Raw genomic sequence first — 130,058 nt, forward strand, 5'->3', positions numbered from 1 at the left:
TTCACCTCCGCTTCTGAAATGTGTCAGCTCATCAAGAAAATAACTTGCAGATTAATGAGTAGTAAAACTGTTATTCCCCAGTTGTCCAGAGAAAAGCAATCTGAGCCCAGCCTGAACATACAGATCAGGTGTGTGATGTTTGTGCTGTTTCTATTGATCCAGTAATCAGTTAACCCTTTACTGTGTTTTTATTTTTAAATGATTTATATGTTTGATTTTGCACACACTGCAACTCAACATGATCATTTCTCTCACACACACACACAGGGTGTGATTAACTAATCATCCATCGGTGTGTGTGTGTGTGTAGCACATTGATTATGCACGTTATTGTAAGCATAGCATCTCATCCCATCCCATCCCCCCCCCCCACACACACAGACACACACAACCTTCTCCGTACAACCATCTGCCCAGCCCCGCCTCAGCATATTGCCTTCAGGGGCCAACTGAGGCGAGGCGAGGTGTGTGTGTGTGTGTGTGTGTGTGTGCGTGTGTGCGCGAGGTATGTGATGGCTAAAAAAAAAACAAACAAAAAAAAAAACACATGCACAGTGAAGCTGAGATCATTTGGACGCTCTGCACAGTCCTTCACCATTGCCCTCCAGGCTCCTCCCGTCCACATGTCGAAGGCTCCCTGGTCCAGACACTAAACCCAACCCTGGTCCTGAGGGTCTTGGTAGCCCACTGTCATTGGTGTGAATGAAAAGTGTAAAACTGTATGGTGGATAAATCTCCTGACTGATCATCAATAGGTTTAATAATCAGTCAAGAAGCCCCTGAGTCAAGTCTGTTTTTGACTCACTAATTAACAGCCTGATGGGGCAGAGTCTGTTCTCTAAACGACAACTGTGATGAAACTGAGCAGGACTTGTGTGTGCTGGGTGCTCTGACGCTCCTCAGCTCTGACCTGAGACCAGGACACACACGTGTCACTTCTTTATTTGTGACAGTATCGGATGTTTTAACGTCACAGACGATGGACCAGTACACAGCACAGACACTTTCCTAATTAAACAGGCTAAAATATGGGTGTGACACAAACAGTGTATCCTAACACTCAGCAGGACAGAATATGTACACAAATAGTACAGGCATGGCCTACACAAGCCCATAGTATACAAGTGATGGGCACTACGCTAAGCCCACAGACCACAGGATCTGGAGAATACACAATAAACAGTCAGCCACAGGGACCAGACAGGGACACCAGGAAAAAGAGGAAAAAAAAGCTGAAGGATGTGTCACTACAGTATAAACATAAGTAGTTATATTAGCTGACTAGTTATTAACATTAAAATCCTCAGAAAGGTATCAGCCAGCTAATGCTAACAGCATCCCATAATAATGAGAGAGAAGTGATATTGGTAACTACATTTTTTCGGTGTAAAAGTGAAGCAGGTGATATTTCACCGTGGACCCTAAAAACAGGACCAAAGCAGGAGCCGTAGCCTACATGTCAGGGTGGGCACTAACACATCCACAAGAAGTGAAGTTAGAAAGACAATCAAGTCGGAGAAACACTGGGGCTGAAGTCAGGCTGTGAGGAGAGGAGGAGGAGGAGGAAGAGGAGGAGGAGGGCATGAACCGTCAGTGTCTGTGCTGTTGGAACAAGGAACTGGATGAGAAAATAATGATTAAAGGAGCAGCCTTGAGTTCTTCCAAAGCTTCATGGCTGGGAGGCTGACTCAGTGTGGATGTGATGTGTGATAAGATGAGCACAGACTCCACTGGTTTACGGACAAACTGGGGCACGATTATGATCCTCACTGTCAAAGTGAATCAGTGTCGCCGCCTCAGTCAAATTATGGCCATTATGGAAACACACCCTGATGTAACTCTGACGTTTAGAAGAGCAAACACAGACACACACACGTAAAAATTCAATAAGCAAAAGTCATGCAATGACTAAATTATGCAGTTTACTCTTAACTGACATTTTCTGTTAGTGCCAAAAGACACTGCCCTCTCCTTTCAGCCAGACTAACTCAATACATCACAATAAAACCCACGTCTGTTTCTTCCTGTTCTCCTAAACCGCAGAGCATCAGCACAAGGAGTCCTGTCATAACAAATCCTTCCTGCTCCTCACAGCCCTGATCCAGCAACATTTCTCTTGTTTGTAAGTTTGACATTAAACCAAGCAAAACCTCATTTAAAACTGACAGCTCACACAAATACAAGCAGAAAGTTTGGACATGAAACAGTAAAAACTGAAATCCATTTTAAACCAATACCGCATGGAAAAGAGAAACTACATGGATAAAAGGAGAAAACCGGCCTGGCGTTAATATGAGTGTCTATGTGTGTTGGTGGACAGCAACAATTAATCAATAATCACTTCATCAAAACAACAGACACTGGCACCAATTTTAATAATCAATTATTAATTTAAGTGGTTTTTAAAGCACAAATAGCAAACTTTCGCTGGTTGCAGGTTCTGAAATGTGAGAATTTTATTTCACTGGAGTAAACCCAATATTTTTGGTCAGAATAAGCAAAAACTATGAGGATTGTGAGGCATCGTTCTTTAAAAATATATTAATGAAATAAATCAACACATAATTGATAATGGGGCAGAATTCTGCACAATGACTCCTTTTACTTTGACTACATCCAAGTACATTTGGATGCTGGTACTTTTCTACTTTTACTGCAGTAACATTCTGAATACAGGACTTTTACTTAGAATACTCTGTGGTATTTATACTGTTACTACAGTAAATGATCAGATAACTACTTTCTCCAAGATAGAATATACTGTGACACATAAAACATTAAAAATCTAAACAGCATCATAGTAAATAACTAAACCTCACTGACTTCAAAGGTGTGAATCAGCAGGTGTCATTAGTCAGAGCTGACTCGCTGCCTGTCAATGAGCCGACATCCAAAGCAGAGTTGATTAGTTTTCCAGAAAAACAACGAGCTAGAGCTGGAAAATCCCAAGACAGAGGGAGTGCGAGAGGAAAGGAAGGAATATAGACTTTAAAGGGGAGAATAAAAGCAGAAATGAGGAAAAAACATAAAACAATGAAAAGGAGAGAAGAAAGACAGAGGCCATGCATATGAAAGGTGAAAGATTCAGATTTCCCATTTAATTATTTTGGCCTTAATCCTGATCCGAGTCTGTTAATATGGTGTCTGCTGATACAGAGTCCAAGAGTCCAATCTGATACTTATTTACTCAAATCTTGATTAAATATGTGACACTTTGAACAGCAGCTATAGCCTGCGTCCTCTGACACACCTTAGTTTTCACAAGCTGTCAAATCCAAACATTGGTCCTGTTTCAAAACCAGTGGGGTGATCAATTTAAGTTATTGATTTATTAAAGACAGTAACTCCTGAAAGTCACAGAGAAGATGTCTCACTCTGCTGGAGTTTTTGTACCTACACAGTCTCTACTCACAAACAACCTTTGCCTGAGCACAGACACACAAACCAACAGGAAAGTTTCATTTTTAGAAAAAGATGTAAAGCAACAGGAAAAATAAAAAAACAAAAGATTGAAAGGAAAGAAAGTGAAAACATTGTCTGAATGCTGATATGATGCAATCCCAGGGTGCATTGCAGTTGCAGTGCCTTAAGTGGTGAGTCCAACCTCTGATGATAACAGGTTTAATAGAAATGTAAACACACACACACACACACACACACCAGAGATCCAAGCAGTAACACAGAGACACACTGTACCATAATTGAAATCGAGACACACACACACTGCAGTTAGAACAGCATAATATGAGCCATAAACATGATGGATGAAACATGCAGCAAACACACACACACACACACAGGAGCACACACACACACAGGAGCACACACACACATACATACAGGAGCACACACAGGAGCGCACACAGGAGCGCACACAGGAGCGCACACACACACACACACACACACACACACACACACACACACACACAGAGGCACACACACACACACACACACACAGGAGCACACACACACACACACACAGGAGCACACACACACACACACAGGAGCACACACAGGAGCACACACAGGAGCACACACACAGAGACACACAGAGGCACACACACACACACACACACACAGGAGCACACACACACACACACACAGGAGCACACACAGGAGCACACACAGGAGCACACACACACAGAGACACACAGAGGCACACACACACACACACACACACAGGAGCACACACACACACACAGAGGCACACACACACACACACAGGAGCACACACACACACACACACACACAGGAGCACACACACACACACACACAGGAGCACACACACACAGGAGCGCACACACACACACACAGGAGCGCACACACACACACAGAGGCACACACACACTGCAGTGCAGATAAATCAGTCATAGTGTCCAGTTGGTTGCAGCGCAGTTGAAGAAGGTTCTTACAAAGCTGCAGGAGTGTGTGTGTGTGAGAGAGGGTGTGGACCTGAATTTGTGAGGACATTTTTGAGAAGTGAGATCATTTTGGTCTGTCCTGACTTTCTGAAACGCCTTCAAAAGGCTATTTGAGCGTTAGCGCAGCGGTTTTAGGACAGTGGTTACCAACCTGGAGCAGGCCGGAGTTGGAGCAGCTGGGGTGCAGCGATGGCTAAAGGCAAATCATTTTTGCTGCTACACTGCTAGCATGGACAGGTCCAGACCAGAAAAGATGATCAGGCAGATTTCTGAATAATTCACTGCTACACGGGATTGTTTAATACAACTTGGCCCCTTATGCATCAACCAGCAAAAGGAAAATGTTCTTAATGCCCCATGACTGGAGAAAACAGTGAAGAAGGACGTCCCAAGATGAAGAATCCTACAATACCCAGGATGCATTGCGCCTGGTGCATCCTAGGTATTACTGTAACTACAGTATGTTTGAAACATATCTGGTTAAAAATCAGTCTCCCTTTAATACAAAGACAGACGAAGTGCGACTGATTGTAACAAAGACTGTTTATTGATAATTTACTTCAAAATCATTGATCAATGATTTTCTAAATTCTTCTCTGTTGTTATTCACAGTCCACTGTCTCCGTGTCCCTTAATAAACAGTCCCTTATTAAGTTAAACACTTATGAATATTCCCAAATGGAACAAACTAAAGCAGCTGAATTGTGAGGAGACCATCAGCTTCTAATGATATTTCATTTGTCAAGGAATCAATTTTACACCAAAAGATTGTGGGACATAAAAATCACGCGTCTCTAACAGGGACAAGATGTTGACTGGACAGACGTGAAGGTTGTTTCTTTAAAGCATGGCCTCTGTGTCTTCTTCTTCATGGAATATGAAAACAGAATCGTCGACGTGGCAGCGAATGAAGCTGTTTTCTCAAAGAAAAAACAAAACACTAATTTGCAAAAATAGGTTTAAACTTCAAACTGACAGCAGCAGAATCTCCCCCTCTCTTTCCCCGTGTTTTTCCTCAGCCCTTGCTCTGTTTAATCTGTCTGGAGAGCTTTCAAGTTTCTGCTGTTTATCATGTCAATGTGTGAATGTGGAAGAAGGAAAAAGAATGAAAGGAGGAATAAAAAGAGGAGTCTGTCCAGTCTAAGTGATCCAACAATGTGTGAGAACGAAAAGATGAGCGAGACAAATGGGGAACTTTTTGCTGAAGAGAGGCTGAGTAGAACAGCGGGAGAGAGACACTGAAAGAACAAAAGCAGGAGAGAGGGGGGGGGGGGCGGAGGAAAATAAAGAGCAAGGGATCAAGGAATAGAAAGAAAGCTGAGTAGCAACATGAGTCCAGTGGAATTTGGACAAACCATTTTTCACTGGAAAAACTCAGTTCACTCTCTCTCTTTGTTCTCTAACTGAACCTCTCTCGCCCTCCCACTGCTTCACTGCTCTATCCGGCTCACATCCACAGTGTTGGTTCGCTCTTAGAATAAGAGCAGAAATGACAAAGTGATCGATTAATCAATCGACAGGAAAATCATCTGAGTGTTAAAACTGTCAGTTGTACTGGAGCATTACTACACTACAATTACTACAAACAATCTTTGCTCTACTACGCTCAATCTTTGCATTGCTATGCTCAACAATCTTACTACGCTCAACAATCTTTGCTCTACTACGCTCAATCTTTGCATTGCTATGCTCAACAATCTTACTACGCTCAACAATCTTTGCTCTACTACGCTCAACAATCTTACTACGCTCAACAATCTTTGCTCTATTACGATCAACAATCTTCCTACGCTCAACAATCTTTGCATTGCTACGCTCAACAATCTTTGCATTGCTACGCTCAACAATCTTACTACACTCAATCTTTGCTCTATTACGATCAACAATCTTACTACGCTCAACAATCTTTGCATTGCTACGCTCAATAATCTTTGCATTGCAACGCTCAACAATCTTACTACACTCAATCTTTGCTCTACTACGCTCAACAATCTTTGCATTGCTACGCTCAACAATCTTCCTACGCTCAACAATCTTTGCTCTATTACGATCAACAATCTTCCTACGCTCAACAATCTTTGCATTGCTACGCTCAACAATCTTTGCATTGCTACGCTCAACAATCTTTGCATTGCTACGCTCAACAATCTTTGCTCTACTACGCTCAATCTTTGCATTGCTATGCTCAACAATCTTACTACGCTCAACAATCTTTGCTCTACTACGCTCAACAATCTTACTACGCTCAACAATCTTTGCTCTACTACGCTCAACAATCTTACTACGCTCAACAATCTTTGCTCTATTACGATCAACAATCTTCCTACGCTCAACAATCTTTGCATTGCTACGCTCAACAATCTTTGCATTGCTACGCTCAACAATATTTGCATTGCTACGCTCAACAATCTTACTACACTCAATCTTTGCTCTATTACGATCAACAATCTTACTACGCTCAACAATCTTTGCATTGCTACGCTCAATAATCTTTGCATTGCAACGCTCAACAATCTTACTACACTCAATCTTTGCTCTACTACGCTCAACAATCTTTGCATTGCTACGCTCAACAATCTTCCTACGCTCAATCTTTGCATTGCTACGCTCAACAATCTTCCTACGCTCAATCTTTGCATTGCTACGCTCAACAATCTTTCTACGCTCAACAATCTTTGCATTGCTACACTCAATCTCACTACACTCAATCTTTGCTCTACTACGCTCAACAATCTTACTACACTCAATCTTTGCTCTACTACGCTCAACAATCTTACTATGCTCAACAATCTTTGCATTGCAACGCTCAACAATCTTACTACGCTCAACAATCTTTGCATTGCTACACTCAATCTTACTACGGTCAACAATCTTTGCATTGCTACACAACAATCTTACTACACTCAATCTTTGCTCTACTACGCTCAACAATATTTGCATTGCTACGCTCAACAATCTTCCTACGCTCAACATTCTTTGCATTGCTATGCTCAACAATTTTACTACCCTCAGTCTTACTACGCTAAATCTTTACATTACTATGCTCAACAACAATCTTACGACACTCAACAATCTTTGCTCTACTACACTCAACAATCTTTGCTCTACTATGCTCAACAATCTTACTACGCTCAATCTTTGCATTGCTACGCTCAACAATCTTACTACGCTCAATCTTTGCATTGCTACGCTCAACAATCTTACTACGCTCAATCTTTGCATTGCTACGCTCAACAATCTTACTACGCTCAATCTTTGCATTGCTACGCTCAACAATCTTACTACGCTCAATCTTTGCATTGCTACGCTCAACAATCTTCCTACGCTCAATCTTTGCATTGCTACGCTCAACAATCTTCCTACGCTCAATCTTTGCATTGCTACGCTCAACAATCTTTCTACGCTCAACAATCTTTGCATTGCTACACTCAATCTCACTACACTCAATCTTTGCTCTACTACGCTCAACAATCTTACTACACTCAATCTTTGCTCTACTACGCTCAACAATCTTACTATGCTCAACAATCTTTGCATTGCAACGCTCAACAATCTTACTACGCTCAACAATCTTTGCATTGCTACACTCAATCTTACTACGGTCAACAATCTTTGCATTGCTACACAACAATCTTACTACACTCAATCTTTGCTCTACTACGCTCAACAATATTTGCATTGCTACGCTCAACAATCTTCCTACGCTCAACATTCTTTGCATTGCTACACTCAACAATCTTACTATGCTCAACATTCTTTGCATTGCTACACTCAGCAATCTTACTATGCTCAACAATCTTTGCACTGCTATGCTCAACAATTTTACTACCCTCAGTCTTACTACGCTAAATCTTTACATTACTATGCTCAACAACAATCTTACGACACTCAACAATCTTTGCTCTACTACACTCAACAATCTTTGCTCTACTATGCTCAACAATCTTACTACGCTCAATCTTTGCATTGCTACGCTCAACAATCTTACTACGCTCAATCTTTGCATTGCTACGCTCAACAATCTTACTACGCTCAATCTTTGCATTGCTACGCTCAACAATCTTACTACGCTCAATCTTTGCATTGCTACGCTCAACAATCTTACTACGCTCAATCTTTGCATTGCTACGCTCAACAATCTTACTACGCTCAATCTTTGCACCGCTACGCTCAACAATCTTACTACGCTCAATCTTTGCACCGCTACGCTCAACAATCTTACTACGCTCAATCTTTGCACTGCTACGCTCAACAATCTTACTACGCTCAACATTCTTTGCACTGCTACACTCAATCTTCCTACGCTCAACATTCTTTGCATTGCTACACTCAACAATCTTACTATGCTCAACAATCTTTGCACTGCTATGCTCAACAATTTTACTACCCTCAGTCTTACTACGCTAAATCTTTACATTACTATGCTCAACAACAATCTTACGACACTCAACATCTTTGCTCTACTATGCTCAACAATCTTACTATGCTCAATCTTTGCACTGCTACGCTCAACAATCTTACTACGCTCAATCTTTGCATTGCTACGCTCAACAATCTTACTACGCTCAATCTTTGCATTGCTACGCTCAACAATCTTACTACGCTCAATCTTTGCATTGCTATGCTCAACAATCTCACTACCCTCAATCTTACTACGCTCAATCTTTGCATTACTATGCTCAACAACAATCTTACTACACTCAATCTTTGCAGCAGAGAAATGTTGGGGGTAAATCTATTCAAACTAAAGCCTCCTGTCAGGTCCAGACAAACCCACATGTTTTCCTGCACAAAACGAGAGGCTTGAATTTTATTCACCCATTACTTACCCTGAAATCATGTAAAGACATTTTGAAGTGGTCAGTATAGCCAGGAGGCTTCACTTCAGTTATCTGTCAGTGCTGATGGTGAAGTTACAGGTTCATATCTCCCAGCAAATCTAAAACATATATAACTTAGACATTACGGAGTGTGTGTGTGTGTGTGTGTGTAATCTGATTCCTGGGTTGATCATAGACACAGGATGACACACACACACACACAGATCAACAGCTTCATGTTACACACACCTGCAAGCTGTTATACACCTGTCCCAAAGGTATTACACACACACACACACACACACACACACACACACACACACACACACAGAACCAAAATTCCAGAGGCACAAACATGGTACAGATGGAAGTTTGGTTGTTTTTTTGTCAGAATAAATAAATATCAGGTCTGTAGTAGAATCTTTGGTTTGTAAAACCCTTTGGACCATTGGTCCAAACTAATTCTGGTTCTTTTTAAAGGAATAAACAAACCCCTAACCTTTTTCAAGTGATGTCACATAATGGCCGCTGACATTTTATGTCTTTTAGCTCACAGAGCCTCCCCACTGAAAATATACCCTCTATACATTGAAAAGTATTTTGTAAACTGATATTATCTCTCCCCAGCTTCTACGCCTGTTAGCGTCAAACGTTAGTCACTTAGCTCAGAGAGCTTCACGTGCACTAAAGTGTCACAGCCACGGGTCCAACAGTGTTTTTTTTAAAATGTTTTACCCTGTCACCCGCCCCTCCCTTGTGTAGGCCGACACATGACAGGCCTCACACAATGTGGTAATATTTCCCACACAGAGGCATGCAGGGTTCTCACACACACTCTCACACACTCTCACACACTCTCACACACTCTCACACACTCTCACACACTCTCACACACTCTCACACACTCTCACACACTCACACACACTCACACACACTCACACACACTCACACACACTCACACTCTCACACACTCTCACACACACACACACACACACACACACACACACACAATGATGCAGTATATTAAAAATGCATGACAAACCATCTAAGTCCATATTCTTATGAGCACAGTAAATCCCCCCCCCCCCCCCCACACACACACAGGTGTACTGAGGTGGGGGGGGGTCTGTCTCCATCCCTGATCAACCAGCTGTCAGACTCCGCCCCTCCCCAGCTCATAAATAATGGAGGGTGCGGTGCATGCTGGGAGCCATCAAGCCAGAAACGCAGAATCCCATTACAGGCAACTTACATAATGTGAAACTCTGTGAACTCTCTCCCTGAACCACAGCGCTGTCGGCTGATGTGCTGCTCCTGGTTTCCTCTGAAATGTCTTTAGTGTGACAGACAAGAGCGCGGCTGCACCGCAGTCGCCAACTGAGAAAGCTCTCCCTCAAAATTCACTACTGCAGGAAATAATTGAGGAAGTGGTCTTGTTTTATGACACCCCAGGTACAGTGGATAAAACAGCACTTTGCCACTCAGCAACTGACTGCCTGGTGTTTTTGAGGCTTCTCATTGTTTTATCAAAGCAGGTCAGTTACACACTGAACAGGAAGAAACAAGGATCCTCTAAGGGCACCAAGAACTCTTTTATAACCTTTTCTTTGATTTGCTTGTTTGGAGGGAAATAGAGCATACATTAAATAACAAAACCTCTCAAACATGTCCAGGATAAGATTGGAAAACAGACACACCCAATTTAGCCACTGATGCATGCTGTCAGGCTTTTTATACATGACTAGAGAGAATAATCTAGATCTGGAATAGATGTTGATTATTCTTTTGTTACAGGAGAACAAATTTCATAATAAGTGATAACAGCACTGGATAAATATTTCTTTAAAATAAACATCTTCACCACACTGCTCCCAGGAGGAGACTGATCAACAGGTAAAATCTCAGATTCAATATGTGTGTAGATGAAATCATCAACATTATATTACAGCTGAGCTGAGCAGCTGTCTGTGTTACAGCAGCCAGTCTTACCTGTTAACGTCGTGTCTGGGTCGCTGCTCTCACAGAAAGGCCGACTGAAGCAGCTTCAACCTGCAGCCTGCACAGACACAGGGCGAGAGCACAATGTTCTTAAACAAGGTGTGCTTATCAACAGCAGTCCAAACCATTTCAGTCACACTGCAGGAACCGTCCGAATATTCAGGTGCCTCAGCACTGCACTGCTGGCATTAACATATCTGTGTGTTTCTGTTGTCAGCGTGAGGAAATTCAAATTTGATTTGCAGGGAACTTTGTTAGCGTTTGCTGGCAAAGCTCAGCAGTGCTTCCTGGGCTGTTAGTATTTTATGACCTTAAATCAAATCTCATTTTTACAGTCCTGCAGCCAACAGAGCAGAAAGAGGACATGAACGTAAACGTCACTTTGAAACATGAATGAGACGCCCACAGAGAGGATCCAAGGAAAACACAGCTCGATGTTGAACAACTGCACATGGTGAGAAAAGACGAACATTGAAAGAATCAGAAGCGCAGGTGTTGGCTGTGTTTTTGGAAAGGGGAAATTAAGTAGTAAATCATTTACTATGACTCATGACTTTCATGACTTGTAGAGCTGAAACCATAAATACATGCTATGGTCAGAGGTACGGTGCATTCAGGTTTTCAGAGCCCCTCTGGGCTGAATGAAATAAATGTGAGACAAAAAAAGATAATCTGTGATGATGTGTCTGTGTGGATTATAGCCCTTCAGAAAACAATCTGAAATGTCCATGTGTGGTAGGAAACCCACTCAAACAACTGTTAGCACATTCTTGTTAGCAGGGACAGGGCTTCTCTCTTTTTTCTACATCTTTCTGCTTTCTTAGCAAATCAGATCTACTTGCTGTCACACAGACAAAGGCCCAACACACACCTCAGCCTTTGTGGTTAGTTCCACACTGCTGGCCATAGTCTGACTGCCGCCAATGAATCAGCACAGGATCATGTCAGTGAGAGGCCGCTGTGATTGGCTGTTCAGCTTATGATTTCACTCATTCAGACCAGTTTCTCCTCAAGTTTCTCTTCCACCTCTTCCGTCCTCCTCCCCAACCACAGACCAAGTCCTGCCAACAGCAGCTCCACCTGCAGCTTCTTCTCAGACATGTTCTGGATCAGAAGCAGCTATAAACCGTCTGTGGTGTGAAGATGGTCAGCAAACGCTGCTTTGGTTACTCTTTGTATATCTGCACTATAGGTCTTCTACTGTCCCTGTTTGAGTGACCAATACAGACTACTGCCCCCTGCTGGTGTGGAGAGGTATTTCCTCTCACCAGGTGCTGAACGTACGAGCTGGTCATCAGCTGGAGTCTGCGTGGTGCATTCAAGTGTTTGGTGACACAACAGTCAACCAACATCGACCAATAGTCCTTTGCTTGGTGCATCCCAGGCCAAACAGAGGAGGAGGCTGTTTGTCTGTGTTGGTGCTGGGGGGGGGGGGGGGGGGGGGGGGGGGGGGGGTCACACCGGGCGGAGATAAGCAGGAAAAAGGAAACAGAAGGAGGACAGGAGGCGAGAGTGACAGCCCTGCAGCTGTCCACACATTCACACCTTACTGTGAGAAAACACACACACAGCAGCCAGATGGCCATGCACATGTAGCTGCAGATTACGGCTTATTGAGGTGCTGCTAAACTCTCATTACTACAGCCTAATGCAACATGTCCCCACCTGTGGGAGTCACTTTAGGTGTGTGTGTTGCCTCTTCACCTGTGTTACTGACACACACTCGGACTCAGTGTGAGAGCTTGCACGGTGTTAGCCTGTGCTAATCATCGATGTACACCTACTCACTGAGCTGCAGGTCCCTCTCACAAACTGATCTATGTATCTATATATCTATAGATCTATATATCAACATTAAGCTGCATAAATTTATCAAAGACACATTTGTGTCCCACACTCATTTTCCTCTGCCCACATTAAAACCACCTAAAAGGGGAATTCTCCTGTTTTCTCTTCAGAAGAACTAAAGTTTGTAATCACAGAACAAGCAGGGAACAGTCAGGAGAAAAGCAAAGTTGTGGTGGTGTTTCTGACTCTTAGAGAAATGGTGGCTGCTGTTTGGTCCCTGTCAAAGCAGCCGGTGGTTTCAGATTTACGCACTGCAGAGCTGTTTTGTGGAAGAAAGTGCTGCTTCAGTCTGGACGGACAGCCAAATCTGACAGAAAGATGCATTTACGGATTTAATCTATTTAACGTTGACATTTTCTTACAGCATCAGCTCAACTTATTGATCACAAATGTTTATGGTTTATAAAAACCAAAGTCAGACATTTAGAGACCAGCTGATCACGTGTCTAACAGAAGGTTTCCCGGATCTCTGTTGGACAGTCAGTCAACATGTGCAGTCAAATAATAAATATGATTTAGGACACAGGTGTTCCCCAGATGTCAGGAATCGTACAGTTTATGTGACTGAATGTTTTGATATCTGCAGTAAGAAATCAGAATATTAAGCAGGGCTTCTTTAGTAGAGCAGAGATGATTCCTTCATTAATCAATAAATCAATGAAGAGAAAATTGATCACAGTCTGTTTTGATAATTAATCTGACAGTTATATGGACTAACAAATTAAATCAATAATGAACATAACTGATACTTGGACCTTTCATTTTAAATACTAAGACTTATATACACTGTGACTTAAAATAATGAAAGCGATGATCAGATCAAAGTACTGTATCCTACTGCTCTATAAAGACCACACTCTTCATGTATAAACCAGTTTGTAACATTTTAACCACAGTTTGGACAACAGTCATTTGTATATTATTACAGAATAAGAATAACGCAATAATCCTGACAATTACTCTGCTGTCAGTATTAACAGGAGTCTGGTCACTGCCGCACATTTAGCTTCAGTGGTAACAACATTATTACGAGAGCAGGCTGAGCAGCTTTAGCTCCAAATGAGCTTTGTCTCTTCAAGTCAAGGCTGAAGCATCAACATCCACAACAAGATGAAGATCAGCCGCTGCTCTCTGAACCGGCTTCCTGTGCCCTCGGCCGTCTGTCTGATCCGCGAGGTGAAACACACGTACGGTCAGTCAGGCTAGTTATGCGTGAAAGGTACTTGGCAGACAAATGTGTGAGTGATTGTGTTTCGTGGCTGCAATCCTAATTATTCCTGCTGAACACGTCAATATCTGATAAACACTGACAAGCAACTGGCAGACACACACAAGAAAATATGCCACAGTCACTTCAGTGGCCTTTAATGATTTAGAGGGTTTAATGGGCCTTGGTGAAGGAAGGCTGCAGCTAATGATTGTTTTTATTATTGATTCATGTGCCGAATGTGGTCTTGATTGATCGTCTGATCGATAAAATTAGTGCAGAATGTCCTTAATATCCATCAGCTTAAAACCAAAGAACATACAGTTTTTATTCAGACAAAAATCAAGTGAACCTCAGTCTCATTTAGGAATTAAAAGCAGTTCACTGATTCTAAAAGCTGAACTTCCTGTTGATTTGATTGCTCTGTAGGAAATACACCAAAACCTGGCTCTTCCCTAATCAATAGCATGATCAATTTCATGGTTTTTGCCACATCAAAATGTAATACGATGAGAGACAGTAATATTCAGTAACTACTGACAGTTTCTCAGTGAGAGAGAGAGTGCACGTAGAGGACGACATGCCTGAGATGGAGGAGGGTGCGGTTCCTGTCTTTCTGTTAAAGCCGAGGTGAGAACACAACATGAAACATCCCTGTGGGGAGGTGACACGACTGATGAGGTGGAAGCAGCGTGTCCTGAGATGGACAAAGCTGAGACAGAAACTCTGGCATCACATCTGACTACATATTTTCATTTGAAGGAGCACAGGTAACATAACACAAAGAAACACATCGAAAGAGACAAGATCATAAAAAAGTGAGGAATGCTAATGACTGAATAATGAAATACTAAAAACAAGACGTGATGAAGAGATAGCAGCCATCACCACCTCCCAACATCTGGAACCAGTTTTAAAAGAACATGCAGCACCTTTCTATTTCTGCTGTTTCACTCTTTAAAATCAGAAACTCTAAAACCAAACTGTGTCTCTTCTTTGCTGAAATATTCTCCAGAACAGTTTCTGTGAGCCACACTCAGAGAGATGATTGCATAAATGCATAAATACTCATTTCTGAAAAAGCCTCTCTCTTCCAACCAATCAGACAAGGCAGACACGGTCATGTGACAGCTTGAAGCTGGTATCAGCGGCTGTGAGATGTTCAGAAACACACTGACTCAGCTTTATACTTTTAACTGTCCATACCTACACACAGACGTCAGCAGACACGTGCCCTGCACACCGATTGGTTGACTTCCTGTTGGGAGGGGAAGGTGAGACTTTCAGACGAAGTGAGAAAACAAACTAAATGTTTGTGTTTGAGGCAGCAGACAAATACCAAAAAACCAGGAGCCACCAGCCAGTTCAAGAATTATTGGCCCTCCTCACTGATCTCGCTGTTTGAGCGGTGCCAGTCACAGCAGTAATGTTCACACAGTATAAACTCAACAAACAAACATATATATGTTCACACATGCAGCGACGCAGAAGTCCAAATCTGACTTTACTGTTACTGAAATCTGATCGGACGCTCAGCTGCATCACAGCTGAACTCACTGCTGATGCTAAACTGCTGCTCTGCATTAACAGTGCCAAAAAAAACCAAACATGATCTGACTTTTATTGTGAAGCAGTTAATAAAACACAACATAAAAACAGTGAATTAACAGACTATGTATAATTTGCATGACCCTGTCAGGACATCAGTGAGTATTTCAGGGAGCAGGTTTGTAAACTAAACTCCAAAATGCTGGATCACTTTTAGGGATCACCACTTCTTTCTTTTTCACTTCTTTACTTTCAAAAGGTTTAATCAATTAGTCTTCAAAAACCTTTTCAGCCAAAGCACAAACTTTATATGTGCTAATTAAATGAAGAGGCGATGCACGTACAGAGATAAACAGGCCCTCTTCATTGCTAAGACCACCTGTACCTCTTCCCAATGACGTTCATGTATTTCTACATGCAAACTTCATTTGTTTGGAGTCAATGAAGAGTCGCTCTGACAACACAAAGTGAGAGAATCCATCTGGCAAAAAAGCAGTAGAGAGTAAAATCAAACCAGGGGATGAGGGACAGTGGATGAACGTCAGAGAGACTTGACAGTGAGAGAGACGAAGAGGTATTTATAGATAACAGTATTAGAGTTGCTCCACTGGCTATGTCACTTAGACTAAAGGAGAGTGAGCGATGGATGAGGAGGCAAAGAAAAGGGAGGAGGCCAATGAAGGCATGGAGGACAGAGAAGTAAAGACAGGGAAAGGAAATCTGACATGGAGAAAGTGATGAAGACGAAGACGAAGAGCAGGGAGGAGGAAAGATGGAGGCTAGGAAGAGAAAACCAGCACAAGAAAGAAAAAGACAGAAAGAGGGAGGGAGCAACACTATCTACACTGCTATTTTTGGATATTTGGAAATATTTGTGAGTCACTAGTGGCTGTGTTATCTGCAAACATGACATCATAGTGTTGGCATTGGAACATGTCATGAAAGACGATAATAGTGTTGAAACTCCACTTTCTTCACACTTCTCCAAACATTTCACCACAGGATCAGGTGAAACACTAAAACACACATTAACGGGCAACCAAACAATATTTCACAACCACAGACAGAAGAAAACCGACAGAATACAAAAATAAACCCAGTGTTAGGGTTAATATTGTGTGTGTTTATGTCGACTAAACACTGGAATCACCTCAAATCATGTGTTCATCTCCCTGCAGGCGGATCCTATCAACACACACCATGTACAGTACACACACACACACACACACACAGTATCTCTCTATGGAAACAAGGCTAGAGGGTGTGAATACAATACATCAGCACTGAGACATTCAGTATGTGTGTAGACAGACACAGACACAGACACAGACACAGACACACACACACACACACACACACACACACACACACACACACACACACACACACACACACACACACACACACACACACACACACACACACACACCTGGGATTTGGCCTTGACTACGTCTTCAGGCCTTGCTGATAGGCTCATGTTCAGATTCTTTGTGTTCTCCTGCTGTTGGGGTTTTCAGACATACAAATGGGAGAGTTGTTAAAAAACGTTTAATAAAAAAAACTTTAATAACCATCCTGAGCCTTTCCTAAGTATCAGAGTTCAGGGCAGATCAAGGTCTAATCTTTGCTGCGTTATGTTTTGGCCATTTCATTCTGTTAGTGCTGCTGTGCTTTACAACACCTCATCTAACACAAACACTTTGCTCACACATACTCATCAGGTAAATATACAAAATTATGCGTAGGAGACAAAGTTCTGCCACAGACGTGCACAGCTGAGATGCTAACCAACCTTTCATTGTCCAGGACATTCAGAGAGGGCCGCCTGCTTTCTAGCTCGGTTTGGGTTTTCGGCTTTGGGTCAGACAAACAAGCAACCTGAAGGCGTCACCTCAAGCCTCAGACCTTGTGATTTGGGACTTTATATTAACTGACAATACAAACAGCCACAATCCTAAAGATGGTGATTTCAACTAAAGAGCTGCTGGTCTTCAAGAAGAAGAGGAGGAGGACACAGCAATGAGGAGGCAGGAGGAGGAAACTCAAACACACGTGTTAGTGCAGCAGGCTGTTCCTGGGTCTGTTAGTCTCTGTCGGTCGAGCTGAACAACAGACAGACTTTCAGAAGAAAACTGATAAAACACACTGATGTCAGCCCTGAGTGAAGCTCCACCTGTAAGACCTGCCTCCTCTCCTGTGCTGTAATGAAAGTGAACTGAAGCAGTGCAATATCCCAGCCCTCTCCCTGCATATGATCATAATTAAACACATTAACGGTATCAGGTATTAGGACTGTCCTCCTTATCCTGAACCAGACTATTAACAGCTTACACATGCACCATCTCCCTTCCTGTCATCTGCCTTCATTTCAATGAACTGCACTGGAAAAAAAACAAAAACAATCCCGGCTGTGTCACGCAGAGGGAAGAGGAGCGCATGTTTTTAGTTTTGTGCTCTCGGGGTTTGTCTAGACGCCGACAGACTATCCATTATTCAGCTGCTGGCAGGCCCATATTACTCCTTCTGTTGGTACTGGGTGAGTATCTACACTGCAAGGAGAAATATCCATGTTCACGAGTAGCTTAGTTTCTTATTGACAACTGGCAAAATTAGAGCAACCTTTTCAAAAGATTTAAAACAAGCAACATACTTTGGTTTGCTTGCATTTGGAGAAATATGTGTTCACCGTCTTCACATCGACACCATCTTAGCTGGAAGCATGAAGTCGCAGCAGCAACAAGTCAGTGTCACTTAAACCAGAGACAAACTGTGGGGGCAGCAGGTCTGACTCTATTGAACAGCAGCAAACTCTGCAGAAAACTGACTTGGTATATTTAGTTTGGTTAATCCAGACAGACGAGGAGGTTCCCCCTTCTTTCCAGTGCTAAGCTAAGCTAACTAAGGACTAAAGACTCTGGAAACCTTTGTCCATCAATCCATTAATCTCCAGCTGCAGCGAACAGTAACTTTCATTAATGATTCAACACTCAGACTGATGTAAGAGGACAGAGCACTGCTCCAAATGAATGGACACGATGCTTCAAACAGGTCAGATGTGTGAAGAGCTCCTGCTGGCCAACAAGTTCACTTCGAATGATTCAACCTGGACTGTGAGTAAATGTGCTCACAGATCGTTTCCACTCCCTGCAGGATTAAGGCAAAGCCACTGGACTTCACTGTTTGAGTTTTCACAAACCCACAAGACGATAAACACAAGACAGAAACCACTGGTTCTTTCATTGCTGAAAGGACTACGTCATGCTGTACTCTTAAATCTAAACTGGGAGAGAAAGAAGAAGAAACCCAGTGGTAGTACCAATGTGGGCGGACGGCTTCATGCAAATGATGCTCTCATTGTGTTTATCTACTGTAAACAACGCCTGTTTTTTCTGAACATGACAGGACGAGAAATCAAATCAAACCAAACGTTTGATTAGAATTGTATATTTCTGTGTGTGTGATCCTGTCACCAGGTCGAATTCACTCAGAGCCCAAACAAACTGTCTCAGGGTTAAAAATTACTTCACTGACAGGTGAGACTGGCCAAAAGGAAGACACACACACACACACACACACACACACACACACACACACACACACACACACAGGAACCAAATGGGTCATTAACTTCTTCCAGCCTTTCTGTCTGTCTGTCGACCTGCTGAGGTGTCAGAGCGACATCTGGGCAGCCTTGTGCGTCACACGGAGCCATAAAACTCTCCTTTGGCCGCACCTAGGTTGCCATGGCAACTGTGCTGCCATTGCCATAACCCCATCTGTGGGTTCAACTGGGTGCTGTTCAGCCTGAACTGGGGCTTAATTAACAGGGGGCACTCAGAAATCAGTGAATTAAACAGCCCATGGTGCATGGTGCACATACAATCAAACCGATCAGTCTAATCCATTATTTCATTGATTGTAGTTCTTTGGACAGATCCATCACTACAAATTAATTTGCGCCAAAAACCATTTGTCAAACCTCCAGGAGCTAGTTTCAGTTCTACTGGAGGTCTCAAAGATCCCAATCCTTCAAATATGTATAGAATAATTACCAACTGATTACATTTAATTATGAAGTAATATGCAGTAAACAGAGATACACAATTATGTGCACAAAATATTTGTACTCATTTCAACGCTTCATAAAGGCAAATGTAAAGTAAAGTAAAGATCAGAACTCAAGGGGTTAACTTTCTTTTTCTTTCAGGACCATGGGCATACATTAATCTTATGACAGGGATCGTGTAAGGGAATGAAATTAACAGTATATTCAACTGTAAACTCATTTAATTAATTAGACTTTGCCTTTTGTTTTATAAAGGAATCACCTGCACCAGTAAACTCAGCTCAGCCTGAAGCCACAGAGACGCTGAAGGGTCCTTGAGAGGAAACAAGGAGCCTTGGAGGACAGCAGGTATTAGCTGATTGGAACAAATCCACGTTAAAACCAGGTCTAAGTGACTGTTCCCTGACTCCACCTTAATCAGACACAAGAGGGAGTGACAACAGCTTTTCATTACCCAGTAAACTGCTCAGTCGGATGAACTGAGACTTTTTTAACCAACAGCAAAAGGCAAGCTCAGCCCAAATCAGCTGCACCGAGTTATACACCACCACCATGGAGGGATGAGGTTTATTTATCCACCTCAGTCACAAACTCAGCTGAGGTTGAAGGGCCAAGTGAAAGTAATGAGAAGAGGACAAACTCCTAATGATGAGGGTTAGAGCGCCCCCTTTTCTGCCTGTGTGTAATCAATAAGACGCAGCAGAGATATACGGTACATGCTGTCCGACTGCCAGTGCCACTAAACCCTTAACATCTGCTGGTTCGTGCAGTAAATACTGACTGAGGTCTCCAGGATGAAGAGAAGTGCACTGATTTCTGCTGAGCCGTGCGGAAACAGATCACGTAATTAAAGATACAGCAGGTGATTGAGCAGTGAGGTCAACATAAAGTCACGGCAGACAAGCTGGTGCCTGAGGAAGAATTTTATAAACCAGCACCGGATTAAAATGATTTTTAGATGAGCCATCCAATCAGTTCTTAACAGGAACAGGCTGCACAACACCCACTAGAAAGTTAAAAAGTAATACAGGATTGCTGGGTACATGACTTGCCTCAGTTTACGGGACTGCCATGACTCTGGAGGGTCCAGACTCTGCACAATGTTTGTGTGTGTGGAGGCTGAGGAGGTTTCACCACAGATGAGTCAGGGAGCAGGTTTCCAGTCTGTCCTGTCTGTGCTCATTAAAAGTGACGGCATGGGATCACAGGGAAATTTTAAAACATGCACAACCTGTGATCTTGTAGCTGCTGCAGCGTTTTCATTGTTCTGCTCAAAGGTTTTGATCGTGTATGTGTTTTAGTCATCTGGCATTTGCTGAGGTAAATATAAGCTTGTCAGAGCAGCAAGTGATAACACGCACTTTATAAAACAGCAGCTCTAACCCAGGACATTCACGCTTTAAGCAGCATCAAAAATCAAACCTGACTGACAAAATAAGAGAGGGTCTCTGTTGAGTTGACAGAGGTCAGCTCCTATAAAACAAAGTCCAGAGCAGGTGATTTCAGAGCAGGGAGCCTGGAGCACAGCATGGACTGTCTGATGAATCATGTCACAGGAATCACAGCGACGGGAAAGTGGTAACCAGAGACATTTCTTGCTTTCTTAATTTCTTTCTTTCTTTACTTATTACTTCACCAGAAAAGAAAAGAAAGGAAAAGAAACTCTCATTTTGCCACAGCCTGCTGGTTAAACTGGGAGGAAACCGGTGCGATAAAGAAATAAACGCCACCATCGCCCTCCGGCTGGAAAACCAGTGCGTGGCTGCCTTCAGTCCGCTGTGTGTGGGCTGCTGGGCCTGCACGGTGCGGGGCGAGGAGACAATAGTGTGGACCCAGCCTACAGGAACCATCACCCCATCCATTCACAGGCTAACGAGCCCCGAGTACCTGCGTGGATGGGGGCGCAGACCAGGGGCCGAATTTGAGGTTCAGAAATAAAGGTGCACTCACCACTCGTCTGGTTGCAAACGAAAGTCCAGGTGGTTGGCTGGTAATCTCCGGCAGCGGGACACACCGTCTCCTGCGCTGGGTGAACTGTGCGCTCCTTTGGATGCAGCTCTCTCCGCTCCTTCGCCTCCTCCAACAGCAAACTTGCCGATCCCAGGCTATTGTTAGCCAGGCTCACAGTAGCGTGCTGCACAGAAACACCCGCCCCCAACGCGCCGCTCCTGACACGCCATTGGTCGGTGTTCAGCCTGGCCCGTCGCTGGTTGGCTGATGGGGATGTCCGTCCAAAGCTAGGGATTGGTCGGCGCTCGCCGGCGGACAGTCTAAACCGTGATGCATTCACAGCCACTAGGAAATGTCCGATTTTCCCCCGTCTGACGCTCTCTCCCTAAGGGTGTTGTATTCACGGCTCGACTGTGTCGGCGAATCACTAACTATAGAAAGGTAGGAAATAATGGATTGACCCGTTAGTGCGCACACGTTCAAATGATGGCAAAACAGCCAAATATCAACAGTCGTTAGTGTTCTTAACATATATCGAAATAAATTGTTTATAAGCTTTTTTATAAATGTCACTCAAATCATTACATTAAAAATCACACAAGATGAACTTTTTTCATGTGACGTGTAGATCTGCAGTGACCGTTTTTTACTTTTCACTGTGGTGAAATCAGATGTGAGAGGACCATAAATTGGACCATCCTAGAGCTTGTTTTTTTTCCTTCAGTCCAGCAAATGAAGGTGGAGAAAGGTCAGAACGTGACATTTATTCTCTGCATTTATTTGGCCTTTTATAGTCACACTTCTGTGCACGTGACTGAAACATGTGTCTCCATTTGTTTATATTTGTACGATGCATGAAAATCTGACAATAAAATGTCAAAACGTACTTAGACATAAGACATCCATGGAGCATCCCAGCTTGTCATTCTTCCATCCCTGTTGTCATAAGTTCCATTTTTGTAAACAACACAGTGTAAAACATTTAGTACATAACAGGCTCCTCTGAGTGATCTTTGTGAAGGGAGATGTTGTGACATTTAGGATTAAACTCCTTACCTTTAACATTTATTTTCCCCTACAGTCCTTCCCACTCCAAAACATCTGAAATATAAACTAACTTTTATACCAAATATAATCTGGATTCTGATTATGCTTTATTGAAAACATAAAGAGACAGCAAACACTGCAGTTTTCAGTCCACCTGATGAACAAAAACATGAAGTCTTTGTGGTTTATGGTGACACAGCAACATCTGCTGGTGAAAGTGAACAGGTCCAGTCTTCCAATAACACTGGAACAATTTCTTATCCAAAACTCTTCTTACTGTGTGTAGGTCACAGCTCTGCGCTACAAACATCAGATCTATCTAAAACGTTTAGCTGGAGTCACTTTCTGACCAATAAAAGACTCCGTGTTATCTTTGCACCCGCAGGCGGGGAGACAAACTGAGGGATGCATCTTAAACAGGCTGCGCGCCCCCGATCACTTTTTTGGCACAGCACCGGGATTTTGCGGTTCTACCCCCGGAAGACGCGGGGCCGAGCTGGGAGCAAATGAGCTTCGGTCCCGGCACCTCACATGGTGCGGAAGTGGCTCCGCGCTCCGATTCTGGTGGACCATCATTTTTGGTGTAGGCTTCCGCGCATCTGGAGCCGCGGGATCCTGCGGTAGCAAGAGGCAGGTGGGCGTGGGCGGGCGTGGACGGGACGTCAGCGGCTGCTGGGAGGGACCGACCCGCCGCAGAGCTCACATCAGCCGGGGACATGACTGCTGACGTAGCGGTGTCTCTGTCGGTGCTCGCGGGGATCGTTGCGCTGAGCGACGCAACCCGCAGGTTGATGACGAGGGCCCTCGCAGGCTGCGGACTCGCCGTGTACGCGGTGGAGCTCGTGTCCACCTTCCAGCTGTGCTGCTGCACGCACGAGCTAAAGCTGCTGTCCGAAGTGGGCGGGATCGAGCCTCGGCTCGCGCTCGCCTTGACGTACCTGGCGTCAGTGGTGCACGGGCTCACCTTCAGCGGGGCCATCGGCAACCCCTCCGGTGCGCTCGAGCACGCGTACCACGCGAGGATCTCGGGTTGGTGCGCCGCGCGGCGGATCGTGTGTCAGTTCGCTGCGGCCGCAGCTGCGCGAGCCGCGGTGCCGGTGATCTGGAGTATGGGCTGGTCGGGACTGCACGTGCGGTACAAGCTGCTCGGTTACCGGTGCATCAGCCCTATTCGCGTGCCGCTGCCCAGGGCCGCCGCTGTGGAGCTCGCTTGCGCTTTTGTGGTTCAGACAGCTATTAGTCACACGCGCTCAGTGGAGGAGAAATACCGAGTGCACGCCGTGGCTGCGGTCATCACGGCGGCGGTTTATGCAGGTACGGTACCTTAACGTGATGTCAAGAGCTGTTTCTGATTGTTAATCAATAACAAATAATCCGGAAAAGTTTTCAAAGCACATGCAGCGTATTGGTTCCGCAGCTTCGGTCCTGATGGTCTGTGGTCTGTGTGCGCAGGGGGCAGGCTGACAGGAGCGGTGTTCAACCCTGCACTGGCCTTCTCCACACAGTTCCCCTGCAGCGGCCACTCCTTCCTGGACTACTGCCTGGTCTACTGGCTGGGCCCACTGCTGGGTAGGAGCCTCTGATGCACCTGATCTCTGAAAAGTCTGGATTTCAGATCCTTCATATAAACAATTGGTCTGAGCCTTCAGGTCTGAAATACCTTTCCCCTGCAGGGAGCGCTATTGGAAATCAAGATTCTGTCTGGGATTTTAGCAAAAACAGGCTGAGTTTTCCAGTTTCAGACCTCTGACCTACAAATAGTCTTCAGATTATCATTAAAATGTTGGACAAAGGACAGACTGACAAAGAGGAAAGTGTTATAACTGATCTAAATATGAAAATCATGTTGACTTCTATGCTCTTGCTGTTGCAGGTATGATGAGCTCAGTGCTGCTGTTCGACAAACTCGGCCCCCTGCTCTCGGGGACATCACGGTCTCTGCACCGACCCCAGGACACCAAGAAGACGACGTGAGCGTTTCAAACCCACAGCACATGGAGACGTTTCTAAAAGCTGCTGCTGATATCAGGCATCAGAAGTTCACACTAATAAGCACTTTCTAAAGACTTAATGTCTTCACAGGGGATCACGGTCATCCAGACACATTTGACCTGAAGAGCACATCTTATTAGCTAAAGTTGTTCTAATTCAGAACCTACAAACAGATTTAACTTTGTGTCTTTAGGACTTTCCAGACAACGAGCCACATTTTACCTCTGTGTAATAATTCTAATAATATTCAGTAACAACTATACAATTAATAAAAAATGTTAACTTTCCTTAACAAGCTTATTATTATTCTTGTGACATTCCAGAGTGCAGTACTGTACTGTCCTCTGGACCATGTTAGTTTTTACAGATTTAATGTTTTTGAGCCTTTGAATTCTCTTTAAAACCTGGAACAACAGATTAAAGTGTTAAAATAAAATTCATTCATTGTTTTTGTGTAAGCAGAAACAATAAACTTGTCCAGCTGATCAACAGAAGAAAAGGCTGCTGACAACCTTTATACACTGGAAACTGATAATCAGGCCTTGGATTATTGGTGGTGTCGACTTCATCTCTCGGATGGGCATTTGTCACTGTTTTCATATTTCATATCTTCACACTGAATCATGTACCTGTCAATGAAGGGATTGTGGTTTAATCCCCAGTGCTCAGTGAGCTCACAGAACAACAACTGTGATGTTGATATGGAAAACCATCAGTTTAGGTCTTAGGTCAAAGTAACATTAAATAAACATGGATAAAATGTGAGAAAATTAAAAAGAGAAGTGTTTTCTTGGTTGTGATGTATTTCTGTAAACCAGCTTCAGACCAACAAAACAAAGAATGTACCAGGATGTTTGAATCAGCTGACATCTCATGTTACGTTTCTTTCCAAATGTAAACATTTTTTTCCTTGATCTGCCAGTGAGTCACTGCTGCTGCTTGTTTGTCTGATTCCTCTTTGCAGCTTTTTGGAACTACAGCAAATGAGTCTGAGCCAAACAGACAAACTGAAGCTGAGCTGCAGTAATAAATCGTTTTTTTCATGCAGCTTTTACAACACAGTTAAATTCTAACCAATCAAACTAAGAAACATAGAAAAACTATGGATTTATTGACAATTTGATACAAAGACGTCAACATTGCTGCAGGAAAATCAAATGCTAAATTCAATGTTAGGTACAAAACAGAGTGCTTTACCGTCACCAAAACAGAGTCTGGGGATTTGCAGCTGCATCTCAAGAGTCTACAGCAGCTGGCCTGACTGTCACAGAAAAATACAGAACATCACATTTGGTCACATGACCTGGAGGATGAGCAGAAACCCAACAACACAACAGCAAAAAAGAAATCCAGGAAGCCGCAGAAGACGACTGAGGCAACTTTAACGGAAAAGGTTTGACGTGAGATCAAGTAAGAGCTGAGAGCCTGAAACAAGTGCTGCTGTCCTCTTTTCCAATCCCATGATGCAACTCTGCCGTTTTAAAAAGCTGCCGAAACGACATCCATCTGCAGGAAAGATTCAGGTAAGAGATGAATACACCAGTCTGCACCCATCCAACAGCCCCATGTCACATTCTGGTCACTGACAGTACTGATCCACAGACTGGATTTCATCTGCATCAGGCCCAGAACAACACAGAGACAGACATCAAATACAATTAAAAATATGGCTTTTGGAAACGATTCACTGCCATTTAACTGGCATGAAACTGTTTAAAACTGTTCATTTTAATTAATGGCACTTTTTAAAAAAATCCAAAAACAGTGACATGAAGCTGTGTTAATGCAAATTCTTATTCAACAGCCTGCAGAATCAGCCTGTAGCTCCTGATTAGTGAACCAGTTTCCTTGACCAGTTATCGGGCCTTGATGTTTGAACTGAACCACTGATTCATACTGATTTTTAGCTCAGACTCACCAGTGCTCCACATCTGCATCCTCAAACTGACCGGCCTCCATCGCCGCTGCATCCACCTCCATTCCATCTGTCAATAACAACAACAAACAACACTCAGCAAACAGTCCAACAGCCTCCAATACTAAAACGACTTTATCGGCCACAGTTCACAGACTGGTGCACTGTGTGATATTCAGTGATCTGTTAGCAGAGATGGAATATAATCTTCATAAACATGTTGTCATTAGTGTATAATCACAAGAAAATGCCAACCATTGCATTTTCTTAATCTGAGAATGAGCTTTTTAAATCTACATAGAGAGCAGGTTGTTTTTGTGCTGCCATCTTTATACAGTAGCCCAGAATGGACAAACCAAACACTGACTCTATCTTTTATTTACATCTGACACCCTACAAAACCAAAGAAATCTCTGAGTCAAACCTTCAAATTCAGCGCTGGTTTCTTCAGTTCGGACCCCGGCCATGTGGTACTGCTGAGCGACCGACTGGGCCAACATGCCCTCCAGCCTCTCCAGCGTGGCCTGACCCTCCTGCGTGAGTACTGATAGGCCTTCGTCACAGGTGTAGAAGGTGGGGATGTCGCCATGACCGTGCTCTAGATGGTGCAGGAGACAAATGATCTTGGTGTTACTTTAACCCAATTTAACATCAGCTATGATTTGGTTTTCACAAACACAAGTCAAAAAGGTTCAACAGGTGCTTATTTGTATTGGTGTGCAGTAGATCTTACCTGCCTCTGCAGCCAGAGTCCAGTCAACCAGAGAGAGGAGAAAACAAATGAGTCAGTTTATGTTCAGTCCTGACCTAAGTTATATTAAATTGTGTGTTGAGAACCTCGAAACCTCTACACTGTGCTGCTGTAATGTTGCCATAGAGCTAACAGTCGCTTACCAGCCTCCTCCACGTCATACTCCTCTCCCTCAAAGTCATTGTCCGAGTCTTCGTCCTCTGGGTCAGGGTGCAGCGCCTGGCACTCACACATCGCTGAGAACATTGACTCCACTGCAGACCAACACAAACATTGTGTTATTCTCTCTCTTGATACTTTCTGATGCCCATACTGTGTCTGAAGCACTCAGGACATTGGTAAATATCTAAATAACACCTCATAAACATGCTGTTCTCAGCAAAGCTCAGTTTCCTTTAACAGCTAGACTCTAGTTTTTAGCAGATGAGAAGAAAACAGCTCATTTGTTGAGGACTATTTTCAGAGGCGGATGAATCCATAATTGTCTCAAGTGAGTATTAGAGGTAGCAGGACGGAGTACGTGGGACTGAGAAGGCAGATGCAGTTTCTGCACAGTGATGAAGCCCTGTGGTGCGATACCTGCTGGGACACATCCATTGTTTTGAGGTTTACTGAGATAACTATAGAACATCACTACAGAGATTTACTGTATAATAAAAGGCTGATCCTGGACATACGTAGGTTTCCATCATCTTATGGACATTTCCAAGGCTGCTTTAATATTCATCTTTGTTTTTATGATGATACAGTTAATCTTGTTTAATTGTGGAGTTGTAATATGTTATCAGAACAGATCAAAAAGACGAACAAACATTTAAAAATCCAACTCTGAACAATGGTGTATATGTGGTCACTCACATGCTGCCTTGTCACTGGGCACAAATCGAATCTCAGTGATCACTCCTTCTTCATCGTCATCACCGCTGCTGCTGCTGTCATCGTTGTCATCATCTTCATCAGCTGGTTTCTCTGCCATATCTGCCTCACTGTCATCTATGAGGAACAAAGGTGAAAACAAACCAGTGAAAAACCCAAACACACAAGAACTGGTTTTACATGAACCATCGTAAGAGCAGTTCTCACCGCCGAGCTTGCCGTTGACCATGACATACAGGTGCTCCTGTGGGTAAGCACTGACGTCTCTGGAGATGGCGTGCAGGCCGATAGTGGGATACTCCAAAGAGAAACCCATCCCTGAGCCATCGAACCAGAACAGACGCCTGAGGAAAGGAAGCACACACAGCTCACTGGTGTTAGGGTCAAGGCTGAGGGGTCACAAACTGTTCACAGACTGTCAGATACTTTTAATGGCACTTCTATCTTTAAAGAATCCCCTGGCATGATAATGATGATTTTTGAACATGTCCAGAGACAAACAATCATCAAGTCATCACAGCTGAGAAGCTGGCACATACAAATATATGATGTTTGGAATAAATAAAAAAAAGTATAAAACAATAAACAATCGATCAAAATATAAATTCTGGATTCATTGACTAATCAGATAATCAATTACCCACTTCAGCTTCAGCCCGAGTATGTCTAGAGTGCAAACTGCAAAACAGTAAGTTTAAAATGAAACAGTAAAAATAATCCAAATAGTGATTAATATTTACAGAATGTCTTACTCCAAATATCTACTTCTGTTGACCAAATGTACAAAGCCAAAAATCTCTTTACTGTGATTTAAAAAAGAAAAATATCAATTCTTCACAGACTAACAAAAGCCAGCATTTAATTTGAACAAACCAGTCGATGCGTTGATCAACTAATCGATTAATTAACTCTAATGATTTTGTAACTGCCATGTTTGTTTGGTTATGATTTTGGAAGGGACTGCTCCGGAATTATTACGGAGCCGTTTTTTAGTTTTGCACCTTGTGTCCCGTAATTAAACGTCACACCTACGTGACGCCAACTCGTCAGGTGAAACACTCACCTGCACCGGACACCGACGGTTTAACGAAAAGAAACAAGCGCCACGTGCTGCACTTACGTTTCGGTGACGTATAGCGTGCCGCAGCCGAGCCTCTGGCCGCCCAGCACCGCGGTGGTCTCGGCCTGCTGGAGCCGGACTCCCTCGGTGGGAGGACGGAGGTTTCTTAGCAAACCCATAGCTAACGGTCAACACGAGGCCGCGCTGGGCCGTTTGCTAATCTAACCCGGGATAACGTCCCAGGAAATGAACCGCGAGCCAGGAAACACGCTTATTCTCCGGGATAAACAAACTCGGCTGAGCCGATCGGAGAATAAACACAGTCTGTGTGAAACGAACAAATATTAACGTTAAATCTCCAAATATCAACGTGAGCAAAGTGTTGTTGAAACTAACGTGACCACTGACGGTGAGACGCCACAACACGTCGATCACGTAACCTCTGCGTCATCACGTCTACGTAACTTTGATTTGTTTGTTTGAAACCTTATTTTTAACGATGCATTGAATTATTTGGCATTTATTGTTTGTTATGTTCTGAGATTTATGAATGAAAGGTGGAAGGTACAGTTTAAAAATTGGAAAATAAAGTTTAATCAGCTAATATTAACTGAATGACACTCGATTATTGCCATATAAATTAAAACCCATTACGGTTCGATAAATATATTACAATATCCTTCGTAACACAAAAGCCTGATACTTCTGTGTCACTCCCACAGTTGTAATTATACTGCAAATTTTACTTATGAACTACAAACGCAATGTTTAAAAATTTTATTTTGAACGAAATAACCGGAAGTCCTAACCTGATTTCTTGAAGTTGTAGTTACTGGGCGTGTCCGGTAGGGGGCGGAACATTCATGCTCTGAACATGATTTGACTAGAAAATCTGTTTACTGTCTTTTAAACTTTTTCTCCAACACATAATAAAAACATAATTTACTTTTAACTCCTCTACAAATATTTCACAGCTTCAGTTTTCAGTTAAAAATAAAAATATCTATATGCAAAACATATGAAAAGTGATTCAAACTGTTATAAATTAAACCAACAGTAAATAGGTAAGTCTAGCCAACTGACAGGAAATTAATTAGCAAGGATTTTCATAATAAAGTTACATTTTAATGGCTAAATACCAAACGTTATGATTACACCGTTGTGTAAGGACTGTGAGGATTTGCTGCTTTTATTTTAAAAAATGTTATTTATCTTTAATATTTTTGAAGTTTGGACAATAGTTTTCTCCTGCACAGGTCAGGGTCAGCTGGTTATTCTGGATTATCTCTATTTTTAAACTTTAAGTTGTATGAAAATCAACATCTGTGCTCTGTGTCATTTAAAGGCCGGAATCAAAGCAACAATCAAATCAGGCTCAGACACGTGGTGTTTTTGAGGAGATGCTGGACGTTGGTTTTAATAACTTAGAAAACATTTATGTTACAGCGATACTACAGTAACATAGAACAGAGCAAGTGGAAGGAGCCACATTCACATCCAGTGGTGCCTGTTTGAATCCAGCTCAGTTGGACTGAACATAGACCAGGATCAGTGCTGCGACTCTGGGCTGGTGGTGCAAGCACACAGGTGTGTGCGTGTGTTTGTGTGGGGGGAGTTCACCTGGACTGGAACAGTGAGCCAAGGAAACCACGATCAGAGGAAAAAACTGAACATTATAAAAATATTGGCTCAGTGGACCCTGAAGTGAAAATCCTCTAAGGGGATCTGCGAGACCAGCTGAGCTCGTCCGCAGAGTAAACTCTTGTTTGTGATGATGCAGCAGCTCTGCAGTGACTCTGAGAGGAGCTAATGAAAGCCAGTGTGAACAGCAGCTTCTCTCCTCTAACTGATGTTTTCCCCAGAGATCTCTGGCAACACCTGAACAACCACTGGAAAGTACCTGAAACCACATTTAGTCCCTGAACTCCGCCCAGACCAGGGCCAGTGTCTACTGATCCAGGACACAGAACTAGTTTATGACTGAAAACAAACTGAATTTTTCAAAGATGAAATTTATCCAAATATTGACTGGTTTTGTTTTTTTTCTCTGACCTGACATTTGGCTTGTACAGTTTTGAATTTTAAGTCTGTTCTTCAAAACGCTGATGAACTGCCAGAGACATTTGAGGTTTCGCTGTTGATCTTTTACAGATCGGACAGCAGGACTCACCAGGAGGCGCTCGGTGCGTTCAGGGAACAATAAATAACCTGGAATAAAATAAGGAGAGACAACTGCTCATTTCTCTTTTCCTCTAACAGATCCATTTGTTTGGAGATGTGGTTAAAAACATTGAAACTGATCAGTTTTCTAACAAAAGATTGTAAAGTTTTTACCATTGAACAGAACCATGTTGAGACTGCTGATTAAACCACAGTTCAGCCTGTGGCTTTTCTGGATCCTAGAAAGTTTTAATTAGTTTTGATAAAGAGTGAAAACTTTACATGTAACAAGGATAAAGACCAGTTCAAATATACAGTAACTGTGTTTGAAAGTGTTTTTAGGGTCTTCAGATCATGAATCCAACAGAGGATCCGCTGGTCTGGACCTGCATTTATCAAACTGCAAAAAGTCCCAGTCTGGACAAAAATAAAAACCTTCCATTTTTAGGAGAACACTGTTCAGATCTCTGACGACCTCCTCTGGTCACAGTGTTTCAGCTGAAGAGACACAGCAGCTTCAGTCTGTGACTGGAACATTTCAGAGGATGTTAAACCGCTTTTCATATATTTTAATTTATTTCTCTGAGCTTCAGACAAGCATAAAACCGGTTCAGTTTGCAGCTCAGCTCCGTCAGCTGTCGTCATCAGTGTGGAAACAAAAGTTCCTCTGAGGAACCAGCAGCCGTTTCTTTCCTGCTTCACTTTGGTTTGTCCAATTATTCCACCAATTAATTCATCCTGAGAATAAAATAAACTAGGCTGTCGATTGCCAATGTGGATATTAAGGAGGTCAGAATATAAATTCTTACCAGAATAAAAAGAGTAAATTGTTTAAACTGAACAAACATTAATGATCAGACTTAAAATCAGTTTTGCACTTTGCTCTAAGTCACTTGCTAAATTTGCCTGTTAATTACTGAAGTGACTGATAAATCCAGGCCCAGAGTTCAGACATCATCCACAGCCATGACGTTCAGCTTTTCTGCATTAAAGAAGGAATCTTCAGAAAGTGAAAGGTGGTGGGGGAGATGTGGTTCGATGGTAGAACCGGTGCAGCCTCCCCGGTTTATGTGAACAGAAGGATAAACTCCATCAGGCACAGCAACCAGTGATTGGACTGAATGAAGTTACAGGAATTCTTGCAACCCCAAAATTCACCAGCCAGCCGAGCTCATCGTTCCCAGATAAAAGAGCTTCGGACAAATGGAAATCCGACAGAAACAAAGGTACTGGAGTCGTCTGGTGACGCCGTTCGTTTTCTTCCCCTGAGTCTCGATCAAAAAATAAAAATTTGTTCCTCCTTAGAAACTCCCAGTCCCCTTCAGGGACACCGAACGCTGGAAACGGGGTTGGGAGTGATCAGGATTCAGCTCTTAGTAACAAATCTGGTGCGTCACAGGAGAACAGGCTCCGTGCGGGTCACGCTGGTCTTATTTCACACAACTCCACTCGAAAACCATCGATCGATGTGTCGCTCACAGCAGCACCTCTCCTCCTCTCCTTCATATAAAAAATAGAACACTATATTTTACAAGAGGACTAAGAACAGAACATCTATTATCTTACAAGGAACAGCGTACAGGCAAAGTATGTACAGCAAACATGTTCCCACCATCCCAAGCTTCTGTCAACACATGGACCAAAGTAAATCGAATACAGGGTCCAAATGGTCCAGTGAGTCCTTGTTTCAGCTCAGAGCATCAAAGAGATAGATGTTATCCCAGTTTCTGCCTGAGTCAGGACACAGGTGCTCAGGAGATCCTCGTCAACTCACCACATCTTTCCGTTTAGGCCCTGCTCAGGAATAAAGCTCGTTAGCAGCCTGGGAAAATAGTGTGTTAATGTTTTCATGTCTGTAACTAATAATTATTTTTGTAGCGATCGCTTAGTCGACTAATCCTCAGCTCTAATATTCCCAGATTGTTTGTTATGTAGCTCAAACATCCTAGCTGGTGGCCTGAACATTACCAGTTTGCCATTGGTATAAACCACAGTCAGCTGGCTGAGGGAAATTCTGTGGCTCCACAAGTTGACGAGGAGCACCTGAACGCACCATTGCCTCTGAGAGGACCCTGCTCCTCAGCTGGGACCATTACTGTGGTCTGCGTGATCATCTCGCCTAAAGGTCCGTTTCAGAAAACCCCTCATCTGACTGAGATCTCTGCCACCACAACCCACAGGACGTGAATCCTCATGTAGCTGGTGATGCTCGCCGCACTGAAAGAGAGAATCTGTTTTGGCGTTGTGTCTTTTCTGAAATGATGTGATACGTGGAGTCAGGAGTCGAAGCTGTGGACACTGTAGTTATGGTATACACGTTTACCCTCAGTCTACTGGTTAATTCTTCAGCAGACAATGAAAACATCAAAACCTAATTCACTTCCATTTTAGTGGAGGCTGAACGTCCTTAAAAGCTGAACCAATAAAACCAAAGACTTTTTGTCATGGTGGGAACAGGTCAGAAGGTCAAGCGTTGGGCTCGACGCTGCTTCTCTTTGTGGTGGGGGGGTGTTAGGTGCTGTGATCGGTACATTACAAACAGATGTCTGGTTCCAGTTCAGCCATGTCCCACCTCCGGCTGTATGTGACATGAAGCGCTGCCAGTCCTGTGGTGACGATGGGAGGGAACGGCTGCTTGGTGTGATGGCGGAGCATCACCACGGTACAACAGCGAGGAGGATGAGCGACAGGGAGAGAGAGATTTGTGAGTGAAAGGCCTGACAGTTAAAGGAAACAACTGAAAGGAAGAAGTGAGCGTTCTTCACACAAACATCATGACCGCAGGCTTTTCTGGGCAGAGGTTAAAGCTGCCGTCTGGCCCTCCTCCTCCTCCTCCTCTTCTTCTTCCTCTTCCTCCTCTTCTTCCTCTTCCTCCTCTGGATGTAAGGGGCCATTGTGCCTCCCCTGCCTGCCTGCTCCCGCTGTGTTCCAGGGTACAGCAGGACTTCCAGCCCCAGGTTTCACAGGGCCTCTGGATGTCCGATGTCCATTTGATGGAGACAGGCTGGGGCCCCTCCCCTTTTCCTGAGCATCACTGTCAGCCCGCCTCTCTGCTGTTGAAGACCTTTTAGCCATCTGTCTTTCCTCCTCTTCCTCCTCATCTTCCTCTTCTTCTTCGTCATCGGAGTCAATGCGGTTGAGTCTTTTGCGGACTGGCCGATCCTCTTCCGACGATGACTCCGACTCCTCTGACTCCTCCTCATCCTCCTCGTCCGTTGAAGGCCGCCGTTTCTTCAGCATCTGAGCGAGCCGTTTGCGTCGCTGCTCTGACAGCATCTCTCTCCTCTTCCCTCTGCCCATCTTCTCCAGGTCCTTCTCCTGTCTGTCTGTCCTCTTTAACCTCCTCCGCTGGTCTCTGTCCTCCTTCAACACTTTCCTCTGCAGCCGCCTCCGTCTCGCTCCGTCTTCCTGCTCGTCTTCATCGTCTTCGTACCTCCTCCGCTTCCCTCTAGTCCTGCTTCTCCGGAGGCCTTGCTCCTCTCTCCTCCCCCTGTTGACTCTTCTTCTCTGGTCACCCTCCTCTTCATCTTCATAGTCCTCCTCTTCCTCAGAGTCTCTAGAAGAAGGCGACACTGAAAGGAAAAGAACAGGAAGGATTTAACCGTGAAAAGTTAGTCACTGTTCGAGCTCATATCCTGGTTTCTCTTTAAAAAAAATTATCCTTCACACAAACAACATTGGACTGGAAGTCCAGTTGGGATCTGAACCAGAATGTGTGAGAAGACGCCATTTTCAGCTGCATCCCTGAAACGCTCAGTTGTTTAAGTGTTGAATGCACTGGGAGAAGTCACACGGTTTGCTCACATCATTTGGTGTATGAGATTATTTTCCTGAGGAGCGCTCAGATGTTGGACAGATTGTAACGCTCTTTGGAACTGGACAATAACAGGTTCAAATATAAAATATACAGAGTCTGATGGTAAAGGGAACCTGTGGTTCCTGCGGTGCTGCGAGAGGAGAGACTGACCATCGCTGTAGTCGCTGGACAGGTGCTCCTTGCGTGGTCGACCGCGGGGAGTCACCCGGGCCCGACAGGCGGAGGCCCGGGAATTGTCTGACGACTCAGACGTCTCGCGGTAGTTGACCTGCTGCCTCTGGCCCCTCCTCAGGCCCCGCCTCTTTTTGTCTGTGCCATGGTCAGTCATGTCGCTGCACTGATCTGAGTCTGGAGAGAAAAAGGAGCCAAAATTTACAGAAAACAATTCTTGTTATTGTTATTGACTAATTCTCATTTATCAGATTATTTATCTGATCAGTTATTTATCAGGCAAAAATTACCCATGATGTTTATATCACTGTAAACATGAGAAAACATCTGTGAGGTCTGGACGAAATAAGTCGTCACCTTGGGTTCAAAAACATTTTGTCATTCACTCATTCTCTCATTCACTCAGTAATTCCTTCATTAATTCATTCATCACCTGCAGCTGGACGCTCAGAGACACAGAAGCTGTTTAGTTTTAAACGTTGACTTTTGACAGCAGCACTGAATGTTTCCTGTCCAGGTCTCATTAAACTTCTCCATAGTAGAAAAAGGAATTTTTAAGTTTTCCTCAAATCATATTTTAGAAAACCTGTTTGAAGTCTGATTTATGGCTGCAAATACCCATGGTTTTTATCACCGAAGAGTCTGCAGATTCATTTGTATTAATAATTAAAACAGTTATAATAATCATCATCAATAGTAAAAAAGCCCATCACAGCCTCCCACAGTGAAGTTCTCCCATCATCTCGTCAGAGAAGCTGGAATGGCTATTGATTATTTGAAAACTATTTACTCTACTGATTCATTTCCTATTAAAAAAACGAATCAATCAATCAGCTTTAGATTGTTTTTACTCGAACTCTGTCACGTGTCGTTTCCCCTCATCGTGCACTCACCCATCTCTTCCTCACTTTCTTCCACCTCTTCCTCAGAGGAGTGTCTCCGCCGCCGCCTCAGCCGTTTCCTGCCCCTGCGCTCGGTCCTGGGTCGGTGTTTCTGCACGCCTCTCAGGGGCCGGCTGGGCTGGGCACCGGTGTCCCAACTGCCCATGTCGCTGCCTGCATCTTCATCGTCCTCCTCATCATCGTCTGCCCCTGATGCACCAAAGTCCTCGTCATCTGAGCTGGAGAGGAGCAGGACAAAGGGATGAGGTGACAGGGAAACAGGAAACACTCAAACGGAAACATCTGTGCGTGCGTTACCTGTTACTCAGCATGAACTCGTCCTCGCTCTCTGCCGCCGTGCTGTCACTCTCCAGGTCGTTCAGTCGCCGCTTCTTCCTGTTCCTGGCAGAATGAGCCTGGCTTCTGATTGGCCGCTGGCTCTCCTTCCCATCCTCTGACAGGATGGCAGTGATGTCTTTGCCTTGCCCTGATCCTGCATCAGGATAATCCAGGTTAAAAAGCCTTTTCCTGGGGCCACAGTTAATGTTATCTTTGGGTGTTTCCTGTATCACAGCAAACTGCTAATGATGCTGATGTTTTCAGTCTTTCTATTTAAAGACGAATTAAAGCCAGGTCTTTGTTAGGGCTGCACTTTCACAGGTTCTGCGACCTAATAATGAACTGCAAACCTGCTCTGATCACCTGCTCGGTGTGTCTGTTCATTATCTATTCACATCATCCACTCACCCCCACAGAGGTCCCTGAGGTCCTCCTCTATAGCCTCATCGATGGCATCGTCGAAGTCATCAAACCTGCAACACACATATTGGATTCACTGGTTGTTTTGGCTGTAAATGATGAAGAATGGCTGTCAGAGCCAAAGGTGACGTTAATCGATTAATCGACAAGTCAGTCGCTCTGTAGAACAGACCAGACCCAGGCCACACCGACCTGTAGCTGATGTGTTTCCTGGTCCTGGTTGATCTTCTCCCCAGATTTTTACTCTTTTTAGAATCTTTCTTCTTTGCTGACTTCTCCTCTTCATCCTCATCTCCCTCCTGAGAGAAACCAGACTAATGCTGTTAACAGTGTCTGTCCCCACAGGGAAACCCCTGTTGAGTGATGGTAATACCAATACTGCCTGAAGGTTTGGGCTGACAACTACAGCAGTGAGACAACTGGAAATATCTGCAGCCGTTAAATCACATCAACACATTATTACTCAAACAAATGTGTTTTCAGTCAAACATGCTCACCCTGACAGCCAGAAAAATCCTCTCAGTTTACTCACAGGGATGATATTCTCTACGCTGATTCCCACGTACACCAGCCGCTCCCTCCTGGACACATGGACAAGAGGGTGAACCATCCTCACAGCCGGGAATGAACTTTAAATCATAGTGAGTGTGTGTGAGTGTGAGTGTGTGTGAGTGTGTGTGTGTGTATGTGTTTACCTTCGCTCTGCTCGCTCTTTTTTCTTCAGAGCACTGTCTAGATTCTGCAGCTGCTCCTCCAGTTTCTCACACAGCAGCTTCTGAAGAAACGAAAACCAAACACCACAAATGTCAAATGACTCAAACGTCTCTCTGTTTTATCGAGGCTGATGACCAAATGTGGGAATGAGAACTGTTGTATCAGTAGTTAGATGAGAAAGGATTAGAATGTTATGTAGTGTAGTTAAATTATGTCTGTACTGAAACTCATGTTGTGCTGCCACATTGAAAATGGTGTGAAAGCAAAGTTCATTTAAGTCCCTGTCAGGACTCCACTCCCAGGGTTCCTACACATTAAAGGAAAAATTACACATTTCTAAATATGATTTCACTTCAAACTGTATGTAAGCAACAAAATCCATCATTCTTCAGTGGCGTGATACAGATGTCATCCCTATCGGCAGCTTTGTGTTGTTTCCAGAAGGATTTACTGCTGTTCAGTGTGGCTGTACGACCAATGGTGAACGACAAGCAGCTGAAAGGCGTGTTGGGACAATACTGATCACTGGGTACGACAGTGGTACCTGAACTGGGGCTGTCCTGGACTGTACGGGACTGTCCGGGACTTATGACAGGGGAGGCAGAGCAATGGCTAAATATAAATAATGTCCTACACTGGCAGCACAGAGAAGTCTGTGAAAGGAACAAACAACAGATCTGGCCCTCAGCTTCTCCAGGACTACAGCTGCGCAGAGAGAACATCAGCTCCTGACAGGACGAAGCCACACAAGCTCAGACGCCACTTGGAGACTTTACATCCCGAATACAAATTTAAATAATAAAATATTATTATTATTATTATTATAATGTTCTTTAGGAACAGACTTTATTATTATTATACAGCATCTGGACCTTCAGGTGCTCAGCTGGCTTCTAGCTACAGAGCCGCCCAGTGAAAAAACATCTGCTGTGGCTGTTGGAGCAACAGCGGCAAAACCATTACTTTCCACAAAACAGGGACCCAGCAGGAAAGGTCTGGTAACCAGTGAGGACTTCAGATCTGTATGTCTGACATAATCTGACGCCTGCTGGTGTTTTCCCTCCAACATGTGAAAAGGTTTGAGTTTGTTGAGAAGTGTGATGCTCTGTGTGTCTGTGTGTCTGTCACACAGCTCACATGCTGGCAGGGAGGACAGAACCATTCTCCATCTGGAATCAACATGAGCGGCGGCCGCAGGCAGGCAGTGTGGTACCCACTGTCACAGGAGTCGCACAGCAGGATCTGACAACACACACACACACACACTTACAGTGAAACAACTGGGAGACAGCTGTTTGCATTGACTGCACCAGTTTAAATCACATGCAGAAACTAATTTCATTACTAAACAGACTGTAATGTTTCCTCAGTGCGCTGAAGTGATGAAACTTTGACAGCTGTATTAATGTTTCAGTCGACCAATCAGCTGCACGCTCCCCTCTCACCAGTTCAGGGTGGTTGGGCAGGCCACAGTGACTGCAGGCATCCTCACTGGGAAGCTCCTCGGATTTACAGGACTCCTCTGAGTCGCTCCCTCCTTCACTCTCCTCCTCTCCTTCTTTCCTCCCTCTGTCCTCTGCCTCCCCACCCTCAATCATTTTGCGTCTCTTGGAACGAATGTTGGACCATCGGGGGCGTCGGTGTCTCCGTTTACCCTGAAAAAACAACAGTCAGACAGGAAACAACACAGAAATAAATGTGCTCACTCTCACAGGACACAGATTTTAAAAATTAGTACCCGTCGCTTCCGAATTTGTCCAACAGGTTCTATTTTTCTCTCTTTCTTTGTTGTGGAGCTTTGCTCCTCTTCATCCTCCTCCTCTTCCTCCTCCTCTTCATCATCATCCCTTGCTCTGGCAGCTGGGGCCTGTTTTCCTTGCAGTCTCTTTCTCTGGCTCTCAGCTGCCTTGGAGCTCGGCCTGCAGGTTGACAAAGCAGATGTAGACTGGACTGTCAGAACCACACCTGTGGAGTCTGAACTGGACAAAGACAAGTACCAAGTTTATTCTCTCATCCTGGTTTCATGTGATTTCTTACACACATACCTGCAAATCCTTGCAGATCTCCTCAGTGACCTGCCCTCCTCTTGCACCTCCTGCTGCCTCTCTTTCTCCCCCATGTTTGCCCCTTTCCTCATTAGCTTGTTTCGCCGGTGAGGGGGAATCTTTATTTTCAACCTGATTCCTTCTTTCTGGAGCTCAGAAGAAGCTTCCTCCAGGGGACCCTGTCTCTCCTCTGACCCAAGCCCTCTATCCTTCACCCTAACCTGGGATGCCAACCCACCATTGACCCCTTCCCTCTGCTGCTCTGTCTCATCCTTCTGCTCTGCTTTTACAGCTACAATGGTGCCCCCTGATTCTACCTGCACATTTTCTAAAGAGCTTTTGTTCTTTTCGTGCTGGTCTTTCCTTCCTTCTTCTGACACTCCTGTCCTCCTCGCCTCTCTCTCGCCATCGTTCTGTGGACGACTGCTGTGTCCGGTTTCTGACGCCTTGTCGAACTGTTCCTCTGTCAATTTTTTACCCTGCTCTTCCACCACATGTGTCTTGGGATCTTCAGTGGACTGGGAGAGTGAGGAAACCACTTTTCTCTCTACAGCTTCAGGGGGTTGGTCAGATTTTAAGGAGGACAACGGTTTCTCTCTGATGGTCTGTGCTTCCATTGCAGAGGTGGCTGCTGCTGCTGGCACATCTTCAGCAGGTGCCTTCCTCACCAGCACGGACTGCCGGCTCACCTCCCTGTCTTCCTCCCCAGCTCTGGAGCACCAGTGGTCTAAACCTGGCCCATTCTGCCCCTGCTGCTCAGGACCAGGGGCCCTGTGGCGCTCAGAGGGGCTGCGGATGACCCCTACATGACCTACAACGCCGACCTGACCAATGACCCCAATGACTCCATTCTGTCCGTCCTTATGTGGAGCGACGAGTGACGCTCTCCCATTGGTCAGTTCTTGGCTTGGAGAAGTAAACGTCAGCTGCTGCTGTGAAGCAGCTGGACCACCAGGGGGCGCTGACAAGTTGGAGGCCTCTTTTCCATGAGCGTCTTTGCTCTGAATCACTGACGGGTTGCAGACAATAATGCTGCTGCTGCTGCTGCTGCTGCTGAGGTGGCTGCTGTGGTAGCTCTCAGAAATCTTAACCTCCCTCTTCTTCAGTGGTATCTTGGCCTGTTGGTTGCTCCTGACGATTACACGTTCTGCTTCCTCTTCCTTATTCACTTCCTGTTTCGTCACAGTCACGCCTGGTGCCATGACGACTGACACAGCATTTTTAGGGGCATCAGATTCCCTGGACTCGGATTTGATGGTGGTGATGGTGCTGACGCGGTTATCGAACACAAGCAGCCTGCAGTCCGGCTTCTCGTCTTTCTCCTCAGTGTCAGTGTTTTCCTGCTTGGTTGGTTGCTGCTGCTCCTGCTTCACCACTGCAAAACAACACAGACCAAACAATTACACCGGGACCCAGCCCCAACAACAAAGGGATACCTCGCAACCAGAGTGGGATGTTTTCTCTGTCAGGCACCTGAGCTGGGAAACAACTAGATTAAAGGTCATTTTCTAGTCTTTGTATGTTGCAGGTAAATTAGGCTGATAGTGTAGTTTCCAGATTTTCATTCTTCTTTTTCAGTACTACAAGCAAAACTGCAGGGTGTTTTGGTGAACTGACCATGTAAGCACATTATATCTAGTCATCTCTTATTATATCTATTTTGTATGTCATCCCCCTCTGAGCTCTCTAAGCTTTCCATTAAAAAAAAAAAACAAAAACCCTAAAAATGTGTCACTCAGCTCCATATTTCAATAAATCACAATCAGATCTCTCTATTTTTATTAGGTTGATTTGCATATTTAAAGATACAGTCTGAGGGGTTTGGTAAAGAAGAAATGTGTCTCCCAGTGAAGCAGTATGTGTAGCTGTTAATGTTTCTAAACAGAGTCTATGACACAGACCAACAAGCCAATCCAGTCTGGAGACTGTGAGCAGACTGTCGTCTCAGTGTGGGGAGTGTTGGAAATATTGTTCATATTTAAAAATGACCGGACTGGCCCTTTAACAAACATAAGTTATTCTCAATTTTTCTTTAAACTGGGTACCTTGTCCTACGGGTTTGTCCTTTACAGAGTCCACCTTCTTACTATGTGTCTGCTCCTCTGTGGACTTGGAGACTTTGGGCTCAGTGTTTCCTTCAGCCTCGTCCCCTAAACCATCACAATCAACACACAACCAAGAAACAGCTACGGTGAAAAACAGTCTTGGTCTCTTGGATATTTTAGATTATTCACACATTATTATTATTATTATCATCATCATCATCATTATTATTACACTGTTCTGCTGTTGATTGTACTGGATACGACCATATCAGTAATTGTTTAGTAACAGTTTTGGTTGTTTTTCCTGTGACCTCTGTTGACCTTAGGACACAGGCTCTTTACTGTATTTTCTGTTATTATAAAAACTCCATAAAGATTGAAGTCCAAAAGATTTTCTGTGAAATTATTACTAACATGCATTCATGAATCCACAATCCACTGATGATTTTCCATCTACAGTATAAACACTATCATCTAGATCTGCCCATCTGCCCACTGCCCATTAGATCTCCCATCATACCTGCATGTTTCTCTTTGGGGCTGGCACTCCTGGATCCAGCCTGGTCTTGGTCCTGATTCTGACTGTGGTTTGGATCAATCTGGGCCTTCAGCAGCTCCAGAGCTTCAGCCAGGTCGTTACGATTCCTATGAACCCAGTAAGTTTTGAACAGAGTTAGCCTGTACAGAGGTGAACTACTGTCCAACAAATAAATAAAATCCAGAATGTTTCTGTAAACACAGACGTGACTGCAGCCTGAGGAACCGGTACAAGCTTTGGACACTGTGACAGCAGAACTACCTGACGATGCACTGCCAGGTGGAGCCGTCCAGGTCGTCCTGCTCCTCCGTGTACAGCCGGATGTTCTGCTCCTGGTCCAGCTGAAGCCAGTACATCAGGCCCTGCTGGTCCCGGCCTATAGGCTGCAGACGCATCTTCTCTGGGTCCTCCTCATTGATCGCCATCTTGAACTTCAGGTTGTCGTCAAACTGACACTCGCACAGATACTGAGCGACATAAACAAGAAGAAAGAGGAGAGAAAGCAGAACAAGGAGCGGTTACTGTGATTGTTGGCAGATGCATTAGTCACATCAAGTTGAAACAGACCTTCAGGATGCTTGACTTGCACTCCATGGACATCTCCTGGTAGCCTTTCTGCTCCAGCTCCCATGCCCAGGTACTGTTCAGCTCCTGGCACACCTGCAGGAAACGAGAACAGATCCAGTCATAGTCTTCACAGACTCTCTGTCTCAGTGCTGACACGTCTGGGTTCATCTTCTTTCATATCTCAGCACAGAAAAAAGGCTCTGAAGGCTCTCAGTTGTCAGTCCAGATCACAAACACACACACACACACACACACACACACACAGTGGAGGCCTCACCTTGGCCAGGTATTTTTCCCAGCGGTCAGAAGACACAGTCCTGCCCAGTTTTCTGAGCAGCTTCACATGGAGTTCCACAAGGGGCTTAGGAACTGGAAACAACATACAGAATCATTTCAAACAGGTTTCTCAGCTTTTCACAAACCAGCTCAAACATTCATCTACATTCTGAAGCACAACCTGAGAGGCTATGGCATACTCTGACCTCTGACCTCTAGTTTTAATGTGTTTTGTTTATGCCAGCTGAAGTTATTTACAATTTAACAGTGTGATCACATCTTAAACTCATATCAACATTCATTTAACAGTTAAAACACAAATGCACAAAATGCAGGTTTGTAAGATCTTGTGTCTTTCAAACCTTCTGGTCAAAACAGATTTAAAGATGGCTTCAAGGCGAAATGGGGAATTAAGAAAATAGGAGCAGCTGTTAGTTTAACTGGTTTGACACTGTTATGACTGTTCTCTGTTGCAGGAATAAATGAATCATCAACACTAAGAAGCAGAAACAACACTGGGACAAAACAAACAAAAACAAAACTATTGTGTGGGCCGATGTGAGACTTTTACGGAGCCTTTGAACTTCAGGAAATTCCAGTTTTCTGGATAAACTGAGATTTTCTGCGTCTTCGTATTATCTCTTTGGATGATCTCACTCGGAAAACTCAATGAATCACGACTGACTCTGTAATGTCAGACAAATATTAAAACTACCTGCGGTGTAAACATCAGCTTTATTCTGTTTATGGTATATGCGCTTTAAGCTAATAATTGACACCTGGCCGGCCTACCGAGCAGAGGAGACCGACAATAGCTAAGATGACAGACGCTGGACTCAAAGGCGTCTTTCTAATTAACAGTAAAGAGCCAAATTAACCGGATCTGTCCGTTTTTTACTTTCGGTAAAAGTTGACGGTGCGTTGATGCTAACTCGTTAGCCAGCAGCCAGCGACCATCTGCGCATGTGCAGACCTGACAGCCAGTCTACCAAAATAAAAACGTCCAGTTTCTGTTTTTAACACCAGAGTCTCGGCTTTTGGTCCAATTCACGGCGAACTGAAGAAAACCCATCACGACCTAGACTCACACACGGGGGGATCCGCTGTCACGGCAGTCCGGGTGCCGGTGAGGCCAGGAGCTAGCTGGGTTAGCGATCACTGATCGATATCGGCCCTGACAACATTATCGATGACCCGAGTCTAGCTGAGTCCAGTCCGGAGTGTGTGAGGTGTGTGTGTCGGCTCCAGGTGAGCAGCCCGGACCTTTCCTCAGAAACTTGGACCGAACTGTTTCTGTCTTGGGGGAAAAAACTGGTTCCGACCCGGGCCACGACCGGTGAGAAGGCGCAGTCGCTCGGTGCCTAAAAAACCCCGAACCGAGCCCGAAAAGCCGGGCCAGGCACGAGAGGCTCCGTCATCATCCCGAAGATGATGGAGGAGGAGGAGGTGGAGGAGGAGGTGCCCCCTGCTCCTCCTGCTCCTTCGGCTTCAAGTGTCGCAGCTCCGCCACTTCTTGGCCCCATCCCCGCCAGCGACCTCTCACCTGTCGTCGTGTCCCGCAGGTACCGCTCCATCTGCGGGAAAGTCATCTCGGGCAGGTCCAGGACCGGCCCGTACCGCTCCAGGAACGAGCAGACCTCCGCGAAACTCGGACAGAGCGCCGGGCCAGAGCTCCTCGGCAGCGCCGGAGCAGCCATCTTTCCAGGCGGATCGAGCAGGAGGGAGGGCCCGGTGCTGGGATGCGACTGTGCGAGTGAAATGAATGGAGCCGAACATCTACCGGGGTCAAGCTGGACGGTACCTGGGCACGTGGCTTCCGGGTTTTCAAAATAAAGGCTGAGGGACTGATTTTAAACTGCAGCGAGTAGTTTGTAGTCACCACTTCATGTAAGGTGCAGTAAAAGAAATTATATCAATATTTTTTTAGTCCTCCTGGTGCACGCGGTCTTTCAAGATCTGGGCAGGTACACACAGGTGAAAAAGGGAGGGACAGGGAGGGACCTGATTTCGGTCCTGATGGGATAGCGCCCTCCATCCGAGGGGAGTGGGTACAGGGTGGTCACAGAAGAGTTTGATGAGGTTGAACATGATGTGACTCAACCCACCTCAGCAGGCCCTGTGATGGACTGGTGACCTGTCCAGGGTGGTGGTGCTCACCACCACCATCACCCAAACACCAACTTGTGTTCATCCCTGCAGTCAGATCACCACCAAACACTGGGAGCTGTTCTGGCAGCACGTCATGGCTCAGTTTGTAGGCAGAGATCCGGGCTCTGCGGGGCCACACCTCCTGTTGCAGGTCCCCTTATATTTCTTTGACTCTTTGACTCTGGCTGAGAGATGAAAGAATCCAGGCTGCGTTTGCAGTCTTCTGAGGAATGCGACGCTTATATTGTTCTATTTAAACATTTCACGCTTTTATTGTGAGATAAATGATTCCCTTTCCGGTGTGTGGTGGGTGTTGTGCACCAGCTTGACGGGGCTGAGAGAAGTTGGGAGGACCAGGGAGGGCAGAGCGAGAAATGCCCAGAATTCATCGCGAAGACCAACATCAACAACAGCCAATGGTTCTGGGTTGGATTCGTCGGAACAAAGTCAGCAGCCCCGTATTATCAGGCTGGCACTGACACCGGACCCGACCCGTCGACGCCAACGCCAGTGCAGCTTTGTTTCGCCAGGATTTGTCAGGACAGTTTCAGCTTGTTTTCCTGCTGCAGGCTGCGTAGACCGTCACGCTGCACAGAGGATGCTGCCTTTAGGGACTATTGGAAATCACAGTGCAATCTTCATCTTCTCAGCTACTTTAATACACCAGTTGTAACCAGTTTAATACACACGATAAGATAAATGGTATTAATATGTAATTATCAACTTTATGATTTATTACGTATTGGAGTTGGAAGTGAGGCTTCTTTAAAACTGCAGGGTGCAGAGGATTGGATCATGAGGGACAAGTGTGGGGTTAACATCCAAATGCACAATAAAAAGATGAGAGCTCACACACAATGCAACAATAATCACAACCAAAAACTGTTATATTAAAAAACAGCTGAAGAGGAAATGTGCTTGGTTGTGACTGTATTGTGTTTTCTGTTTTTCCTGCTGAGCTTGACCTTTGTAGTTATTGGACAGATGTTCCAGTGTACTGAGAAGGAACCACAGAACTGGGCCTTCAGACAGTGACACTCCCTAAAAGGAGGAAAGCACAAACCAAAATAAGAGACACTGCAGTCACACTGAATCTGTCATTTTGGTTGCAAACTACTTTTCTTTGCATTTCAGGTTTGAGTTTTTGTCATCATTTGTAACAGTAACTGAGCTGGGTTGCCGTTATTGTTGGATGTTTCAGTGACTCAAGCGAAAATATAAACCTGCAACTTTCAGTGGGTCCCATCAGTAAAAAACAAGAAGAACCATTTGTGGAAAAGGTTCTGTCCCTAAACAAGATTTACTGGATCAATCAGAACTTAAAGAAAACAACACATCTGCATTAAAACAGACTGAAACATTTATTTCTCTCTTTCTTGGTCACATGTTTTTGTCCATTGGACAGAAACATGGAACCAGATTCTGTATGTTGGACTGTGACGCCTTAAATGGCTCCACAATACACGTGTTGTTAACGTGGTTTGAGTCTTAAGTGCAGCTGATGAAAAATAAGAGAGGCTGGAGGTTTTGTCCATTTTTACTGATTTAATTCAATTCAATTCAATTTTATTTGTATAGCGCCAAATCACAATACAAATCATCTCAAGGCACTTTACAAAAACTAAAAACTAAAAACCCAACAATTCCCTTATGAGCAGCACTTGGCGACAGTGGAGAGGAAAAACTCCCTTTAACAGAACAAAAAACCTCCAGCAGAACCGGGCTCAGTTTGGGCGGCCATCTGCCTCGACCGGTTGGGGTGAGTGGATAGAGCAGAGAGAAAAGAACAGCAACAATAAACAACAAATAGACACTGCAGGTTGGTGGGACCAGTAACTGCACATCAGCGATATACAGCTCCAGGACCAGGGACACCTGCAGAAGGTACAGAGAGAGAGAGAGAGAGAGAGAGAGCACAAACTAGGGGAGAGAGAGAGCACAAGGTTAGTGACATTCAATGGTGGAATATACATGAGAGGGGGGAGGAGAGGAAGAGAGGGGAAGGGAGGGGAGGGTTAGGGTTAGGGGAGCTCAGTGCTCCGATGGTCCTCGGGCAGTCTAGGCCTATAGCAGCATAACTAACTAAGGGATGGTTCAGGGTTGCCTGAAGCCAGCCCTAACTATATGCTTTGTCAAAGAGGAAGGTTTTAAGTCTAGCCTTAAAAGTACAGAGAGTGTCTGCCTCCTGAACCCAGACTGGGAGCTGGTTCCATAGGAGAGGAGCTTGATAACTAAGTCATGAGAAATAAACATTAGTAATTATCCATCAGTCGACCAAGTACACAACCATACTGTGGTGGAAGAAATACTATGAGACTATTTAATTCTGCAGTAACAGTAGACATACTACAGAGTAAAAATCCTCTAAGTAAAAGTCCTGCATTCCAAATGTTAATGCAGTAAAAGTTCAAAAGTACCGTCAAAGTACTTGAAGTATCCAAAGTAAAAGTAGTCATTGTGCAGAATGGCCCATTTCACATGAATGGATCTGATATTATTGGATTCTAATTATTGATGGATTATTGTGTTGATCACTTTAATGTTGGAGCTGGTAAAGATGGAGCTGATGTTAACTACCTTATATACTTCTAATTTGAAGTACTTTATATACTGCTGGGTAGATGATGTTAACTACCTTATATACTTCTAATTTGAAGTACTTTATGTATTGCTGGGTAGCTGACGTTAACTACCTTATATACTTCTAATTTGAAGTACTTTATATACTGCTGGGTAGCTGACGTTAACTACCTCATGTACTTCTAATTTGAAGTACTTTATGTATTGCTGGGTAGCTGACGTTAACTACCTTATATACTTCTAATTTGAAGTACTTTATATACTGCTGGGTAGCTGACGTTAACTACCTCATGTACTTCTAATTTGAAGTACTTTATATTCTGCTGGGTAGCTGACGTTAACTACCTCATGTACTTCTAATTTGAAGTACTTTATATTCTGCTGGGTAGCTGACGTTAACTACCTTTTGTACTTATAATTTGAAGTACTTTATATACTGCTGGGTAGATGACGTTAACTACCTTATATACTTCTAATTTGAAGTACTTTATATACTGCTGGGTAGATGACGTTAACTACCTTATATACTTATAATTTGAAGTACTTTATGTATTGCTGGGTAGCTGACGTTAACTACCTTATATACTTCTAATTTGAAGTACTTTATGTATTGCTGGGTAGCTGACGTTAACTACCTCATGTACTTCTAATTTGAAGTACTTTATATACCGCTGGGTAGCTGACGTTAACTACCTCATGTACTTCTAATTTGAAGTACTTTATATTCTGCTGGGTAGCTGACGTTAACTACCTCATGTACTTCTAATTTGAAGTACTTTATATACTGCTGGGTAGCTGACGTTAACTACCTCATGTACTTCTAATTTGAAGTACTTTATATACTGCTGGGTAGCTGACGTTAACTACCTCATGTACTTCTAATTTGAAGTACTTTATATTCTGCTGGGTAGCTGACACTAACTACCTCATGTACTTCTAATTTGAAGTACTTTATATACTGCTGGGTAGCTGACGTTAACTACCTCATGTACTTCTAATTTGAAGTACTTTATATTCTGCTGGGTAGCTGACGTTAACTACCTCATGTACTTCTAATTTGAAGTACTTTATATTCTGCTGGGTAGCTGACGTTAACTACCTTATGTACTTCTAATTTGAAGTACTTTATATACTGCTGGGTAGCTGACGTTAACTACCTTATGTACTTCTAATTTGAAGTACTTTATATACTGCTGGGTAGCTGACGTTAACTATACTTCTAATTTGAAGTACTTTATATACCGCTGGGTAGCTGACGTTAACTATACTTCTAATTTGAAGTACTTTCCATACTGCTGGGTAGCTAACGTTAACTACCTTATATACTTCTAATTTGAAGTACTTTATATACCGCTGGGTAGCTGACGTTAACTACCTTATATACTTCTAATTTGAAGTACTTTATATACCGCTGGGTAGCTGACGTTAACTACCTTATGTACTTCTAATTTGAAGTACTTTATATACCGCTGGGTAGCTGACGTTAACTACCTTATATACTTCTAATTTGAAGTACTTTATATACCGCTGGGTAGCTAATGTTAACTACCTTATGTACTTCTAATTTGAAGTACTTTATATACTGCTGGGTAGCTGACGTTACCTGGACTTGTAACCTGAAAATTTCAGGTTCGAGTCTCAGGTCCGGCAGGAATTGTCGGTGGCACAGAGTGAATAGCCTGTCCACCCTTAATACCATGACTGAGGTGAGACCCTTGAGTAAAGCACCGGACCCCTAACTGCTCCCTGGGCGTGTTTGCACGCTGCCTTTAGGGACTATTGGAAAAGCGCCATCTTCATCTTCTCAGCCACTTTAATACACCAGGCACTTTCACTTTCACTTATATACTTCTATATACTGCTGGGTAGCTAATGTTAACTACCTTATATACTTCTAATTTGAAGTACTTTATATACCGCTGGGTAGCTGACGTTAACTACCTTATATACTTCTAATTTGAAGTACTTTATATACTGCTGGGTATCTTGGGAATTTCCCACCAGGGATCAATAAAGTTTGATGATCAGTCTGTATTTTGTTTCATCCATCTGATTCTGAAAAGGAACTAAAGTTATCAGATAAATGAAGAGCAGGAAAAAGTAGTTTGGCTCTGACATGTAGCGAAGTCCAAGGATGAAGTAGCACAACATGGAAATACTCAGGTAAAGTACACGTATCTTAAAGCATAAACTGACGAGCTGCCATCTCAGGCATCAGTGAAACTGAGAAATCCGAGCGATGCATTTGCACTTTAACGCGTCCGCCAGAAGGCGGCGGAAGGAGTTTTGTTCTGAAGGAAGAAGATTCATTTTGTTTCTAAAGTAGTTTCGTTGTTCACTGTGGAAACTGGAAAACACCTGGATTCACATGAACATGTCGCTTTAACCGATTCATTCAACTTAACCGCAGGTGAGTTCACGGTCATTGTCTTTTACAGTCAATTACACCGAGCTAATGTCGTTGTAAACAACGATCTGTAACGTTAATGGACCGAGTCAGGTTCTGGAATAGGTACTGAGTAAATCAATTACTGAGTTAATTACTAAATAAAGTGAAGTCAGCGTCGGTTAAAAGTTTTGTCAAAGTTTATGTACTCTGTAGTTTTAATCCTGAAACATTAGACATTAATGCTGCCACATGTTGAGCTAAACAACAGAGACAACGTGGTTTTCAAATAAAGTCACATTTTGCTTGAAAATCTGAACGATATCTGACAGTACTGAGGACTAACTAACTGACTGACTGCAGGAATAAACAGGGCCAACACACGAGCTGCTAATGTTCAGGGCAAAAGGTCACAGGTTGTTTTCAGTCTTGGTTTGAGAAATAAACCCAGAGTGTGTGTTAGTCATGATTTAAAGAAACTGACTGTTCATTCATTCAAACTGCAGAGATTTAGAATTTGAATCGGGACTGAGGTAAAATAAACTCTCAGGTCCCAAATATCTTGGTAGAAGCTGCAGGTTTGTGCAGAGTCCGATGAGACGGGGCTCAGTCTGCAGAGTACTGGCCTTTATCATAGCTGGTTCCTTTACTGACATAAACGTACCTGCAGCCTTCATGTGTCCTGTGTCTAAAAGGGTCAGAGGTCAAACAGATACAAGCTGACCTCCATGGCCCAGGTCCAGTTGCAGCATTTCTGATAGAGAGATCCAGTGGAGCGTCAGAGCAGCGAACCAGAGAGAAGTGGAGCAGCTTGTTGAAAAAGTGAGACGTGGACCCGTGATTACATGGACCTGAAGAGGCTGTTTACCTCACACCTGCTTTGCATTCTGCACATGTGCAAAAAGGCCAAAGAGCTTCACCTGAGGAGGCTCATGTCAGCACAGAGCTGATCTGAGACAACAAAACACTGTTTGCTGATGTTTGTTTCACCTGCTGTTGTTTTTGTGCTGCAGGTAGAAGCAGAGTGGCAAGATGGCCATCGCCTCTGTGGCTACAGAGTATGTGTTCAGCGACTTTCTGCTGAAGGAGCCGAACCAGGCCCAGTACCGCAACATCCGGACCGAACTGGCTGTGGACAAAATGGTGACCTGTGTGGCGGTGGGCCTGCCCCTCCTCCTCATCTCTCTCGCCTTCGCACAAGAAGTTTCTGTTGGTGAGTGGAGACATGAAGACCAGAGTTGTTTCTAAGACTGGATCCGGTCTGGTTTAGGTCTAGACTCAGGAGATGTTCCAGCAAGGAAGTTCAGAAAAGCTTGGGTTATTGGAAACACCAAACTAAGCAGAGAAAAATTACAGATTGACTCAGGAAAGGTCTATTCACAACCTGCCATATTTTAAAGGAGCTAAATTACACAAACTGAACCTTTAGATGAAGGCAGGTCTCAGCTTTTAGGTTCACATCACTAAAGCTGAGTCAGTCTGACTCAGCAGACCTGGAAAAAGTCCCTGATGAAGGTCACAGTGTGTTTGATGATTTCAGGGTGTGATCATTGTGTTATATTCTAAATAAACGTCTCTCTGTATGACACAGTCCAGACCTACAGCAGCACAAACTGCAGCCTCCAACATGATCAGTCAACAGCTGGGAAGGCAGAGTTTCAGCTGGGTGTACCTAATAAACTGAACACTGAGTTGACATCTGAGCTCCTGATGAGCTCAGGCTGGAGAGCAAAGGTCTGCAGGTTGAACTGGACTGTGGCACCGTCAGTTTCTGTTGCTCTGATATTTTCGTGTCATGTCTGTTTGTTTTTTAAACAGGGACTCAGATCAGCTGCTTTCCTCCCACTAACTTCTCCTGGAGGCAGGGTGTTTACGTGGACTCGTACTGCTGGGCGGCCGTGCACACACACCCTCTGCCCCTGTGGCTGCACAAGGTACAGGATGACAGACACACACACACACACACACACACACACCACGTTACAGCTGTTTGTTTGGATGTGTGGTTGGTCATTAGAGGATTTGTAAACTTGTCCACACAAATGAGGAAGTGCTTTGTGACAGTGTGTCAGAACAATGAGATGTGTTCATGTACTGATACTGTGGGTAGAAATAAAAGTCTTTATAATTTACTGACTGAGAAATATCACACAGTTTCACGTCAAAGTCCTGCATTCAAAATGTTTCTGCAGTAAAAGTACAAAGTACAGCATCAGAATCTGCATTAGTATAAACTCACGAGCTGCCTACAAAGGCATCAGTGAAGCTGAAGGAAGAAGATTCATTTCTAAAGCAGTTTTATTGTTGAGTCTGTTGAATCATTTCACTGGAAAACACCTGGATTCACCTGAACAGCAGCACAGACATTTAATAGATGACAGAGTTTAATACTGAAGGGTTAGCAGCAGCTACGTCAGTCTGGCTCTCATACTGTGAACAAGGCTTCAGTCTTCATGCATCAGGTAAAAACCTGCATATACAAAATGTTAAAGGGAAATGAACCAACTCTCTGCAGACATAAAGTCGTGTGAAGACTTGGACTGTTCGCATGTATTTACTTTAACATCAGTTTATTGGGTACAGGAAGCTAAAACTAATGCACTGTAACAGAACAGTGCTCCTTCATGAAGGTGCCATATTGTGTTATACTGAGACGTTTCTGTTATTTTGCCCACCCCATTTAAATCAATGAGACTCAGTTAAATAACAGGCTGGACTAGTTTCAGCTTGGTGGTTCCTAATAATCTGGCACCTGTGTGTATATCAGCTTTGGTTCGGCTGGTTAACGTGCGTGTCTACCTGTCCTGCCTTTTCCCTCCAGTTCTTTCCGTACATCCTGCTGCTGGTGGCCGTGCTCATGTACAGCCCAGCCTTGATTTGGAGGTTTTCTGTGGCGCCGCTTCTTCAGTCGGACCTGGGTTTCATCATGGAGGAGTTGGACCGCTGCTACAACCGAGCTGTCACTCTGGCCAAGCGCATGGCCACCTCAGGAGTGCATGGCTCAGACAGGTAGAGTGGGACACCTGAGCCAAACAAAAACATTTGGAGTCGCTTGTTACTGGCACTTCTCTCTAAATTCAGTCTGGACCGGACCTTCCAAAGAGCTTTGTTCACTATTTAACACTTGTGCCACAACACTGTGGCCTTCCCTTCTACAAACAGGTGAACTATCCTAAAGAACTCCAGGTCCATACAGGCTTTAAGGAGGAATAATGTTTTTTCTCTCTGCTCTGGCCAGTGATCCCACCGAGGGATGTTTCAAGTACCCGCTGGTGGAGAACTTTCTGACGACCAAGCGCTGCTCGCGGCTGCTGCTACTTCACTACTTGCTGTGCCGCGGCCTAACTCTGCTCACCTTGATATGCGCTTGCGTCTACCTGGTTTACTACCTCCGCCTGGCCTCCGTCACCGATGAATTTGGCTGCACGCTGCGTGTAGGCCTGCTCACCTCCGACCCCAGTGTCCCAGAGAAGGTGCAGTGTAAACTCATCGCTGTGGGAGTCTTCTCTCTGCTGAGGTATTTGTCCAGTGCACTGTGGGTAAAAGAAAGAAGCTAAGGCACCTTTAATCTGTGGTTCCCCTTAAAAATACATCTGCGGAGGTTCAGCCCTATAGTTTCATGTCCCAGCATGAAACATTTTGTTCAGACTGTGTGAGACAAGGATTTGAGCTGTTTTTGAACTGAGGGTGATGTACTGGATGTGATTAACCTGCAGGTCTTAAAAACATTTCACTTGTCTCAGAAAGAGTCTCAGAAAGAATGAAACTTACTTACAAAGGTCTTAAAGGTTTATCTGCCTCGTCTAATTAAGCCTTTAAAAATGTGCCACTTACCCGAGTCCAGCTGATATTAATTGATCATGGACATTATTTTCAATTGTTTACAGACTAAAAGTGTCAATAATTCAGGTGCTTGGTTTTTGGGCATGACTTGGTGCTGTTACTCAGAGAACCCTCCTGTTTGGTTTTCAGTTTCAGTTTTTACTGAACACAGATTTCCCATCATTCTGTCACTTCCTGTCCCATAACATGGCCACAGTGACAGACTGTGTATAGAAAACTGCAGTTGGGCTGTTTTATGCTCTTTCCAGCCTCGTCAACTTGCTGCTGTTCCTTGCACTAGTCCCTGTGGTGATCTATGCCAGTCTCCGTCCCCTCTTACGCCGTGGACCTGCTCGATTCCTGGAAACCTACCAGTCACTGCCCACCGTGAGCATCCTGCCCACCCCCAGCGGCCATTGTGACGATCTGTCTCTGTACCTGCTCTTCCTGGAGGAGAACGTCAGTGAACTGAAGTCCTACAAATACATCAAGGTATGTGCTGTACGTTTGTGTCCCAAATCATTCCCAGCTTACTCTGTAGAGGCCACAACATGATTCAGGTTCTTAAAAACAACCTGAAGCTGTTTGATCATCCAGCATCTGAGTTGACACCTCACTGTAAAATAAACTGCTGTCACATAATAGATCTGTTTTTTATCAAAATGTAGTTGTCCAGCTAATATACTTGCCTCTTTACCTGTGTGAAAATCAAACAAACCCATAAGGGCCTAAAACATAATTAGAGTCCTAACAGAAATGTGTTTTGTTGTGTGTTTTCTGACTGTAGGTCCTGAAGCTGTTGAAGAGACGAGGTGAATGCTCCGGGGAAAACTTTGACGCCTTGGGTCTGCTGCAGACTCTCTGCTTGGTGAAGATGGACAGTGTGGATGGGAAACTCATTGGTGCTGCAAGGAAACAGGATCAGGTGGTTTCTGGCAGCAGCTCTGCAGTGGCCGACGCTGCAGCAGCCAGGAACAGCTGCAAGCATCCGAACTCAGACGCTGGAAACGACAGCAGGATGGAAACCGAGTTGAAAGGTTCTACCTTCATGACCTTGTATTGTTTATCCCCAGAACTGGAACAATTAGAGCCTCTTCCAGAATAAAACAAGAAAAAGTTCTGTTGATTTTTATATGATCCTGCAGTTCAGACTATTGTTGAACAGGACTTTGCATATTATCTGACAAATGGTAATTCTTAAACATGGTTAGACCAGTTATGGAATGACCTCACTGAAGGGATGGTCTAAGTGCTGTTGTAGTGGTTTCAAACATCTGTAGTTAGTTTTTTCTTTTAAACTGTGCCACCTGAGCTGGACTGTGGACAGACCTGCACTGATCTTGTCTCTGTAGTTTTGTGTTCTTCATGTGAACGTGCAGGGAGTGATGAGAAATGACAGGACCAAGTTAGAGGAAAGGGTGTAGGCCAACAGTGTGACAGTGGTGACAATTAACTGTGCCCAGCAAAACCTGTTTTCTAAGCATGAATGTTATTTCTCTAAACACAAACAGGAAGGTCTGGCAGCTCGTAATATAATGGATAAGATATGATTATCTTTCTGTTGAGGCGTCAGTTCCAGCGCAGAGCAGAGAAAACTCTGATACATATAAAACCGACGTCTTTGAAAGTGTTTCCTGTTGGTTGGATTAGTTCTTTGGAGGCCTGACATCGACAGGCTGCTTGGTTCTCAGTCGTCTGTGCTTAAAGCGGTAGATTGACTTTTTTCTTAAAGAATGAGATGGAAGGATCAACAGCAGCGTCACGTTACGTCAAAGCAAACTGTTCGATTACAGAATGTAGCTACAGGCTAATTAGTGAGCTTTAGCCGTGGCTGCTAGGCTGATTGTTTATGCTAAGATAAGCTAAGCCAGAGGCTAAGGATGCACAAACTTGAAATTAGAAATAATTTATTCTAAACGTCTGTGTTCTCTTTCAGAGCTGACCCCCTTGCTGCCTGCAGACAGCCACGTAACAGGCAGCAAAAACAGTGATGAGGGGACTCTCCGGCAGCGAGTGATGTGATTGGCTACTAGCCCGGCACAGGACACCTCGACCTCAACTCCCGAGGGATCGAATGGGACGGGAGAGTGCAGTGGCATTGTGGGTAACAGCGAAGCGTCGCCGCCCTTTCATCACTCGGCTGTTTTTAGTCGGGTCCTTCCACGTGAGACTGAACACTTGATGTTGGAACAGATTTCAGAAAGTCATCGGTAGCACCTCACGTCAGTCTCCGTACTTCGCATTAAAACGATAAATGGCACAAAGTGACCAGATGTTATGCAGATACATTTACATATACAGTACAGTTTGTCAACACAGTTTGTCAACACATTTTCTACAGTTACATCTGCATTTTACCACATTATCGTTTCTAGGTCTTAAATGATTTTCTGTTTGCTGACAAACATTAATAAACACTAAGTGTGTTAACGTTTATTCATTTATATGCTGTTTCTAAATGCTAAATACGGAGACTGGTGTGTCACTGAGTCAATGAATTTATCAAACCACTGGGGATAGTTAAAACAGCTGGATGAGAGTCATGTTTTAACAGCTGGCAAGGAAATGTTCTCTAAGTGCATGTGTGTGTTTTTTCCAAGTATTTAATCATAATGTTAATTTGTATTTTTTGTTTTACATGTTTTACACTGTCTGTGTTTATTTAAAGAGAGTAGATGTGGTAAGAGTTTGCTCCTCTGCCTCAACCAGTCTTTAGTGGTCAGGGCTTTAAAGAACATCGGTACGTTTTCTGTGGACAATGAGAACCTTTGAAAGTAATTTGTGAAAGTTTTCTGAGATTTTAATTTGTCTAACTCCACATTTACAGAACAGTCTATTTTCTACTTTAAATTCAAGCTGCAGAGTTCATTTGTTTCAGCTGTGTGGTTTCTATCAAAAGGAGATAGAAAGTGTTTATTGCTCTGGTATGGAAGAATGTATTTATAAAGTCTACGTCATGGTTTTAAAGGAAGAAATTCATTCTTCATTATTTGGATTATTTTATAAATTGATTTGAGTGGTTTGAGTGATCAGTCGTCTGCTCTGTGTTTGATGTGACTTATTTATGTGGATTGCACTGTTTGTCAGGCTACTGTGGTACAAATACTGGAAGATTTCACTGAAATTTTAAGAAGAACAGTACAAGCTGAATGTTGCTTCATTTCTCTGTCATTCATAAGGAGCCTAAAAATCCTGGGTTTGGAGTTTAGAGTTTTAGCTTTAATACGTCAGAGTTTATACAGAATCCATCTCAGACTGAACATAAACGTGACGCTTTACTGGGAATCTCAGGGCTAAAAACACATCCCACTGCATCACTGCTTTGACCTCAGACTTTGTACTCTGAGCAGTGCACTGGATCTCTTTACAATACACCAGTGTCTGCTGCTGTTCTTTAATATGATAACTAAAGATTTTTGGGTTCCTATTTCTGTGCAGGGCGACACTTTATTCTTAAAAAGAAACTGAAGCTGTCATTTGGTGATATGCAAAGCTTTTGTTCATTTTCTGAAGTGACTGATGTTTGAAATGTGGTGAATTATTATTGTTTCATTGTCAGCTGCCTTAAAAATAAACGTGGATCACATTACTGTTAAGATGTCAGAGTATTGTCTGTGGGGAACGGAGCAGCAGGAATTAGAGATGTGGGTATTTGGTGATGTTTGGGTTAACTTCAGTGTCTGCACAGTGTGAAGACATGTTAACACTCTTATGTTCCCCAGTGGCCAACACATTAACTGTTCATCTGCAGTCACTGGGCAGGTTGATGTTACACATTACAACGCAAATTGCACAAAGAATACCAGAACCCTGTCTAAACCAAACAATTCAAGTTTTAAAAAGAGACTGTCAGAAAATGCAGCTCAGCTGGAAATAAACAGGACTACATGATTTTATAAGAGCTGGAAAGATAAAATTAAATTATATCAGAAGGCAGTTAAAGAGGCCACAGATTATTTTCTAACATAAGTTAAACCAACCACTTGAATCCCAGGGTTTTATTTAAACTAGTAGATTCTGTAGTCACCCCTTCACCTTTTCTTTTTATCAATGACAAATTCTTAGTTGTTTTTTAAGCAGGAAAAATACTGGACATACGACAGTGGATAACACCCCCAGAACATCTTTTACATACTAGTAGGGATGTTCATTGCTATTTTAATAATTTAACTCCATTTCATTATAACTAGCTGAGATTATTGCCCAAAGGAGAATATTCACATGATTCCTAAAGGAGGTTTTTGATACTTTTGATCATGTTAGAGGCATAGAGTGGTCCTACCCACTGTTGTTTACCTGGACCAGGTGTGTTCACCCAATCAGAAGCTGCAAGGACAGGTAGTGGCCCTCGATGAGTGGAGTTAGTGGAGCTTTTGATCATCAACATTCTTTTTGACCATCATGAGACTTGAGTGGGCATCAAGGCAGATCTAGAAACAGGGTTCAATTTTAGGCCCGATTTTATTTTCCATTGACATACTGCCACGTGAGGTTGATTGGTGACTCTAAAATTACCCGTAGGAGTGAGTGTGAGTGTGTGAGGTTGTCTGTCTTTGTGTGTCTATATGTGGCCCTGTGATGGACTGGTGACCTGTCCAGGGTGGACCCCTGCCTTCCACCCGAGAGAGAGCTGGGATAGGCTCCAGCTGATCCCTGTGACCCTGAGCCAGGAAAAGCGGGTATAGAAGATGGATGGATGGATGGATGGATACTGCCACGTGTTCATAATATTCTTATTAAATATGTAATTTAAATCTGTCGCCTATGTACCACGAAAAATACGTAATTTAAGTACATGGATGATATAAACATCTTATCACATATTCAACATCTATAAACTGAATAGACAGCCAATGGAAGACAGAATTTGACTTGGTTATTAAATCTGTACTAATCTCTGTTTTTGCTTGTTGGCTAAAGAGAGATATGATGTGTTTGATCATCCCCCACACTGGTTTTGTTCCTTTTCTCTAAGATTAGGAAGGTCTGGGAAGTGTTTATTAATATAATGTAAGAATAAATATATTGTAAAAATAGATTTGTAAATCATTTGTTCAGAAGAAGGATTGTATTTATATTTTGTACAACAACCACCACATATGCCACTTTCTTATGCCACTTTACCAGAACCTTTTGCCAGCCCATTTAAAAAAGGCTCCCTGAGAAACGAAGACTGAATCTATGGATCTGACCTGAGTTCACGTTTTACACAGGTGTAAGTAATTTTTTTCAGCTCAGTCGAATAAATAATACAAATGTTTAAAAACAAGGGGTCTTAATATTTTCAAGGTGTCATCGACTTTTCTTCCAACAGAAAACAATATAAATATAATAATAATATAATAAATATAATCAACATTTCTGGCTCCATCATTAAAGATAAGATTCATACATTTTCCCATTGTCCAATTCTGGTCCAATCGTAAGTCACAAAAACCACTTTAGAATAAGTTGTTTTTTTATTGTGCATACTGTTTAAGAGTGTTCCTGAAAAATGTGCGGTTTTCTCAAGATTAATCTTCACACATCCCACAAGTAATGCGCTCCAAAGGTTATTTTTAAGTTTCATATAAATAACCTTTTGAGAACTAACTTTCCTACAGCAAATACATCTTTAAAAATGTGCCTGGAATATTTGTAAAGGTTCTGAAAACTGTAACCACATGGGATTTTTTTTTTCCTGTAATGTTTTTGGAGGGTTACCTGCTACTGAGTGAATTATCTTAAGCCTTACCTGCCAACCTGCATGTCTAACTCCTCGTTCTGAGAAAGCAAGGAAAGGAGGCAAGTGAAGGAAATGTGGATACTATTAAAGGACCTGAGATGTACCCTTCATTATGTTCTCATGTCACTACAGCCGGTTTCTCCATCACCCTGTGGGGAAACTCAAATATCAAACATCAAACTTTACTTTGACACTTTGCTAGTGGTGATAGTTTTCCATCTTTCCTGTAGAGTCACATCATATTTACAATATAAACAAACCCAAGACTAAAATTGTGTTTTTAAATAAATGATCATGCTGGATTTTCATGTTTTACCTGCTGCAGAGGAGAAGCCTCATTATGTTTCCTGTTCTTGTTCCTCCATCATGCAGACAGACACAGATATAATCAAACATCAGTCAGGCTGTTTCACATGTGTCTTTCATTCAGGATAAAAACACATCAGACAAGATTAAAACAGCAGTGACACATCATTAGAAAGCATATTTACTGCAGACTGGACCTCTGCTGATGAAGTCATCTTGTTTAATAATCACACACTGAAAATCACATTAAAGAAATCTGTACAACATTTCATTAGATGAGAGAAACTCATATTCATCTACTAGATTTCTGCATTTTGCTCTGAAACTAACATGTCTGCTAATATGATGATGAAGGATGGCAAAGCAGGCGTACAGACAGGGTGTGGGGTGTGCTACCGGCTGTAGCATCACGTCATAACATTAAGGCCCTATAGGGGGCAGTCTTTACTGCAGTCATGTGTCACCCTTAAATCCCTGTGAAGAACAGCTGCTCTCTGTCAGTTATGTTTTCTCCATTGATCACTACATGTGGAGAAACACTTTCAGACAGGAAACCAAAAGTGGGATTCAGGTAGAACCTAAACACTGGTGGACTGACTTCTTATTATATTTATCTTTTTGTACAATGAATCTTCTTTTAGTGGTGTCTTTATTCTAAAATGTTTTCATATAGATGAACAATAATCAAACCCCTGTCACTACACTGGACTGTTCTGGTTACACTTGCAACCATGTGCAGTTCACTCCAGTGGAGAAACAATAGTAAAAGCTTCTGTTGTCAGATTAAAGTTTTAAAAAATCTGTTTCCATCATTAAACCTGAAAATATTCATGATAAAAAAGATAAAAGCTGAGAATGATCTCGTCTTCAGTGTAGTAATAGAAATGTTCTACGTTTTGCCAGGGTAGTCTCTGTGGCATTAATGTTTCAGGGAGGAGTAATCTGACTACTGAGCAGCTGAATGTTGACTCAAGTTTTAGAATAATAAGTGAAAATCTAAATTCAGTGTTTCATTTTCTCTGTGTGATTTCAGTGTTAGGTCAGTTTCTGCTGCACTGCTCCTTTACACAGCCCCAGGGTTATATCAGTTTCATTACATCACATTTAGACACAGAACTTCAAACAACACATCATTGCACAGATGGCTCACATGCTTCCACTGCAGACCTGATCTGCTCCAACTGTCTGAACAGGTTGAACTAGAGTCAGCCCAGTTTCTGTTTGGTCGACTGAGGAGAAGATCTGGACCACTAAGTTAAGCATCTGGACAAGGATTAAGGGTAACCTGGGTCACAACTGAATCAGTATCAGGTACAAACAAGGATCTGGACTGAACTATGATCATATATCAATGGTTCTGGCAGTGTAAAACGTATCTGTTAGTGGTCCAGATCTGGTTTCCTCAGAGTCTTAACAGGATGCACCATATTCAGACATCCAGGATTAAATCAGGTCTGGATTAAAAGTGTCCAATTCTGGAGTTTTATTTCCAGTGTAAACCCAGGTTATAGCATCCACAGTACTGGTCAAGTCTGGTTATTCCGACACTTTAACTCGGAAGATGACACGACCCTGATACTTGTCCCGCTCATCATTGTTACGTAGGTCAGAACCCTCGACTTTGCACTCCACCATCTGCTCGATGTTATAGTCTTCTTTTGATAACAGCAGCTTGACTGCGACCAGAGGCTGCACATAGTCAGGCTGTAGAGAGAAAATGACTCATACAGTTGTGTGGTTTATCAAGACGTTATAGATACTAACTGGGAATAATTCTTTTAGGAATCAGAAAAAACAACATGTTTACTCACATGTGCTTTCTTGCCGTAGTATGGGAAAAACATTTTATCTAGTCGACCTTCAGACGGAAAGTACTGCATCTGTAATGGACTGTCTCTCTACCAGAGAGAGAAAGAGAGACGGGGCGGTTGGGGTGAGACAGTTAGTTGTGATGGTTTGGGTTGGGGTGGGGGGTCAGGGTGCTGTACAACATGTGTGTGTGTACCTTGGCAGTACAGTTGATGTAGGGATCTCCTCGTGGTTTGAGTCCAATCACCTGCAGATAAACAAACTGCTGTTTGTATTTTAGCAATAGATTTTGTATAAATATTAAATATAATGCACATGTTACACATTTGTATGATACTTACAGTAAATTTCAAGTCAAATACATATCTTGCTGACATAAAGTGAATCTGTGAACTCCACCCTGAGATTCTGGCAGATTTAACAAATGTAACAGAGAAGCAGCAGCAAGATGAAGCGTAATGGCTGCAAAATGGGTTAGAGCCCCCCGAGACCCCGGGGACCCCTGGGGCGCCCACTCAGTTCAGCATAGACAGAGTTACAGCTAAGAGCCACAGCTTTCCTTGGAATTATTTTTGACTAAGATATGTCCTTTAATTCACACATAAAATAAACTGAACAACATTTCCAAAATTAGGAACATCCTGTCTCAAAATGATGCAGAAAAACTAGTCCATGCATTTGTTGCCTCAAGGCTAGATTACTGTAACTCATTACTATCTGGATGTCCCAGTAACTCCATTAAAAGCCTCCAGTTAATCCAGAATGCCGCAGCCAGAGTCCTGACAGGAACTAGCAAGAGAGATCATATTTCTCCTATATTGGCTTCTCTTCACTGGCTCCCTGTAAAATACAGAATAGAATTTAAAATCCTTCTTCTCACATACAAATCCCTTCATGATCAAGCTCCTTCATACCTTAAAGACCTCATAGTACCATATTATCCCAATAGACCACTTCGCTCTCAGAGTGCAGGTCTACTTGTGGTTCCCAGAGTTTCCAAAAACAGACTGGGAGGCAGAGCCTTTAGCTATCAAGCTCCTCTCCTGTGGAACCAGCTCCCAGCCTGGGTTCAGGAGGCAGATACTCTCTGTACTTTTAAGGCTAGACTTAAAACCTTCCTCTTTGACAAAGCATATAGTTAGGGCTGGTTCAGGTGCTAGAGGCTTAGACTGCTGGGGGACTTCCCATCATGGAGCTCCTATCCTCTCTCCATGTGTTTATGTGTCACTAAACTGGCATCCTGTTGCTCAGCTGGTTGTTAGTTTTCATAAAATAAAAATAATTAACATTAATGTTATATTATCACACATAAACAAAGCCACGTCCTATTCTCCTTACAGAAACTAACCAACAAATACAGGGGCCGACTGAACGAGACGACTTCTGCTCACCCGGTTCATTTTGATGATGATGCAGGGTTTTCCCTCAGCATATCCAAAGGTGGTGTCAGGCAGACCAGAGCACTGACGCAGGATACTGCGTTTAAACTGACAGACTTTCTTCATCGGCTCGTCATCCTGTTCTGTGTATTCGCCTACCAGACACAAATCGTTGCGCTCCTGAATACTGTCGTTATAATCTAAAAAACAACAGAAAATCAATTAGTGATTATTAATTCCATATATGAGGAGAAACCGCTGTATCTCCATGCAAAAAGAGACTTTTATTGTGAAAGTAAAAATTATTTCCTGTTTTGAATTAAAAACACTCTGTGATATATAAAATAATACCAGTAGAAAAATGAACATTAGCCTTTGGAGCAGAGATAATACTGTTAATGTAGATGAAGAACTGAAAATAGATGCTTAGTGTCGAATGATTGTTCATCTGATCCCAACAAGTTTTCTATGAAAATATTCTGTTCAACAGAATCACAAACCTGAGGTAGGCCTTTAAAAAGTGCAGCACAGTGAGGACACTTGTCCATTTCATTACCTATGTGCTTTAGTACATTTAATGCAGCTGCTGTTGTGCTGTGGAATGAGCTAATTCATGATGCTGCCATATGTTTTTTATGTTTTTTCTTCAGAAACAAGAATTAGTTTAGAAATATTAGTTTTTTATTTCCAAAAAATGGGTTTCCACAGGCGTTTGGAGTAAAGTACGACGGTCTGTGTACTCACGCTGCAGGAGGTCATGCAACTGTTGGATATACTGGTTGTAATTTGTCGGGTTGCTGCGGTTGAAGGAGATTTCAGCTGCATGAGGACGAATGACCAAACCTACAACAGAACACATCATCACTAAGACCAGGAAACAGAGGAATTCAGAGACAACAGATGTGATCCTATAGACTTACACACATCTGTCCAGCAGATGTCACTGACTTCATTGAATAAGCTTAGACAAATATTTGGGACAATTTAATTGATTAATTGATTGAAATCTAAACATAAATATCAGGAGTGAGAAAAAAATCATATAGATCATATTCCTGGGGTGAAAATCGTCTGTATGGATCTGAAGTGATGAGGACGTGTAGTTAAACTCGCCTGGATTGGCCACTCGGTCCTGATGTTTGGGGACATTTTCATCCAGAGTCTGTAACATCACCCACATGGTGAGAGAAAACATTGCTGCCAAAAAGCCGTAAAAGATGAGGTAGAAGAGGATGATGAGACCTGAAAGAGACAATTCAAACGTTTCTTTAAAATACAGCAGAGGAAACAAACATCAATTTTTAAACTTTGCCTCAGAAACTGAATAATTCAATCTGAGACTGGCCCCCAACCCACATCAGGCCCTTTATTTCTTTCAAAGATCTGGTTCCTCCATCAGGTCTCTTTCCTCTGAGTGAGGACTGGAAAGGCTCAGCTGTCAGATGAAACATCATCGATCACTACAAACATCAATACAGCAGCTAAACTTCACTAAGGCACATGACTGCAGTGAGCTGTCTGATGTCGACACTGAATAAACACAAGAGAGGCTGCAGCTGCTGAACAATAACTAACATCAGCTTTTTAACACGTTTCCTGTCAGCCTGACATTTTCAGAAACATTCGCTTTTTTCTACATGTGGAGCTGAGCCTGAGGAAACTCTGCAGACCGGACTGGACACTTCAGGGCCCTGCTGTTAGTGACGGAGCGGCGGAGAGAGGTTCATGTGAACTGAGACCCTCACAGCTAAATATAAACACGTCCATATCTGTACATGCTGCAGCAGGGGGTTATGGGTAGTTAAAATCTGCTGAACGTGTGCGTGTGTGTGTGTGTGTGCCCAAGTGTCCATTACATTTCTCAGTTCATGCCAAAGCACTTTTTAAGAGTGACACACAGGTCTTGTCTTCCTGTAGTGGTGAGGACACTCATTGACATAATGCCACCCTAACTCTAACCCCTAACCTGGTTCTAAGCTGAACCATAAAACCAGGTCTGAACCCCCAAACAGCCCTTTGAGGGTGTGAGGTCTGGACATGTCCTCACAAAGCACAAATGTCCTCAGAGAGTTGGAAATAAAATGTATCCACACAACCATCAAACATCAACATCAAACAAACTGCTATGACTTCAAGCTGTTATTTACCAAACTACACCGGCCACATATCACATGACCAAGCGTGAACTACTGATCAGTCACATGATGAAACGTGAAGTTCGCTCAAACGTTTCCAACGTGTGCAGCCACTTCCCCGCCCACACTTTCGATTCATTATCTGAAAACATCATCAGTGAAAAAAATGAAGAACTTTGCTGTGATTGATGGCTCCTCACCCGTCCAACAGGCAGCACCATCACCTATCCAACAGGTAGCACCATCACCTATCCAACAGGTAGCACCATCACCTATCCAACAGGTAGCACCATCACCTATCCAACAGGTAGCACCATCACCTATCCAACAGGTAGCACCATCACCTATCCAACAGGTAGCACCATCACCTATCCACAGCCACCTCCGTTCACTTGTAAGTCACATGACCCCGCTTCGCATGCACACCTGCCTGATGTTCCCTCATGTAATGAACCCTGATCCAGATGTGATTAGCAGACTGGTCATCCAGACAGCTCTCAGGTGATTCTCCTCTTCCTCCACCTAGATCTCGGTGCCTGTCTCTGAAGCAGAGATCCATCATCTCAATCTCTCAGTCTCTACCCAGACTCCAGGACCACAGCTGAGGACAGGAACAGGAATCCATTGATCCACAGCTTTATCCTCAGGATCGACTCAGATCTCATCTCCATCTGACCCTGACTGGTGAAACATACAGGAGATACCTGAACTCCTTCACTAGGGCCACTGAACTGTAAACTCCCCCAGTACTCACTGGATGTCCCAGTCTGATGAAGCCGACCGGATCGGACCATGTGCAAAGAGCAGAGATGCAAACCTCATTGCTACTGTACCCCACAACCCTGCCATCATAGAAACCACAAACTGAACCTGAGACAGGAACAACCAGAGTTAAAGGGTTTCTTAAACTTTCCAGGTCAGTGGTTCTCATCCCTGCTGAACAGTCCAGTCTAAACCCTGCCAGCCCATGAGGCTGGCCCAAAGTTCCTGTCTCCCCCAGACACCTGGACTCACCAGTCTCAAAGGACTAGTGGGTTCTCATGTGTCCCCCGTGACCTTCTGACCATAACTCTGAGCAGCTGCATCCACAGCTGAGATATATTGAATGTATTGGGGCTAAAATATGAAGCTGTGGAAAATTCATTACATCAGTGAAGAAAACACTGATTCATCAGTGAATCAGGATGTTGGCGTGAAGTCCGGATCATTTAACAATCATTTATTCATTTTGATCAGCAGCGATTTAATAAAGCACTGTCTCATCATCAAACACGCAAACACACACGCACACACATCTGCTGATACTGTCTCTTCTAGGTTCAGCGCGGTTCTGCGGAAGTCTGAGCCGACCTGGTCAGACCGGTTCTGAATGTGAGTCCGGCTCTGAAGCGTCCCCGAGTCTCTCCCAGGGGCCAAATACACGGGAGATTGTGATGTAACGTTATTGGAATGTACTCCGATGTATATATGTACATATACACAGACAGAGACTCCCCGCCTGTCTGCAGGCCGCCCCGTCTTACCCCAGCTGCTGGCGGTTCGGCCCAGGAACTCTCCGGTCCGGGGGTTGTAGATAAAATCCTTCCAGGATTCCTTTTTCTCCTCTTTCTTTTCACTCATCAGCTTCTCTGGTTTCTCCTGCTTCGTCTCTTCATTTTTATTCTCCTTCTCATCCGCCTTCTCCTCCTGGTTCACCTCCTGGTGCTGGTTCTGGTCCCGCGGACTGGATGACATGTTTGCGCAGCGGGTTGTGCACAGATTCGGGCTAATCAACACCAAGAGCCGGGTTAAACCAATCCGTCAGATCGCTGCGCGCAGCTGAGCGGTCTGTGACTGCACGCGCGCACATACACGCGCGCGCACACACACACATGCCTACACATACCGACTGCTGCAGAACGAAACGCATGCGCAGTTCAGATCCCTGGGGGTGAGGGGCTGGAGGTCTGTCATGATGCAGCCTGCTGGATTTGAATTAATGCAGTTTAATTCAACAACATGTCAGAGCACGAAGCGTCATCACCATCAGCGTCTGAACATGTGTAGGATCCAGTAGAGGGCCCACAGTCTGAGTTCTGCATGCCGCGATTTGCACTACATGGGATTAGATGACGCCTTAAACACTGAAACAAAAAGCATCATGAGGAGACAGGAAAGGAACAAACAGCTGCTCTGAAATAATTTGTTGTTAGACTGAAAGTGAACATGACTTCAGTGACACATCATTGGATGAGGAGAGGTTGATGTTTTGCTGATGTCACACACACAAAAGGAGATAAGAAAGCACGTGAGAAGGAGGAGAGGAAAGAAGGAGACAGGAAAGGAAACAACAAATAAGGACAGAAATGTGGTTGGAGCAGTGAATGTGCAAATGAAAGGATGAGCTGCAGGTAGAAGGCAGAGCAGGCTCGTTTGACCAGGGAGGAGACCTGCTAACCCAGACTCAGTATGAGCTGAGGACCTGGACTGAGCAGGAACAACACTTGTTTCTTCCTCAGGTGAAAGTCACGCTGCTCTGGGTGAGATTCACCTTCTGATGGTGAACACCCAGGACAGCAGTGGACTGTGATGAATTCACAAAATAAAAGCTCTGATCAGTTCATGGTTACCAGCTCTTTTATTTTATCATGTTGTGGACACTTCCTGCCTCCAATGGCCAAATTTCCTCCTACAGCTTTAAGATAAAGTAAATCTGTCAGAGCATCAGTGCACTGTCGCATCACATGATGTGCTTGTCATAAAACATCATGTGACATCATGCCCTTTAATTTCATCATCATCACCGTGTAGGAGATGGAGGAAGGGAGCAGGTAAAAAGCAGCTGCATGTGTGTTTACAGCACAAACAGAAAGAACATGGCTGCTTGTTTCCGGTAGCAAATTAGAAATTACAGCAAAACAAAGAAAACACATTTGTGACGTTTTATCCCTCCACCCACTTCAGCAGCAGGGGGAGGAGTCAGCAGGGTGAGGATGCTGCCAGGTTGCCGTGGTTTCAGCCTCTCGTTTCTTGTGGCGACTGTCGTCGGGGATGGGTGTGTGTGTGGCTGAAGGGTGTGGGTGTGAGTGTGAGTGTGTGTATGTGTGAGTGTGTGTGAGCTGTGATTCTTACAGCTGTGAACATACATGACGGGAGGACGGAAGGAAGCAAGACAGGAAGAAGGACAGGAGGAGAGGAAGTGAGGGAGGACAGGAGGAAGGAGGTGTTGAATAGTGGTTGTGGATTTATGTCGCTGCAGACAAGAATCAACACGAAATATCGTTACCTCTGAGCTGCAGAATCTGGGAGGACGGCAGGAGCCTTCAGCACTACAGGGAAGGATACACTGAAGGAGGGAAGGAGCCACTGAAGAAGGGAAGTAACCACTAAGGGAGAGGTGAAGGAGGGATGGAGGGAGTTTGAGTCCTTGCAGGTCCTCTGGTAAGCCTCTTCTGAACTCCTTCCTTCAGCTTCAGTTTGTCATGTTTCATGTCTGTCGTGTTTCATGTGCTCAACATTTGTTTCTGCTGGTCATGCGGTGTTCAGACCTTTCTCTCTGTCTCTTGGTGAAAAATGTTGATGTGTCTGTGGTGGAGTCGCCACTGTCCTCGCTGACAGTGTCAATAAAGTCTATTCAAATGGGATCCAGCTCCTTCACACCCTGTTTTGTGCGTCATCGTGGGAACAAAGTCACAGATTAGAGATTTACGCTTCATTTAAAGCCAGGCTCTTATTTTGAAAGAGTTGTTTCAGCTCTGAATAAACAAAGGTGAACAGAGGTGATCACATCTGAAATTCTCCAGTCCAGAAGGTCAAAGGTCATAGAGGAAGTGGCTCTGTATCAATCCTTCCAACATGGCCACACATTCAACCTGATCAATATTATTGATTGAGCACAAACACTAAACTGTTTTTAAGTTTCTGTGGTTGTGGACTTCTCTCAGGGGTCAGAGGTTACAGATGATAAAATGGTGTGACACCACACTGAATAACGGTAATGTTAATGTATTGTTGTCACTGCAGTAATGAAATGGGGCTTGACAGGTGGTGCAGGGATAGAACTGAGATCTGTTTCAGCCTCAAAGCTCATGACCACAGTTAAACTTATTCAGTTTTAAAGAGATGAGAGATGAATATGGGAAAGGGGGAAGGGTCGACATATAACTATGGTCCTGAACTGTGGATGTTGTGATATCGTTCGGCTACCAGGGCACTACCCCTCTCCTCGTTTTTGCTGTAGATTTAAAATGGCTGGGCTAGAAGATGTAGATTTGTGGAGTTCAGGGTGAGATGTGGATGAATATGTGATGTACTGCTGTGAAGGGACAAATTCAAGATCTGGGCTTTTAATTCCTCAATGAAGCTCGAAGTGAAGCTTCTCCATCTGTTTACGCTGAGCTGGAGAAACGATGGCGGGAAGATAAGCACATCCAATAAACAGCAGACTGATTCAGATCCATGAAAGCAGAGTTTTGCCCTTCAGGTGGCGGAGCGAGGGGGGTATCACCGGACTAGTACCTCTGTTTGGTGCTGGAGCAGGGGGCGGTTGGGGCTTGGACTCAGGGGCTGTGTGGAGCTGCTGCTGGGGTCAATGATGAGGACAGGAGTAATGTTACCTCCTCTCCTCCCCCTCACCCGGTACAGGAAGCATTACATCATGCTCCTCTGAGAGATGCTGCTGTTGCTAGGTTACCACCGACTGACTCCCTGATCCATTTTTAGACGGAAAAAGAGAAAGAGACATGGGGGAGGGGAATGATGGAGAGACACTGTGAAACAGCAGAGAGAGAGATTATATCACACTGTGGGAACGGCTGAAGGATGTAAGAAAACAGGAACCAGACAAATTAAGGAGGAGAAGAAGAAGAATCCATTTACTCGGCTCAAATGGTTCTCAAATCAAATCAGCAACAGATTAGAGACCAGTATGATCTCAGCCCAAAGCTATCTGATCTGACAGTGTTCTGCACTGGTTTCAGTAAAATAGATGCAGCTGAATTTAAGCAGGGGAACATGTATCATCCTGTTCTCATCAGTTTGCTGTGTCGACCTCAGGGTAAACAGCACAGAGCTGACAACTGAACCAGATCCAACTTCCACACTGTGTAGTTCAGTGGAATTCAAAGGAACAGGGCTGAGTTTTTCCATTCTGAAGGAAAATCTGCTGATTTCTGACATTTAACACAGGAAATTCAGTTGCTGAGACATATAATGAAAATATTAATATGTACCTAAGGCTGATCTGGTGTGTTTGCAAACAGCTTCCCATTAAAGCGGAGTCAATGATGTAGTGTCAAAGGGCTGAATAATAAAATAATAATCATAACAAACAGTTGGTATTTTCCTTCTGACTTTGTCTAATCACCTGTTTTAAATAAAATGAGCCCTAAGAATGATTTCACAGGCTGACACGATGTTGAGGTGGGGGTTTCTATAACGTGTTGTTACTATGACAAGTGAAATAGATTAACTACCATTATGAGAACCATGATCAGAACAGGCTGGACACAGAAGGAAACTGACCTCCAGTCTGTTGTGATTCAACATCCCACAGTCCATCCATATCTCACACACTCAGCAGCAGGTTTCACTGTAGCATCAATCAGACCTGATGTTTGTGAGTCCAGATGTTTGGCTCCTGATGTTTTCAGACGTGCTGAATCTAACAATCAAATCACCAATAGCTTCTCTTTCACATAGGAAACAGCAACAGGGAGAGTTTCCTGTGAGCTGTAAGCAAACCTGAACACTGTACTGAAGGTTGGTCACATATCATGAAAGATTCATGATGAAAACAAACCAACACTGGTCTCTGGTTGGACAAGCAAACTCTGTCAGATGTACACCCTTCATGAGACCAGCCACCCTCACCCATCAAGTTTGCAGCCTGTTTGAACTGAGATCTGGTCCTTTCTGAGCCTCTCAGGTCTTTGAGGAGTCATGACGTCTCAGGAGGATGCATCGTCCTTCAGGAGGTTTTTCCAGTATGTGGAGGACAGCGGACTTCGAACTTATGATGGTCTGGTGATCCAAAACGCCTCTGACATCGCTAGAGAGAGCGACCGCATTCGTAACCAGACCAACTGGGCCTACATGCAGGAAAAACACCAAAAGAAAAGACGACAGGAAGAAGCCATCAAAAGGTAGAAAATCCAAAAATAGATCATGTGGATTTTACTTCTGTCAAAATGTTTCCTCTAAACTCAGAGAGATAATGTGCAAATGTGAGCTGAGCTAAAATGTGCCAGTCAAAAACTTTTTTTGAAATGCAGGGCCATTGACATGAATCCAGTGTGTTATACATGTGCACAAAAGCTGAAAGTGGCATATGACCAAAATAACATAACAGTATAGAAAATAAAAAATTGTGTGTACACATGTATAATTCAGTCACTCTGATTTCCAATATTGTGTCCTGAAAAGAGGTCCACCCTCTGCTGTTCTTCTGGAGGTTTCTTCCACTTTTGTCTGTGATTTTATGTGTAGATTGTTGTAATCTGTCTTTCTATTGGTTCACCCAGGATTGGTGAAGATGTTGCAGTGGCAGCAGATGGGGCATACTCGGGCAAACATTTCAGGATGGGTTTCATGACGATGCCGGCACCACAGGACCGACTGCCGCCCCCTAGCCAGGGCTTCACTGTCCGATCCCAGTCCCTTCATTCAGTGGGCGGAGGGGACGATGACTCAAACCACAACCGAAAACAACCCCCACCCAAACCCAAGAGAGACCCCAACACGAAACTGAGCAGCAGCTCTGAGACAGTGAACGGGGGGTCTGGAGCCACCAAGAGAGACCACCAAGAGACCAAAGAGACAGTGGAGCAGGCAGAGGGTGAGAACATTTTATTTAAGACATGAAAAAAATCTAAATTGATGCCAAATCACAGATGTTTCACATTCTGTGGTGGAGGTGATTGAGAAATGTCTCTGTTGGATCAGTATGTAGCAAGAATTTAAAGAGGAAATTATGTCATTCAGTGTTTTTAAGTCTGTTTCTCTCTGCAGCTCGATGCCACCTCTATCCCGAGGACTACAAGAAGATGCCTCCACCTAAACCGAAGAGGAACCCAAACACTCAGCTCAGCACTTCCTTTGATGAGTCCTACATTCGTAACCATGGCAACAAAACTTCTTCCTTGCGATTGGACAAATCTTCATCCCAGAGTCAGAGCCCAGCGTCCAGAGACACAGATGACGAGGAGCCAGTCTATATTGAGATGGTGGGAAATATCCTGCGAGAACTGAAAAGTCAGGAAGCAGTGGAGGATGAGCAGAGCGAGTCAGTGTACGAGGAGATGAAGTACCCGATGTTGGAGGACTTCCTGCAGGACGGTCACTCCACCATCATGGATTCTGAAACCTGGTCATCCCGCGGATCTCTCTGTGACATCCCTCCACCTTTCCCCAACCTCCTGACTCACCGCCCACCATTGCTTGTCTTCCCCCCTGCTCCAGCTCAGTGCTCCCCCAACTCTGATGAGTCCCCTCTCACTCCCTTGGATGTCACACGGTTGCCCATGTTAGATAATGTCTCCTACAGCAAGTCAGGTGGTGTTGAACACCCACAAAGCTCCACGCACCACCGCAAAGAACGGGATCGGGACCGAGACCGGGACAGGGATCTGCCCTCCACCCACACCATCACATCCTCTGGCCGCTCGTCAGCGCCACCTCTCCCTTCCAACCTCTGCAAGTCATCTGGCTCTGCCCACAGTGGTCATGGTTATCCCCGCAGCCAATCAGCATGTCCATCTCCCGTCAGCATGGGTCGCTGTCTGACTCCTCTGAGCCTGAAGAGGCCACCCCCATATGATGCTCTGATGGCCGGAGGAAGTATGCCTCGTTCTTCATCTTCATCGTCATCATCCTCACATAGAGCTGGAGAGGGCGGGGCTAAACTCAGTAACTCCTCCTCCACGCATGGCTCCATGCAGAACGTCTCAATGAGGTCACAGACTCCAACGAGCCCATTGGATGAACTCAACAACCTGTTTACCTCAGGTAGACAGGCGATGAAGAAAGGCTCAGGAGGCAGGAAGAGCCGGGAGGGCGAAGGTACAGCAAAACTACATCAGTACTGCATCAGTAACGTTCAAGTACTAGATCAATATTGCATTAGTTGTACATCAAAACTACATCAGTACTGCATCAATACCATTCAAGTACTACATCAGGTTAGGGTCCTCAACAGTCAGTCAGACAGGCAAACAGACTGCATCAGTACTACATCACAATGAAATAAGTACTACACCTATACTACGTTACAACCACAGTACATCAAAACTATATCACTGCTGGATTAGTACTACATCAGTACTGCATTAGTACTACATCAAGACTGTAACTGTCCATCATTTTTACACCATGTAGACAGTTGAGAAAAAGAGGTGAGGGAGGAAAGAGGGACTACATCAGTATGACATCACTACTACACCAAAACTACACCTGCACTGACCAGTAGTTCATCAGGACTACACTAGTACTATGCCAAAACTACTTCAGTACTACTGTACAACAGTTTTGTGTAAGTACTACATCTTTAGGCAGATAAGAGACGCTCAGGGGGAAGAATGATCAGGAACAGTGAAGCTAAAGATTTGGTAAGTAAGACACTGTACTACTTCATTACTTCATTGGCTGTGCATTAGTACTATATCAGGCAGACAGGATGAGGAGGAAACAGGTACAGTGCAGGTAAGTACTCAGAGCCCTTTAAATGTGCCATGAAATAAGAGCAAACCTCAACATTAACAATAAAAATGTTTTAGGAACACATGAACACTGGGCCTGTCCCAGGTGAGTGGGACCAGAGCTTCACTGGAAACAGCAGGTATTGTAATATACTTGGGACAGTATAACAACACGTACAGATCTCAGAAACACTTCTATTCAGGGCTTTCAACCTTATCAAAAACCAGCTCCTCACACTTTCTTTTCTATTACAGGTATTTTAAGTATTGTTTGCTGGCCTGGTACGTTTTTCAGGTTCGGCAGGTCTTTGTGTCTTTGAGGTTTTTGGTCTTAAATGCGGGTAGTTCTGTGTTGGACAAATTAAATGAATCAAAATATATACAGTTAATGTCACTGCTGTCTGTCCTGTGTCTCTGTAGGAGACTGTAGGTCTCTGCCCAGGCATGACAGTAAAGACAGGGATGGACAGTCCAGTCCAGTTTCCAGCAGGATGGGGAGGTCCTCTGTCAGCCCCACCATGATGCTGTCTGGAGGAGCAGGAACAGGTGAGAAAAGCAACAACCCTGTACGGTCGTAAGGGGGTCAGTTTTAATCTGCCCAGTCTGGATCTCTGGTTCAAGTTGTCTCTATATTGACTGATAGGTAGAAGGTTCCAAAGTTTCACAACAGGTAACATCAGGTGAAAATCAGGTGTCTGGTGTCTCTTTTGCCTGCAGACTCAAAGTCTGTCTGTAAACTGGGACGGTCAGCCTCGACATCAGGGGTTCCTTCACCTGGTGGGACGCCACAACGTCACCTGCACGAGCTGCATCACCCCGCCCTCAGCCAGGTACCACACCTGTAAAACACCTGTCTGCCTGCCTGTCTGATTGCCTGTTTGACTGTTTGTCTGTCTGAATGTCTGATTATCTGGATTATCTGTGTCTATCTGTCTGACTTTGTCTGTTTGTCTCTGTCTGTTTGTTGAGGACTCTACCCCTTAATGGGATAAAAAGCAGAGGTTTTATTAAAAATAGAAATTAAGTACAAACTTTGTATTTTACACAGGATTCAACTTCACTGAACAACAGATCGTAAAATATTTAACAGACAACAGAAGCTTCGATCCATCAGCTGACTGACATCTGAACTGTAAATATAAGAACAAGAATCATGTAAACATGACTTCAAACTGTCTACAAACTGTTTTAGGACATTTTCTGTCATTTTAGTGTTTAAATGAAATGTTTTTGGTGTTTTCCCTCAACATAAATCCTTAACACTAACAGTCATCTGCAGTTAATATATAACAGCGCATTTTAATAATAATTAATACAAACATCCTTTCATTATTAATACTAACATTAAACTAACTAACTAACATGGACTCACACTGAAACCCACTAACAGATGAAAGCTCATTAAAACTTCACCATGTGTGAAACAAACTCAAATGTCCCCCTGCCCACCTCAATGACACCGTCATGCATTCAAATAAGACCCTACTGATCCCCCCACCGCCCATTCAAGTTTAACCTCAACACTGTCAGATTATAGAAGGCCGAAGTCATTAAATCACATCTGGGCATCTGTCAGCCTCTGGAAAAGTAAACAATGGGCAGGCAGGTGAACTTTAGTAAGGGACAAAACAGGCTTACTGACAGTCTGCACACACACACCTTCCCAGAGATACCAGGAGCTGAAGTCAGAGCATGAGCAGAGGTCAGTAAAAACCAGGCAACGCAATCAATCAGGCAAGAAAGTCCAGAGAATAAGGGCAAACCCTAAAACACACAGGTGTCAGCGAACTAACCACAGAGTGAACTAACCATAGACAGCGAACTAACCACAGAGTGAACTAACCATAGACAGCGAACTAACCACAGAGTGAACTAACCGTAGACAGCAAACTAACCACAGACAGCGAACTAACCACGGCAGAGAACTAACCACAGACAGCAAACTAAACTAACCACAGAGCGAACTAACCATAGACGGCGAACTAACTACAAACAGCGAACTAACCACAGACAGCGAACTAACCACAGAGAGCTAACTAACCACAGACAGCGAACTAACCACAGAGAGCTAACTAACCACGGGCAGAGAACTAACCACAGGCAGAAAACTAACCACAGACAGTGAACTAACCACAGACTGCAAACTAACCACAGGACACGAACCAACCACAGACAGGGAACTAACCACAGGCAGCAAACTAACCATGGGCAGCAAACTAACCACAGACAGCAAACTAATCATGGGCAACAAACTAACCAAGGACAGCGAACTAACCACAGACTGCAAACCACACTTACTAACCACAGACAGTAAACTAACCAGACAGGAAACTAACCACAGACAGTGTCCTACTGTTATTACAGTGAACTAACCACAGACAGTGTCCTACTGTTATTACAGTGAACTAACCACAGACAATGTCCTACTGTTATTACAGTGAACTAACCACAGACAATGTCCTACTGTTATTACAGTGAACTAACCACAGACAATGTCCTACTGTTATTACAGTGAACTAACCACAGACAATGTCCTACTGTTATTACAGTGAACTAACCACAGGTTGTGTCCTACTGTTATTACAGTGAACTAACCACAGACAATGTCCTACTGTTATTACAGTGAACTAACCACAGACAATGTCCTACTGTTATTACAGTGAACTAACCACAGACAGTGTCCTACTGTTATTACAGTGAACTAACCACAGACAATGTCCTACTGTTATTACAGTGAACTAACCACAGACAATGTCCTACTGTTATTACAGTGAATTAACCACAGACAATGTCCTACTGTTATTACAGTGAATTAACCACAGGTCGTGTCCTATTGTTATTACAGATGGTGAAGTAACCACAGTGTCCTACTGTTATTACAGTGAACTAACCATAGACACTGTGCTAATGTTATTACGGACAGTGAACTAACCACAGACAGTGTCCTACTGTTATTACAGACAGTGAACTAACCACAGACACTGTCATGTCACTGACATATGTAATGAACCTGTTGACAGCCGACTCCTGAGAAAACTGGTTAGAAATGTCTGTGGGATTTTGAGTGTGGCTGTTGTTTCACTTCGGCTCTCTAGAGACCTGCCCCCACAGACTGACCATGATTGTCGAACTAACTTTACATTTCATAGACAATTTATTCGGTTTGTAAAGACTGTCTACTTTTGAAAATTAACACTGTCTTCTGCCCTTTGAACTGTTAGTTTGTTCTTTCTCAAATAAATCTAATGTAAAAAATCTGCATCTTGGTCTGATGGTCAATGTTTGCTAATGAGTCGAAAGACTGAAGCATGAAAATCCTCTAAACACAATGTATGTTCATGTAAATAATGTGGTTAAAAGACTTTTCAAATGTATCACGTTAGACCTGAAAACCAAAATAATTTGTGCTTCCCATACACTGTAATCATAATTTACATGTTGATAGGAACAGTGTGATGCAGGCATCATACTGATAACCTGAGTGAAGAATAAAATTCAGTCTGACGTCCTGTCTGTCGACCTGTCTACCTGTCTGTCTGATGTGTTGTCTACCTGTCTGTCTGTTGGCCTGTCCACCTGTCTGTCCATGTGTCTGTCTGTTTGTTGGCCTTTCTACCTGTCTATGTCTGTCTGTTGGACTGTCTGTCTGCTTGGTGGCCTGCCTGCTTGTTTGTCTACCTGTCTGTTTGTCTGTTGGCCTGTTTGTCAGCCTGTCTACCTGTCTGTTGGCCTTTCCATCTGTCCTTCTGTCTGTTGGCCTGTCTATGTGTTGGCCTTTCTACCTGTCTCTCTATCGGCCTGTCTACCTGTCTGTCTGTTGGCTTGTCCACCTATCTGTCTATGTGTCTGTCTGTTTGTTGGCCTTTCCACCTGTCTGTCTCTCGGCCTGTCTGCCTGTCTGTAGGTTGGCCTGTCTACCTGTCTGTCTGTTGGAATTTCCACTTGTCTGTCTGTTGGCCTCTCTGTCTTTTTGTTAGCCTGTCAGCATGTTTATCTGTTTGTTGGCCTTTCTACCTCTCTGCCTGTTGGCCAGTCTACCTGTCTGTCTGTCGGCCTTTCTACCTGTCTGTCTGTCTGTCTGTTGGCCAGTCTACCTGTCTGTCTGTCTGTTGGCCAGTCTACCTGTCTGTCGACCTTTCTACCTGTCTGTCGGCATTTCCACTTGTCTGTCTGTTGACATGCCCACCTATCTATGTATTGGACAGGCTACCTGCCCGTTTGTCTGTTGGCCTCTCTGTCTGTTTGTTAGCCTGTCAGCATGTTTGTCTGTTTGTTGGCCTTTCTACCTGTCTGTCTGTCTGTTGGCCAGTCTACCTGTCTGTCTGTCGGCCTTTCTACCTGTCTGTCTGTCTGTTGGCCAGTCTACCTGTCTGTCTGTCTGTCTGTCTGCCTTTCTACCTGTCTGTCTGTTGGCCAGTCTACCTGTCTGTCTGTCTGTCTGTTGGCCAGTCTACCTGTCTGTCTGTTGGCCGGTCTATCTGTCTGTCTGTTGGCCAGTTTACGTGTCTGTCTGTCTCTTGGCCTTTCTACCTGCCTGTCTGTCTGTTGGCCAGTCTATCTGTCTGTCGGCCAGTCTACCTGTCTGTTTACATGTCTGTCTGTCTCTTGGCCTTTCTACCTGTCTATCTGTCTGTCGGCCAGTCTACCTGTCTGTCTGTCTGTTGGCCAGTCTACCTGTCTGTCTGTCTGTTGGCCAGTCTACCTGTCTGTCTGTTGGCCGGTCTATCTGTCTGTCTGTCGGCCAGTTTACGTGTCTGTCTGTCTCTTGACCTTTCTACCTGTCTGACTGTCTGTCTGTTGGCCAGTCTATCTGTCTGTCGGCCAGTCTACCTGTCTGTTTACATGTCTGTCTGTCTCTTGGCCTTTCTACCTGTCTGTCGGCCAGTCTACCTGTCTGTCTGTCTGTTGGCCAGTCTATCTGTCTGTCGGCCAGTCTACCTGTCTGTTTACGTGTCTGTCTGTCTCTTGGCCTTTCTACCTGTCTGTCGGCCAGTCTACCTGTCTGTCTGTCTGTTGGCCAGTCTATCTGTCTGTCGGCCAGTCTACCTGTCTGTTTACGTGTCTGTCTGTCTCTTGGCCTTTCTACCTCTCAACCTGTTTAAAATGAATATAAATCACTTTCATTATTCAGGTCCACACATTTTAGAAATAAATAAATGAATAAAACGTGTTAATAGATGTTTAAATCTGGATGCCAGTAATTAAAAATGGATTGTAATAATTAAATCGGTATAATTTAGCTTTGAACTCTTTAACCCTGTTCACTGGTAACGAGGAGTGACGATCTCAGTAAGTGGCCATTGAGTGAAGATGTAAGTGGTTACTGAGTGACAGGGCATGTTGATGAGCTGTTCTCCGTCTCCAGATGCCATGGCTCTGCGGAGACACCACTATGATGGAGATGATTGAGAAGAAAAGAGTTTTGTGTCGCGAGATTAAAGCTCGACAGCGGCCGGAGAAGAATCTGTGTAAACAGGACAGTATGCCCATCCTGCCAAGCTGGAAGAGGAAACAGCCGCCACCATATTCAGCCCTGCCCAGTGGTGCTGGACAGGCAACCACAGTGTTCTGGGACACGGCCATCTGAAACACAACCACACAGAGACAGAAACATGAACAGAGCAGCAGCACATCCACAACACTGACTAAACAAAGTGTTTCTGGATGATTTTCTGACTGTAGAGTCACTAAAGTTTAAGCATAAAGTCAGAAAATCCCCATTATCTCCCCGTTAGCAGCCAGAGCTGCTGGCATTTCAACATCAGTGAAGAAAGAGAACTTGTTAAATTAATGTTTATGGGACAGCACGGCGAGTTTTGTTTAGACCCTAGTCTTCGTTCACATGGTGTCGAGAATCTGGTTCGAGCCGAAATAAAACAAATACAGAAGAAAGAAGCAGAGAAATAAACCAAATATTCACAAACATGAATCTTATTACAAACCTAATCAGTGAGTGCACCAATCAATAAAAGGAAATATGGAACAGTTTGCATGTTTGCTTTGACATGAAGGGACATGTATTGTTTTCTCAGTCAGTTTTTTTTTACTGTCACATTGATGCTGTTTCAATGTTCAGTTTTCTTTAAAACTGTTCTGAATCCGAAGATAAACCTAACCACAGCTCTTTCAGCCAACAGGCAACGCACACATTAATACAAACGCACAGTGGTGCAGGTGTTATCCTGCTGTCCAATCAGAGTGCAGGGAGGCGTGGCCGTATAGGTGTAGCAGGTGTTGTCTTTCTACTTATTTTTCTATCTGACTGCTGTTAAAGATTCTGATGTTTTTATTTGAAGTCTGACAGTCGTGTAGCAGAGCGCTGTGAAAAGAAAAACATTTCTAAACCTTCTCGGTGTGAAAAATGACCCGTCTCTATCGTCAAACATGTTTTTATATGAAGAAAATCTGTCGCGACCGTTCGTGTGTGGAAGAAGAACCCGCTGATGTTTTTATATTAGATAATTTTGTTATCATGAAAAAAAAAGCACTATTTTAAAATGAGGATATTTTGATGTGTTGGGTGGTTTGGTTTCAACCATTGTCCCAAAAACTTGGACTCCAGTTTAACCCCAGATTAGACTCCTTAAACTGAAAAAAATGTGAAATAAATCTCTAACATTTATTGATTTAACTTCATATTAGAGTTTAACAAACATTTCAAAATGTTCGTCAGTGTATAAGTCAGACTGGAAGGATGTGAAGAAGCGCACCTAGTGGGCGGGTGGCACGTCGGTTTTTGGGACAGTGGATGACCAATGGATGTCTGCAAAAAGAAAACCTTGCTGAATGGTGTGTATTGATTTACTGGTGGATGTGAAAGACTATATATTAGTATGATGTCAAATCAAATGTAACATGAGACTGAAGCAAAGCATTCTGTGATATGATGGTGAAACCTGCATGATTAACCTAAATCTCCCACCTACCCCACCACACACACACGCACACAGTACAACTGAGTTTGACTATATGATCAACACAGTCTATTGATTAATAGTCAGTGCCAGTTATTCTTGGTTCTTTGTCACATCAAATGCGAGATCAGCTGTGATTGAAACTGATGTGAGTGAGGACTGCATGGATGATTGATAGATTTGTCTCGTTATGAGTCTTCAGATCAGAGATGGTTTATACAGTTTTAAAAAAAAAAAAAAAAAAAAAAAAAATCACCAGATTTTATTTCTTCCTGTTTTCTCTGAGTCTAAATCCTCCACCCTGAACTCTCCTTAGTATGATACCTTCCACTGTTTTGACATAAACTAGTCCCAAACCGAGGTGATAATGAAATTCCTAAAAACATAATCAATATCAAACATCTGTTTTAGATCAGCATGACATTTACAAACTAAACTCTAATCAGAACAGTGAAAGCAGATTGTTTTAACATGTAGACAGAATATTCAGACATCAATAAATATACCGAGATCAATGAAAACAAGATCAATTAATGTAATGAAATCCTGTAGAAGAGCTCTGAAAATTCAGCGTCTTATTTCAGATGACCTTAAAATCCAAGAAACTGTTTTTAAAGGAAGCCTAAACTGTCACAGATTAAACAATCAGACTAAAGGATGGCAGATTAATCAGACTGAACCGAGGCTGCCCAACTCTAATCCTTGAGGGCCACTGTCCTGCTTGTTTTCCAACTACCACTGCCCTTGCAGCTTCTGATTGGCTGAACACACCTGACCCAGGTAATCAGCAGTGGGCAGGACGGCAGACTTTGTGGACCATGGGTGAGGCAGCCCAGAGTAGACAATTGCAGACTAATTCCTGCAGCAGAAAGAATGAAACATTTCAAGACGTTCTTATTTTGAATATTTAGTACTATTATGATGGACACTGATGATGTTTTTAAGTCACATGTCAGAAAACAACACAATTCAACAGTTGATCAGTTTAGTCAACATCATCTTCATGTTTTGACTGAAACTATTTTCAGGGTCAACAGAAAATGTCTCGTCTTTCCTGTCACCTTTTGTCCGCAGGTTCTCACCTGTCCACAGGTGTAAATATGTTGATGTGTTTGCACTGTGAAAAACAGATGAGTGAGTTTAGGCTTTTATCAGTCTTTGGAAAAAAAATAGTCTGATTATTGTGGCTGTTTTCATCTTTATGGGACATGACAGAAATAAATATTCTTTTTATTAGACTGTGTTCTGCCTATTTATTTATTACAGTATAGTTTATAACTGCTATATATAACTACATATACTATACTATATGCTACTCAGTAGCACTAGTGTGGGCTGAATCACTGCTTTGATGCAAAACGCATTTGATAATTAAACCTTTCACCCAAACAGACCAGAGAAACCACCGCTCCAACATCCAGCCATCATCTATACCCACTTATTCCTAACCAGGGTCCCAGGATCTGCTGGAGCCTATCCCAGCTCTCTTTGGGTGAAAGGCAGGGGTCCACCCTGGACAGGTCACCAGTCCATCACAGGGCCACATAGAGACAAACAACCTCACACACTCACACTCACTCCTATGGGCAATTTAGAGTCACCAATCAACCTGACATACATGTTTTTGGACTGTGGGAGGAAACCAGAGTACCTGGAGAAAACCCACACAAGCACAGGGGGAACATGCAAACTCCACACAGAAAGGCCCCTGATGGGTTTCAAACCAGGAACCTTCTTGCTGTGAGGCAAGAAGGTTGCCTACAACATTGCTAACCACTCATCCAGACCAGAATCCCCGCCCACTCACAAAGGGATGTATGCTCTAACACCAGAACAGGTACCTGTGTCAGTACTGAATCATAAGAATCAAGTGAGCTGAACGCTCTCCTATACAAAGCACCTTCTTCCAAACTCAACCTTCAGGACTAAAAGGCAGTGACATGTCCAGAAAGCACCAGAATCTCACCATCCAGCACAGGGGACACTAACACTAACACAGTTGACTAGGCCTCCACGGTGACCGGTCCTACCTATAAAGCACAGGTGAGAAGGAAGCAGACACCTACAACTCTTAGAGCCAAACTGACTAATGTACTACCCGCTATACCCTAAAGAGACCACTTCCAAAAATACACAAGGAAGGAGCAGCACTCAGAACCATCAGGTGTATACGATCCCACCATGAGCCAAAAACAAACAAATATAAAATTGAGAAAAACGCATGACCTGAGTGATAAATTTGACAATGTTACAGGTATGGATTTGGAAAAACAGGTCCTCCAGTCTCCAGGGATCCCAGTCTACTGCTGCAGTGCTGTACAGGACTCATGCAACTGTTGGATGTACGGCTGCAATTTGTCGGGTTGCTGCGGTTGAAGGAGATTTCAGCTTCATGAGGACAAATTACCAAACCTACAACAGAACACATCATCACTAAGAACAGGAAACAGAGGAATTCAGAGACCAGAGATGTGACCCTGTAGGGTTACACACATCTGTCCAGCAGGTATTTTCACTGATGGACATAACACTGAATTGACATGAAGTTGCATATATTAACCAGCAGCAAAATGGTCTTCACTGGCAGATTTATTTTAAAGTATGAACATAGAGTTGAGGTGACTTCAAACCTTTAACCAAATATTTTGAAACATTACTCAGTCTCAATCCGAGCAACTCAAACTGTTTTAGTGTCACATCACTGCAGGATAATAATAATAATAAAAAAAAAAAAAAACACACACACACAGAACATTTAAACAAAAGGAATTAGCTAATTTATATTAGTCGGGCCAAAAAATGTTCTCCAAGAATTTGTTTCCAAACATGTCCAACTGAACTGTTTTCACATTATTTTATTAAAATAACAGTGAAACTCTAAACAAACTGCAGGAACATAAGTGATCCCTGAGAAACTCACAGATGGTCACTGAACACGTCACAGCATCGCCCCCTAGAGGCTCAACTTGTTATGACACCTTTTCTTCACAAGCATCCTGATGTTTACCCAGTTAAAATGTCCTGTTGCCATGGTAACATGCTCTAATGTGTGACATGTCTAACATATCTAACAGCAGCAGTCAGGGCATTATTTTCAGGCACCTGCTGCATAGCTGGAAACAGGTGAAGATGTGGCTCTCGGACCCAAAGTGCTGGACTGATGGCGTTGTTCAGCTCAGTGACAGTTTCTACAGCTCGATTCTCTCCCAACAGAAAACGTCCGGTAACTGTTTTACTGAGTCTAAACAGGCTGAAAACTAAAAAGGCTGCGTTAGTGTGAAGTATTGGTTTCTGTCTGACACTTCAGAACCTCAGAGCTGAGAGGAGACAGGAGACAAACTTCAAACGCAGAAACATCTATGCAGTTTTACCTTCCACCCCTCGCAACAGCACAGAAACTGAAATAGTGAAAGAGAAGATGATCATGGAGCGCTGCTACAGCTGACGTTAGCCAACCTCCTGCAGCTGCTGAGGACAGTTTCTGCCTGAAAACCTTTTTTCTTAAAACAAATTTACAAGGTGATCAAAGTTTTCAAGCCAAAATATATGAACTCCTTACGTCCTGAGGAAAAGATAAAAGCTGAAAACAAACAGCGGCTTTAGGTACACTGCATGGTCAGCAGTACGCTTGTCTATTCTGTTTCAACAAGGCACAAAGAGGATACATCAACAAATGGCCCGGTCTGGTATGGAACAACTGGACTGGGCTGAGCCACATCACTAACATCAGTGTGCAGGACTGATGTCCTACTGTGAGAAGACTCATGTTGAAGCTGATCCTGAACAAGGAGCTGGTGGGGCAGCATGACCCGCTCAGCGAGGAGGATTTCTTGGCTTCTCACTATAACAGACACCACAGAGCAGGGGGCAGAAGGTGATGAAGGACTTCCAGTTGACTCTGGAGCAGAGGCTGGTAGATCATCAGGTTGATGACCACGTCACCATCATACAACTGTCAAATCATGAAAAACCTCTTCCACAGTGAGGAACTGATATTGTCCATTTTATGAAATAGTAAGCCGAATACCTTCATTGTACGCTGCCGGGAAAACAAAACAAGCAACAATGAAGGTGTCAGGACACTCTTATTTTTAGTCGTTTTGACATTTTAATCATTAACAATGAGGTGCAGCACTAATTCAACTATCCACAAACTTTTGGCGATTTAATATAAACTAAACAAAAGAGGTGGAAGACTCCTGTTGGAACTTCTCAGTTTCTCTCTGAACTGTTTACATTGACCATTAATGAAATACAGGAGGAGGAGGTGAAAAGAGCGACTGATCTGAGAGCTGCAGGTGGAGGTGATGGTAGAGAGACATCGGGACACAATGTAAGAGAGAGAGAGAGGGTTCAGCTGCTCAGAGTGGAGAACATTTTTGTCAGGGTGGTCTGTTTAGCGCCTGTTTTGGATGAGCTGGGGGTGGTTGAGGGGCTCTCTGTCATGTTTAAGGATGAAGCAAGAGATGGTGAAGAGATGGTGGAGGACTTCGTAGTCTTCTTGGCGCCTCTAATCGGGGTGTTGCTGCTTGTCTCCACCTTTCCTCCTCGGTTCTGTCGGAGCAGGTAGGCGTCGGCAGAACCTTTGCGCCTGTCAGTGGCTCTCAGTTTATCCTCCTGGTCCAGCTCCTTCTGCAGGAGCAAAGCGAGTCGCCGGTCCTCCTCTTCCTGCTGCCATCTGCTGAGCAGCTCTGCGTCCTGCTCAGTCATCCCCTGCATGGACAATAGCCCCACCTCCACAGAGGAGGAGGAGGATGCAGAGGAAGAGGGAGATGGTAGAGAGTGACAGCCTCGTTTAGTGATCTTCACCCCCTCCTCCATCTTCTCCAGCTCTGAGCTTTTCCTCTTGGCTGACGAAGGTTCCCCATCACTGATCACATGACTCCTGTGAGTCTGGTCGTCCACAGAGGCTGGATGGAGGGATGGAGGCTGGTGTCTGTTTGTGGGAGGTCTGTAATAATCCAGTTTAGACAGAGGTGACTCTACCTGAGAGAAGAGGACGTTCTCCTGAAACAACATCACATTGAACAGTCAGCTCAGTGTGTTGACTGTTTGTGTCAAACCAACGTCAAAACATTTTCTCAACTTCATCCAACACTTGAACATTCACTGAAGCTCTTTTCTGAGTCTGATGTTCAGATTGATCCCAGTCTCACGTCTACACTCGATATGAAGCAACAGCATAAGGCTAGTTAGCACGAAGACAGGACCCTAACCTGGTTAACACTGATTAACATGATAGATCTGCTTTGCATAATCTGAATACATCACAAGACTAAAAAACACAAATGAGTTTTAAAGTAGTGCCAGACTGTTTGTAAGTTGACAGGTGTGTATTTTATGTTTGTGTGTGTGGGAGTGTGTGTGCAGATCTGTGTGTGCGATTTGCAGGTGTTATTGAACTCTTCTGCTGCTGAACTCTGTGAGCCATCATTAGACCTTGTGCCTTTGCTGCGGCACCAAAATGAGCTCAGGTGTTTGAACCAGGACATGAAGTCCAGGAACTCTCCGTAGATTCAGTCTGTGCTGAGACACAGCTCAGGAGTGTTCCCAGGAGCACAGTGGCCTCAGTCCGTGTGAAATGGAAGTCTAGAACTAGCAGGACTCTCTCTGGGGTTGGGCATTAGTCAGGCAGGAAACTGAGACCCCAGTGGTCCTGTGACAGAGCTTCAGAAGCCCTGTGCAGAGATGGAGAAGCTGCAGCAGCTCCATCAGCCAGATACACCAAGGAAAAGGCAGATGAGCTGCTGGGAGTTTGTCACACAGCATTTAAAGTATAGTCTGTATATGGCTTCAGCTTTGTGTCACAACCTTTTCATACTAACAATGTTCAGACTCTGAGGACCTGGAATGACCCTTTGTCACTGTTGTATCCTAATGAGTGGACAAGCTGAGGACACACAGCTGAGTCGGGAAGAAGGCTAATCTGTGTTCCCCGCCTGCACATGACGTGATGCAGGTCAAACTTACCTTGTTGGCCATGAGACTGGAGGCAGAGCTGCAGTCTGAGGAGGACGTCTTCAATGGAAGAGGACACAAGAACCTGAGGACACCACAGAACAAACCAATACATTATGTCCTCAGTTCTGAGACATGTTTAACACCATGAGCAGTAAACGATTTAACCTGTGCATGTGATTCACATTCCTGCTGACTGAATCACATCGCCGATGTACACACTAACACCACACGCACTCGGAGATGACAGGGAGCTGGTAAACAGGATGTACACAGGTTTAACATACAGACATTTTTATTCAGCCTGGAAATCAGAGCACCTGAGTTAGGGCTGCCCCATTATAGAAAAAAAAAAAATCATGATTATTTTGGTCATTATTGAAATCACAATTATTTTGCATGATTACTCATTGACTTAATTCAATTCAATTCAATTCAATTTTATTTGTATAGCGCCAAATCACAATACAAATCATCTCAAGGCACTTTACAAAAACTAAAACTAAAAACCCAACAATTCCCTTATGAGCAGCACTTGGCGACAGTGGAGAGGAAAAAACTCCCTTTAACGGAAGAAAAAAACCTCCAGCAGAACCGGGCTCAGTTTGGGCGGCCATCTGCCTCGACCGGAAATAGGAAATATATAACATTTATTAAACAAAATGAACCTTAAAAACAAATAATATAAAATATATTCAAATGCATAAATAACATTGCTATTTATACTCTTCAGCAGTGCACAGAAGTGTGTGTGTCTTTAATTGATGACTGTGTAGTGAAGGACGTTATGGGGGTTGTTTGTTGTTCTTTGTGTTTCTTTTTTATTAGTATTTTTTATCAGTCTGTGTTTAAATTTAGATGGTTAAAAAGATTTGTGGTGTTACCAAACGATGCCGACACCACCGCATAGCAAATCTTGCACATAATATTCAATTCAATTCAATTTTATTTGTATAGTGCCAAATCACAATACAAATCATCTCAAGGCACTTTACAAAAACATGTGTTTTTGATCCACGTCCACCTCTTTGAATCCAAACTGTTCCAAAACAATGGAATTGCTGCTAGGTCTTTTGTTGACCAAAGACTTCTATGGCTGCTCTCTTTCCACCATGTTCACTCGTGCTGATCTTTAAATGCCTCCATATACCACATATGCAACTTGTTTCACCGACAGTATAGGCTGAGAGAGTTCCGGTTTCGGAGGGGCGAAAGTGGCCATGCGTATCATTACGAATGCAAGCCAAAATAACTTGAAAAACAGAATAATCGTTTTTTTTCTCGATTACATAGTTTTTGTGACCGTTGAGACCCAAAATCGAAATTCAATTAACTGCACAGCTCTATCCTGAGTTGTAGTGAGAAAGAAGAACAATCAAACTGTGGAATCCAGAGTTTATGGGTGTGCTCTGTGACATTTTTGAGGATATTATAAATGTTGGATAAACTCTAAAAAGCTTTTATCCGTAGCCGAATGTTTAGTTTGTCTTCCTGTAACAAACTGCCACCCTCTGAAGACAAACAACAGGATCTCATCGGGTCCTGGGACTATCAACACAAACCTCTGACGGGACAAAACTGATTTTAGCTACATGTTTGCAGTGCAACAGAACCAGTGAGCCAAGTTGGGTTTAGAGTTGAACTCCACCTACTTGTCTATCTGTCCCGAGGTGACCTCCTTCTTCTTCCTGGCGGGAGTAACATCAGTGGGACGCAGGTTTTCCTGGGACACGACAGGAGAGTTCTGCAGGACAAAATGAAGAGGAGTTTATCTTTAAGGGGGTGGGAGGCCGCATAAAAGGGCAGGGGAAACACTGAAAAGGAAATTGGCATTCACATATTGACTCCAGTGATAGAAACAAAGAACTAGGGCTGTCTGTAGCCAGCACTACTGGCTCAGAAGTTTTAGAATAAAACAAAACCTAAAACTTCAGAAACACTAACCAGCTGACTGCTGAGGAGTTTGGCCAGCCTCTCATCTTCCTCCCTCCTCCTCCTTTCCTCCTGCAGCAGCTCCTCCTCCTCAGCCAACAGTCTCTGGATGAACTCCTCACTGGCTCTCCTCTCCTCCTCATCCAGCACTCGCTTCTCCTCCGTTAGCTGAGAGGTAAGAGATACCGTCACACAAATCCAGGACTCAAACTAACATCTGTTTTTATTTGCAGTTTAGCTGTTGGTCATTTTAAACACCATTCACAGGCTCTGAAGGTGTGAATTCATTTTGTCCAGTTAACACTAAAAAAAAAAAAAAAAAAAAAAAAAAAAAAACTTCTGACAGTGCCAGTCCCTCAAACCATAGCAAACAAATGGAAAACAGGGGCTGAACTTACTTTAGTGACCTGCTCCTCATACTCCTGCCTCAGCTCTCCAGGCTGACTCACCCTGGGGAAACGCACTGAAACTACACAAGGCAAGTCAAATTTATTTGTATAACACCTTTCATACACTACGCAATTCAAAATGCTTTACAGGGCATATAATTACATTAAAAGCATTGAAAAGAGCATCTAAAAACGAAGACATTTAACATAAAATAAATTTAAATAAAATAAAGTAAATTAAAATAAGACAAAAAGCACATTAAGAAAACAAGGATGAACAGTTATTCGAAGGCAGCAGTAAACAACAGTGTTTTCAGTCCTGATTTGAATGAGCTGACAGTTTGAGCAGACCTCAGGTGTTCAGGAAGTTTGTTCCACAAGTGAGGAGCATAGTGACTGAATGCTGCTTCACTTTGTTTGGTTCTGGTTCTGGGAACACACAGTAGACCTGTCCCAGATGACCTGAGGAGTCTGGAAACCTCATAGGGAACTAATACATCTTGGACCACAACCATTTAGTGCTTTATAAACTAGCAATAAGATTTTAAAATCTATCCTTTGACCAACGGGAAGCCAGTGTAGTGATCTGAGAACTGGTGTGATATGGTCCAGTTTCTTGGTGTTTGTAAGGACTCTGGCAGCATTCTGGATTAGCTGCAGCTGCCTGATTGACACACACACACACAGGTGAACACCTGACAGCAGTTTCTATCACACCATAAACAAACATGCAGTGTACAGCAACACAGTGTTTGTCCAGGCTCAACATTGACTTTTACCCCTGCAGACTGTCAGTGTTATAGGATGTCTCTGTGCTGGTACCTGCTGACTCGTCCTCTGCCTCCTGTCCGGCAAGGCGGCGTTGACACTGTTGAGGGAAGCAGGTCTGGATCTGCCTCCACAGCTGCTGGTTGACCAGCGTGTTGTTCCTGCTGTTCTGTCTGGCCCAGGTGGAAACTCTCTTTCTGCACATCGGACAGCACAGTGTGGCTTTATCCACCGACTCCAGGAAGCAGCTCTGATATAACACACACAGATAGCACAGGTTTGGCTTAAAAAGATGTCTACAGCTCTACAAACACACCACATTTGCTCTTACATGTCTTTCATTAAACTCTGTTCTGTCAAAGTACCAAGGTTTTTCATGATATCAGGTCTCATGACACCTTAATGTCACCAACCTGATACATCAAATGGATCACATTACATCAGTAAACCTGACAGGAGGGAAAAGATATGGATCATCGCTCAATGTGTGTTTGTCCACATATCTCTTTTACTTTCACCACCCAGACAAACATCAGGACCTGTTTGTTCTTATTCCAGCAGCATCAAACACTGAGACTTTGTCAACTTCCTTTTGTGTCTCATACGACCAGACACACAAAGCCTTTCAATGTGGAAGCGTGTGAAAACAGTCATGCTAGTGGATAAACCTAGCCTGCAGTTTTGTCTAACCATGTCATATTTGTGGAGAACCCTTTGACCGTTGGATGAGAACATGTCATTAGACAGAATAGGAGTCCAGCCTGTTGTGTTTGCCCACATAACCAATTAACTTGACAATTCCACTACCACAGGAAATACAGACGAAAACTTGAACCGCAGGCCAAATAACGTAGCAGACAGTATTATATGTGCACTGCAGTCCAGCCAGTGACACGTCAAATATGGCAGCCAAAACAATGAATCACGACTTGGTGAAAAACATCAGGATATGTAATGGAGACGCATTTTTTTTCTTTTCAAAATAAAAGTGATGTTTTAAGGTTTCATGAGGATTTTCATTATAATCAGTGAGGGCTGCAGAGGTAGTGCGTTTTCTGCTAAAAGTCATAACAACCGGTATGGACGACTCTGAAATGACTGTTATTCACATTTAAAACACTGACCTCAGTAATTTATAGTTAACCCAATGTATTACTGTTGTATCAGCATGACATGTGTGGCAGGAGTTTGAGGTGTGTGTGTGTGCAGGGTACCTTGCAGAAGGTGTGTGTACAGGGAAGTGTAACTGGCTCCATGAAGATCTCCAGACAGACCGGACAGCAGCAGTCATCCAGAGATAGTGGACCTCCGTTCCTCCCGCCTTCGTGTGACACTAAGGAGGCCTCCCCTTCCACCTCCACACCTGAGACTGGGGCCATGTTGCTGCTCCTCCTCACCTGCACCACATCGGTGTCGACACCAAAGTCATTTATTAATCTTATTTATATTCTTAAGCAGGTTTACTTAAACTCTGAGCCAACTAAGCCTGAGAATGTTTATAGTAAACACCATCGACTCTCCGTTTTAATGCAGTGAGCTACAAATATATCTGTTCGACAATTACGCAGAATTACCTTAAAAACCCACCTGGTGTGTATGGACCGATGTGTCTGTAGTCAACATATATTTAAAAGCCCTGATTTATCGGAGACAGTCACTCTTGTGTCTGTTTTCTTTAATATATAAACTATCTGGTACATATTCTTGGCCTTGAATGTAAAAGTTATTTGTTTACTAATAATTTAAAAAATGACAGCAGTTCTGATTTGAGCTAATGAGGCTAAACGTGTAGTTGCTTCCTAACATCAGCCACATAAACTCCCAACTCAAAGTGTGTTCACGACAAGTTCACACACACACACACACACACACACACACAGACAGACAGACACAGACAGACAGAAATGCTGATTCTGTAACCCAGACACTAACCTGAGCTCCGTCCACCTGGACGTTTGCCGTTTCCGGCGATGCTAAAGCTAGCTTAGTGTTTGTGCTGTTGGCAGCTAGCAGTTAGCAGCTCAGTGATCGGCCCGGTCCTGACACCGACCAGCTCACAGTTATCCGGTAAAAACACACAGTCAGCAGGTTACTGGTCCTCTGGTCGTCTCGCCGTGGCACCGTGGAGGTTCATGTTTACATCGTCTCAGACTCACCGGAGGACTCACCAGGTTCACTGGAGACTAACAGCGCCCAATGCCCGCGTGAATCAGTGCGCATGCGAAACGTATAATGCCGCCACTGAAATATGATCACTGCGATGTGCTGCCTTCAAGACCGTCGTAAAATCCATCCTAGTCACTAGTGAAACAGCGAGGCGGTATCATCATCATGTAAAACTGGGAAAATGTGTACCATTGTTTAATATTTGATCATTTTAAAGCTGACATCAAATCATCAGAATGTCTGTATATTTAAATACATATCAATCCTCTAACCTTAGCAGCTTTGGACATGACTCGCCTGTTAACTGAAAATCATCCAGGTGACTTTTCTTAATCTGGTTAAGATACTGCAAAGGTGTCATCAAGGCAAACTGGCTTCTTTGGAGAATCTAAACTTCAAAATATATTTAACTTTAACCTTAGTTACTGCATAACTCTAAGTGTTATTCATAGTTAAATGTCCACATTAATTAGAAAAAAATAATAGAAAAGCACATAGTAATGAATATGAAAAATATATTGTGGAAAATGACAACAGAAGATTTCTTTTACAAAACATAAAATCTGACATGAAAATATATTGCTGCAGTACTAGATTATATGAACAGTCAATTCACTGTGATGTGTAATCCAGAGGAAATTAAATAATTTTACAGTTGATCTACAATTCTTTTGTTTTGATGTTTTTCAGCTCAGGTCCTGTCGTTGTTTACACAAATCTTTTAAATATCAAAAGGTCCTAGTGTCACAGGTGAGTGTTTTATACATGTTAATGACCAAAAAGTAGTTCCAGCACTGTAGATTTTTCTTTTCAGTTTCATTTCAACTTAAACAAACCAGATTTAACACAGTAATCAGTCGTCTAAATGTGTGTTCTATCACCTCTTTACTTGTGTGTAAAAAGGTGACAGAGGTGACAAACTTTGTGTGACAAACACAGACACACACACACACACACACAACTGATGTCAACAAGAACTTGTCAAAACAAAATAAAAAAAGACGAGGATTTGGACCAGAACTTGGCTGGTAAGAATGTTTAGCAAACATTCCACGCTGTTATTGGTCTGGGAACTGTACTAGTCTTTATTGGACTTTAAAATCTTGCCCTGGCTGATATGTCATAAACACTTCAGGTTGTTACTGGTGCGTAAACTCTTCTGTCCAGGAGAAGTCGTTCCTGTGTTTCCTGCGTTTGCTGCTGGACTCGAGCGCGCTCTGACCGTCCTCTCCACAGCAGTGTTTCTTCAGCTGCCGTGAGTCTGAGAAGCCCTGGCTGCAGCGGTCGCAGGAGTAAAGCTTGACACCGGTGTGAATCTGCATGTGAGACTTCAGCTGGTTAGACTGCCTGAACTTCCTGCTGCACACCACACACTCATAGGGCTTCTCTCCAGTGTGCACCAGCAGGTGGCGGTGGTAGTTCTGCGGTGTCCTGAACTCTTTCCCACACTGTTCACACCTGTGAGGTTTCACTCCAGTGTGCAACAGCTGGTGCTGCTTCAGCTGTGACGACAGCAGGAACCCTTTCTGGCAGATGCCGCAGACGTACGGACGGTCGCCGCTGTGCTGCCGCATGTGGTACAGGTACAGGTGTCGCAGGTGGAAGGACTTCCCACAGGTGTCGCAGGTGAACTCCTTGTTCTCAGCGTGACTCTTGTCGTGCGTTCTGAGCGTGGTGCTGCTACTGAAGCTCTTCAGACAGATTTTACAGCTGAAAGGTTTGATCCCGGTCGGCCTGCGTCTCCCCGGCACTCCCCCCACCTTCCCTCCATCTTTACTGATGTGGACCAGCTGCTGGTGTTTCTGCAGCTGACAGTTGTAGAAAAACGTCTTCCCACACAGATCACACATGAACGGCTTCTCCACACCATGAACCAGCATGTGAGTCTTTAAAGCCCAGGTCCCTGCGAACCCCTCCCCACATTTATCACACCTGAGACACACAGAGAAAAGTACAGGTTAAAGGAGGAATAAAAGACATTTGTCACACCTGAGACAGTTTCGTCGCTCCTTCCCCACCCCCTCACTTCAGGCTGTAATTTGTTGTGTGTAAACCTTTGTCTCCGTCGTGTGTTTTATGGACTTGTGTGGTTGTGTGTGTGTATGTACCTGAAGGGCTTCTCTCCACTGTGGAGTCTCATGTGTCTCTGGAAGTTGTACTTGAGTCCAAAGCTCAGTCCGCAGGTCTGGCACATGAAGGGTTTCTCCCCAGAATGGACCACGCGGTGCTGCAGCAGACCCATCTTACACTTGAAGGCCTTGTCGCACTCGCTGCATTTGAATGGGCGCTCCTCTGAGTGCGACCTCTTGTGGACACGCAGGTTGCTGGTGGTGGAGAAGCTTTTCCCGCAGGTCTGGCAGGTGTACGGCCGGGCCCCAGTGTGAACCGTCTGGTGCTCTCGGAGGCTCTTCTTCCTTGTGAAACTTTTCCCACAGACGTCGCACATGAAGGGCTTGACTTTGGCATGTGACACCTCATGATAGCGTAGCGCACTGGAGGAAGTGAATGTGCGGTCACAGGCGTGGCATTTCAGCGGCGTTTCCTCCAGCCGGTGGGACACTTGGTGGACTCGGAGCTGTCGCAGCAGTCTGAACTTCCTGTCACACTTGTCGCAGCGCAGCAGTTTGTCGGGGTCGTTCTCTTGAGCCTCTCTTAGCTGGTGGCTCAGCTGGTGCTTCTGCAGAGTCTTGGCCTTGTAGAAACCTTTATCGCAGGAGCTGCAGGGGAAAGGTTTGAGGTGACAGGACATGTGTTTCTTCAGCTGGTGTTTCTGATGGAAACCTTTGTTACAGAGTTCACAGAAAAACCTCTTCTCCTTGTACAGCTCCCTCCTCCTCCTCCTCTCCACCTCCTTCTGCTCCTCCTCACTCAGAGCTGCAGAGAAACAAGATTCCCATTAAGGGAAAACAGATAAAAACATTATTACAGCAAAAACATTTAATACCAACACACTGAAAATGAATTCTGCAGGAATCCACAGGTGTTTCTGTCCGACAAAGGTTCATCTGTGGGTTCCCTGGCTGAACACAGAACATTGGACATTGTTCTGTTTTGTACTGATGCAGTTTAAAATGAGTAAAAACACAGAACGTACTGTGACGAGTTTGTGCAAAAAAATGCAGTAAAAGTTCATAAATGAACATAGTTGTAATCTTTGGTGAATCACATCAATTCACACAGTCCAGTATTAAATATTCTCTGGACTAGTACCAGCTGAGAATCGTGTTAGCGGAACCCAGTCAAGAATCAAGTGTTGAGAAATAAATCTTTTAGAGAAATCTTCCAGGAAACAGGAGCAGACAGAACCAAACATCTTCTTCCTTAACTCACCACACAAATAGATCTGGTTTCCACCAACAGAAATGGAAACTAACAGCCTGAATCATTCTCCCCTGGATCAAACCCAGAACTGTCAGACTGTTACCTGTGTCACATGGTTGATTCTCAGTGAAGCTCTGATCTTCAGACTTCTCTTCAGCTGTTTCCATCTTCATGTCTGATTCCTGACAAAGTCAGAGAAGAGCAGTGATTCTGGAGTTAGACACAGCAGAACAGGAACTATCACTGCAGGCTGTGACACACTAAAACCTGCAACGTAAACAAAAGTGAAGCCGTCATTCTCTGATACAACCCTGGTTCTCTGCAGCTGGACAATGAAAAGGATTCCGCTTGACGTCAGGAAATAAACAAACGCTGACAGAACAGGTTTTCACTGCTGATCAGTACTGTAGTGTTATGATTATGAGACTTACATCGACAGCTGGGTCTACTTCAGGTGTAGGCGGGTCTTTACTGACTGTCACTGACAGACCTGTATGCCCATTGGGTGGCTGATCATTAACCACAGGAAATGATGTCATGTGCGATGAGACCTGGATTAAATCAAGCGATCCCGCGGCGGCCTGGATCGTTTTTAAAACCAGTTCAGTCTGAACGTCACCCAGATCTGCAGCAGCGGTGTTAGTGGTGGTCTGATCTGGGTTCTCCTGCAGCACAGGGGGGACAGGGCTGCCCGGATCTATGATCGGTCCAGGGAGAGGCTGGCTGATGATGACCAGAGGGACCTGCGGGCTTCCGGCTTTGGGTTTGGCTGAGTTGAGGATGGCCATGGCGAGAGCTGCTGGGTTAGAGGCTGGTTGGTTGGTGTCCAGTGACAGAGGGGCTCCATCTGAAACATTCAGTTCAAATATGTCACAATAAAGATTTCAGATTGTAGGGAAAAATTAAAAAATAAAAAAAATCACAGATGACAAATACATCACAAGTGTAAAAAATACAGTGACCAAGATCCAAGCTTTAACATGAACACACTTCTTCCCAAATGACTTTTTACAGCTTTGCTATTTCTCCTGGGATAAATGTTTGTTTTAGGTTGGAAGCACTGAGAGAAAGTAACAGTCCTGTACGAATGAGTTTGGATTTAGTTAGTGAAGATTTTGGGTTTACTTAGAATAAACGAGGACGAACATATGTAACAAAGTGTAAAAAAAAAAAAAAAAAAATTTTGAAATACTGAGTTCTTTCTCTGCGCCTCATGTATGATGCATTCAGGATCCTCACCCCCGATGTTTAAGGCCTGAAACATATTTTACACAGGTATGCTGGAGGAAATGACACCACCTTACAGAGTTGACCACACTCAGCCCACAAGTAAACAAACATTTCAATTTCCAGCTGTACTTGCTTGATGCACGCTTTGGGCTGAAATCTGACGCTGACCTGCTGGTTTGATCTTATATATCGTCTGAGTCTGAATCTTCTCAGCTGCAGAGTTTTCCTGGTTCTTTGACTCCAGTTCAGACTCCAGATGTTTCACTTTCTCCTTCAGGACTTCAGTTTCCTTCTCTAAGCCCACGTAGAGCTCCCTGAAAACGCTGCAGATCTTACGAACAGCTTCTCTGGACATCACATGCAGCACAGTGGTCAGCTGAGTCTACACAAGACAGAAACCGTTTAACCATAAATAAAGCAATCGTAGAGTTAACAGACTCATTCTAAGATTAAGGGAATGTGACTACACACTAGTAACAACGTATTTCTAAATACTATAAATTCCATTTCTGCCAATAGATCAGTGTAAGTATTACACATTTACTGTTTTATCCACCATCTCATTTTCACGTCCACGTCCAGTTTTATAGACTAAACCTCCACTCAAACGTGCACCAAGCTGGAACTGAAACAGTCATTTAGCTGCTTACTGGAGATGAACTGTGACTATTTTTCTTAACTGACTCTCAGTTTAGTAATAAACTCTTAGTTTCCAGTTTGTCCAGTGTGTCAGATGTTTGGATTTTCGATGTTTTCAGTCCCAGTAAACTAAACCTCAGGACAAAAGCATTTCACTCCTGGAGTGAGCAATTAAGACTAAATGTTAGTTACCGTTTTCTGACTGCATATTGTTGTTGTTGTTATTGTTCAATAACGCCTCATTTCTATCAGTTCTGAGGGAGGGGAATCAAAACCGGAAGTCCTAATGTTGACATAAACGCGCTTCACTAATCGATGATTTCCGTTCCCCTCCCGCTTTATGACTACTGTTGTTGTTACCTCCTGACTCCGTGTGTTTCTACACATCACAAAGCCTCTTTTCAGTTTACACCACAGAGCCCCTTTAGACGATTATAACAAACATCTTACCGGCAGATTTATTCTAAATAATAAAGTGTTGAGGTCAGTAATTTTTTTTAAATAACCACATAAAGTAACTTTTACTAAAATGACCCGTTTTAGTAAAAGTAACTCTGTGTGGTAAAGCGAAGGAGGAAGTGAAAGCGGATTTAGCTCTGAAGCTCTTTAATCTCTGGGATTAACTTCCATCGATCGACTCCACATTGATCATTGGTTATTGATTATTCTGGATGTCAGTACTCACCCGGCTGTCCTCGCTGTCGGCTGCCCGCTGCCCGAGTCGCTGCTGGAGGACGGAGACCGCAGACTCCACCGCCGCCTCCATGATCAGCTCCGTCTGCCAGCAAAAAGTTTTCATCGCCGCCATGTCGGTCTGCTCCAAGAGCCGCGGTCTACCAGCCGCTCCCCCCGGACCACAGTGACGCCTGTAACGGGCTTCGGATCCGTCAGTCCCGTGGAATCCGGCTGTACGTTTGTCGGTGTGAGAGAAAGTCTGAAAACACAACAGTTAAGATGTTTCCTGCCGCCTGCAACGCCAACATGGAGCCGCGACCCGCGGTTCACATCCGGGTCATTCTTCTTCGTCTTTCGCGTTTAATCACTGCCACCTGTTGGCACGTGACACCTGGCTGCAACAATTAAATTCATCTGGTCTCCCTGCAGTTTTTTTTTTTTTTTTTTTTTTTTATAATACCGTGTGTACATTTGTTGTTCACCGTTTATACTCTCTAAAATACTCTTATCCAAAATATTCCCTAAAATACACTTATCTAATATACTCTCTAAAATACTCCAATCTAAAATATTCTCTAAAAAATACTCTTATCCAAAATATTCTCTAAAATACTCATATTTAAAATATTCTCTTAAATACTCTTATCCAAAATACTCTCTAAAATACTCTCTACTGAGACACAGTCTTTCCTTGCTCTGCATATTTATCACATCAGTGTGTGAAACTGTTTTTAAAATGTCCTTTGAATGTTGTGGCCTATTCCCATATGGTCCTGATTTATCCTGCAGTGTCAGGTTGAGCCCAGTGTGTGTTGTTGTTGTCTGTGTAGGAAAGAAATATGTGGTTCACCCTAAAGTGTCTAAATCCAGACTCATCTTACTTGATTAAATCAAATTAAAATCTAATCAAAATGCCATATTCGTGGACAGGTGATGTCAGACCATGTGAACTCAGTTCAGTGTGTAAACGTCAGCAGCTGATGACTGCAGGTCAGAGGAAATGTTGTCACCACACCATCATTCTGTGGTTTCTCTCTGGTCATGTGATGGATGTTGATGTCTGAAAATCGGCAAACCAAACCACTGTCCTCGTGGATCAGACGTGTCATGGTCAGGGGCGGTTCCAGGATTTCAAATTCAAATTCAAATTCAAATTTTTATTTGTCACATACAGTCATACACAGTATGATATGCAGTGAAATGCTTGCACAACTGCCCATGACCTCAGTTGACGTACACATAAAGAAATAAGAGCACAAGAATAAGCATAAGAAAGAAGAAAAAAATAAATAAATAAATAATAATAATAATAATAACAAATGTGCCAAATATATAAGATAAAATAAACAATGAATTTGTAAGTGCAATTATAACTTTGCAAATACACAATAAGATAAGATAAAAATAAAATAAAAATAAAAATATACAGATTTGCAATGTTCATCCTTAGGGGGGCTTAGCCCTCGCTATTGTTGCTGATAAGACTACATAGTGTTGTGGCTGTGTATTGCAGAATGTCGATAGTACAAATATAAATGCAAACAAACACATATGTGAAGAACCAACATAATCTCTGCTCATTACATTCTGCAGTCACAATATGAATGCAGTCAGTCATTAATGAAGCATTTTAAAAAGTAAAAATTATACTTTCAATAAATTTTGATAGTTGATTGTTTTAGGGGGGCTGAAATGACAGACAGGGGGCTAAAAGCCCACCTAAAAAGGGTCTAGAACCGCCCCTGGTCATGGTCCTGATTGAATTGTGGATTTTACTGTCCTGTGTCTGCAAGTTTTATCCTCCTAGCTGTTCTGCTTTCAGCCTGGGACTGCTGGGGTCTTACTCTGCTAATGTCTGAAATCTCTGTGATCGAAAACTGACGCCCACTGCTGTTTGAAACCACCCAACTGAGACAGATGGTTTGGTATAATACATACATACAATTACAATACAGTACATACAATTGGTAAACAGATGGTATGACAGACCTTTGGAAAACAAAGGGTTACACTAAATTCTGTGTGCACTGGATGACTGGACACAGGATGTGAAGGAGCAGTGACACATGAGCAGTTTTCCCATGAGTCTCTGCTTTCCAAGAGTACAGTGAATCAGAGACCAAAATAAGACGAGTGATTTTACAAGAACTGAAAATAGAGAAAAAGATGAAGTGAACATATGTGAGTCAGGACAGAGTCCTGGTCTCAGCACTATGATTGTGGTCAAAACGTTTTCTGAACAATAAGATAAAACAAAAAAACAACAAATGATCACATTTTGCACTTTTGCAGGAACCCCTCAGTTTCCCCCAATCCTCGTACTGGCTCTCTGTCAGGGTTTTGGGTTTGTGAGCCAAAAGCATGAGTTTACCAGGATGAGGAATATTTTAAAAGGTTCATTTCAGCTTCTCCAGCAGGTCGCATGGTCCCATCCAGCTGTGGGAATTCTGTTAATTTAGAGATGGATGGGGTTCAGACCTGTGACCGAGGCAGATGAGGGGTTCACATCAAAAAGCAGCTGCTGCAGATTTTTCAGATATTCACTATTTAAAATTTGAAATCCATGTTATGAATCTTGATTTCTATGATGTCCTTTGTTTTTTTATTAGTCGTGGCTAATGGATAGGGAGTCAGACTTGTAACCCAAAAGTCGAGGATTTGAGTCTCAGGTCTGGCAGGAATTGTCGGTGGATAGAGTGAACTGCCAGCACCCTGTCCACCCTCAATACCATGACTGAGGTGAAACCCTCGAGCAAGGCACCAGATCCCCAACTGGGCACTGCAGCACTGGCTGCCCACCGCTCCGGGTGTGTGTGCACGGTGTATTTGTGTGTTCACTACTGTGTGTGTGCACTTGGGTGGTAATAGAATTTTCCCACTGTGGGACTAGTAAGGGAATTAATTTAAGTTTTGTCCCAGCTGTTCTCCGATCAGAGTTCGGTGAACAGCTGAACAACGGAAACACCCAGACTGTTCAGTGAGTGTTCACTGTGACGGTATGCTGTTAATATTTATTGTTTACATGGACCTGAAACAGACTTTTCAGGACTGGACATGTTCATGTGCCCAGATGAGCAGCCGTGTTGATATTGAGGTGAACAGGTCCACAGGTGTTTCTGTGGAGGGAACAGGTGGGACCACCATCACTGCAAATACACCTCAGCTATTTATTAATATGACACCGAATCACAATACAATCATCTCAGACATATAGAAATCCAACAAATCCCTTATGAGCAAGCACTTGGCGACAGTGGAGAGGAAAAAACTCCCTTTAACAGAAGAAAAAAACCTCCAGCAGAACCAGGCTCAGTTTGGGCGGCCATCTGCCTCGACCGGTTGGGGTGAGTGGATAGAGCAGAGAGAAAAGAACAGCAACAATAAACAACAAATAGACACTGCAAGTTGGTGGGGCCAGTAACTGCACATCAGCAATATACAGCTCCAGGACCAGGGACACCTGCAGAAGGTACAGAGAGAGAGAACAGAGACGATACATGATTTTCATAGCTTGTGTTTGTTTGTTGCTTCAGCATTCTTCCTGTTTCCATAAACAGCTGTAGGTGTGTCTTGTGTTCAGAGTATAAATATCTGGGTTTGTTCCTCAGACTGAGTCAAACTGATCATCGGTCTGCTCAGCAGCTCTTCATGGTGAGTGACGTCTTTATTGCTATTCCATACTGTTAATTGATTTGTGATCACATAAAGAAAACGAATCAACAATAAATTAGACTGAAAATTTCACCTGTTTTTAATATAAACCATAAAAATTATAGTAGTTATAATAATTACCTGAGCCGATGATCGGAGGCTGGTGGTGAGAGCTGTCCTGTCTGCCTTAAATGAATAAATGCAGCTTCTAGTAAAGAACTGAGTCCCTCAAATCAGGCTGTAAGAGCCAGGGGTCGATTTTACCGACTGTTGATTTGATGACTGATTTAACAGTGACATGAACATGGTGAGGACTGTGTGAATATGAGCAGTGTTAACCTGTTTAACCATTTGATGGCTGACAGATGTGTGTGTCAGGGTGCCTGCGGTGTGTCGGCGTGTCTCTGATTCCCATGGCGATTGTCTGCATGCTGTCCAACATGCTGCTGCTGCTTCCTGAGCTCAGCATCCAGTTCCTGTTGGAGGGTCACGTGACTAGAGAGGCCACCTGGGCCACGGGCCTGTGGGGGTCGGGCTTCCTGGTACTAATCACTTTGCAGCAAATACACATTAACAATGAGCATTTTTTTAGATGTAATTGGAAACCACCATCAGAAGAAGCAGCATCTGATGCAGAGAACATATTCCAGATGTTCAGGTGTAAATATTCTGGTTTACCTCCAGGAAACAGACAGAGGGAGGAGTCCAGCTCAAACGTCCTGCAGTCAGTCAGGAAAGACAAAGGCGACGTTAAAATCCACCAAAGAAACAATGTGAAGTGTGTGGGCAGATGTGAAACCTGCTGTGAGCAGAACCCAAGAATCTAATATGTGAGAACCTGAACCTGCAGGACGAGGCTGAACTTTCATCAGTTGACAAAGACTGTGAGCTGGGCTTCCTGCCAAAGGGGGGCACTGAGAACTGATTTGGAAATTGGAAGGGTCCTTTACATTACAGTAACACAACAAAGGCTTTGTTTAATTGGGATCACAAACATCAACTTCACATGTGATTTTAGGGGGGGAGGGGGGATATACAGCTGTCCGTGTGTGTGTCAGTGATGTGTCATGTGCTGTGTGTGACACATGTTAGTGTTTGCATGTGGTCACATGTTCTTGGACTGAGCATCAGGGTGTGTTGAGATCTAACCTCTGAGTCTTTCAGGTCTTACTGGGAGCTCGGGCGTTTGTTCAGAGCAGTCAAACCAAAGGCTGCTGTGCCTTCAGGAGCCAGGTGAGCTGAGTGTATCCAGATGTTCTGTCAGATGTTACAGATGCCTCTCAGGTCTCAGACCTTTCTCTCTACATCCAGATGTTGTGCCAGGTTGGCTACTCCTGTGTGTGTCTGCTGGCTGCCTGCTGCTGTTTACTGGTCAGTGCCACCGGCCTCTCTCACGGTCCTCTCTGTCTCTACAACAGCACCTCTGGTCTGACCTGGGGGGTCCCACTGGAGCCCAAAGCTGACCAGTGAGACACACACAGTTTTTCTGTAGCTGTGGAGCCCACAGATAAATTTATTGGTCCCTGCTGACTGTTTTCTCTCTGCAGTCACTCAGGGTACCTGTACAACAGGACTTTGTGGTCTGGAGTGTGTCAGCGGCCCCATGATGTGGTTAAGTGGAACGTCATTCTGTTCAGTGTGATGGGGGGGGGCCAGCGGCCTGCAGACACTCCTCTGTGCGGCCAACATCCTGAACTCTCTGCTGGGGCTGGTCTTGGGACATGGCTTATGCCACAACAAGGTCTGTGTGCTCTCACACGTCTGTCTTTGGGAGGACTAGTGAGTGTCCTGCAGCTGGAAATGAAGACAGTTCTTTAAATGAGGACATCTGGAGGTTTTGTCATTCAAAGTTCTGTATGAGGATCCAGACCTGGGTTTAGGGTTAAGGATCAGATTAACAAATCAGAGATTAACAAAGTTTATCTACTCTCAGATAAAGCTTTCCCAGGGTATGGAAACAAAAACCTGTTCACCTGTTGGATTAAAGTTTATCAATGAAAGCTGATTTATATAGAACTTTTTTTAACAAAGCCATGTTGACCAGAGTGCAGTCCAAACATTTGGTCTCCACCTGATTACATGTGTTCTTTAGTGTAGAGAAATTACTAAAACTGCCGGTAGTAATAGTGGTGTTTGAGTGTTTGTGTGCCCAGATGTTGAGTCCAGTGTTCTAGATATTGACTCAGCAGCTGTATGTCTTGTATGTTACAGGTCAGTCCAGTTTCAGCCTAACCAGCTCCATCATGGACCCTGACTGAGGATCCACCAGTGACAGCGACACTTCAATGTGAACTTAGTCTTTTATTTTGGTGTTTCCGCCAAAGGTCAAAGCTTTAAACTGTAATGTTTTATTTTGAAAAGCACTGATGCACTTTAAATGAAGACAAATAAAAAAGCAGATGCACAATGAACCATGGGGTTTGGTTGAAAAAGTACATGTACCAAAAGGATAAACACGTAAAAGACATATGTATTCAGTCTGTTTAATTTTGTTTTTCTATTCTCTTTTACTATGGGTTATAATTTTCTGTTGTTTTAGTTCCTAAATTATTCAGTAGATGCTGATTCTAATGGTCATTAATTAGTAATTTATTTATTAAATAGTTCAAATGAGATGTCTGATTATTGATACTGATGATAATAATAACTGGTTTTAAGCAGGATGATTGATTCACTTGCTCAGTCTGACGTGAAAGTGTGCGACAGACTCGGTGTCATTCAAAACTTCCCCTCACATCCATCTTTGTGTCACCGTTTTTTTAAATTTGTGTCTGTACGGTAAAGTTAGGAATGAAAAGGAAACTGTCCCGTCAGGATTCACTCAATAAATCACTGAGATGTGACGCTGTGACTTTGGTGTCAGTGTTTGATTCGGCACCTTATCAGTCTGAGGTCCAACACCTGCAGAACCCGTCCCACTAGGTGGCGGACTAAAACGCACCTGATGCTTGGTTCACCAGCGAACACCACAGCCTGTGTTCACACACCCTGAGCAGCAGTTATCCAGAATTCACATTTTACGTTGAAAAGTCCAGGCCCCAACTCTAATCACAACTGTCCAAGACCAAGCCCCTCCCCTCATCAACACCTGGATCCAACCTGGACCTAAGACCGCATCTGAACCCTCAAACAGCCCTTTGAAGTTATAAGGATCAGACAACATCGTCACATGTGATAGTATAAAACTCAAGGTGTACAACACACATTTCCCTCACTTCCATTTCTTGAGTCTTAGCCCTGCCCACACAAAACAAGGAAAAGACAGGAGTCAGGAAAGTAGTTTAAAGAGACATGAACTGTCTTCTTGCCCAATCCTTAATGCGCAGTGTCCAATCAAAAACTGATTTCCAATGAATGGACGTGTCGGTCTATAAAAGACCTCAGTGAAGGATGACTGGTTGGAACCTTGGTTACAGGTTCTCCAGGCAGCCTCCTTGCTCCTCAGGGCAGAAATAAGAGCTTTGGGATTTCCTTAGTCATGGAGGACCAAAATGACTTTTGGGTTGACTGAGGACCTAGGAGCCATAGAATAAGACAACAAAGATTCAGCCTGTGACTTAATTTCCCAGAGACTAATCCTGAACACCACCTGCTTAACCTGAACCCCAACCTTACCTAACCCTGAACCAGGCCATCACCCTTTAATTTGATTTCTTAGCAACGTCCCCACTAGTGAGTGAGTGGTCAGATTAGGGCTCACACTATGAGTAATACCTTGTACACGGACACACACAGGTGTCACAGGTGAACTGGGTCAGGTGGTGTAATGTGTTTGCACTGAGCTTCACACGTCCTGTTCACCATGAGCTGTTAATAAAGACTTTATTAAATATCAGCGGGATGAAGTGTGTCTCAGTAAACTGTGAGGGCAGTTTCTTTTTTACTGTCGGAGAACTCAGATGACACCGAAGAACATTAAAAGCTTCTGAACCCAAACACATAAAAGTAAACGTGATTCAAGCAGTTTTTATGTTCAAGCAGGAGGCAGGTCAGGCCGAGCAGCTCGTCGTCCCTCCGACAGACCCACAGTGTTCCAGTCCTATCCTCACAGTCAGCTGCTCCGGGAACATCAACCGTGTGATGAACAGCAGCTTCACGCTTTTCATCGCCAACAGCAGCTGCTGACAGATGCCCCTCTCCCCACCCACAGTCTCTGTCTGTGTCAGCCAATCACATGTCAGACCACAGGATGGCCTTACTGCCTTTCTCCACACTGGCCACGTACGCTCCTGAGGATGACCAGGACACTGCGTTGATGGCAGAGCTGCAGACAGAACAAGAGACGAGAAGCTGCTGAGATCAGAGGAAATTAAAATGGAGGAATCAGAAAAGAAGTTTGTCTTTAGACATTACATTTGTCAATCAAGTCACTCAGTTATTCCACTGATTGAGAATATTTCTTTCTTTGTTTGAGCAGTAGTTGGGCAGGTTGGAGCTGCTGTAACCTGAGCCTCACTGAACATCATTACATAAAAGCACTGTATTTGTTTCTCCTCATCCTTTTAATGATTCACTACAGTCATGTCTGACGTTTGCTCATCTACTGCATGACGTGTGAAGGTCCACTGCCCTGGGGTCAGAATGGCTCTTACTTGTGGTTTCGGTCCAGAGTTCTGTCCACTTTCCCCGTCAGAACGTTCCACACATACAGAGCTCCCTCCGCTGACCCTCCGGCCACGTAGCTGCCGTCGGGGCTGGAAACACAGTAATGGGTCATGTGACACAGTCAGGGAAACCCGATCATCAAATCTCATTCTGAACAAAGGAGTTTCGTTTTAAAATGGGCTAAACTCACCTGAAGGTGACTCTGGTCCAGTCGGCTCCACACTTGAAACCTTGAGCGCTGAACAAAAAACACACACAGTTAGTTCATGAAAACAACAACAACACCGGGCTTTGTATCTAAAGAACAAACAGTCTGTGTGACCATATGGATCATATTTCTCTGCAGGGAAGTGAACAGGCAGTTTGGACCCAAGTAGATTCTCCTGTTTATGCAGTGACACGTTAAAACCAACGCACCTGAACGTTTGCCTGATGGCGTTGGTGCGCAGGTCGATGATCTTGATCAGGTCGTCTCTGGAGCAGGTGAGCAGCTCAGTTCGGTCGTGGTTTAGGTCCAGAGATGTCACCCTGCCCAGCAGCTCCAGCTCCCGCACTATACTCTCCGCTCTGAGCAGACAAACAGTGTCAGTATCAGCTTCCTAAAACTAAAGGCTTGTACCGGATCTGTTACACAACAGAAACACTCACCGAATGTCCCAGAATCGAACTTTCTTATCAAAGTGTCCACTCATGACACACTGCTCCGTACAGACAATGTCATTACAGCTGGAACCAGCAAACACTGTCTTCATACCTGCACAGGTGACACGGCAGGAGATCACAGACTGAGCAGCCGACTGGTGACATGTCTGTCGGGCTGCTCAGCCTGTGAGTTAAGGTGCCACTGGAGCCACAGTGTGTGAAATAGCTCACATCAGTCATAAAGAGCAGCAGTGAGGAATAAGGATCAAAACAAAAAAAAAAAAAAAAAAAAAAAGACAGACAGACAGACCAATCACATACAGACTTTGCTGCGGAGGTCCCACAGCTTCAGTGTCCTGTCATAGCTTCCAGAGACGATTCGAGCGTTGTCCAGTAGGAAACGAGCTGACAACACCTTTCCACTGTGACCTGTCAGAGTGTGCTGGAGAACACACACACACACACAGTTCACTCATGATGTGCGCTATGACCACTAATTACTGCAGATTGAGACGTGCTCGGTTACCCTCAGCACCAAACGGCAAAACAAACTGTGTGTTACGAACAGCTTTGAAATTTTTAACAATCTATTTTTTCTTTTGATCATTTTGATTTCTCAGACAAATGCAAACTTATTTGTTCTGCTAAACTAAAATATAAAAACGTGATGATTAAAACCAAAAGTGGATGCGATCTGAACTGTGAAAAACAAATATTTCCATTCAGTTGTAACTCATGGTCTCAGTTGAAGGTTGAGATCAGTGCTCAGGACCCACCCCCCAGCCCGACGCTCCATGATGATTGGTTCTGTTGGGTGTCAAGTATCACACTCAGCCTGTAGGATCTCTGTACAGACCAACAGTGATGTCACTTCCTGTCTGTCAGCAGCTCCTGGGACCATCATTGCAGCACTGGAGCATAATGGGAGCAGAGAGCAGGGGCTGATGGGAGCCAAAATGGTGGCTGAGGGGGGGAGCTGAGATTCAGACCTTTTACATGACATCACTGACCATGATCACCCATATGTGTGGCGTCCTCCATGTTGGAGTCAGAGCTGCTCTTACAGCAGGGACTTACTGAGGATGGGGCACAGGGTCCAGGAGAAAACCCCTCAGCTCAACACAGTGTCCGGGGATTAGTTTGATGCTTCTTTACTATGTCAGACCATCTGCTCCTCACATCTCTGCTAACATTTGTATTATTCATGTGGTTACTAATAATTCACTATAAAACTCTGTCCCCATCAATAACACAGTGACCACCTCTAGTGTCGCCATCACAGGGTTTTACAGAGGAATAAGACTCCTGGAGGAGACCTTGGTCTGAGAGTATGTTGAGTGAAACCTATTCTCCATGAAGACATCCTCTCTCATGTCTCTGAGGATGATCAATCTCTGCTTTACCCTCTAATCCTCCTGTCTATAGATAAGTGTTAGCAAAAAATAAAAACCTCAACTTTCACCTTTAATCCCCAGGATATACCTGGATGTGCTGCCTGCAGGTAAAAGCTCAATAACATTAATGAAGTGTGAAGTTTCACCCTCAGTCTGTAGTCGTCTACAGTCCAGATCCGACTGGCGAAGTCGTTGGAGGCAGCCAGCAAGTATGAACCCTGAAACCACAGAGTGAAAGTAGCCTTGAAATCAAAAAATATTCTAAACCATATAAATATAAAGGCCTAGAGGATGAAACTCAGGCTGCAGTGTGAGAGTGTGCAGACTTACAGCGCTGTCAAAGTCGATGCTGGTGATTCCAGCATTACTGCCGGTCAGAGCTCCTTTAGATTCACAATGACCTGAACAACAATAAAACATGAGAGAAGACAACAGGAGGGAAATGTGGACACTGTTACTTTAAAAACTAGACACTGAAAGGTTCTAAACCCTATAACATCCCAGTGAGCTCCTTCACATACATTAAATCATCAGGTACAACACTAATAATTCCAGTTTGTTTCTCATTTCGTTACTTATTAAAGCCGGTGACATCTGACCAATCCCAGCAGCAGATTCACTGCAGCTCCAGCTCAGATCAGACAGTTTCCATCTTTTTTTCAGCCTAATTCATCAGAAGACTCGACTGCTCGGTGTTTCCTTGTGTTTATTCAGTGCTGTTGTCCTCGTTTTAGAGTGATTCACTGTACTTTTCTCTTTAATAGGTCATGTCTAATTCTGACTAAACTACTTTGGCTTGTTTTTAAACCTTCAGTTTCCTGTATTCTCCGTGAGCCGATCTAAAACTCTGATTAACAAACTGGTTTTTCATGTCCAGGAAGGTGAGGACACCTTGTTTCTGACAAACTGCAGCAACTCTGGATAAATAAAAAAAAAAAAAACATTCTTGCACTGTGAGGAGCACTTCCTGCTTTATCATGGCAAACTTACCTGCAATGACCTCCCACAGCTTCACCCTGCGATCCATCCCTCCTGTGGCCAGGAGCCGAGAGCCAGGGCTGAACCTCACTGCATTCACCTCGCCGTCATGGGCTTCCTGGACACACACGTACGCAGGCACGCACAGAGAGAGAGAGAGACACACACAAATAAAACACCAGTCGAGCATTAAAAATGCCATCAACAGTTTCTGTTGGTCTCAGGTTGAAAACTTGAGATCAGCTCCCTCCTCCTCCTCAGCCTGGCGCTCCATGCTGATTGGTTCTGTTGGATGTCAATAACCACACTGAGCCTGTAGGTTCTCTGCACAGACCCACACTGTGATGTCACTTCCTGTCTGTCAGCAGCTCCTGGAACCACCAGGACACAACTAGAACCTGATGGGAGCAGAGAGCAGGGGCTGCTGGGAGCCAGAGGGCAGCAGGAGAGGATTGTGGGTAATCAGACCTTTTACTGCTCATCACTGACCTTATGTCCTCATTAAGCCGCGGACAGTCAGAGAGACCAGGCCAGTGATCAGCTGGGAAACACCAAACCACTGAAGGGACATGAACATTATTCTCTGGTGATGGGTTAGTCTAAGTGTGTCTCAGCGCTGAGAACAAAACACATCGGGTTGTTCTCCTGCCACTGGAGGTTTTGTCTAGTTTCTGTGTGGAGACAGCTGAGGTCACAGAAGCTCAGAGAATTACTTTATCAAACCAGGAGTACCCCTAAGTGGCCTGCATCTTAGGACCATGTGAGGAAGAAACTGCAGGTCAGAATTTATTTTTTTAATATTTCTTTTGCTTTTGTTCTTTAACATCCTATTGAATTTCAATTCAATTCAATTCAATTTTATTTGTATAGCGCCAAATCACAATACAAATCATCTCAAGGCACTTTACAAAAACTAAAACTAAAAACCCAACAATTCCCTTATGAGCAGCACTTGGTGACAGTGGAGAGGAAAAAACTCCCTTTAACGGAAGAAAAAACCTCCAGCAGAACCAGGCTCAGTTTGGGCGGCCATCTGCCTCGACCGGTTGGGGTGAGTGGATAGAGCAGAGAGAAAAGAACAGCAACAATAAACAACAAATAGACACTGCAAGTTGGTGGGGCCAGTAACTGCACATCAGCGATAAACAGCTCCAGGACCAGGGACACCTGCAGAAGGTACAGAGAGAGAGAGAGAGAGAGAGAGAGAGAGAGAGAGAGAGAGAGAGAGAGAGAGAGAGAGAGAGAGAGAGAGAGAGAGAGAGGGAGGGAGAGAGCACAAACTAGGGTAGAGAGAGAGCACAAGGTTAGTAACATTCAATGGTGGAATATACATGAGGTGGGAGAGAAGGGGGGGGGTTAGGGTAGGGGAGCTCAGTGCACCGATGGTCCTCAGGCAGTCTAGGCCTATAGCAGCATAACTAACTAAGGGATGGTTCAGGGTTGCCTGAAGCCAGCCCTAACTATATGCTTTGTCAAAGAGGAAGGTTTTAAGTCTAGCCTTAAAAGTACAGAGAGTGTCTGCCTCCTGAACCCAGGCTGAGAGCTGGTTCCACGGGAGAGGAGCTTGATAGCTAAAGGCTCTGCCTCCCATTCTGCTTTTGAGAACTCTGGGAACCACAAGTAGGCCTGCACTCTGAGAGCGAAGTGGTCTATTGGGATAATATGGTACTATGAGGTCTTGGTACTATGAGGTACTATTCTTTTTTAAAAAGTTTTACTTTATTTTAATTCTTGTACATAGAGATCATAGATCAGCGAGACGGAGTCAAATTCCTTGTTTGTGTACACAAACGTGGCCAATAAAGCTGATTCAGAAAGATTTTAAAACTTCAATCACCAGCTGATTTTTGATACAGGGACGTGTCTGACCATCAAAGACGTCAGTGGGTAAAAGACAAAGTGAAGAAAAGCAGCAGAGGACATCATGGAGGACTCAGATGATCATAGACTCCACACCGTCTAGTTAGTGCTGGGAGAGGCAGTGTGACAGTGGAGGTGTGGGCATGTACAGTGGAGCTGTTTCATAAAAGAAAAGAGCTGAGGTTTGATACCTAAACACCTGCATGTTAAGTTGGTTGATTGATACAACAGGAACTGAATCGGTCAATCAACCCAGGAGTCATTTTCCCAGCTGACCTGAACTGGTCCCAGTCAAACCATCAGGTTAACACTTGAGATACTTACAAAGACGTGCAGAGCAGTGGACGGGACTCGAACCTCTGCACACGCTCCAGATGGAGCCTCTGTGTTTTCAGGTGATGTGCTGAAGGAGTTGGCACTTCGGCGCCTGCTGGGAGACCAAACATACTTAACACCATGTGGTCGGATACACACAGTTCATGTCTTTGAATGAACCTCAACTGTCAAACCAGTGAGATTTAACGTTTTTCACAGCAAACACTAAAGTCAAACATCACATGGTTCTGAGTTCTGCTGTGATTACATATTTGTTCAGATCCAATCATTTGTGTCTGATATTGTTTTACTGATTATTGCTGATATTACTTCTCATCATTACTAACGGTGCAGCTAAACCACAAGACAAGGTGAGATATCACAGACTGATCAGGATCTGATGCAGCTCAGCTGATCGATCGATCAATTCATCAGAGCAGTGAGTGTCATTGTTGGGGACAATTTCCCAGTCAGTCATGATGATGTGCGAAGTGAAAAGTATTCTCTTATTTGTTTTTTCTGCTGCTTCATTTCTGTTTTTGGATATTAGATCTATTTATAGCATTACAACGTGTTCAAAGTGCAGCTTAAATAAAATGTCTAAGCACACAACATGGCCATATTCATGAAGAATACCCAGGATCCAGCTGCCTTTTGTTTTCCACAATTAATTATTCACCTATTTATAACTGGAGGCATTAACCCAATTTGACAGCTCTGACAACAGAGCTAATGTGTGTGGTGAACAAACATATCAGTGTTTCGAACAGGAACAGTTTCCATCAAATCTGCCATTAACTGGAAATCCGACAAGGAGGAGTCAGAACTGGACTGAGCTCCATTTATTCAGTAACGTGACCAGCAGCTGTGTAAAAATAAAACTGTGACAAATCTGAATTTGGTTCCATCTGCACTGAGTAACCAGCTAATATATCAGCTCACAGCCACAGATCAGTTAGAGACCTGTCCTGAAGCTGCTATTAACTGGAACTGAGAACAAGCAAATTGAACAGTGGCTGATGACGTCTAAACACTGGGAGAAAGGTCAAACGCCAACATCTTTTATATGATCTGAGGGACGTTCATCTCAGAGGACAGAAGATTGTGTTTAGAAATTCTCAATTGACAGTCTACTGGCAGCAGCATCTACTTTAAATCTGAAAATATAGATTTTTCTCTAAGATTTAAATTTGATTTGATGTTCAAACCCCGGAGCTTCCAAACACATCTCACTGTTAACGAGTCAAAAGAAAAGCTGCAGCGGAAACGGACAGAAAGCTCAGACAGCTACTGAATGGACTTTACATGGTTTGTTTTAAATAATGTTTTCTAAAATTTAGTGGCTCCATGTCCCAAAACAGGTTGAGAGAGGCAAATGTGATCTCTAATAACTCAGTTTAAACTCCATTAATTTGTCCACTTGTTTACAGCAATGCTCTCTATAACATCATGTGACTGATCAGTCCATCATACACAGAACACCTGAGTTCACTTCCCTCTTTATTAGCTCTGGTTTTGGTCACCACCAGCTTCTGGGAAACGTCTCTTCAGCTGCTAAATGCTCCATGGTGTTCTAATCTAAACTAAAACTTCAGGTTGAGCTGCTGCTGCCACAGACACTCAGCCTCTCTCTAACATGTGATAGGAGGTGGTGAAATAAGTGAGGGTTCAGTCCAGTTTGACAGGATCATGAGTATCACAACATGTTGTTAAGGGTGAGATCAGGACAGCATCATCCACAAACTGTGGCTCTTTATCCACACAGAAACAACAAGACTCCAGATCTAATTACTGATTTAGTACTGAGGTTACAAAGAAAGTCACTGTGTGCTCACACCATCAGAAACTGATCGAAATGTCACAGGTATCTGTTCAGAGCCTCTGCTGTCAATCACAGAACAGCTTACTGACCTGAGCCTTAGACACTGAACAGATCAAACATTCCTGCAGAGTTTTTCATTGGCCAATGTTAACAGAGCTGGAAACAGCTGGAGGCAGACACTGCTCATGGCTGAGGACTACTGTCATCACACATGGACATATGACCTATCAATCAAAAGCTGACAGTGTCAACACACACAGGTGAACACAGAGTCCTTCACCTGGAGCGTGGTGGGAGGAGTCCAGGCTGAACACACTCAGACACGCTGCAGACACACAGACAAGTTGACAGACAGGTGGTCAATCACAGCATGGACAGGCAAGACCCCACAGGATAGAGACCAGTACAGGTAGATGGACACAGGACAGGTAACTTTAGTGCTACATACCCAAAAATGTTGGAAATGGAGTCCAGCAGACCACCAGGAGGGGGCTGAGAGATTTTCTTACTGCAGAACCAACAGAAAATAGAGTGTACTGCATATCGAGAACATCATGTGGGCTGTAAGGAAAAGAAACTTTAAATCTGACAAATAAAATCTGAGGTAAAACAAATTTGAAAAACTCTACAATTGTGCCTACAATTGAAGCAGGACAGGTACTGGCCTCACCTGGGAGTTCTGCTCAGTGGTCTGTTCGGCGAGGTCTCTCCTCCCCCCTTCCCTCCATCCTCAGCCAGAACCTCGATGTCATCATCCCTGAGGGGAAGAACACTGAGTGAGACCTGACACTCACATTGCCACATCAGCGGAATAAAAATAAACGTTAAATCTACTGACGGGTCGATGGGCAGAGGCTCTTTAGCAGCGTCTGCCAGCTCCTTCTGCAGTTTGGCCTGTCTGCGCCTGAAAGAAACAGAGATCAGTCATAGAGGAAATGGGCAGGACTCAGGGACTGCCTCCTCCAGGGGTGCCGTCTACCTGCTATCCTTCTCGTTCTCAGCATTCAGCCGGTTGGCCTCCTGAGCTTTCTCTGCCATCCATCGAGACACCAGCTCCTGGTTGTCCTCTGCGGTTTTCCTCAGTTTCTCCTCCAGAGCGGAGAAGGTGATCTGCAGGGCATCATACTCATCCTTCAGGGTCTGGTTGGCCCGCTCCAGGTCCTGCAGACACACAGGACCAACAGCAACTGTGGATCCATAAATACCTGATACTTCTGCATCCACCACTCCCCACGACAGTAAAGACGAACAGACTGACAGCAGAAACAGCTGACTGGACTCTATTTCCCTGTCTACTCAGACTGTGAAGGTCTCAGGTTGAAAACTTGAGATCAGCTCCCTCCTCCTCCTCAGCCTGGCGCTCCATGCTGATTGGTTCTGTTGGATGCCAATCACCACACTGAGCCTGTAGGTTCTCTGTACAGACCCACACTGTGATGTCACTTCCTGTCTGTCAGCAGCTCCTGGAACCACCAGGGCACAACTAGAACCTGACGGGAGCAGAGAGTAGGGGCTGCTGGGAGCCAGAGGGCAGCAGGAGAGGATTGTGGGTAATCAGACCTTTTACTGCTCATCACTGACCTTCTTCACATCTACTGAGATACAGGCAAGAGCATCACCTTTCCTCTGGTGCCACCTTCAACTTCTCAGCTAATGCCAAGCAGATTCCAGATCAGGTAAAACCTACGAGGGCATTTCACCAACAGAAGTCTGACAGTTCCTACCTGCAGGCAGCTCCTCAGCTCTCGACAGTCTCCCTCCAGGTTGGCGATCTGCTGCTGGTACTCCTGCATCCTGAAAACACAATAGCAGATTATTAATCACAGGTTATTCACCTGCATGTGTCTGATCACCTGCTACAGGTAAACTCCCCATGTAGGCACGTACCAGGTAGTGCACACACAGATACAAATAATGTGTGTTTGGACTGATACTGACTTGGCCTCATTGCTCTGAATCTCTTTGTCTTTCTGTTGGATCTGGTTGTTCAGTTCGATGACACTTTGTGCCAGCTGCAGGAGAAAAACACAAAAATGAGGTCTGTGACTTTCCAGAACCACCAAACATCACTTTCATCACCTGAAGCTTTTCTTCACCTGCCCTGTCAGAAATCTGAAAACAGCATAAATAAGAAGACCATGTGAAGAAGATGGTGATTAAGATGAAGAATGTCAGGCTGGTCAGTTTAGTTTCAACAGAAAGATACGAAATATGGTGAAAACAAGGATAAATTAACAAAACATGAAAGTCAGTCATGTTGTTACTTTGCTGAAAAAGGATGTGAAACAATATGAAGTATTGAGACAGTATAATTAGAAGAGCTCAGCACCACACAGAACATGTAATTGAATTAGGACAGTAAAATTTCCTAGCAATGGCTCCCAATAATATTATATAATGAAAACACACACAGTGATAAGCTGCAGAAAATGGATAGAAGTACTGGATGATAAAAAAATAATTTATGCTCATTCTGTCTACCGCAGCAGCGGTCTACAGTACATGGTCCTAATCTGCTTTCTATTTTAGATTTTTCATTTCCTCACACACTCCTCAGATGTAAGAACCAAATGTTCCAGCCTCAAGGTAAAGGACATTCATGCTTTCTCTCATTAAACTCCTGCTGAATAAGTAATGCAGGATACTCCATCTTTATGAGGCCAAATGCTTCTTAACGTTTCCAAGAATCAGTCTGACATCAGCAGTTTTTACAGGGAACTTCCCTGTTGAGAAATCTGGTGTGTGTTGTAACACTGACCCTGGTGCAGTGTGCTCTGACCAGCTGCTGTGGTATGAAGCTGCAGAACCAAAATAAACCTGGCAGAGAAGTCACAGCTGACACTATTAGCCAACAACAGGTAATGAACTATTGTCATGGATAGATAAAATCATTCAGGTTGCGCTCAAAGAGAAACAAAGTCTTACTACTTCTGTCTGTAAAACTGTTCTTTTGAGCATCTGTTGGACTGTCATTGATCAATGATGACTAACCTGTGTTTTATTAGTAATGACACATCACTTCCTGTTTGTGCAGCAAGTGACTGACCTCTCCTCTTTTCTTGTGCAGCTCTGTCAGTTCCTCCTGGTGTTTGATTCTCATCTGAGCCATTTCCTGCTGCAGAGCATCGCTGCGACTCGAGTCTGCACCCGAACTGAAACAAAGAACACAGCCATCTTAAAGAATCAGTTCACTTTTTCAATTCAGTTTATGTATGTAGCACCAAACCACATTATAACCATCCCAAGGCACTTCACATAGAACCCAACAAGTCTCTCCTGAGCAGCACTTGGTGACTGTTAGAGAAATTCAAATGTTTACCCTCCTGTGACCTGATCCACCTTTAGTTTAACCAAAACCCTTCTGAATAGGGCCTATTGTGTATCGTGGAAATTTAATTTTCGCTCTCAGTGAGAACAGTTTGCTCTAACCTTGACTATTTGATAAGGGCCCAGGATCGGGATCGCAACATCTCCTCTTCCTTCCAGGTTTGGACCTACAAACCGTGCACGGGGTGTCTAAGACTCCTGACTGAAAGCCCTCCGCCCCAGTCCCATAAGGGAACAGTTTGGGGCATTGAGAGGCTGGGATCTGCTAAGAGAAGGGAGGAGTGACGCAATTGAATTTTGAAAAGAGAGACAAGAGACGGACTCCTGTAAGGTAAGAGAAATTTTATAAGTGAATAAGTGAATTGAGTGGGGACTTAAAACAGAGTGAAATTATTGATTTTTGTGTGAAGGGAGTCTCTGGGAGTTTCTGGCTCTCCGGGAATCCTGGATGGGTCCTGGGTCTTTGAGGTCATGCAAGCTGAGTAGAGTCTCAGTGGCTCATATTAGACAGATGTTAGTTCGAAATGAGACTAAAAATATGACTGACTTAACTTGAGTTCTGGAATTCAAACAAAACCGAAAAACCGAGTAGACAGAGAGGGAAAGAGAGAAAGGAAGGAGAAGAGAGACAGAAGCAAATACAAAAACAGTTAAAAGCCTCTTCACCAACATTGTATTTAGGGCAAATTGTTGAATTTACAGATGATCAAACAATGTCATGCTGTAGACCACCTCCTCGTCTTAACAATCCTCCACCGGCTCAGCTTCCTTCGTACACTCCCAGGAAGAGGAGGTTGCTGTTGGTCGAGAAATATTACCTCCCACAGCTCCTTCTGATCCTGTGCCTCAGCCTCAATCTCCTTATGTAGAAGATAGTGAGGGAGTGCTGGCTTATTTTAACAGACTGGAACCACTCATAGTGGAATACCAGTACCTGAAGGTGCTGCAGAAAGTGGGGATGGGCCGCATGAAGAATGCCTTCTTAAATGGCCTCAAACCTGAAATTTCAGGATTTATTCGAAAGCATCAAATTGACTGGAAAACATAAAAATTATACTGTGCATGGGGCCATTGTCCTCCAACAAAGAGAAAATCACAAAAGAAAGTTAGGACAAGAGCTGAAGTGCTTTTCACTAACTATGATAATGAAATGGTTTCTGAGTGTTATTTCCAGGGTGACAAGCCATGGCTTGAGGGCCGGGGGCAGGGATGAGGTCGCGGCTGGAGACCTGGCAGACAGCAGAAAGTTGATCATGACTGCTGCTATGTGTGTAAAAATACAGGCCACTGGACTAAGAACTGCCCACAGAGAAAGACGCTGCAGCAGAAGGGAGGAGCAGACAACAACAACAACAACAAAAAAAAAAAAAAAAAAAAAAAGGTCAGATGCAAAATACACACACTGAACAGCAGAAAAAGCAACAAGACTCACATCTGACTGAAGCTAACATTTGAGTCATAACTTAAATTATGCTTTAAGAAAAAAAAAAACCTAAAGTAACATTGCTGGTGCAAGGCTTGAAGATCAGATTCCTTTTTGGGACAAAAGCTTATAAATCAATCCTTCTGCAGCTCTTCTAAAATGTTTGGATATGCCTGTTGTACCTTTATCCCTCTGTCTCTCGAGCTTTACAAGGACTCCAAGCCTTATCTGAGAAGCTCGCTGAGAATGCTGGTATTGACAATCCCTTCACTTCTTGGCTGGAGGGAATGTTTGGTAAATGGAGCGGTCTGATCCAGTCCACACTCATCTGTGATGACTGCTATTTTGGTTACCTGTGGTTACTCTTGCATTCCATGTATTAAAGGCCTTTGTCAACGCCTTATTGATACAGCAATAACGAACAAATGTATCAGTCCATTTCACAGGATGACCAGGACCCTGAAACTCCTCCAGAGCTAATGAAGGAAGACATGATTGTGTCTTTTACCGACTATGACAGATTTGTCTTAACTTTTGAACTGTAAGGCCCTTTAATAGAAGAAGCCTCCAGCAGAATTGGGCTATCTGCCTCAACTGGTTGGGGTGATATGAGAAAAAGATGGGTTGGTGGAGCCAGTAACTGCACATATGCAGCCTACAAGAAGGGTACGTCTGGGGAGGACACACCCGGCCAGGGATGTTTTATTTTTATATTCAGAGTTTGGCATTTAGGCACACCAGACAATGAGGTTTAACAGGCATTCTGTTATCATGCAAATATCATTTATGTTGTGACTCAGGACAAACTTTACTGAACACACAAATGATCTTCAACTATGGCTGTTCTCTATATGTAGCTCATTTTGTCTCATTGCACTTTTTGTCACTATAAAGACTAACAAGGAGCAACAGTACAACAAGCTGTTAACTTTAGTGAAAGGACCAAACTACAAACTAACTGCTGAAAGTGGAGACAGTGATGGAAAGAGAATGAATGGGGTTAAATTTTGGCACTGAGCTGTGAGTAGGACACACATTTTTATTTCTGTGTGGAAATCTGATGTTCCCACATCACAACTTATAAACGAAGATGTTAAAATGTTGACTCGTCCACTGCCTACAGGTCACATGACATGACTGTCATAACACTGGTCATGTGATAGAAGGAAAGAACAGATAAGGTGTCCATTACTATATTTATGTGGACACCTTCCTGTGTTCAGTACCAGTCCTGTTGCCAGCAGTTTCTTAAGCCCATACAAGTCACAGAAGTCTGTTCTGCTGTGTCTCACCTGGCCTCGTGTCCTCTCTGGACATCATATTTCTCAGGCTGATATCTCTCTGACAGAACAGCCTGCAGGTCTGACTTTTCCAGCAGACGGTTATCTGAAACACACAGTTCATTCATTAAACAGCTGCACTGAGAGGTCACACAGGAGCTGCAGCAGTCCGTGTCTAACAGGGTTAAAACTGTAAGACAGAAGCTTTAACTGCAGCCACAGACTCATATCCACACACAAGGACCTCACCAGAAGATCAAAACCCTTTAGTTTACAGGTCCAGGTTTTAAGGTAATTTCTTAGAAACTTTAGTCATCATTTTCTGAAAATTGCTGCTATTTATCTGATACTTATAAGAATATTGTTGTGTGTTAGATTTGTACTGAATGTTAGATGAATTTCATGTTTAACTGTAGTTTGTATCTGCAGTGAAAATTCTTACTTTTGCTTTTCAAGCAGATGAAATTCAACAAATGAAATTTCCCCCAGGCAGGAGTTACACGCAAACATAACTACACAGAACATCATCTCTCATGGCACACTTTCAGTCCTCTCACACAAGTATCTAAGAGTCTGAGGAACCGTGACACTGATGGACTCACACTGATGGATGATCTCCTCGAAGGCGTGTCTCTGTACTCGGTCTCTGAGCTTCAGCTGCTCTGAGATGTGTCTCTTCCACGCGCACTCCACCCGCCGCTCCGCCATCACCACCTGACACACACAGCACAGCTCCATCAGAAAACAAACTTAACTACATCAGCAGCTGCTTTAGGAACAGAAGATATTTGGAAAATGAGGGGCAAACATTTTGAACACTTCTGGCACTTTACAGCCAAAATCGATTATTTACAGCTCAACTATAAACGTAGCGCCACAGAGCTTTAACACACCTGAAGGAGTCACTTGGACAAACTATAAAACATGCACAAACATGAAATAAACATTTTAAAGAAACCAAGTGTGTCAGTTTAGCTTCTATTAGCTTCTGTGTTAGCCGCTAAAACAACATTACAAACAGGAAGACGCCTAACTAACAGGAAACGGCCTTTTTGATTTAAAATCCGCCCGAACCCGAACCTTTACAGGTGCACGAGCCTGTCGGTTCGGTGTTACAGGTCCTGTTAACGGACCGTGTCAAACCGCAGCTCTAGGAAATATAAACACCCGTGACTCAACATGTTAGCATGTTGGGGACATAGCAGTGTGTAGCAGCGCTTTAAACTAAAATAATAAAAAAACAAAGTTACACCACCTGACTGCGTCCCGAGCTGTGGCTCGTTTCCTTCTCCGTTAACGTAAGTGCTGCTGTTTTGGGGTGGTCGGTGTTCAACAACTCCGCTTATCTCATTAACCGACATCGGCTTCTTCAGCTAACTTGGTCCGACCCAGCGCCATTTTGGCTCCGATGACTCACTTCCGGGCGGGTCGCAGAAAAATGACGTCAATTTATAAGAATTTTCTTTTTTTGGAAAAACTTTAAACACTTCCATGAATGTCAGTGTCTAAAATACATCCAATTTAAAAGTGATTTGTAAACAAATTCAAGCTATAATTCGATTTGATTCAATATTGACAGACCAGAAACTTTCCAAACACATTTATTGCGGCTTTACGCAGTGTCTAGCGTTGACTCACAACCCGCCATGATGTGGCGATGCGCAAGACCTTTCTGAAAATGTATATGATGTGGTTGTCGGGCGGGCGTGGGCCTGGAAATAGTTAGAAATACTATTTTTTTGTTATTATTATTTTTATCCGAAACGACCTCAAATTTGACCCCCTGAACATGTGTGAAAACTCACCAAAAGTTGCCCAGAAATCAGAATCGCGTGAAAATTTTATATTTTATATATTTCATAAACGACCTCAAAAATATGGCTCTTCGGCGCCCCCGACAAAAGTGAAAATACATTACGCCAATGGGAGGCCAACTAAATTTTTTTCATCGCACTCACCAAACTTGGCATGCTTATTGTTCATGTCGGGCCAAGCAAAAAAGCTTATCATGTCGAGGTCACATGACCAACAGGAAGTCCACCAGTTAGGAGTTTAACTTGTCATTGAGTTCGCTGTTTTTGCTCACCTCGAACTTGAACGAACCTCCTTGGGCTTTTGACCGAATGAGCTCATTCTTCGGCAGCCTCATCTACACAACAGGGGCAGGTAAACTTATCCAAATTTCGTAATTAATATGTAGCCGGGTGGTAAACGTATGGTAAACTCATGTATAAGTAAATGACTAAGTAGTTTTCCACCTGTATCAAAATGTCCCCTAAACCAAGTTGTTATATTTTGTATTGTTCATGGTTATTTTACGTTATCACCGTTTAAAGTTGGTTTTCTGATGTGGGTAAATGTGCCTCAAGATGGAGAAAGCAGTGCATTACATTTGGCCACCAGAGGGCAGTATTGCATAGAAAAGGGAAAATCTGCAGCGAATTTCTCCAAGTGCACTCTGGGTTGCTTCCTGTTTGGAATGTGATCCTAAAATGGAGACGTGCGGAGTATTACGCATGGGTTTTGTTTCTGTAATGAGCCGCATGGTGAAGACCCCTGTGACGAGGTTTAGTGGAGCAGCGGTGTGAGCTCCCATGTCGAGAAGTTAAGCCCACTGTCGTATTTGTCAGATTTGTTTGATGAATGTGATTTTCTTTAGGGATATTAGTTTTGTTTGCCATGTGTGGTTTTTGACGAAATGTCGCCCCACAGCGCTGTTTGAAATAAAACTGCAAGAACCCCAGTATTGTGTCTTGGGTCAGCTAATTACCCGGGCTACACAATTTTGGTACCAGGAGTGGGGTGCAGTTAACCAAACCCAGTTTTCTGCATTAGCGATTTAGGGGCGAGTGTTTTTTTTATTTCGACAAATACGGCAGTGGTGATGATTTTCCAGCGGTATTCCGGTTTGAGAGGCCAGCCGGTGATCACCATCGGTGGACGTTTTGCGGTGCTGCGGAAGCTGCAGGTGCTACCACTTGGATGAGAAGATTCGGGAAAGACCCTTGTGGTTTCAGCATTGACTCCAGCTGCAAAGAGGAAGGTCCAGAGGTGCTCCATTCAAAAGACTGGTTACACAGTACCCTTGGTTAACAGGCTGGATTGAACATTGAAACACTGAACCAAATTTTGAACTGTGACAAAAACGGTAATACAATATGTCAAGTGGATCTGGGGATGAGGAAGCAGTTGGGACAGTTAATGAGCAGCCGGATCAGGTCGCCGATGGGGCAGCGGGTACTAGTAGAGATCAACCTGCTGTAATGAGGGCTCAAATGGAAGAGCTCCACAGACTCAGGGAGGAGCTTGTCAGGTTAAATGAAGAAGCGAGAGATCAGAGAGCAGGTAGTGCTCTGACACGGTCATACATTTATGTCCCTAGGGAACGCCAGATACAGCCGTTTAGTGGGGAAGGGGGTATAGAGGGGCGGTCTGTGGATACGTTTATTGAAGAAGTTCAGAGAGTTTTGAGATCCTGGGATCAGTCCTCTGAAGAACAGTGTGATTTCATACTGTCTTTGCTATGTGGTCCAGCACTAGAAGAGGTCAGATTATGCATGAGGGGTCAGGTAGTGGGGCCCAGTGATCTCTACTCTTACTTGAGAAATGCTTTTGGTGAAAAACGCAGTCCCATACAGCTGTTGCAAACCTTTTACAATCGTAAACAGGTAGAGGGGGAGGACCTTCATGATTACTCCCATGCCCTGTCACAGATTTTGAATTCGGTCACAAAGCAGTCCCCAAATGGGATATCTGATGAAAAAGTTTTGCTCAGGGATCGGTTTATTGAAGGTTTGAAGGATGTCGCACTGAGACGTGAACTCCGGAAAATGGTTAGGGACAATCCTGAATATAGCCTTCTAGAGGTGAGGAATGAAGCTCTCCTGTGGGAAATGGAGGAGAGCAGGTATGCGCGTCCCAGGGTTGTGAGAACTAATCAGGTTCAGTCAAGGGTGATAGAAACCCTATGTAATGCCAACAAGGCAGGTGATGACCAGCATTCTGTTTTGGATGAAGTTCAGAGAGCTGTGGCCGAGCTGAGTAAGACCTTGGCAGAGTTAACTAGTACTGTAAAGGAGATGAGTAGGCATAGTTCCCAACAGATGATTTCAGAGCCCCGATCACGTGTTAAGCCACTGCCAAGATTTACACCAGACGGCCTGCCCATTTGCTACAAGTGTAGGGGGCATAGGACACATAGCCAGAAAGTGTCAACTGGCCAACAGTGCTCAAGGGGCTGCTACATCCAGTCCCCATGCAGTGCAGGAAAACTCGATCCCTCTGTTGTTCTGAGCCAAACAACTCGAGGGCAATTCCTGGGCTCACCCAATGCAGCTGTAGATAAAGAACAAATTTTGGAGCGAGCAGTTGGAGAGTACAAGACGGTTGAGGTAAGATTACAGGGGGTGACCGTTTTGGGCCTGCTTGACACTGGTAGCCAGGTTAGTACTATTTCTGAGACTTTCTTCAAGAAATACCTCTCAGTGAAAAATGAAAACATGCAACCTGCATTTGAATGGTTAAAGATCACTGCAGCTAATGGGTTAGACATACCCTATGTGGGCTATGTAGAGCTGGAAGTAGAGGCCATGGGTCTGATTATTCCAGAACGGGGGTTCCTCATAGTCAGGGATGCTGTCCACTCATCCACTGTTCCTTGTCTCATTGGGATGAATGTTGTCAAAAAATGTCAAGAGCTAGTGCACAGTGAGTTTGATACCACCTGTCAGGGTAGACTTGACTCAGGCTGGAGAGAACCCTTTAGTCAGCTGCAGGCATTAAAAGTGGCAGACCGTCTCTCATTTGCTCGAGTTGCTGGGAAAGAGGTTGTTCATGTTCCGGCCTTCTCTGCCGCTACTGTTGTGCCTGGGGGACTCAGAATAGTGGAGGGGAATGGTCACCTACTTCTGTTAGAGCCTGTAAGTGCACAGCTACCGGGGGGGTTTGGTTGTTGTCCCGACTCTAGTAACTTCTGAGAGTCGTATTTTCCCAGTACAAGTCATGAACCTGTCAGATGAGGACATTTGGCTCAAGCCAAGGACTAGGCTTGGGGTTTTGTCTGAGCTAGATGGTGTGAGAAGTGACGAGCTCTGCGAGGTACAGTTCCAGAGAATTTCAGCCAATACAGAGCATGTGAGCCTCACCAATCAATGTACCATCCATTTTCGACAGGCGGTAACCAAGAGCAACAGACTCAGCTGGTTTCATTGTTAGAGAAGTACTCCTTCGTGTTTGCCACAGAGGATGAAGAGTTGGGGTACACAGACAAAGTACGACATGAGATACATTTGACTGATGACATACCTGTCACCCAGCCATACAGAAGGATCCCACCCACCCAGTATGGTGAAGTCAGGGAACACATTGGGAAGCTGTTGAGAAAAGGAGTTATTAAAGAAAGCTCCAGTCCTTACGCTTCACCAATAGTGTTGGTGAGAAAGGTGGATGGCAGTCTGAGACTTTGTGTTGATTTCAGGAAACTCAATGCGAAGACCAGACGTGATCCATTCCCTCTCCCCAGGATCGAAGAGAGTTTTGATGCCCTGAGAGGGGCTAAGTTCTTCTCTACTATTGATCTCGTAAGTGGTTACCACCAGGTGGCCATGCACGAGAGGGATAGGCCTAAGACAGCATTCACAACACCATTTGACCTATATGAGCATGTCAGAATGCCTTTTGGAGTTTGCAATGGGCCCGCTACGTTTCAGTGGTTAATGCAGGTTACTATGAATGACCTAATTTTTCAGATACTCCTGGTGTACCTAGATGATATTTTGGTGTTCTCAGACTCTTTTGAACAGCATTTGGGAAGACTTGAGACTGTGCTCAAATGTCTGGCAGAAACAGGGCTTAAGGTCAAGTTGCAAAAATGTGCGTTTCTTCAGGGGTCAGTGAAGTTTTTGGGACACCAGGTGTCCGCCGAGGGGGTGGGGGCAGATCCCTCTAAGGTCTCTGCGGTTCATAGCTGGAAAACTCCTACCACAGTTAAAGAGCTTCAGTCATTCCTGGGCTTCTGTAGTTAGTATCGAAGATTTATTCAGGGGTTCTCACAGATTGCTGGGCCACTACATGACCTGGTGAATACGTGTTTGGGGGCAAGAAAAGCCGGAAGGGCAGTTTCCCTGTAACGTACTGTGTGGACTTCAGACTGTGACTCTGCTTTTGAGCAGTTAAAGGAAATGCTGACTTCGGCTCCCGTTCTGGGATATGCAGATTTCACCATGCCTTTCATAGTTGAGACAGACGCGAGTCAACTTGGTTTGGGTGCTGTATTGTCACAGCAGCAGGGTGACTCTAAGCGAGTCATCACCTATGCGAGCCGAAGATTACGACAGGCAGAGAGAAATGATCGAAACTATAGTGGTATGAAGCTGGAGTTATTGGCATTGAAATGGGCAGTAGCTGAAAAGTTCAGAGGCTACCTGTTAGGCTCAAAGTTTGTCGTCCTGACAGACAACAACCTCCTTTGTCACCTGAAAACTGCAAAATTAGGTGTTATAGAGCAAAGATGGGTGGCACAGCTGCCAGTCTTTGATTTTGAGGTTAAATACCGTCCTGGGTGCAGTAATGCGGCCGCAGATGCACTGTCTAGACAGGAGTTTGCAGGGGAGGCCGAAATGAGCCCTGATGCAGATTGGGATGATTGCGTGGCTGTCTGTAATTTAATGAGGCGAGGGACTGTCTTAGGTCATGAGCTAGTTACCAGAGGTCTTGAATGCTATAGGGTTAGACAAATCTGTTCTGTGGAGTCAGGTTCTGAAGAGACAGGGAATGAGCAGGGAAACACTTATACTCTGCCAGGGTATACTAGAGAGGAGCTGATAGGATTTCAGAAAGGTGATCACATCTTGAAGGAGTTTCGCACCTTCTGGGATAGAGGAAAGAGGCCAAATGCCAGAGAGAGAGCAGCGCTGTCGAGTCTGGTAAAGAAACTGTTAAAACAGTGGGATAGGATACAGCAGAGACAAGGCTTGCTGTACAAAGTGGTAACTGACCCCCGTCACGGTCAGATTTGGCAGTTTCTATTACCTGCTTGTTTAAAGGAACAAGTCCTGGATAGTGTCCACAGTAAAATGGGACACCAAGGTATCGAGCATACAGTGAACCTGCTCAGGGAGCGATGTTTCTGGGTGGGATTGTATGATGATGTTGAAGGCTGGGTAAAAAGTTGTGAGAGGTGTATTCTGAGCAAGATGCCTCAGCCAAAGATCCGGGCTCCTGTTCAAGCTTTTTTTAGCTTGTGGTAGCAGTAGATTTCACAGTTTTAGAGCCAGCATCAGATGGGTGTGAAAATGTTCTGGTCATCACTGATGTGTTCACGAAGTTCACCCAGGCTTATGTGACCAAAGATCAGAAAGCTGACACTACAGCTAAAGTTCTGTTGAGGGAGTGGTTCATGAAATATGGGGTACCAGAAAGACTGCACTCTGACCAGGGCAGAAACTTTGAGAGTGAGGTAATAGCTGAGCTATGCAAAATGTATGGTGTCAAGAAAACCAGGACAACTCCCTACAGACCACAGGGAAATGCACAATGTGAGAGGTACAATCATATGCTACATGATCTACTGAGATCACTCCCTCCAGAAAAGAAGAGAAGGTGGCCTGAGTACCTGCCTGAGTTAGTGTATGCTTACAATGTTACACCTCATACCACCACTGGGTACTTGCCCTATTATCTTTTGTTTGGGGTACAACCACGCCTCCCTGTAGATGCACTGCTAGGGCAGGAAGGCATCTCTGACCAGAGGCAGGACTGGCTCTCGGTTCATCAAAGGCAAAGGCAAATTTATTTGTATAGCACCTTTCATACACTATGCAATTCAAAGTGCTTTGCAAGGCATATAATTACATTAAAAGCATTGAAAAGAGCATTTAAAAATAAAGACATTTAACTTAAAATAAATTTAAATCAAGTAAAGTAAATTAAAATAAAACATAAAAGCACATTAAGAAAACAAGGATGAACAATTATTCGAAGGCAGCAGTAAACAACAGAGTTTTCAGTCCTGATATGAATGAGCTGACAGTTTGAGCAGACCTCAGGTGTTCAGGAAGTTTGTTCCACAAGTGAGGAGCATAGTGACTGAATGCTGCTTCACTTTGTTTGGTTCTGGTTCTGGGAACACACAGTAGACCTGTCCCAGATGACCTGAGGGGTCTGGAAACCTCATAGGGAACCAATATATCTTGGATATATTTTGGTCCACAACCATTTAGTGATTTATAAACTAGCAATAAGATTTTAAAATCTATCCTTTGACTAACGGGAAGCCAGTGTAGTGATCTGTAGTGATCTAATCTTTGTAAGGACTCTGGCAGCAGCATTCTGGATTAGCTGCAGCTGCCTGATTGACTTTTTGCTAAGACCTGTGAACAAGCCATTACAATAATCTAACCTACTGAAAATAAATGCGTGAACAAGTTTTTCTGCATCTTGTTTAGACAGAAAACCTTTTATTCTAGCAATGTTTTTCAGGTGGTAATAGGAAGATTTAGTGATAGATTTTATGTGGTTGCTAAAATTCAGGTCTGAGTCAATGATTACACCAAGGTTTCTGGCTTGATTTGTAGCTTTCAATGACATGGAGTCAAGGTGAGCAATGACCTTTGACCTTTCATTTTTGGGGCCAAAAACAATCACTTCTGTCTTGTCTGTATTGAGCTGGAGAAAATTCTGGCGCATCCATTCTTTGACTTGATTAATACACTCACATAATGAAATTAGAGGACTATAATCATGAGATAAATAATAATAATAATAATACATTTTATTTCATGGCGCCTTTCAAAGTCTCAAGGTCACCTTACAGATAGAAAAGGAAGCATACAGCATGATATACATAGAGTGCATTAAAACAACAGTAACAAGAATACATAAACGGCGGGAGAGAATGTAAAGGCAAAAGCGTGGATTATCTAGGAAGTGGGCGAAGTACAGTAAAAGTAAATTGAAATACAGAAACCCAGATGACAGAACAACAAATATGAAACAGTATGAGACAATATGAAATAGGCAGAGGGTGGTAGGACATCACGGGCTGCTTTGAGAAGTTAAGAGAGTTAGGTGGAAAACGCTATACGGAACAGATATGTTTTGAGTGATGATTTAAAAGTTGATAAGTCCGGAGACGACCGGATGCGATGAGGGAGAATGTTCCAAAGGCGGGGCGCAGTGTGGCTGAAGGATCTAGCGCCCATGGTGGCCAGGCGCGCTGTAGGGGTGCAGAGGAGAGTGGAACTGGAGGAGCGGAGAGGACGAGGCGGAGAATAGATATGAAGTAGTTCAGTGATGTATGGTGGGGCAATAGAGTGGAGGGCTTTGTAGGTGAGAAGGAGGATTTTATAGTTTATACGGAAGGACACAGGGAGCCAGTGAAGTTGTTTAAGGACAGGGGTGATATGATGTGAGGATGGAGTTCTGGTGATGATTCGGACAGCAGAGTTCTGGACAAGTTGAAGTTTGCGAAGTGATTTGAGAGGTAGGCCAGTGAGGAGTGAGTTACAGTAATCCAAACGAGAGGTGACAAAGGCGTTAATGAGTATTGCCGTGCTATCGGTGGTGAGTGAGGAACGGATGCGGTTTATGTTACGGAGATGGGAGTAGGCCGACCGGGTAGTGGTATTGATATGCTGAGTGAAGGAGAGAGTACCGTCTAGGATGACACCCAGGCTTTTAACTTGGGGGGAAGGGGGGACAGTATTGTTGTCAATTTGAATGGAGAAGGTGCTGGTTTTAGAAAGGGTGGATCTGGTGCCCACGAGGAGAATTTCAGTTTTGTCAGGGTTGAGTTTCAAAAAGTTATGGGTGAACCAGGATTTGATATTATGTAAGCAGGTAAGGAGGGAGGGAGGGGGGAGGGTAGAAGATGGAGCAGCAGAGAGGTAGAGCTGGGTGTCGTCTGCATAACAGTGGAAATTGATGTTATGTTGCCTAAGGATATTTCCGAGAGGAAGGAGATAAATAATAAAGAGGAGGGGCCCCAGGACAGAGCCCTGAGGCACGCCACAACTGACAGTAGAGGGCTGGGAGTGGAAGTTCTGGAGATGGACGGACTGGGTGCGGTCAGATAGGTAGGAGGTGAACCATGAGAGGACCGAGCCGGCTATGCCGATGGAAGCAAGGCGATGGAGGAGAATATTGTGTGAGATGGTGTCAAAAGCTGCAGAGATGATACTGATATATAAAGTTGGGTGTCATCTGCATAGGTATGGTAGTCGTTGTAGTATTCCATAATCTGAGCAAGGGGCAGCATGTAGATATTGAATAAGAGAGGACCAAGAATCGACCCCTGAGGAACCCCACATTTCATTTTTGTTCGCTCAGACTCATAGT

The 130,058-nt window shown here is 43.9% G+C and overlaps 10 protein-coding genes and 3 non-coding genes across 19 annotated transcripts; 4 read left to right on the plus strand and 9 right to left on the minus strand.

The window, feature by feature from the left end:
* Positions 1 to 23,475: 23,475 nt before the first annotated feature.
* Positions 23,476 to 25,561, plus strand: aqp11 (aquaporin 11). The gene is made up of 3 exons (XM_026294589.2): positions 23,476 to 24,219; positions 24,358 to 24,474; positions 24,779 to 25,561. The coding sequence occupies exons 1-3, from the start codon at positions 23,622 to 23,624 to the stop codon at positions 24,877 to 24,879; spliced, it is 816 nt and encodes a 271-aa protein (XP_026150374.1). The 5' UTR covers positions 23,476 to 23,621; the 3' UTR covers positions 24,880 to 25,561.
* Positions 25,562 to 25,989: 428 nt separating this feature from the next.
* On the minus strand, positions 25,990 to 29,926 carry clns1a (chloride channel, nucleotide-sensitive, 1A). Of its 3 annotated transcripts, none has more exons than XM_026331582.1 (8): positions 29,560 to 29,678; positions 28,647 to 28,783; positions 28,422 to 28,556; positions 27,707 to 27,817; positions 27,546 to 27,551; positions 27,237 to 27,410; positions 26,816 to 26,882; positions 25,990 to 26,403 (listed from the first exon to the last, which is right to left on the minus strand). In XM_026331582.1, coding segments are annotated over exons 1-8 (750 nt in total). In that variant the 3' UTR covers positions 25,990 to 26,402. The 3 variants fall into 3 exon arrangements, with proteins under 3 accessions (XP_026187367.1, XP_026187376.1, XP_026187358.1); XM_026331591.1 differs by having other exon boundaries at positions 25,990 to 26,511; XM_026331573.1 differs by lacking the exon at positions 25,990 to 26,403 and having other exon boundaries at positions 26,812 to 26,882; positions 29,560 to 29,926.
* A 4,184-nt stretch (positions 29,927 to 34,110) lies between these two features.
* Positions 34,111 to 45,169, minus strand: rsf1a (remodeling and spacing factor 1a). Its single transcript, XM_026333687.1, has 18 exons — positions 45,016 to 45,169; positions 43,474 to 43,565; positions 43,197 to 43,289; positions 42,891 to 43,096; positions 42,612 to 42,736; positions 42,092 to 42,196; positions 40,047 to 41,421; positions 39,740 to 39,920; positions 39,447 to 39,656; positions 39,139 to 39,243; positions 37,983 to 38,062; positions 37,820 to 37,868; positions 37,480 to 37,586; positions 37,276 to 37,340; positions 36,847 to 37,021; positions 36,541 to 36,767; positions 35,627 to 35,824; positions 34,111 to 35,231 (listed from the first exon to the last, which is right to left on the minus strand). Exons 1-18 carry the CDS (start codon positions 45,167 to 45,169, stop codon positions 34,432 to 34,434), a joined length of 4,347 nt encoding a protein of 1,448 aa, XP_026189472.1. The 3' UTR covers positions 34,111 to 34,431.
* A 5,296-nt stretch (positions 45,170 to 50,465) lies between these two features.
* On the plus strand, positions 50,466 to 57,997 carry LOC113125704 (pannexin-1-like). The gene is made up of 8 exons (XM_026299351.1): positions 50,466 to 50,610; positions 51,600 to 51,799; positions 52,405 to 52,520; positions 53,408 to 53,595; positions 53,825 to 54,103; positions 54,678 to 54,900; positions 55,196 to 55,445; positions 56,345 to 57,997. The coding sequence occupies exons 2-8, from the start codon at positions 51,619 to 51,621 to the stop codon at positions 56,428 to 56,430; spliced, it is 1,323 nt and encodes a 440-aa protein (XP_026155136.1). The 5' UTR covers positions 50,466 to 50,610; positions 51,600 to 51,618; the 3' UTR covers positions 56,431 to 57,997.
* A 2,535-nt stretch (positions 57,998 to 60,532) lies between these two features.
* LOC113125661 (sodium/potassium-transporting ATPase subunit beta-3-like) lies at positions 60,533 to 67,635 on the minus strand. The gene is made up of 7 exons (XM_026299258.2): positions 67,286 to 67,635; positions 64,741 to 64,869; positions 64,372 to 64,470; positions 63,640 to 63,827; positions 62,445 to 62,495; positions 62,251 to 62,337; positions 60,533 to 62,143 (listed from the first exon to the last, which is right to left on the minus strand). Exons 1-7 carry the CDS (start codon positions 67,494 to 67,496, stop codon positions 61,976 to 61,978), a joined length of 933 nt encoding a protein of 310 aa, XP_026155043.1. The 5' UTR covers positions 67,497 to 67,635; the 3' UTR covers positions 60,533 to 61,975.
* Positions 67,636 to 71,681: 4,046 nt separating this feature from the next.
* nyap2a (neuronal tyrosine-phosphorylated phosphoinositide-3-kinase adaptor 2a) lies at positions 71,682 to 80,024 on the plus strand. Of its 2 annotated transcripts, none has more exons than XM_026294992.1 (6): positions 71,682 to 71,884; positions 72,263 to 72,576; positions 72,750 to 73,799; positions 74,855 to 74,980; positions 75,152 to 75,264; positions 79,800 to 80,024. In XM_026294992.1, exons 1-6 carry the CDS (start codon positions 71,682 to 71,684, stop codon positions 80,019 to 80,021), a joined length of 2,028 nt encoding a protein of 675 aa, XP_026150777.1. In that variant the 3' UTR covers positions 80,022 to 80,024. The 2 variants fall into 2 exon arrangements, with proteins under 2 accessions (XP_026150777.1, XP_026150771.1); XM_026294986.1 differs by lacking the exon at positions 79,800 to 80,024 and adding an exon at positions 75,483 to 75,519.
* Positions 80,025 to 84,188: 4,164 nt separating this feature from the next.
* On the minus strand, positions 84,189 to 92,625 carry rnf168 (ring finger protein 168). Its single transcript, XM_026299285.2, has 8 exons — positions 92,328 to 92,625; positions 91,610 to 91,792; positions 90,450 to 90,645; positions 89,637 to 89,707; positions 89,251 to 89,406; positions 88,959 to 89,050; positions 87,319 to 87,391; positions 84,189 to 86,355 (listed from the first exon to the last, which is right to left on the minus strand). Exons 2-8 carry the CDS (start codon positions 91,772 to 91,774, stop codon positions 85,702 to 85,704), a joined length of 1,407 nt encoding a protein of 468 aa, XP_026155070.1. The 5' UTR covers positions 91,775 to 91,792; positions 92,328 to 92,625; the 3' UTR covers positions 84,189 to 85,701.
* An 883-nt stretch (positions 92,626 to 93,508) lies between these two features.
* On the minus strand, positions 93,509 to 98,751 carry LOC113125569 (oocyte zinc finger protein XlCOF6-like). Of its 2 annotated transcripts, none has more exons than XM_026299101.2 (6): positions 98,437 to 98,751; positions 97,281 to 97,494; positions 96,314 to 96,729; positions 95,986 to 96,064; positions 94,670 to 95,435; positions 93,509 to 94,493 (listed from the first exon to the last, which is right to left on the minus strand). In XM_026299101.2, exons 1-6 carry the CDS (start codon positions 98,557 to 98,559, stop codon positions 93,701 to 93,703), a joined length of 2,391 nt encoding a protein of 796 aa, XP_026154886.1. In that variant the 5' UTR covers positions 98,560 to 98,751; the 3' UTR covers positions 93,509 to 93,700. The 2 variants fall into 2 exon arrangements, with proteins under 2 accessions (XP_026154886.1, XP_026154887.1); XM_026299102.2 differs by having other exon boundaries at positions 97,281 to 97,426; positions 98,437 to 98,560.
* A 3,187-nt stretch (positions 98,752 to 101,938) lies between these two features.
* LOC113142999 (transmembrane 4 L6 family member 5) lies at positions 101,939 to 104,530 on the plus strand. Its single transcript, XM_074933692.1, is given in 7 exon segments — positions 101,939 to 102,077; positions 102,443 to 102,619; positions 103,242 to 103,310; positions 103,389 to 103,543; positions 103,625 to 103,721; positions 103,723 to 103,818; positions 104,289 to 104,530. Coding segments are annotated over 7 exon segments (618 nt in total). The 5' UTR covers positions 101,939 to 102,074; the 3' UTR covers positions 104,310 to 104,530.
* A 319-nt stretch (positions 104,531 to 104,849) lies between these two features.
* Positions 104,850 to 121,135, minus strand: atg16l1 (ATG16 autophagy related 16-like 1 (S. cerevisiae)). 3 transcript variants are annotated; one of them, XM_026328387.1, is made up of 21 exons: positions 120,979 to 121,135; positions 120,326 to 120,437; positions 119,736 to 119,829; positions 116,740 to 116,845; positions 115,632 to 115,705; positions 115,418 to 115,487; positions 114,673 to 114,854; positions 114,532 to 114,597; positions 114,364 to 114,450; positions 114,142 to 114,201; positions 113,974 to 114,018; positions 111,881 to 111,983; positions 109,709 to 109,814; positions 109,049 to 109,119; positions 108,865 to 108,936; positions 107,646 to 107,766; positions 107,331 to 107,436; positions 107,100 to 107,249; positions 106,873 to 106,920; positions 106,670 to 106,771; positions 104,850 to 106,341 (listed from the first exon to the last, which is right to left on the minus strand). In XM_026328387.1, the coding sequence occupies exons 2-21, from the start codon at positions 120,429 to 120,431 to the stop codon at positions 106,248 to 106,250; spliced, it is 1,863 nt and encodes a 620-aa protein (XP_026184172.1). In that variant the 5' UTR covers positions 120,432 to 120,437; positions 120,979 to 121,135; the 3' UTR covers positions 104,850 to 106,247. The 3 variants fall into 3 exon arrangements, with proteins under 3 accessions (XP_026184172.1, XP_026184187.1, XP_026184180.1); XM_026328402.1 differs by lacking the exon at positions 113,974 to 114,018; XM_026328395.1 differs by lacking the exon at positions 113,974 to 114,018 and having other exon boundaries at positions 111,881 to 111,986.
* LOC113125771 (small Cajal body-specific RNA 6) lies at positions 108,062 to 108,335 on the minus strand. The gene has a single exon (XR_003295187.1).
* On the minus strand, positions 109,913 to 110,186 carry LOC113125770 (small Cajal body-specific RNA 6). Its single transcript, XR_003295186.1, has one exon.
* Positions 115,002 to 115,275, minus strand: LOC113125769 (small Cajal body-specific RNA 6). Its single transcript, XR_003295185.1, has one exon.
* Positions 121,136 to 130,058: the final 8,923 nt, after the last annotated feature.

Source organism: Mastacembelus armatus, chromosome 13 (assembly GCF_900324485.2).
Source record: "Mastacembelus armatus chromosome 13, fMasArm1.2, whole genome shotgun sequence".
NCBI classification, from domain to species: Eukaryota; Metazoa; Chordata; class Actinopteri; order Synbranchiformes; family Mastacembelidae; genus Mastacembelus; species Mastacembelus armatus.

Bases quoted from the DNA above. Each gene is read 5' to 3' on its own strand.
- clns1a (XM_026331573.1), bottom strand. From the start codon at position 29,678: ATGGGTTTGCTAAGAAACCTCCGTCCTCCCACCGAGGGAGTCCGGCTC. The intron at 28,557-28,646 runs GTGAGAACTGCT...TGTTCCTCATAG, and splicing joins GGTCAACGGCAAGCTCGGCG to ATGACAGTGAGGCAGATATG. The intron at 27,818-28,421 runs GTGAGTGACCAC...GTTGGTCTGCAG, and splicing joins GCCCAGTGACAAGGCAGCAT to TGGAGTCAATGTTCTCAGCG.
- rsf1a (XM_026333687.1), bottom strand. From the start codon at position 45,169: ATGGCTGCTCCGGCGCTGCCGAGGAGCTCTGGCCCGGCGCTCTGTCCG. The intron at 39,657-39,739 runs GTACTAATTTTT...TTGTTTTTTCAG, and splicing joins GACAAATTCGGAAGCGACGG to GGTAAACGGAGACACCGACG. The intron at 35,232-35,626 runs GTCAGTCTCTCC...TTTTCCTTTCAG, and splicing joins GTCCAGCGACTACAGCGATG to TGTCGCCTTCTTCTAGAGAC.
- atg16l1 (XM_026328387.1), bottom strand. From the start codon at position 120,431: ATGGCGGAGCGGCGGGTGGAGTGCGCGTGGAAGAGACACATCTCAGAG. The intron at 111,984-113,973 runs GTGAAGGACTCT...GTCTCCCAGCAG, and splicing joins CTCCTCCCACCACGCTCCAG to GCGCCGAAGTGCCAACTCCT. The intron at 109,815-111,880 runs GTAAGTATCTCA...GTGTGTGTCCAG, and splicing joins CCACTGCTCTGCACGTCTTT to GAAGCCCATGACGGCGAGGT.
- nyap2a (XM_026294992.1), top strand. From the start codon at position 71,682: ATGACGTCTCAGGAGGATGCATCGTCCTTCAGGAGGTTTTTCCAGTAT. The intron at 71,885-72,262 runs GTAGAAAATCCA...TGGTTCACCCAG, and splicing joins CAGGAAGAAGCCATCAAAAG to GATTGGTGAAGATGTTGCAG. The intron at 74,981-75,151 runs GTGAGAAAAGCA...TTTTGCCTGCAG, and splicing joins GTCTGGAGGAGCAGGAACAG to ACTCAAAGTCTGTCTGTAAA.
- aqp11 (XM_026294589.2), top strand. From the start codon at position 23,622: ATGACTGCTGACGTAGCGGTGTCTCTGTCGGTGCTCGCGGGGATCGTT. The intron at 24,220-24,357 runs GTACGGTACCTT...CTGTGTGCGCAG, and splicing joins CACGGCGGCGGTTTATGCAG to GGGGCAGGCTGACAGGAGCG. The intron at 24,475-24,778 runs GTAGGAGCCTCT...TTGCTGTTGCAG, and splicing joins CTGGCTGGGCCCACTGCTGG to GTATGATGAGCTCAGTGCTG.
- LOC113125661 (XM_026299258.2), bottom strand. From the start codon at position 67,496: ATGTCATCCAGTCCGCGGGACCAGAACCAGCACCAGGAGGTGAACCAG. The intron at 64,471-64,740 runs GCGAGTTTAACT...GTTCTGTTGTAG, and splicing joins GGACCGAGTGGCCAATCCAG to GTTTGGTCATTCGTCCTCAT. The intron at 62,144-62,250 runs GTGAGTAAACAT...TTCTCTCTACAG, and splicing joins ACTACGGCAAGAAAGCACAT to CCTGACTATGTGCAGCCTCT.
- LOC113125704 (XM_026299351.1), top strand. From the start codon at position 51,619: ATGGCCATCGCCTCTGTGGCTACAGAGTATGTGTTCAGCGACTTTCTG. The intron at 53,596-53,824 runs GTAGAGTGGGAC...TGCTCTGGCCAG, and splicing joins GGAGTGCATGGCTCAGACAG to TGATCCCACCGAGGGATGTT. The intron at 55,446-56,344 runs GTTCTACCTTCA...GTTCTCTTTCAG, and splicing joins GATGGAAACCGAGTTGAAAG to AGCTGACCCCCTTGCTGCCT.
- rnf168 (XM_026299285.2), bottom strand. From the start codon at position 91,774: ATGGCCCCAGTCTCAGGTGTGGAGGTGGAAGGGGAGGCCTCCTTAGTG. The intron at 87,392-88,958 runs GTAGGTGGAGTT...TGGTGTCCTCAG, and splicing joins ACCTCGGGACAGATAGACAA to GTTCTTGTGTCCTCTTCCAT. The intron at 86,356-87,318 runs GTAAGTTTGACC...ATGTTGTTTCAG, and splicing joins CCAGTCTCATGGCCAACAAG to GAGAACGTCCTCTTCTCTCA.
- LOC113125569 (XM_026299101.2), bottom strand. From the start codon at position 98,559: ATGGCGGCGATGAAAACTTTTTGCTGGCAGACGGAGCTGATCATGGAG. The intron at 96,065-96,313 runs GTAAGTCTCATA...TGACTTTGTCAG, and splicing joins AAGTAGACCCAGCTGTCGAT to GAATCAGACATGAAGATGGA. The intron at 95,436-95,985 runs GTAACAGTCTGA...GTTTCTCTGCAG, and splicing joins GAATCAACCATGTGACACAG to CTCTGAGTGAGGAGGAGCAG.